At 36.7% G+C, this 132562-nt stretch overlaps 4 protein-coding genes and 1 gene segment (V, D, J or C); 2 read left to right on the top strand and 3 right to left on the bottom strand.

Annotated features, from left to right (window-relative positions):
* Positions 1–10935: 10935 nt before the first annotated feature.
* On the bottom strand, positions 10936–40179 carry LOC113046571 (ras-associating and dilute domain-containing protein-like). Of its 2 annotated transcripts, none has more exons than XM_026207391.1 (16): positions 39446–40179; positions 38477–38794; positions 37560–37795; positions 34847–35175; positions 31228–31902; positions 30878–30915; positions 29345–29520; positions 29086–29198; positions 25922–26141; positions 25327–25499; positions 19409–19553; positions 19004–19182; positions 18218–18560; positions 15981–16099; positions 12481–12620; positions 10936–12261 (listed from the first exon to the last, which is right to left on the bottom strand). In XM_026207391.1, exons 1-16 carry the CDS (start codon positions 39571–39573, stop codon positions 12174–12176), a joined length of 3420 nt encoding a protein of 1139 aa, XP_026063176.1. In that variant the 5' UTR covers positions 39574–40179; the 3' UTR covers positions 10936–12173. The 2 variants fall into 2 exon arrangements, with proteins under 2 accessions (XP_026063176.1, XP_026063175.1); XM_026207390.1 differs by having other exon boundaries at positions 15981–16102; positions 39446–40178.
* Positions 40180–41524: 1345 nt separating this feature from the next.
* Positions 41525–54059, bottom strand: LOC113046570 (luc7-like protein 3). 5 transcript variants are annotated; one of them, XR_003276125.1, is made up of 12 exons: positions 53823–54059; positions 49645–49711; positions 49529–49568; positions 48713–48857; positions 48457–48531; positions 48272–48376; positions 48021–48182; positions 47357–47694; positions 47005–47171; positions 45120–45313; positions 44907–45018; positions 41525–42027 (listed from the first exon to the last, which is right to left on the bottom strand). XR_003276125.1 is itself a non-coding variant. In XM_026207388.1 (11 exons), the coding sequence occupies exons 1-10, from the start codon at positions 53919–53921 to the stop codon at positions 45153–45155; spliced, it is 1359 nt and encodes a 452-aa protein (XP_026063173.1). In that variant the 5' UTR covers positions 53922–54059; the 3' UTR covers positions 41525–45018; positions 45120–45152. The 5 variants fall into 5 exon arrangements, 3 of the variants coding, with proteins under 3 accessions (XP_026063173.1, XP_026063174.1, XP_026063172.1); XR_003276124.1 differs by having other exon boundaries at positions 44907–45313; XM_026207388.1 differs by having other exon boundaries at positions 41525–45018.
* An 11995-nt stretch (positions 54060–66054) lies between these two features.
* Positions 66055–113623, bottom strand: LOC113047421 (NACHT, LRR and PYD domains-containing protein 12-like). 3 transcript variants are annotated; one of them, XM_026208764.1, is made up of 11 exons: positions 113552–113623; positions 110670–111549; positions 106054–106137; positions 102739–104541; positions 101793–101966; positions 91378–91551; positions 91060–91233; positions 90743–90913; positions 78714–78872; positions 67071–67117; positions 66055–66984 (listed from the first exon to the last, which is right to left on the bottom strand). In XM_026208764.1, exons 2-11 carry the CDS (start codon positions 111449–111451, stop codon positions 66443–66445), a joined length of 4110 nt encoding a protein of 1369 aa, XP_026064549.1. In that variant the 5' UTR covers positions 111452–111549; positions 113552–113623; the 3' UTR covers positions 66055–66442. The 3 variants fall into 3 exon arrangements, with proteins under 3 accessions (XP_026064549.1, XP_026064550.1, XP_026064552.1); XM_026208765.1 differs by lacking the exon at positions 91060–91233; XM_026208767.1 differs by lacking the exons at positions 91060–91233; positions 91378–91551.
* Positions 113624–119152: 5529 nt separating this feature from the next.
* On the top strand, positions 119153–119876 carry LOC113047505 (Ig kappa chain V-III region VH-like). The segment is given in 2 exon segments: positions 119153–119231; positions 119309–119876. Coding segments are annotated over 2 exon segments (366 nt in total).
* A 9693-nt stretch (positions 119877–129569) lies between these two features.
* LOC113047473 (phosphoribosyl pyrophosphate synthase-associated protein 1-like) overlaps positions 129570–132562 on the top strand; it is a 14155-nt gene continuing 11162 nt past the window's right edge. Inside the window, exons 1-3 of the mRNA XM_026208859.1 lie at positions 129570–129845; positions 130393–130445; positions 132082–132148. Of these exons, the coding sequence (XP_026064644.1) occupies positions 129763–129845; positions 130393–130445; positions 132082–132148 (203 nt within the window). The 5' untranslated portion in view covers positions 129570–129762. The remainder of the gene's footprint in view (positions 129846–130392; positions 130446–132081; positions 132149–132562) is intronic.

Raw genomic sequence — 132562 nt, 5'->3', positions numbered from 1 at the left:
TGAGGAGAAGAAGTAAATCTGATTCAGATCCTGGTCTTGTGTGTCTTCTGCTTCATCATGCGTCTCGTGTTCGATCAGATCAACTCTGTGTCTCTTTCTCTCTCTTTCTTCTCTCATATTCATCGACTCATTCTCTACAGTTTATTTGACTTTTATTCTCTAAATCTCTCTTTTGTCTTGTAGTTTAATGAGTTTATTCTCAACATATTATGTTCACTATTTCCTCAAAATGTAACAAGTTTAATCTCGTATTATAATGACTTTAATCGAGATTTTAATTTTATTATTGTTTGGTCCTGATCCTCTTCTGTACACTTCATACTTGAAATCTAACTCTTTTTAATTTTCCAGTAAAATCAATATTTATATTTTTGTTCAATAATATTTTCTGTTAATTATTTAGGAATTGTGAAAATATTTTACCATACTTTGCAATATTTATAAAAATGTTATTAGCATTGTTTTCTCCATTATTATATTTTTTTTTTTACTCAGATTTTGTTCCATTTTGTGTCACACTTGGTAAAAATACACAATTAACAAAATAAAAGAAAGAAATCAGTGCAATGTTCTTGTTCAATAATTTGTTTAATATTTAGAGTTTTGAGGTGATTTTATGATACTTTGCAATATTGAAACAATATTTTGAGCGTTTTTTCCTTTAAATTTAGTCCCTACATTTTTGGTTCACACTTGAAACTTGAAATAACTTTTTTTTTCTTCATTTATTTTTATTCAGGAAAATCAACTTCATAAGTGTTTTGTTCAATAATATTTTCTGTTAATTTTTTAGAATTATTAAAATATTTTATGATGCTTTGCAATATTTATAATATTTTTGCAATATCTATTTAGTTTTACTTAGCGCTCCTTCATTTTGTGGGTCACACTAAAAAAACAGAAAAAACAATGTAAAGTTTTTGTTCAATAATATTTTGATTTTAATATTTAAGAGTTTTGAGGTGATTTGATCATATTGTGCAATATGTATACACTAATGTTTAGTAGTTTTTCTTTTAAAAATTAAACCCTAGATTTTTTTTTTTTGTTGTTTTTGGTCACACTTGGTACTTGGTAAATACATGATTTATGTATGTGTATATGTGTGTGTGTGTGTATATATATATATATATATATATATATATATATATATATACATGGAAACCAATGTAATATAATTATTATTTAGACTTATTAAAAGATTGTATGATACTATGCAATATTTATAAAACTTTTATGAGCTATTGTCCCTTTAATATTAAGCTATTTAGCTCCTTTATTTTTGGGGTCAAACTTGGTACTTCAAATACATGATTTGTAATAAATAAATACATAACAGGGAAATCAAAGTAATGTTTTTGTTCAATTATATTTTTTTCTTTAATATTTAGAATTTTTAGATGATTTTATGCAATATTTATACAAAATTAAATTAAACTCTTTAGCTCCTTTATTTTTGGGTCACACTTGGTACTTAACTTTTAATTCTTTTATTTTTTTTAAACAGGAAAATCAATGTTATATATTTTTGTTCAATAATATTTTATGTTTAATATTTAAAGTTTTGACCAGATTTTATGATACTATGCAATATTTATACATTTTTTATTAGCTGTTTTTACCCTTTAAAATTAAACTCTTGAGCTCCTTAATTTTTGGGCTCAGCATACTTAAAATAAAACTTTTTTTTCCCTAAGGAAATTGAGCATAATATATTTTTGTTTAATAATATTTTCTGTTAATTATTTAGAATTATTAAAATATTTTATGTTTAATATGCGATATTTATATATATTTCCTTTAAAATTAAACTCTTGAGCTCCTTTATTTTTTGGGGTCACACTAAAAACAGGGAAATCAATGTAATGTTTTTGTTCAATAATATTTTGGTTTTAATATTTGGAGTTTTGAGGTGATTTGAACATTGTAATATTTATAAAAAAATGTTTTTGCTATTTTATATTTAAAATTAAACTCTTTAGATTGTTTTTATGTTTTATTCTTTGGTCACTTGGTAAAATACATGATTTGTAAAAATAAATAATAAGTAAATAAATAAATATGTAAAAATAATAAATAACAGGTAAATCAAAGTAATGTTTTTACTTAATAATATTGTTTGTTTAATATCTAGAGTTTTGAGATGGTTTTTTGATACTTTGCAATATTTATACAATAAGCTTGAATTTTCCCTTCAAAATTAAACCATTTAGTCCCTACAATTTTGAGTCACAAAAATACTTTTATTTTTAATTTTTTTATTCCTCATGAAAAAAAATATAATAACTTTTTTGTTCTATAATATTTTCAGTTGATTGTTTAGAATTATTAAAATATTTTATGAAACTTTGCAACATTTATAAGAAATGTATGAGCTATTTTTTCTTTAAAATTAAAATATTATTTTTGGGTCACCCTTGGTACTTAAAAATACATTTTTTTTTTTTTTACAGGAAAATCAATGTAATATATTTTTGTCCAATAATATTTTTTTGCTTAATATTTAGAGTTTTTCAGTGATCTTAATATTTATACAATATTTATTAACTGTTTTCCCCATTCAAATTAAACTCTTGAGCCCTTGGCTCTTAAAAAACATGATTATTATTAATTTATTTGGTAACACTTGAGGAATGCTTGGATCGTGTGAAGTTCATTCAAAGCAAGCTTGGCATTAGTATCTGTGTTTATTATGGCTGCGGCAGATAAAACGGTCTACATTTAATCATGAGAAACTCTGAGCAGTGTCTCCCAACAATGACAGCACCGAGCTTTGTTCACATAAATGCATAATATATCTTAATTCATCAAATACTATTTATTATTAAAGGTGTTAACTAATAATCATACATTAATGAAGAGCTGTCCTAACTACAGCTGGATTGACGCATGAATAAATAATGAGAAAGATTTTGCTTGGATTAGCATTAACTTTTGGACGCCCCATATTTAACCTTAATATTTCACCTTATGTGTGTTTTTATGCTTGGACTTTCTTTTGAGTCCATATGTGATGTAAATAAATGATAAAAGGACGATAAATAATCTTGATCATTGTGCTGGTGGTGTAAAGGAATAAAGATGACTCTTACAGCATGTTTAATGGTTTTCATTTAATGATTTGTAGAGTTTTATTTTTATTTAGCTGTTTATAAGTCACAGCACGGTGAGTTTAAAGGGAAAGAGAACAACACAAAGCTGACAAGATCAATCATAAAGCTCAAATCAAGATATTAAATGATTTCAGTTTATTTCAAAGTCAGAGTGTTTCTTATTCTTTTTAAAAAAAAAATTCCGTTTGATTTAGTTTAGCTAAATCGTCCCCTTGGAATTATAATGTTCTATCTTCGTTCTGAGCAGTTTTGAGATATTGAGCTTCAAAGTTTTTGCATTACATATAGGAAGATGTATATGGGGAACAAGTTTCTTTCAAACATGAAAATAACAGGGACCCTAAATTTATTCGAAATATACAATATCAAAATCCTATCGAATTTGTAAATGGGGATTTTTGGAATGAGTCAAATGCAGATAGAACCTTCCAGTTCTAAAAAAACACTTTTCACTTAGAATTATAAGGTTCTATCTGCCAAAACATTATTTGAACATTGAATATAAACTTTAACTTAATGTTGTAACAATGTCTCAAAATGTGTTCGAAAGTAAAATTGTATCCTTTCTATGACATTTATTTTATATTTTTTTAGCACTTTCATGTATTTAGGACATTTCAAATTAAGCAAGGTACGTCAGATGTTAGGAGTGCAGATGTTAATTTTAGTAACAATTTGGTGGGTAATTAAACACATTATTGCAGAAATTGTTACTTTAATCTTTCTTTTGTTTAGACAGAAAGAAGCTACAGTAATATATCTGAGCAGGTAAAATGGCTTTCTCTCTAGACATCAGTATGGCTGAAATAACATGCTAATGTTTATTGTTATAATTAAGACCCAATCAATTAAATTGTTGACTATTTGACCTTTAAGGCTTAATATTGACATTTTAAGACTTTAAAAACTGCAACAACAAAAAAAGAAAAAAGACATGTTTCAGCAAATTAATTCATAAAGTTTAATAATCATTGAAAAATGATTCACTGACTATATATAAATCACAAAAAAAAAATGTCAGACTCATTTTTTAAAACACAGAACTATTATACTCTCTGGGAGTCATTTTTTAAAACAAATGTATAATACTCTCTGTCTGAGACACTTCTCCCATTTCTTCTTTTCTGAGTAGACCCCAGGTCTTTAATTTGTAAACTGTTAGGTGCAGTCACTGGTTCCCCACTGCTTTGTCTGGTAAGACCCTAGACCCTGCTGCATCTACCTTGTCACCTGCCTGGAGAAAAAAATCATATTTAAACACAATATTTATATTAGATATATTTAGCATGGTATCCCATTGAGTAGCTACACAGTCTACAATCATTCTTAAATCGTTTTAATACTGAGGTAACTGCTTTAACGATCTTTCACTTGTTCACATAACGATCATAACTTACTGTAAACGAACTATTTTGAGTAGGATAGGTTCGTTAGTTGTTTTTTTTTTTCTTTTTTTTTTTACCTTAGTGCTTGCCTCTTAGTATCAGGAACTATAAAGCTAGCGCTGCTGGCTAGTGTGGTGTCTAACTATGAAAACAATCTTCTCAGCAAGACCTAAAAAAATAAAGAGTGAACTTGCCTGGAATTCGAGCTGCGGTCCTTGACAAGATCGTCAATAAAACTGTAGATCTTTAGGTTTTTTAAAAACTTTGTTTCGTGCCATTCTTCTTGTTTTCATTTTTTTTTGGCAGATTGCAACCATGACTTTTAAAGGTGCATACCGCCACCTACTGTATCAGAGTATGTAACATGAGCTATATCCATTAATAATACTTTATATATATAAAAAAAAAAAAAAAAAAAAAAAAAAAAAAATTCTATATCCTATTGTATATCCCTATATTTTTTTAGATATTGTATAACTGCTTTCTGTGTATCCTTTAGCCCATCTCCTGTTGTGCCTAATAAACCTTCAAGGTTCCACTTCCTTCCTGTCTGACTTATCTTTTGTTTTAGCCTCATCCTCTCATCTCTATATTTCTTACAATATAGCAATACATGTTCTACATCTTCCTTGGACCTACATTCCAAACATTCAACTGATGGACTTTTGCCCATTAAAAACAGTGTTTTATTTAACCCTGTGTGATCAAACCTTAGCCTGGTTAAAACACTCTCCTCTCTTCTATTACTTCTATTCACACCCTGAGCATTAATAGATTTTTGCAAGCTGTAATATTTCCTTCCACTTTTATCCACATCCCACCTATCCTGCCATTTCTTTAACATTTCTTTTTTAATTATCGCCTTAGCTTCTCCTTTTCCAAGAGTTATATTTATGACATTGTTCATCTTAGTTGATTTTTTTTTTTTGCTATATTGTCTGCTCCCTCATTCCCTTGTACACCTGTGTGGGCAGGTACCCAGCAGAATCTCACATCTATCCGTAGTCTCTGTAATCGATAGAGTTGGGTCCGAGTCCACCTTTGTCGAGTACGAGTCAAGACCAAGTCCACAAACATCGAGTCCAAGTCCGAGTCCGAGTCCAAAAGGGGCCGAGTTGGACTCAAGTCCGAGTTCTTAAAGGCCGAGTCCGAGTCGAGTCCGCCCGAGTCCAGAAAGTAATTAAATTAAAAAAGATTATAAATTGGTATTGTAATTTTTTACATTCTATTAATATTTTAACCTTTCAACCCATTAAACCAATGGCAATATGAAAATGTAATAAAAAAATACCACTGTTACATGTAGTCATTGTCATTGAACATTTTTATTTTATGTCAACAGAACTAGTTTCCTATCAAAAAAGGTTTCAAACGTTTTATTGTATTACAAGTGCATGAAAATACAAATGAACCTATTTTATTATTGTATCACACTATATTGTCCTCCAGTTAAAGATGACATTTCAGTTATTTAATGCCTCTCCCCCACATTTGACAGAGGTAAAGTGCAGCCAATGAGGAGATCCTTAAAGATGACATTATGAATTTCTTGTTGTCTTGGAGAACTTGCATCATAAAGTTGCATTGCTTGTTTGGTCAGTTCTGGTCTTGCAAATCCTGCAATGCTGAGCTGTGCAGCATCTGTTGGTTGCTGCTGCTTGTCTTTGGTACTCGGTTGCATTGGTTTTCAGATCACCAGTACACTGAACCGAAAACCGTTTCTTTCTGAGGCGTCCGATTTGAGAACCGATGAACTGATGATACTGCGCATGCGTGTAATTTTTCAAGTATTTTGTTAAACATCGGAAAGTGTGATAAAACTATATATATATATATATATATATATATATATATATATATATATATATATATATATATATATATATATATATATATATAAACGTATATATACGTTTTTTTAAGATAGAGGCTACATGTTTCTAATCTGTATATTGTAGATTATGTATGGGCCAAAGGGGTTTTCAGGGAAGTTGGACAATAATTAAGACTCTAAAGACTCCATGTTTAATATGAATAAGGGATGATTTATGAAATATCTGTACTGTATTTATAGTTAATGATGACAGATTCACAAACTGAGTTTGTAGTAAACAGAACATGAACACGAGTAGAGCAGCTGATGATACTGAACTGCAGCATGTGCCGGTGTCCTGACATTTTATCCTACCCTGTCAGATTTTCCTACCCCGGTTTTGAGCGATTCTCGTTCTCGAGTCAAGAACCGGTTGTATCAGTTTTCAGATCATCAGTAAACTGAACCGAAAACCGTTTCTTTTGGACGCGTCCGATTCGAGAACCGAGGAGCTGATGATACTGCGCATTCGTGATTCAGCATGAAGCCGACTGACTCACAGCGCGTCTGAACCGAACTGATTCTTTTGGTGATTGATTCTGAACTGATTTTGTGCTAATGTAATGAGTGCGGGTAAACCGAGGGCTTGAATGAAGGGCAATCTGACGAAACGTAAGTTCATTTAATAACAAATACATCGCAATGGATTATGTATCCGGTGAACTGTTTTTTTTTTCAACCGGTTTATTGAATCAAACCGTCCGAAAGAACTGGTTCGCGGAAAAGAATCGAGCTTCCCATCACTAATCCACAATGATATCCAGTGAGTGGTGCGTGTGTTTCGTCTGCAAGCATGAGACTTCTGCCTGCCAGTGTGGTGCAGTAAAATGACAGAAGGGGAGACATTCATTAATTTATAATTTCAATTTTATGCTGGTTTTATTGTTACACATGACGTGGACTCGACTGTACTCGGAATATTTTCCGAGTCCAAAATGTTCAAGTCCGTGTCAAGTCCGAGTACAAATTCTTCCGAGTGCGTGACAAGTCCGAGTTCATTCAAAATTGGACTCGAGTCCGAGTCCAAGTTCGAGTACCCCAACTCTAGTAATCGAAATAAACTTTGTTGAATTTCTAGCATTAGATCTTCTCTATTAGATTTCATATTTTGAATACTATAAAGAGCTGCTACAGAGTCGACACAACACACCACTCTGTCTGGTTTTACTTCCTCAACCCACTGCAGTCCTACAATAATCGCCATCATCTCTGCCGTGTACACTGATGCCTGATCAGGTAATCTTTTCCCAATGCTTATATTCATTGTTGGTATATATATTCCTATTCCTACCTTGTCCTCTTCATCTTTAGATCCGTCTGTATACATATCTAAATAACTGTAATATTTGTTCCTTATGTACTGACTTGCCAAATGTCCTTTCCTACTCTCTTCCCATTCATTTTTAAGTTCCAATATATTTAAGTCTATCTCAGTTCTTGGAAATAACCAAATAGGGATATTACTGATAGGTGTAGGGGAGTTAAACCATATATTATTTACTCTATATTCCTCTGATTTAGTCTTTATTACCCATCCAAAACCATTACCTTTAAAAGAACTATACTCCCAACATTCCTGAATAATGCTCTTAGCATGGTTTTCAAACCCTCATCCACTTAAGCGACTCCAGTATGTAAGCATGAGTTTATCTCTTCTCAGGTCTGAGGGCACTTCTCCTAACTCAACCTGGATTGCTTTAATTGGTGTTGATCTCATTACACCTGCACAGATCCTCAATGCTTTATTACTAACTCTATCTAACTTCAATAAATGGGTTTTAGCTGTTGCTCCATAAACATAACATCCATAATCAATTGTTGCCCTCATTAGAGCCCTAAAAATATACATTAATGATTGTTTATTTGCTCCCCAATCTTTCCCCACTACCGCTCTCATTAAATGTATGACTTTCTTGCATTTTGATTCCACTTTTTCAATGTGTATTTTCCATGTTCCCTTTTGATCTAACCAAATACCAAGATATTTAAAATGATCTACTGTTTCCATATTGTGGCCATATAACTGTAGCTTCTGTTTATCTATCCCTTTCTTCCTGGTAAATATCATATGACAAGACTTACTTGTAGAAAGCTTAAATCCCCAATTATACGACCATTGTTCTACCTTTCCTATTGCTTCCTTGATTTTACTTCTCACCCTTATGGCATCTCGTCCTCTTACCCATATGGCCCCATCATCTGCATACAGAGCTGACCCAATCCTTCTATCTAGATTCATAAAAATATCATTGATCATAACATTAAATAAAACTGGACTAATAACACTACCTTGGTTTCGTGCCATAATCCTCACACTGCGATCTAAAGCCGGTGACACGACATATAAAGTTGATCCTGATTGGTCCTCTTCTGTGCATTCGAAGTGCTGATTGGCTCACGCAGATAGAACCTTATAGAGCCAAGTTAGAGTTCGTCTTTGTAGATAGAACCTTTTTGTTTTTTCAATAAAAAGTCCCAAAATGCACACAACTTCAAAAAAAACCATCACATAATGTAAATAAGTTGTCACAGAATAAGAATATTTGAATAACTCAATTTTGACAAAAATGTCAGATAGAACCTTATAATTCCAAGGGGACGAAATGTTAATTATAGCACATTAATTATCAAACATGAAGTAACATGTAATTAAGCCTGCTGTTTTTCATGCATCAATCCATATCGACTCCAGCTGTAGTTAATAGCTCTTCATTAATTCATTAATTAATTAGTTAACAACTTTAATAACCATTAGTATTTGATGAATTAAGCATTAATTCATGATTATTCAGGTAACCTTACTGTAAAATTTGACCATTTATTTTTACAGGAAAAATCAAAGTAATATGTTTTTTTTTTTTTCAATAATAATGTTTTATTAATGTTTAGACAGGGCAGTGTACTAAGCCTTACTTTTTTAATTTTTTTTTTTTTTACCCTTTAAAGGAGACATATTATGCCCCTTTTTCCAAGATGTAATGTAATTCTCAGGTTTCCCCAGAATGTGTCTGTGAAGTTTCAGCTCAAAATACTTCACAGATCATTTATTATATCATTATGAAAATGCCTATTTTGAGTGGAAGCAGAAAGCTGTTTTTCGGGCCTGTCTCTTTAAATGCAAATGAGCTGCTGCTCCCCGCCCCCTTTTCCAGAATAGAGCTGCGTCATCACAGCTCAGATGTAATTTTTTTTATTTATTTTTTTGCAGGTCTGTTTTGGTTCTGATTATCAAGTTTATTGCTGAAATCATGTGTTTTAAACCATATGAGTTTAAACTTCTGATAAAGTGTTTTCTGAGAGCACACATCTGAAACACATGGACAGAAAGATGCCGTCACAACATGTGATTAATAAACTAAGTTCTCTTTCATGTCTCGTTTCTTTTTAACTGTCACACGTGGTTATGGCAAAAATATATAATCTGCCTAAAAATACTTCTTTTTGTTCTTGCCAAGATGCTTCTGTGAATGGCTTCCTTGATTTTCATATATTGAGAACACATATTGTTTTCATTTGTCATGCGTCTCCTAACAACAAGGCACACATTTCTGAATGAGTTTATTGTGATTGGAACGACTTGAAGCTCTGGTAATGTATTATATTCAGTCATATTGTGTAGCCAGTCTTCCTCTGTCACTATTTACAAATAAATTTGTGCTGGTCTTGAGCAGGAGCTAGTTGTTTAGGAACAGCTCAAACCAGCAGCCATGCTTCAAAACATACCCAACCAGAATATGCTGTCTTTGTCAGCAAGTTTCCCAAAATAACTATAGTCACAAGTTCGTCATTACTAATAGAGCTAAGGACCATAGCTAGCTAACAATACTTTTGGGAAACTGAACCTTTGACTGTCTCTCCACACAACCATTAACAGCCCGTACCCTCGTCCCGGGTCGCTAAAGACCAGAGATAGGCATTTTAAGGGATAATAAACATTTAAAAATATTTCACTGTGGCATTAAAATTAAAATAATTTTACAATTAAACTATTTGACGTTAAATCTTCGCTACTGTTGGCGCAGTCTGGCGACATGAGAAAGAAAATTGATCCTGATTGGTCGTCTTGTGTGCATTCGAAGCTGATTGGCTCACAGCTAGAACCTTATAGAACCAAGTTAGAGTTCCGATGATCTGAATCGGGTGTGTTTGATTAAGGAGACTTGGAAAACTTGCAGTGTTGGTGGGCCTCCAGGAACGTGGTTGATTCCAGTGGTCTGAATAACACTGAAGGTGAACATAAATGAGTGAAACACACACAAACAGACATTTGTACAGTAGTAGATGATGTGAATATATATATATATATATTATAAAGCTTAAGGCTATATAAAGAGTAGTTTGATAATCTAAGTGAATGTAATGCTTGAGGTCATACTGGATCAGACATGGACAGCCAAAATAATAATAAAATAGAAAACCTGTAAGAAATGTAAAGAGGTGAACATGTCTAAAGATCAGTCTAAGCATGTGGAAGTCTAAGCGTGATCTCCAGTACATGGTCTCTGTCTCTGTGTGTGTGTGTCGCTGCTGCAGTGGAAACTTTGCTCAGTAAAAGCTCTATAAATGAATTTTGCGGTGAGCAGCATTTTATTCAGACTCATGCTTGAGCTTCATGTTCTTCTGCAGCTCCTCATTCACACAGAACTGTTGCTTTATTTAGATTTCATTGGTAAACCTCTGCAGACTTACAGAGCAGATAAACCAGTTAAAGACCCTCTGAAACCCAGACTGCAGTTCTCTGGCTTTAGTCCATGTCTGGTTTGAGGCTATTTATACTCTTGTGTACTACTGGACATTAACACTTATTTTTTGTCCAGGTGTATTTAAATCTTCTAACAGCCACAAACTATTAAAATTATTGCTATGCATCATCCAACTTCCTGTTCAATAGGAAACACATTACTGAAGAGCTGTGCATGTAATACAGCATGATCATCTTGTCCAGAAGGATTATGGGATATTCCGATATAGTTCATAATTATAGAAAATGTTAATGAAATGAATGGATATAAATTTAAAGTAAACTAACTAAAAGTCATTAAAAAAAAGAAAATAAACAACAGCAACAAAAACAGTTTTTCTCTTTTCTTTAAAAATAAAAAAAATAATATTTATTACACTTGTACATTAATAGCTATCAATATAAATATTATAACATTGTTTTTTAATGCCATCATGAACACTGATGACAATATAACACTGTCTTCTGGCACTGAGGAAGAACATAATTATTTATGATTGACATCAGGAGTAATAGTGATATGAAATGACATCAATATAAAATAGTACATCGTTTTATAACATCAGAAACACAAACCACATTAATAGTGATACTTTGGCTAAATATATAAATAAAAAACTGACTTAAATGTAGTTTTGGCTTATATTTCCTGCAATATTCTGATGTTATGAACAGAGAATGGATTTGTGAGACTCTCTTTCTCTTCCAGTTTGTGGAAACTGAAAAAACTCTGTCTGAACCACAACTGTTTCTCAGAGAATGACAGAAAAATAAAACACTAGAAAACATCTGGTAAACTATGTTACATAAAAGATTGAAAGAAAAGTGTGAAATAAATGCTAAAAAAGCTATCAACACATTGTCCTGGCCATTTGAGACTTCTGTACTTCCACCAACAGCCAGTGATAACGAAAACAACACAAACAGCAACATTAATGAATTCATTTCAGTTGCCTTTCCTTTGGTTTCAGCTTAAATCTGAGTTCCACCGCCTGAGATTTGACTGAATGGATCCGTGAGGAAAGATGAGTCCAATCCTCCAGACGAGTCTGTTTTGTTTCTCAGCATCTGGTGATGAAGCTCCTGGACTCAGTTTTGGCCACCAGTAATCGCAGCCAATCGCTGGACGTCCGGATGAGCTCTCGTCCTCTGACAGGAAAAGACACAACATGAGAGGATCTTTTGGTCAGTTTTGGTGTCAAAGACATTGAAAATCATACAAATGTAGAAAAAAAACAATCATAAGATATCAAAAATCCCTGTTTTGTGGTTGAAGAAACAGGTAGAAAAGAAATGTTTCCCACAATGTTTTAGTTTTAAATATATGCATCCACTTCTGAATATATGAATGTTTGGAGAAGTGTTCACCTGTGGTAGTCCATTCCCACCAGACTGACTCCATTGACAGCGAGGATGCGGTCGCCCGCTCTTAGTCTCTGACCGAGGTCTGCTGGGGAATCAGGGACCACTGACTTCACGTAGACCCCACTCACTCGCAGAGGAGTTTTCTATCAAGACACAAGTTTAGTGATGACTACATGATGACCCAACAGCAACAGGAAATGAAATGAAGGAGTTTGATTCTCCTCTGTATTAGTCTAATGGCACTGCTGCATTTGTTTGAGAGCGTCTTGACTCACACGGAGAAAGCTGATGTTTTATTCTCTCAGAAGACTCAACCACACAGTCATCATCAGGTTTGTACTTCATCTTATTGTTAAGAACAGCTCTATCTCTTCAATGACAGTACAGTTCTGGGAAACGCAGGAGGTGTTCTCACGTTCAGTCAAGCTCTGGACTCATTATTAGCTTCAAAAGACGTTCAGTGTGTCCAACACAAACCCATTCATCCCCTACTGAGGCGCTTCTCGTAAAACAACCCCCCCTCACTGTACCTCATAGCGAACACCTAAGTCAGCAATACCAAGTCATTTACAGGACCAAACTCTCAGAGGAGGTGAACAAAAGCAACCCTAAGAGACTATGGCTCTGTTCAAAAGCTAATGAGCTTCCTACATAGGCAGCATTTTAGGGCATCACTTCTGATGTGAAGGCTTTAAAAACAGCAAGATTATGCTGTCGTCCACGTCAGCTTTGGATAAAACCAAATCTAAGGTAGCAACACATTTAGCAAAAACCTAAGGTCGCATTATGTGTCCTTTGCATAGAAGACAATCCCAAAACTAGGGATATGCCTGTATCAATTTTTCCTGTTGCGATTAATTGCTCATGCTTTAATCACGGTAAACGGTATTATCACGGTATTGAAATTTAGATTAAAAAAGTGCTCAAAATATAGTATAATAGTTAAATAATTATTTTTTTCTAATAACAAAAATAACTGAACATTGAAATAATATAAAGCAATACAGAAAAATATATAAAGTTAAAAGTTTTGCACAGATTAAAGTGCAAAAGAACCATAGAGACCAATAGGTATCACTTTACAATCTCATTAGTTCACTATTAACATTCACAAAGCGCAAATATAGCTACATTTACTACAGAAGTTATTAATCTTTGTTTAAAAAAATATAAGTCTTAGTTCATGTTAGCTCATTAAATAATAAAGTTGCAGCTTTACATTTTAACAACGTGTTATTTAATATTGGAATAAGATTAATGAATGTTCAGATAATTTTTTCATTGGCAGTTTATGTTAACTAATGAATTAACTAATGTTAAAAATGAAGCCCTCGTGTAAAGTGTGAATTAACAATAAAAAAAAACTAAACACTTTCAAAATATATCTATGGCATGTTGTAGTCCAGATTAAAAAAGCCTATTAAGTCGAAATACTTAATTATTTGGCACTATGATAAACATCATAGGAAATGCACAAATCTGAATGGCTATTTAAAATGTTTAAATATGTTTTAGAAAGTAGTGCAGCTGCTTTATTTATGGAGTTTCCAGGATAAGGGCTACATTTTCCGCAGTTTAGCGCCATCTGCTGTCAGAGAGTGAATGTGCTTTCATTTAGCGTGTCTCTCATACAGCGTACAGCGGTGTTGTGCATTTTGACCAATTGATGGGAATAGTATTCTTAAAATGCATTCCATATTGTGCTTAAAGTCAGTGCAGAGAACCGGAGAAGTCCAAAAATTACCTTCTATATGTTTACAGGATTTATAATATCACTTCATATGCAAATAAGATATACACTGCTATTATCACTATACTACAAATGTTAACTGAGCCAGTGGATTTGAAACCTGTGTATGTTTGGGTCCGGTGAATGAATTAAATACACTAATGTTCACGAGATGAAAGTTTAACTCATGGTGTGTATACACAGCTATATACTAATGTATTTTATATTACCAAATATGTAAATGTACAAATTACTTATTTCTCGAAGATGTTTGCATTGTTATTATTATTTTTTATATTAAATATTTACCTCGTGAGACGTGGGCTGCGATTTATCTTCAGAAGTATCCATTTCTCAATTGTACACATACATCAGTCTGTTTCATCGTTATTTTCACAACATATTTTATTATTTTACACAGTAAAAAATACGTGACTAATTTTAATATCTGTTTAATCTGATAATTAATGCAAAACAATAACAATATACATGCCTACTCGTAGATCGATAATGATTTATTCTGCAGATCTTTCACAAAACAAATGAACAGATAAAAACACACATGAATGCAAACAGCAATCTTTTATTTAAGGCAAACCTACCATATTTATATTACGTTTAATTGTACAGTTAGTTATAAATTATGTTATCAAATAAAGTTAATAAAACATGCTTTATCAGAAATCTCTGTGCGTCTTGTTTGACAGTCAGAAACATTTATCTTACATAACAGAACAAAACCAGCTCTTCGAAAATGAAAATTATTGCATATTTGAGAGGTTTCTGTTTGAAAAAAGAAATCCCTGTGGACCTGAACTGAAGCTGATCCGCATAATCAACAGAAGAATAAAGCAATCTCCGCGTTGTATCTTGATGAATTTCCACACAGAGGTACACAAAATATAGGGAGGATGTTTCCCCATGTTTTTGATATACCACTATCGGCTGTTAAATTTGAAAATCTTTAATTATATAAATCTAGCCAAGTTTCGTATGTAAGTTTCCCTTACAGTCAATGTGAGCGTCGCAAGACCGGAAATAAGTACGCACACACTCGCGTCGCTGAAGCTCACCGGCGCCATCTTGTGCAACTAGCCCATTGTATTAACGAATACAAGTCTACCCACAACACACTGCGACAAGTTCAGTGAAGAAACCTAGTCTGAACATACTGTTTATTCTAAGCCTCCTTTACCAAGTATGAGTGCAGTATCTCTAAGGGAAGTTAAGATGCTGTCTATTTGGGCTGCAAGGTGTGTTTTGGGATAAAGCATGCATGCACTTAACTATAGAGATCTAGTGTAGCCCCATTATTTTAGTCATAATAGCTTACAGTTTTCATTTGACCAACATGTTTATATGAAGCACTGTAATTCTGTTTATAAAACATGGTCATTTCATCAGTATAATCACAATGAAGGAACAGCTATAAAAGACGATTTGTAATCTGCTTCTTAGAGGGAGCTTTTGCTTAAAATGGAAAACATGTGTGAGTCAAACAAAAACATATCCAGGTCATATTCCTAATAAACTCTCATTACCATTGATCTGCATCAACCGCCATACAGGTATCCCATAAAAACATAAGAATTTGCATACTGTGCACAGTCTACATGCTATATATCATAGAAAGAGTAAGAGCAGTAGGGAAGTATGCCATTATGTACTGTATATAGTCTAGGAGAGTCATGCACACTAGCACAAGGGCGAGAGACAAGTACACAAGAACAGAACGATAAATAGAAAAGAAAAACAGATCAAACATCGTTCTCACCATTCCATCCACCAGCGCCAGCCCAAGACCATGAGGTCCTCTCATCAGCTCTACGGTGAACACTTCATCTCTATCATCCTCATCCTCCTCTGTTCTGGGGTTTCCTGTGATGCTGTTCTCTACTGAGAAAACAAAGTCCAACACATCACATTATCAGCAGAGTCTTCACTAATTCAGAAGCAAATGTCACTGAATGTCCGGGTCATACATCAGCTCATATTCAGAAGAAATAATACTTTGCATGAAGAACATGAAGGTGGTTTCCAGGACTGTCAAGATTATTATAATTGTGATTATTTCATGACAGTCAAAATTAATTCAGAATTGAAAATAAATAAATAAAATAAAGATGTCATCTGACAAATATCAATTTGACAGGTTTGGTTTTGGTTCGTCACAAACATCATTTCTTCATATTGTATATGATACATATGTTTGAGCCCTGATTTTATGATGTCTTTTCATGTTCTCATAAAGATCTTCTGCTGTGGGTTTGTGGAAACACAGGTTTTCCTCCAGTGCTCAGACACCCGGCCAGCGTCCTGAACAATGCCTGTCCCGATTAAGATTCCAGACAGCAAGACAACTGTAAATTCCCATGATGCTTTATTCACTGCTCTTTTTTTCTCCTGACATCACCACCTCTCTCTAATTCCTGAACAAGGTTATAGGATTTGTGCCACAAACAAAAAAGCAGAATGAATTAGTGACCAAAACCAGTGTGGTCTAAAGAGAGTCCCTTTAATTAGGAAGATCCACTCTAGAGTTTAGAAAGAGGAGGCGGGAGACCAGTGGGAACAGGATGTCACATGTCGTGCTCTACCACTGTTTATGTAAATGTATTACTGTAAATTACTATACGTTTGAGTGTAGCAATGTATTCTGAATGAATTAAATCTCTAAGGTTTCATTAAAGCTACCTTAAAAAAATCAGAAATTTTCAGAAATTAAAAAGTCTTATGGGTTTGGAATGACAGGGTGAATAAATTATGAATTTTAATCTGTGGGTGAACTGTGACTTTAACCTCATGAATTACGCTTATATGACTTAAATGACTTTACATGATTTTATTATAAAATGGCAATTATACTGAATATTGGCATCATTTATCCAACTGTTGTTTCTGCTGTTGTTGCTTTACAATGGTTAAAAACATGCCCATATTTTATATATATATATATATATATATATATATATATATATATATATACACACATTTTTTTCATGCTTATTAAAAAAACGTTTATGTTTGTCACCACCACAATATAATTTCCTTGTACATTTGTACAAGTACGACTATATATAAAGTTGAAGTCTAAATCTTTTCTCATTGTGTCCTAATTCAAATTCTTCCATACAAAAAAGCAAAACAAAGAACCCCTTGGTTGGGGCATGTAGTATGGTTTTCTCAGGGTATTTTCAGAAGTACCATGTAAATACCATGGTATATGAATATGGTAATCCCCCATTACTGGACCAGAGTATTATTTAGATACTCTAGTTTAGTTTATGAAAGCTTTCTGTTTATTGCTTGCCAATGCTGTAAAAATGTATGATGTTTTTATGATTTCATCATGGAAATCGGAAATAATTTCTCATCGATGAAACAGCAAGAGTTATTATTGTTTTCCTATAAATGTCTCTACAATAGGTTTGAAATAGCTACAAAAGCTCTATGAATTACCTGATCTTGGTAGTAATATTTAGGCTGAGGCATAATTTTGATTGCTTGATTTCCAATAATGATTATTTTAGTACTTCTAACGAAGAAATAAAGTGCACAGAAATGTTCCGAATATTAACCTGATCCCAACACCAGTAACAAAGACTCACTCTTGCTGTTGTTCAGTGACCTCACCTGACCATTGCTCATTATATTACACGTGGGACAGAAGGGGGGCTGGTTTCCTGGTGCAGCCAGAGCACACAAACCCAGCTCCAAATCAACACCAGCACCTCCCTTAAGCCTCCAAAGACAATACCCCTGCCTTTGAAATCAGGGAACACGCTATGGGATGAAAATATCCCAGATATTTCTCAGATTACAGCTGACAAACGAACAGAAGATGAGTAGTACTAGTGCTCAAGAAGGTTTAAATCTACAAAACTAAATGCATATGCAAGAAACATTGTTTTTTCCAGTTTTTTTGTTCCTAATCCCTGAACTGGAAAGGTTTTTAGCCAGAATCTGGTGGAAAGAGCAGCAGTTCAGCGTGTGTTTTAGCATCTACTCTACCTCTCCTGTGCTGGCGGGACGTCTGCTGCGCTGCCCCCTCCAGGAGACTGGCTTCAAGCTCGGCTTGCTCAAGACTCTGAGGGGTGTTGGGGGGCGTCAGCAGGCAGGACGGGTCAAGGGCCAGACTCTTGTGGTAGCCCAGGTCTATATTCCCCGACAGGCTGTTGTGGAGCTCCAGGCTCTTCAGTTTTTGGGTCAGGACGGCCTCACACGAGCTCAGGTTACTGTGAGACCCCCGAAACTGAGGAGGTGTCAAGCTGACATGGTTCTGATCCTTCTTCTCTGAGTCCTGACAGGAGATCGGTTCAGATGCTGTCTCTTCAGTCAAGTTACTGCAGGAGCCCTGAATGCATCCAGAATGACAAAAAGAAATGAAACACTAAGTCAATTCATCTATTTGTACAGCATTTTCACGACACACAACATCATGTGTTTAATAATGCATTAGTGCTTTAACCTTGAGTGATTTCAGTTTTATTAAGAGATTTAAATGATGGCCTATCTATTAAGATATTAAGATTCAAATATTGTTTGGTTTTGTTCAAAGAAAGAGTAAGTGGTTCTTAAATTATTAATGATTTAATAGTAGTCATTTAAGCAAAAATGTAAGAAATCTAGGGTAGGTTTATAACTGTATCAAAAAACCTATACTGACTTTAGTTGAAAATCACTTATTTCTAACCTAGAGGTCAACATTTGGAAATCTACTATCAACCCAGTTTGCTATAAATGTCTGTTGTTTTTCCGTGGCGTCTGTAGGGAGTTAACAGCGTGGAGGAGGTTCACCTGTGACGGCTGATGTTCGGACCGTGTCTGTCTGTCTGGGAGAGACTGGATAAACTCCTGCAGATGCCGGAGAGGAGTGAACAGCCCTGGCTCTGTGATGGGATTTCCCAGCTCCAGGTTAAAGATGCTGCTGGGCAGGATTAGAGGAGGATGGCTCTCGAAACTTTCCAGGATATTAGCTAAGAGAAAACAGTTTTGTTGTCAAGCTCTCAGCCAGAGGAACAGAGAATCTCAGTGAGCTACAGAAAACAATTTAAGACATCACTTGAAATAAAGCAATTAAAAATCATTCACTTCACTGTATGTTTGAAAGAAACTGTGCTTTACAAGAGATGTTGGAAGTGATAAATGGTTAAATATTGTCATTGTATTATCGAGTGTTTGTGTGTTGATGTTTGGGCTCACAGGTGTTGAGGGCAGCAGCTGCGTCCTCTGGAGACGGCGTCCAGCACGGAGGACACATCTGAGCCGTGTTGTACTCTCTCAGCATGTGATGCAGCTGTGCAGGGTTCAGATGAACAAACTCAGCTCTCAGACTGCTCCATGATGCCTGTAAACACACACACATGCATAGAAGCATTCATCTGCAAGAGATCTGGTTGTGATTGGGCCAAACATTCACACATAAAACTAGTTTTTGGGACTTGCACAAATTTATCACAGTTAATATTATTCAGGACATAAGTTGGTGCAAACATTCACAGATCATACAGATTCATTTAGATAAAAACGGTGTATAGTCTGCATAACAGTGACATCCCATGTTTTCTAATAATAACACCTAAAGGGAGTATGTATGAGGAAAAAACCAAAGGACCTACGAATGAGCCAATACTAGCGCTCCCTAAACACATTTCTCCATAACATCCACCTGCAAGAGTTGTTCTCAAACCTTTGGATTGAGCTGTGACTGCTGCGTCAGCTGAGCGAAGTTTTTCTAAAATAAAGCTCATCAAAACATCCTTGCGCTCATCTGTCACAACAGCGCTCGAGTGATCCGGCAATAATCAGCATCAGCTCTGAATTAGCAAAGATATTATCATATGATGAGCTCATTTACAACCTCGCCTCCAGAAAAAGCAGAAGTGTGTCTTTGTAAATGTTGAACTTTGTAATACTCCAGCAGATGACAATAATAAATGCTGATATAGTTTCGGTTTAGAAAGGTTAGCACCATATGGAATATTGTTGTTTTCTATAGTGTCAAAAGCAGAACTAAGTTCAAGCAAAACAAGCAAAGAACTGCAACCCTGGTCAAATATCATGTAATCTTAGTTCATTTCTATGCAATAATGAGAATAATAGGGTGGATACACCAGTTTGTAGTATTTTTGATAAAATAGGCATACAATTACTCATTTCGCAAGGGTACATCATTTGTAACTACCTATTACTTGATTTGAAAAGCAAACTCTATTCTCGAGCAAACAAAACATATTTAAAATACCACAAAGGAAATACAACAACATCCAGTTCTTATAATTAAACCAGTCTCTTCACAAACTTTAGGAAACAGCGTCTTGGAAAGAACTTTGTACAAACTCATCAGCACAACACAGGACAGGATACGTTTGGCACATGGTTAAGATTACAGCTTAGTTTAATTCAGCCAAGAGTTCTTCTTTATTAACGCTATTTTTGGTTTATATTTTCAGTTCCATTCAGTTTAATTTGAATAAAGAATACAGTTCACATGTTTTGTTCAATGACATAAAACACTATCATATTTAAAATATATTAAGACAATCTTTTAAAGGATAAATGCATACAGAAAATTGCATTTACTAATTATATATAAATCTAAGTGATGAACTATTCCAGGATGAGTGTAGTGAGAAAGGTTTAGCTGATGCATAGACATATTTGAGAAAAGCCTCAAACACGTGATGGGTGGTGTCACACTAGTCTGGAGAAGCCACAAGACTGACTAAAGTCAAAACACACTCGTGTTGTTGCTTTCGACCATGTGCATTAGAAGAATGCTAAATATTTAATACTAGTTTTGTCTGCAGACTTGACAAACCTGAGGGCACAGTTTAAGACACTGTTGAGGGACACATTTGCTAGAGTAAGAAAATGTCTATAATTACTTTTCATGTGATCTCGTGGCTGTCTGCAAGAAATAACTGAGGCATTAAGGAGAAGTCATTTTGTGATTTTTCTTTGCTATGGACACACAAGCAACAAGTGTGGAGTCTGAAGAGTGTCTGGGATGACTGTCCCAGAATAGATGGATGGAGAAGGGGAAAAGACATCTGAAACTATTTGCTAAAATGGTTGTTTTACAAACCACAAACTGTGACCTCATGCCACGGGTGGAACCCTAACACCCAGTCTCCTAGAAACTGTGACATGCAACCATTGTTTGTTGACAGGATAGAAGAAGTTAAGATCAGTAACTGCACACTGGATGAAACTGACAGACATATGCGTTCTCATTTGTCTCGACAAGTGCTACATGTGCTAATAATATTAGCTAGAACAGTACAGTTCCTCAAGAGAAACTTTAATGTTGGCTAGAGTAGTTGACAACTTTAGAATATTTTCAAAAAGCTGTCTGAAGGTTATACAACCCTAAAGCAGTTTAAGTAGTTTAAGATCTATACAGCATTATGAGTGAGATAGATTAAGTAATTGCTGTAGTGCTCTGAGTAATTGGCAGGTTTTGCTCTTCTGTTGCTTGAACTTTCTTTGCCAGGATGTTGCCAAAATGTTGCAGTGTTTTGTTCCTAGGAAGGTGCTAAGGTATTGCTGTATGGCTGCTAAGTCACTAGGTGGTTACTAAGGTTGTCTGTTTGGTTGATAAGGTATTGCTAGGCTAAAATAGCCTTTCACATTAGCTGTGTAGCCATTACAGATTTCCATAAAATGGAGTGCCTCTTCTGAAATGTGCCATGGTGCGGCTGGTATGAACATCAGCATTGACTAGAGCGGCCACAATCAGCTCTGTTGGACGTATCAGAGCAATAATGGAGTGTAAACAAAGAGTTATCCCAACAGTAATGGAAAGGAAAGGCCATAATACTTGACATCGGCCACTTCTTACGTTTCTTAAAGGTTATAGTACATTGAAAAACGATCATATGACTTTTTCAGTATGCCATGCGATCTGAAAATGTGGAGAAGAAGGTTTCCATTGCAGTGTTGCGAAATATTCATTTTTCAGAATTGCCTAAAAAAACCACCCAACTTTTTTTGCGATATATGATGCGCTTCCATTAGGCGTATTTTCAATTCGCAATTTCAGTTTGGGCAATTTGAAGGGTAATGGAAACACAGCTATTTACAGCTGTTAATTTCATGGCATGCAAAATCCGGGGTAAACTAATCCTTGACCAGCACGCAACCGGTTTGAATGACTGATTGTCCATTTGTGGAAATGTGGGAAACTCAACATTAAAATCCACATATACTCACGGCGTACAAATACATTAAACTACAGTTACATGTAGTGCGAAAAGATTAAACTGGCTCCAAAACTCTTGCATTTGGTCTCCTAATGGAAGCCGCACCAAACGTATAGTTACCCTCTACTTATTCACCATGGTAAAATAAATGAATGATGAATGCATGATTATATCCACACAAAAACTATTGTGAATATATGTTTGAAAGTATAGAAGTTTTTCAAGGTTTAGCAATGTAAATAAGTATGTAATAATTATTACAGACATCCCACAACCCTACAAGGATAAATTTGAAGATCATGTATGATCAGATTTCCTGTTCACACAGCTCACACTGATCTTTATATCTGTTGTTTGTCACAGATAATGAAAAAGCAGCTTTAGACAGATACAGAAAAACTCCAATCAGTTTGAAAAAAGTGTACTATTTCAGAAAAGGCAGATCGACTGTGTTGAGTCGGGTGGACTAGAAACGCCCTCAATCTAATTAGGAAATGTTTTTTGAAAAACAAAACAAAAAAACAACAGTTAATTTACAGTTTCAAACTGTTCAAAGTACATTCATGGTTGACAGCAGAATGCAGAACAAATAAACAGAGTGGTCATGTGAGCGTGAGTCATGTATGTGTTTGTCTGGAGTGAGTTTAAAGTAAACTCAGCTCATTCAACACAGTGAGCTCACACTAGCCCCTCCCACCCAGAGCTGTAATCCGGCTCTCACGTCTCCTGTGTGACACTCCGACAGCTTAAGAGCTTTAAAGGTCAAAGTTCACCAGTCAAATGACAGCCGTGAGCCGCTTCACGAGACCTGTAAACCCCCCGCGGCACAGGATGTGTTCGGGTGGCGTGCTGTAAACTTTGTACTGTCCTCTGTTATTGTGCCTTTGGTTTATGGTATGATAAGCTATAAGAGAAACTCATTTCCTTATGCACAAAAGAGTAAACAATGGCTTCTGAAGGAAGTCAACCGGTTTAGGACCAGACAAACAGATGTTTGGAGTTCTTCTATTTCCTGTTCACCCAGGTACTAAAGTCTCTCGTGCTTGCGGCGCTCTGTCTACATTGTGATGACTGCATTGGGATTACATGACAAACCATTCACAGATGAAGCCATTGGCATGTTCTGACAAGCTCAACGGGGTTTTATTTATGTGAGAAAAAATGCATGACTTGAGATGTAAATATGACCTTTGTCATGAGATTGATGCCATCATGCGGTTTTATTGAATGAAGCTGATACCGCAGGCAATTTTGTTGGCTTGAGAAACAGGTTTGCTCAGCGTTTCTTAAAACATCACGTCATTTTTATAGTCCTAGTGGCTGTCTGATGACCAATAAAGGGCTTTATCGGGATAACTGATACTCACAACCTTTCAAATCAGCAGTCAAACCCAGATTATAAGGTTTAACACACCTTGCTGTCAAACCCTAGTTCATTCTTCTTTGCAACTTAAGAGCTGCCTTATTCACCAGTTTAGTGAAACTAGAACAAGATGTTCGTCAAAAGGAAACTAGACAGACAATATAGGAATGCAGCAACACCATTTCTGACACAGCAAGCAAGTACAGTACACAATTTCCTTTGGTAGCCATCGATACCCAAGGTTCCCACACTTTATGACCAATGCATTTCTTAATAAGGGATTTTTTTAGACCAATTTACAAATGAATCATTCAGCCGGATTTGTGAACTGTTTTGACTAATTCGTTAAAAGCTATTCAAGAGAACAATTTTCTCACAACACTATGACTTGCAAGCAATATTAATGACTAAATGATGGAAATTTCAGAGTATATCTAAAAAAAAAAAAACATTATGCAACACTTTACAATATGGTTCCATTAGACGAGTTAGGTAACTTCATTAGTTAACAAAATTTACTAATATATTCAAATTATCATATTAAAAGTCGTGTCTGTTAAAATTCTTTAATGGACCTGAGCTTACAAACTAACAATGAACAGTTGTATTTGTATTAAAATATATTTAAAAATATAAAAAAACTATAACAATTTTATTTTTCATTATTATTCAACGTTAACGCATTGGGTAATGTTACCAATAGGACCTTACTGGAAAGTGTTACCAATTTATAATCGCTATATAAACTTCAATGATACTTAAGATTTTACTAATTTCTTTAACTATCATTAATTAATATTATTATTGTAATATCATTAATAATTCTTCATTAATTCACAAAAAAACTATAAAAAAAATAAATTCCATAAAATTTCCAGGTTATCCATGACTAAGGAAACAATATATTTGGTAGGTTCACATCAAATGGTCCAAATAAAAATTTGACCCCAAATTAAGGAAATTATATTTTGCTAACAGAAAATGAATTGCAATGCATTTGAATATGATAAAACACAATTCTAATTCTGAAATCAATCAATCAATCTTCTCATTAGGATGCATTATTATCTTAATGGTCTGCAAAATATCCATTTACAAAATTTACAAATATTATTTGAATTATCAGCCGGTAAGTTAGTCTGTTATTGCTATGGGATGTTGTTCTGCTGTGGGAATATTAAATTGAATCTTGGTTTTATTTTGTCTAGGTTTTATTTTATTTTTATTTTTATATAGGCACACCGGTTGCACTTTATTTCACAGTATGTCTACTTACAGTGTATTTATCTAAGAAAGTTCTGGTAATACAAGGTAACTACATGGGGTAGGGTTAGGTTTAGGGGTTGGGTCATTGTTTGTACCAAGTTATTACATTGTTTGTACCGAGTTATTGTAATTACTATAATAAGTACATAGCAGGTACATGAGGAACAGGACTGTAAAATAAAGTGCTACCGGCACACCTCTAGTGCAACACATCTGTAAATCCTTCATATTTTCAGATACTTTGTATCTGTGTAATCCTTTGTGAGGCAGTTTAAAGGGTTTCTGACCTGCAGGAGGGTCTCCTTGGGTGTAGCGAGCAGGTTGACAGCTGAGGAGAGCCTCTGGAAGAAGTCAGCAGCCAAATCTCCCATGCCAATGCTCTGAATCCAGTCCATCAGCAAATCCAGGTTGGCTCGGATCTGCACTCCTCTAGACCACTGGTAGAAGCCACCTCCAGACCCTTAAAAACATCCATATCAATATTTATTCAGAAGTCTCAATCAGTGCCACAGGTAGCATGCTATTCATTATAGCTTTCTAGTAGTTGTCAAAAAGTTACAATCTCACAAAATATCCCAAACTCAATTCAAACTAAACCAGTTTACATTTTGTAATTATTTTGTCCGGCTCCAGCAGACTATTATCAAGCAAAAAGCTGTGCTATGCAGCCAGTGTTATTTACACCTAGCTACAAATATTCACTTTGTAAAATTCACACCCTTGTGAAAAAGTTCCTGTCCGAACAAAGTATCGAGACGCACTGTAGTGTAAACAAAGTAGTTCACACCACGCTCTCTGGCAGTACATGTTGTAGCCTCCGTGGCTTTGGTGTAAACAGCTTGTGCATCAGGTCCTCAGAAGACATTGAGAGCATGTGCTCACCTCTCTCCATGAGCGTGTTGAAGAGCGAGGCATTGGTGAAGAAGAACAGGTAGGTCAGCAGTTGAGATGTGATCTCGCTGTGCACCTGGAAAGCGTTGAGCAGGTGCAGTGCCTCCTTCAGGACGTCCAGGATTTGGCTGACCCCAGCAGGCATGCGCAGCTGACCGCTCTCAGAGAAAGGGTTACTATCCAGCAGCCCCGGTAACATGGCATACATAATCTAGCAAAGGGAATGGGAAAAATGTTTGTGTACTGTGCGTACCAATCATAAATGCAACCCCAAAAGGACAGAGCGATACAGGTCACATTATTTGTGCTTTCAGTAGAGAGGTGGTAGCTAGGAGCAGTGCTGTGTGCAGTTCCTGAACATCACGTCTAAGGCAACAGGAAGTACGGCACAGGCTGACTTCCTCTCAGCGGGTGATATGCGACTGTGACTGGACGCTAGAGAACGTCTCTGCCCTGACTGCCCATTGTTACAGCGCCAGTGAGAGTCCCGAGAGTCATTCAGATAAGACTAAAGCACAGACGCATCTAACACCCACACTCACTTCTCCCACTGAGTAAACCACTGCTGCCCCTCAGGAACAGATAAAAGGATTCTGTTATCAAAGCAGATAACTAGGCAAGACGGTTCACACTGATCCAAATCCATGCAATAAAGGAAAATATTCAATAAAATCCACCAGGAAGTTGTTTGTTTACGCACAAGAAAACAAGGAAGGAGAACAAAATCTGGCAAGACCATACATCAGATTTCAAACTAAAGGTGTGGCCACATTTGCGAAATAGCAATATTAAACAGGGAAAAAACAAACAGATTTTTAATTACAAGCCTGAAATACACTGGAGCTCTTTATTTGAAATATATGTTTTTATTATGTCTATTATGCTTTTTATTATGTCTATATACTGGCTTATCATTGAAATAGATGCAGGTGATAAAAACAAAAATACTCTTACAACTAATAAAAACAGTAAGAATTCATCAACAGTCGATCGTAAGCAATTGGCATAAATATGCGTTTTTGTTGATTGTGAACTGCTCTGAAACACTTAGCCTGTAGATCATGCAATAGCACTACATTTTTATATAGTTTAATATATTTAATACTTACATTTCCTAAAACTGAGGAACTTTTTTTCTATTGTTGTAATTTAATTCTAATGTTAAATGCTTGTAGCATTACAGACACATCACTGAAATTCTGGTGAAAAATGGGTGTCTGTTGTCATCCATCCATTGCGAATAAAACATTTTCAATGTAAAGATTCAATCACTAACATAATTTTTTGGCAAAATTTTGCAAACAAAAAAATTCCACTGTCTACTGTCAATAGTCTAGTAATCTATGAAGCACAGCTAACACAGTAGTCTCAAAAGTCAAACCAAGCAGCAAATTTGCAACCAATCTGAATCTGCTGCGAAATCCGCAAGGGGAAATTTTTCACCTTCACTCATAACTGCCAATCACATGGATTTCTTTAAAAAACACACACAAACACACTGCCAATTCGTCAGGGCACAGCAGAGGTTAATGAAACACTCCATGCACTTCAGCCATATGAGGTCACTGAGAAACTAACCAGAGCCAAAAGTCCCGCCCCCATGACTCATCACTGATTGACGCATTCTTGCCTTGCCTTTTGGTCACAGCCATGACATCAGTGTTCATTATCATGACTAAGAGATGCCTGGATCCCACCATTCACAACAACTGATATTCAAAAGAAATACCTAATGTTATGATAAAAACCATTCCCAACACGTGTTATAGAAAAGAGGTTAATGCTCTTAATTACAACGTGTTTAATGATCTGTATGTTTTGTTTTACCATGGAAATACGATTTCCTGTCACCAACCGATCACCTAACACAGTCTGACATCACAGGTAACAGATATCAGACTGGCTTCTAAATTTCAAGGAAATTCCAATGGTAATGATTTAGAAACTAAACTCCTGGTAACTGTTAATATCCTGTTGGCAGTTATGACTGCTTTAACTGGACACTCCTCTCCCGTTCTGGTGATGAGAACAGAATATTTCCTGCTCAGGAAACAGATGAACTCTCTGAGTCAAATGTGGAGGTCCACAGCTGCTTCTCCGTCAGGCAGAGGATGGGTAACTTTGGGCTTCCTGTCTGCTCCACTGACAGTCCTCTTAACCCCTGATATCTCAGTTGTTTTCTAGGACAAGACTGAAGTGACTGGACCGTGAAAGACATAACCTTTCCATTTACTATTTCTCCACAAAGTTAATCTGCAACTAGTCTGTACTTCAAGGTGACTCACCACTGAACGGATGCAATGATAATTGATTTGAATAGAGAATGAGTTTCATGACATTTTGTTTGTGTGTTATTTTAGCACTGCTTACATACTGTTATACAGTAGCATCATTCTTATTTTTAATTGCCTTTTTTTTAATAGTCAGTTTTTTATTTTTACATTTTTAGTTTTTAGTTTTTATGATCTTTTTATATATTTCTGTTTAGCATTAAAATATAGTTATTTTAGTTTTAGTATAAGCAGTTTCAGTACTTCAACTTAATAAAGTACTTCAGGTCTTTTATTTAAAAATTAAACATTTTTAAGTTCGTTTTTTAAAATCACAATTTCCTTTATGCTCCATGGAGAAAATAACAATAGACATAAAATAACAATTTCTGATTAACAATGTCTTTAAGACATTTATCAAGGACAACTAAAGCATGAAATGAAAATAAATGTCGTCAACATCGTGTTCCAAAACATTCCACGCTCGTTTAAAAGAAGCAGGGATTTGTCATTAACTTGAGCCTTGAGAAAATACACAGTTAACATGTTTGTTTTCGATTCTTTTGGGAGGAGAGAACAAGTTATCTTGCTCACCAGTGGCTATGGCCAATCCCAATGTCTCAACTGAACCCTGTTATGACTTTATTTTGGCTTACAGACTGGAAGCGCAAAATGCTGTTTACACGGTTATGTCCTGTTTCACATATTTTACATCCTTTAGGGAAAGGAGGAACATATTTAATGTAATATAAACATTACGTATCAAGAACAATTAGTAAAAGGTTATACTTTTAGTAGTAAAATAGTAAATATAGTCCTTAACCACACAAAACTGTTAATAATTTAATCATTAAACAGACATAATGGTCTTTAATTTGTATTTACTTTAGTGAGATAGTAGACACACTGCTGGAAGGTGAACATGATGACTTCCTCTAGTACTGTCATGGCCTCCTCGCTGGCAGCACGTGTGGACTGGATCTGACAATCCATTGATTCTGAGCAGATGAAGACATGATGTTATTGCACATTCACAAAAGACCTCAAGTACCAGCATTCCTTTGTTCCGAAACAAAAAGCTGAAACGAACCAATAACTAAAGCAACAACTATAATTTAGGAGAACACAGGGCGAAGGCTTGTACCTTTGTCCATTTCCTGTCTGTCCTGCTGTCTCCATGTTAAGAGCAGGGGGACCTCATGTTGGATGAAGTGCAGAAGTTCAATGGAGTTGGACATCCACAGCACCAGTGGCTGCAGGCCTGGGATCAGATCCTTGATGTTCAACACATGCTGCTCTTCCGACGTATCACTAGTGCTTCTGTATCATAGTAAGCACAATGGTTACACGTTATACATTCATTTATTCATCCAACCATCTGTCTGTATCTAACAAACAATCATCCATTCTTTATCATAACAACATTGATTCTCCAAACCTACCATCTATCCAACTATAAATCTCTTTTTTCTACCAACAAACCGACCATCCATATATCTAAACAACCATCCACTTACCTGTCTAACCAATCAACCAGCAATCAGCCATCCCTTTTTCTGTCTGACAAACCAATCTACTATTTATACATATAAAATATCTGTACATCCAACCAACCAGACTTCTATCTTCCTATAAACACCCATCTATAAGATAGTTCAGTCATATATCTATCTGCTGAAAATAATCAACCAACCAACCATTTATACCTCCGTAACTTAAAAAAAAATAATATCTGTCCAACCAACCCAGCAACAAACCAATCTTTCTGTCTAGCCAATGATCTTTCCAGCTATGTGTCTATCCATCCATCTACATATATATATGTATATATAGATGTACATCCAACTAACTCAGAAACCATCTGTCCCTGTACCTATTGATTGGTCTGTCCAACCAATTATCCAGCTTTACATTTATGTCGTTTTGTCTAATTAGCCATCCATCTTTCAACCTTTCTGTCTGTCTACACGTCTGTCCAACCAACAAACCAAATCACCATATCATTATGTCTAACCATTTAATTCAAACCATATATATTAATTTATATTTCTAACCAACCAACCAATTTACAATCAGTCATCAACCATCCATATAAGCATTTATGTATCTGTCTGCCCAACCATCCGTCCATCCATCCATCCAATCAACCAAACATCTGTCTGTCTAAAAGTCCAACCACCCAACCACCTTAACTACTAATTAAATAAGACAAAGAAAAGCTGGTTTATGAAGTAAGCAAGCCATCATCACAAAATCAAAGATGTTGAGGTTAATTTCCCCCATTTAGTACTTCCATTTTAACCACTAAGCTGTATACCTCACCACAATATGGAGGTAAAAGATAAAAAAATCAGGATGTAGACTGAGCAGAAAACATCAACTGCTAGAAAATGCCAGCTCTCTGCTGGCCAAATCTACAATTTACACATGAGACAATCAGAGCCTGAACCACTTTAGCACTTTATTTATTACTGTACACTTCAACAGTTAATGGCACGCTCAAGCGGCCTTATCTCGGGTCATGATTGGGCACCACACAGAAAACAACAGTGAATTGAGCACCCACAGCACCATGGGTGATAATGAGCTAGTTACTGCCGTCCTTTAAGTTCCCTGCTCTTATCTCAGAGAGGCGAGTGAAAGAAGATTAGTTGCAGAAAGAAAAAAGCTCTCTCACATGTCTGGCTGCAGAGCTGCGAGTTCTTTTGTTCTTTTCTGTAGAGGAGGAGAAAAAACATTTTAGAAAAACAGATCTGTTTAGGAGTACCAACTTTCAATTTCTTATGACAAACATGTTGTCTATCAGATGGTTTTAAAATGCATCATATGGAGATCATATACTACAATATACCATAGCACTAAATGGTTACTAAACTAATAAACCATTGTGTGTGTATATATATATATACATACAAACACACACACACACACACACACACAGATATATACGTATACGTGTCACCTCCAAAGCTCCATGGTATTACTGTGGTGTTGGCTGCTTTTAGTACTCTATAAACTCCCACTCACCAACATGGTTAGCTGGACTTGATTAGCGATAGAGAGCAGCAATTTCCGGAGGTGAACCAATTTGAAGTTGGTGGCAGAGTGCTGAATGCACAAACACAGCAGAAAGGCCGGAGTAAGTTTGGGTTCTTCCCCTCCTGGGTCCACCATACTGAGAATCTTCTCCAAGACTTGCTCCTCATGCTGCACCTGATAGGACAACGACAGCACCTTGCCCTCCAAGTCCCTCCAACGGGCGGCCATTTTTTGAGTCCTCCTCCTCCTGACGGACGTTCCACACAGTTTACAGGGTGACGTTGTGGCTGGAGGACACAGAGTGGCCATCCAGGATGGGGTCTGGAAGGCTCCTGAGACCGTAGGGTCCTTGAACATAAAGAGATAGTGCTGCCCGAGGCCCACCAGGTCCCCCGGACACAACTCAACCTCGTCATCAAGGGGGACGCCATTGTGTGTAACAAGTGCGCTGTGGAGGGGTCTGAGCATGGTTTGCATCTTGCTACTTCCCTTGGTCTGGTCACTGGTGGCGTCTAGACGCTGTACACAGCAGTGTTGAGGTAGGATGTCAGGGGCAAAGAGTAAGACGTCCACTTTTAGGGTCTCCTCATTGTTACCAGTGGAGGATTCAATGGAGGAGCCAAATATACAACTGTTCCCACTCATCAGATAGACCAGAAAGTCCTGAGAAGAGATTAACAGCAAAAACAGGACGTTTTATTAACTGTGCCAACAGAATCTGAAATTAATCTTAACTTTCTGACCGTTAAGTACTGAGACAAACAGGTTGAAGTAAAAAGATTTATACACTAGGGATTAGAGATTTTGGGATTAATCTGTAAAACTGTTTTCTTTGTCTAATTCTCAATATAACAGAGCTTGCACACATGGAAGAAATTAATAGGCTAAATCGTGTGCATGATTTACTATTTCATTCCCTTGATTTATCAATTGTGCAAACAATTTACTAATTTGTTCCCTGGATTTGCCAAATCACACACACGATTTATAAATCAAGAGAACTAATTTTTTAGAAATAGATTTTTTCTTGCATGTCATGTGCGGGGCTACTTAAAATATGTGTCAACACGGTCTAGATACACCAATTACATCACATTAAATATTTATTATGAATACTGAAAATCTAATTGTGTTAACAATATAACAATATTCTGCACTAAATGCAGTAAACATTTTACCTTTGAAATGTTTTTAGATACTATCAGGACCTACAAAAAATCCCCAAAATGTCTTTACAAATTGTGTGATTACCTAAAATGATGTATATATTTAAATAATAACATTCAGCAGAGTTAATGTTGCTGGACTAGCACTAGAATTATGCAAATAGCACCTTCGTGAAAAAGGCTGAGTTTAATACTGCCGGATTTGATACATGCTTTTATAAAGATCTTTAGTTTTTTACAAAAAGTATAGTTTTGAGGTACATTTGTGAAACATTACATACAATTAAGATTTATTTAAAACCCTTATGTGCCATGTTCCTTTTAAAGATAAATATTTACAATTCTAACGTTTTAATCGATATTAAGGATTGAATCATAGTTTATAGACAGGGAATGTTTTGAAAATGATGTACATTCGAACACTGATTAATTTCAAAGTGTAAAAGCTGTTATGTCAGACAAAGGTGTGTGACATGTTTTGTGTCACATCTCAAGAATCAATGGGTTATGTAATCCCAGTGCACTGACCATTGATTGTAATGAAACGAGGAAGTACAACATAAAGACCGTATTGTCTAAATTCTTCATCTGCTTAAACTGAGGTGTTAAAACAGACTGCACTGCTAATCGATTGATCCCCTCTGTGCTGCTAAACCACATGATTTGTCTGCTCCGGAGAAGCACCTCTCAGGATTATGTGTGACTGACATAGAGCTGATCCGAGTCCCTTAACCCAAGATAATCTCCCAAGCACTTTAGGCTGTAAACTCACTCTCATTCAACCATTTACCAAGCTCCTTTCCCCTGACACAGACTGGAAAAAGACTGAGAACTGAGGAAAAAATGACTCCTAGCCCTCATTCAAGACCAGATACAGTGTAGATTTCAAGCATTACTTTATCAACATAATTCATCATATTTTGCTGCTGGAACATTTAAAATCACAGAAATAAAAGTCACATGATTGATATTTCCCTGAATTCAGACACACACAGTTAGTAGCATGTCTTATCATTTGAGTGAGGTAAACACAACCCCATATGAGAACAAATTGACTATGTCTATTTTAATTTAATTACAACATTTCCTCAAATTGAGAGTTTCCAGTATTCATTGCTTTGCTGATTATATATAAAAGGACGGGAGAAATCCGGTGTAGACATTGTGAAACAGCAATACTAACTTTTCCAGCTAAAAACGTGGAGCCTCAAGGGACTATGGCCAAAAGCAAGAGAAACAGCAGTGCGTGGCAGAAAGAGTCGTGTCACCGCAGGCTTAGTAAACAATGCTGATTATTACCTTCGGTAAAGTGCACATGTCCTCACCAACTCCTGATTATAGTTCAGCTTTTAAACGAGACAATAGACATGTAATTACTGCTAGAACCGCAAACCCGTTCATCGCTCTCTCACATGCATACGCATTGAGCAAGAGAATGAAATGTGTGTCTTCATAATCTTAAATGAAACTATAGTAACTTTCCCTACTTCGGAAACTATTTTCTGTTTTCGCTCTACTCACTATATTTCGCAATCAGATCGACTGTAGATGGATTCTCATTGGATATCGTGTTTCAGCTGTAAACATGGCGCATTGAAAAAGCTTTAAAAATGGCCTGTGAATGGCATTTTAAAAATGTCTGTTTATTTCTGTGGTCACGTTGTGGATTTATGGTTTTCCAGTGTAGTGTGTACATGTAAAACTCGCACACCCTTGACAGTGCATGGAGGAGGAACAGCGGGGCTGCACAAGCACAAAACACTTAACAACAAGAAGTTAGAACCTATACTGTTTCCAAATGAAGACACATGTTTGGTTGGGAAACGTTAGTGGATAATATAGATAGGAAACCTTTGTTGGAAACTTGAGGAGAACTTCTAACATCCAGATGAGAAATGTGAGCATACTGTGACATGATATTAAATAAAATGGTTAAATGTGTTTCACAAGTTTTCATTCTTCAAATCACTACCCTACGCTACAAGCGTATCTAAATAAATGCCAGCCAATGAGCATGAGGATGTTTAGTGAAATACCATAGGCAACATCTTTTCAACTAAATATATTGAGCAACCTGTATCAAATACAACTGCTATGTTGTCTTCAACTTATGAAGTGTACACTATACAGATGACTGTTTTACAAATAAATAAACACAATTTATATGTTAACATGTAAAAAAACTGTTTAAATGAGCAACAAACTACTGAATTCAACATTAAAAGCCAAAAGTTCTCATCAAAAAGCCACATGATTTGCTAAATCACTGATGTACATAAGGTGTGGAAATGGATGCACTCCAAAGTTGAATATTTTAGCTTTAAGGTTTCAGAAAAATGCTTATCTCTAAATAAGAAAATCTTAAAGGAAACCATTGATATCTACAGTTTCAGAACAATAACTACAGATCCACAGAATAAGGACATCTCTGGAGCTCCTACCTGTCTGTGGTTGTATCCTTGCAGCAGAAGGAAATATGGGAAATCAAAGGGGAGGTGGATGGAGTACTGTGTGTTGTTGTCATCGCTGCTTTCCGTCTCCTCTTTCTCTGCGTTGAGGCGGTGGGCCTCTTTATCAGCCTCTGCCTCTGGGTCCTCCTGTAGAGGTGCATTATGGGTCTCAAAGGCTTCTTTTCCCATAGTGGAGACGTCCATGTCACTCAAGCTCCTCCAGATTCCCAAAACATCCAGCCCCTCTTTCGTCCCATCCACAAACAGAGAGGTGACCCGCGCACGAGCATGCTGCAGGTTTCGGACCTGGGCATTCAGGCCTGAGGGGATAAAGGTTTTTTTTTTTAAATATGACTTCAACTCAAAAAATTCAGAAGATTTCACATTGTCATGCTAAAAACTTATGGACAACCATTTCTTAAGACGATAATAGCACTGACTATAGCTTAGTCAGATTTCTTCTACTGCATGAGCAACAATTTTAAAGCAGCATTAGGCCATAACTGCCAAAACGGATTAAATGAGATGTTATTAAATGCTTTAAGATTAAGCTTTCACACATTCTTCTAAATATAGCTGTACATCTGCCACATTTTGTTCAGAGGATCTGCAATAAGATGACTATCGATGGGAGTGAGGTACAGTGTTAGAAGTAATGCATTACAATTATTACTTTTTACAAGTTAGTAGTAAAGCAGACATTACTTTGTAATTACTTTTTCAAACAAGTAACGCCAGTTACTTTGTTTTCCCATCGATTGACTGACATCTTTCCTGTCCCCATGTGGAGAGTAATTGGGATGCGTTGTGTGCGCTGTGTAAGCATGATTTTAACAGTTGTTCTTCTAGACTAAATGTGAACGTGTATTTACACACAACAAAAACAGATCCAGTTTTCCTCAAAACGAGGAAAAAACTGTGAAAAGCAGACTCCTATATATAAAAGCATATTTACGGGTCCTGTGTAAACGATCTAATCGCATGGTCAAAAGAGCACGGCGCAGATGTCTTTGGGTGCAACATGCAATAAACCAGTTGGTTTGAGTTGGTCTATGGCGGTCTATTTTTAGTTCTTCAAAATAGCAACATGCCAACAATACGCCTGAACTTACCTCTTTTTTAGACCAGCATGCCCATGGGCGCAAATGCATTTGCTATTTAAACAACGTACCACAGAAAAACACTTGCGCTGCCCCTTGCCAGTATTGCATTTAATCCCATTTTATTAACCAGTGCTGCTGACCTTCATTGATCCAATTTAACCATACCAATAAACAATTTAGGTGTGAAACGACTTTTACATTTGCCCAAAAATAAAACTTTTTATATTAAAACAAACAAGCAAGCCCAGAACATTACTTCCTGTAGCTCAATTGGTAGAGCACTGCGCTATTAAGTGCATGGTTGGGGGTTCGATTCCCCGGGAACACATGATATGTTAAAATTGATAGCCTGTAAGTCGCTTTGGATAAAAGCGTCTGCTAAATGCATAATTTTAATTTAATTTAATTTTAATTTAAAAAGTAAATTTTGGAGTAACGCAATATTGTAATGCATTACTTTTAAAAGTAGCTGTCCCCGAGACTGGTGCCGTAACAGAAACAGAGCTGAAGAATGCTGTGAAATGTTGTCAGAGCTCAGGCTTTCACACCCAGTGGCACTCGGGGCGTTATCAGCTGTGGAAATGGGCGGTCGTCTACATTGTTCTGTCAGAACACACAGCGATGGGGGGTTGAGCTTCTCCAGTCACCGATTCTCAAGGGAGCCCTGAGGAACACCACAGCGCCATGCCAAAGAAAAAACACCCTCAAGAGTGCAGGAAACACGCTCAGAAAGAAAAACAAGCGGCCATTCCGATGCTGGTGGCTGGACCGCGGTGGGAAAGCTCAGTGTGTGAGCTGATGGGACTATCCCAATAAAACATACTTCTGAGAGAGCAATTTCACTAAGCTTCTTGCTGACAGGCTTTTGTTGGGATAAGCCCTGAGGCACCTCACTCTGTTAAAACATTCCTAAATTGTGTCAACTGGAACATAGATCAAAGTTCAGCTAGTCAAAACACATCTAAAGGCCGTTCACACCGAGAACAATAACCACAGCGATAACTAAATCAGCGTCTACACTGATGCATGATAACATTCTGATTATTATAAGAGCGCCCAGTTTTGCCGCCTGCCACTTTAAAGGGGTCACATGATGCGATTTCAAGTGTTACAAACATAGATAAGATCCCGAAAGTTGCAAAGACTAAAGTCTCAAACCCATAGAGATATTTTTTAATAAAGTTAAGACTCGTCCAGACCCTCCTAAAACAATTCATTTAAACATGCACACGTCTACATAACTGTGTGTGACGATTTGCATAACATCGCTCAAATGTTTACACAAAGAAAGAAGGCGTAACTTTTATTCCTGCTTTAGTATTGTTGCTGCTGCCGCCGACATGTCGTGGAGTGAGAAACACAACGGTGTGTTTCGTTGTGAAAGCAAAACTTAGTTTGGCCTTCCAAAAGAGGACACAATTAGAAATCAGTGGTTAAGTTGTGTATTTACAACACTGCCGATCACAATGCACTGGATAGCCGGCCAATCAGCATACACCTTGCTTTTCAGAAGGATGGGCTTCGTAAAAATCTATGCATTTCAGAAAGGTGGGGGTTTTAACCTTAAACCAATAAGTTCACACAATAAATTGCTGCAATACCTGCAGTGATGGTGTCTGTATTCTTGGCACTTTGTGCCTCCACGTTTGCTCTTTTCTGGATCTCGAAACGCCTGGAGAATCCATCCTTGGGTTTCCAGAGCGCCTGCAACATGAGGGGCTTCTCGTGGTCACCGACAACCCGACAGCACTCTGTCTTCCATTCGTTGTCCAATCCAGTTCGGCCAATCACATCACAGAGCACATACGCACTGGAGTCTTCCTCTTCCAAACAGTACCTGTAAAACAAGAGAACAGCTCTGTTGGCCTTCCCCTGCTGGACTAATAACAAGTCTACGATGAAAGAGACCAATTACTTGACGTGTATTTAAGTGTGTTTTAAGTCTTGGGTTTGAAGTACTGATTAATTGAAAACAACAGAAAAAAATCCTACTGAATCAATAACTATCAAAAACAGATTTGCAGGACCAAAACCACTCACCAAAACAGCTAAGGGGGAGGTCTAATGATATTTCATGCATTCTGACTTATTTAGACTCGTAAAGAGCTGGATTCTCATGGCAAACATGGCAGTCCCAAGAAACAAGTTGGGACGTATGACACCATATCTGTGCCAAATACACTCATTCAGGGTTCATATAACCTTATACATAACCATAATAAATATACACAGTACACATACATGTATTATGTAAACAAAAAAGCTTATTTTGGATGCGATTAATCACTATTAGTTTGACTGCACTAGTTTTGCCTGTGTTTGACCTTTTTCTAAATAACATGTCAGCAGTGTGGACACACATCATCATGACCAACAATGATGCTAGAGTAGCAGTATATAAAATCTCTTGGGCCCTTTTTTGAAGAAATGTATTGTTAAACTCACATAGCGAGTTGAATCGCCCCATTACCAAAACTCAAAACGTTGATTCTGAATCTGGCAAGAGTGCATCCCTCACCTCTCCAGAGCCTCTTTGACCAGCTCTTTGGCACTGGAGTGACTGGTGGCCAGCACGCTCTTGTAGTTGGCTCCTTGGCAGATGTCACTGCCAAATATCTTGAGGATCCCTGGGATAGTCCTCTGGCTGGACAGCTCTGCGGGGTCGTCCGCTGCTTGCAGGGTCCTGCAGTCCTGACCCGGCCGTCTGTTTCTCAGAACAGGGCTTCGGTTGAACACCGTGGTCAGTCTGTTGTTGTGTCGGCGGATCTTGCTCTTGGCCGGCTGCCGGACTCCGGTGCTCTCCACAGACTGAGTCGTGCTATCAGACGTGCTGGACCTCAGAGAGAAGGTTAAGATCACTTTAAAAGCTTGCTACTGATGTGAGCATCTGCACTCAGTCTGCTTTAGATACAATGAGTGTAATAGACTGCGGATCCCATACAAACCCCTGCTAAGAAGAGAGTTGCTTTGTTTGTTTTCGTAACAGTATGAAGGATTTGTTTTTAATATGATATCAGTTAGTAAAAACGATTTAACATAATTTCAAATAATTATAATATTAAATATTACAATTATATAAAATTATTTAAAGCTTATCAGTTCACTGAGGGTGTGCCCCTTCTTCACATTTGCCAAGATGCAGTTCTATTATTAGAGAAGCAGAGCAATTTAGTGCCATGTCTCAAATTTACATGTAGCCTACAGTATTTTTTTACACTATGTATTTTTATTGCACGATTAGAGCAACATTTTTCAGGTCAAACGACATGAGAAAGTGCATAATCACATACTAAGAGATGCTTAGTTGTCTTATATTTACAATAAAAGCTGACACTGGTTGTTATTCTGCTATACAATGCCATCACTGTCACCCTTGTTTAAGTGTGTTTAAATCTCAAATGCTTTCACGGGACACTTGTTTCTTTCTGTGTGTCACAAGTGTGTTCAAAGGAAACAAACGGCATGCGCAAGTGTGTGAGTAACTCACTGCAGAGATCCATTGCTGGTCTTTCTGCCCAGCATCGCCAGGCGTCTCTTGGGCGAGCGGATCAATAACCCGACAGGGAAGCCGAGAGCTTGTTTAGAGATGTGACTGCTTCTTTCCTCCGAGATCATTTTAGCATGTGGAAGAGTATAATTATTCAATCGCAAATGTCAAGTTTAGTAGCTAAACCACAGTCTGTGTGCTCCGCTGTCAAAATAACTCGTTTCAGTACAACACATGTTGCGCGTGCAGTGACAAACAGAAACTTTAACCGCTAAACATCTTCAGTCCTGCCTCTCCGTGTCAGTCCTTTCATTAACATAATCCATCGCGACGTTTAAGAAAAAGAAAAAATATATAAATATATACTAACTTCGCTATTAAATAATGTTATCCAGTCCGGTTTGAACAGGTCCTCTTTATTTAGACATGTCCCTTACGGATTAAAAAGAATGATAATCCGATATAGGAAACGATGGCGATAAACTGTCCCAGCCACACGCTCTCTCCGATTCCGTTGAGTACCCCCTGTCCCGAATGTGTGTGTGTGTGTGTGTGGGTCCCGTTTGAAAAGTTAAACGCGACTATGATGACGTAGAGGGCGTTTGGGAACTCTTGCCGGAAGCCAATCCTACTAGGGCATATATTTACCTCATGAATATTAATTAGGGTATGTGATTGGACGAACAAGAAGGAATCGTCAGATTTAACTAATTCATATGCATGAGCGCAAAATTTATAGCAGCATATATATACACCATACACCTTTCTATATATATATATATATATATATATATATATATATAGACACACACACACACACGAGACCAAGATCTTTTAAACCACGTATTTCTGAAAGAAAACACTGGCCCTTATTCACAGGCAGAATCTAAACTTTGTCGAAAAAACTAACACTCTCATGTGAATCGAAGCATTTAATTGAAAGAGATTGTTTACAAAACTATATTAGAAATTAAACAGGCATTCAGTTCTGCTGGCTTCTTAAATGAGGTGGATGGTATTGTTAATTTACAAACATTAAACAGTCCATACATAGCCTACATTACTTAATGACTGACTACTTGCTTAATCATTAATATACATACAGGCGGATATACTTTATGATACAGCCTGTATGTCAGCAGTTCCCTCACTGTAAATTCAGATCTGAAGTACAAGGAAAAGGGAAGGGTGGGAGAGGATTTCCCTTGCACTGGGTGTGAAATGACTCAACAAAATATCAATCCATCTTTCTGCTTGGTCATATTTGCAGGTTCATGTTTGTTTTTTAATTCAAGAGAACATAATTGTGTCTCCATCTACTGACCGTGATCACACACAACACAATAACTGCACGAGACAGTTATCCTCAAGGGGCTTCGGTTTACGGAAAAATCTCTGCTTAACACTCAAATATGTTCACTTTTATCTATTCAACAAAAAGAGTTCACCATGATATTTTCAGATTTTATGCAGATTTATCGGCATACCACTTCTGGGCTGAAGAAAAAGCGACTTTACCATTCAAATTCAATTCAAACTGGCTAATTTATAAAACCAAAAGGATTTTTTATTTTATTATTCTCAGGTCCTTAAAATCAGAGAAAACGTGTGTCACATTAAGTGCCAAGATGTATGGTTAACAATCAAAAATTATCCAGTTTACCATGGTACATGAAGGTCGTGAGTCTGAAGGTTTGTATTCAAACAGTCTTCACAGGTTAGGAGACGTCAGCCATTTACCTTCAAGAAAATCCATCTTCAATAAAATAGCCACAAATATGGCCATCTAAGTGAACCCACATGCCTTTCCAGGAAATCATGAGACCCATTTAAAGTGATGAAATAAAATAAAATTGTAGAATAAACACACTCTTGAACATACTACTAAATATTTTGGCACTGTCAGATTTTATCAAGTTTTTTTTTTACCTATGATGTACTAACAGCAGCAAAACTGCTTGGTCGTTAAACGTTTAACAAGGAAAAGCTTTCTGATATCTGAAGCGAGCAGGTCAGCTCACAGTTCTGTCATCTTTTACATGCAGCGTCTTAAAAAACAACACAACAGCATTTTTTTCTTCATTTTTATTCATGACAAATACAGGCTTTTAAAACTGGAACAAAATGAAAACACTTCTCTGAACTAAAATCGTGGAAAGAATTGGGATTGAGCACACAGAGGGGAAAACCAAAGCAGTTGAGACCTTTAAGGCTTCCAGTCAAAATAAAGTCTGAACAAAACGTTAAATATTTCCGACGTGTCAAGTGAGAGCGGACTGTACAGAGCAAACATGCCACAAGTATTTATTTGATTCATTCTGAAGGCATACTAACAGAAGTAATGGTGGACCTGCATGGGCATCTACGCCAGCTCTTAGCAGTGAGACCAGAGAAAACCAAACAGAATTGAAAAAAAAACAAGAAAAAACACAAAAGGTCCTGTGGAAACGCTGAAAAGGGGACCATTTACATTTTTATCATATAGGCCTCTACATCTGTGGTTCACCTTGTTTTAAAGCAGCGGAGGTGGGTTGTCGGATGGAGGTCTTCAGGTCTTCCTCTCGCAGCTGTTCAAACTCCTCCTGATGTACACAAATGGTCAGAGAAACCCTATTAGTACATGAAACCGGACCCATTTACAGCACAACCAAAAACATTACACCAGTCTCATTTACATAGCGTTTCAAAAATGATCAAACCACTTTTTTTTCCATGTCCAATTGGCAATAAATACATCGGATCACTTATCTTCTCACTCTATCAGTTATCAAATGTTTCATCTTGAAATTTATAAAGGCTTATATTTACAACATAAGCAGCAGCAGTGATAGTAGCTGCTCGGCTGCAAATACAAATGACTGAAGGCGAGCACACAAGTAAAACACAAAATATATTTAAAGAATTGAGATCCCTCTTCTATACGGCCAGACTGTGACTCTGTAGGTGGCTGGTCTTGCTCTGAAAGCATGCACTGCTATTTTAAGGACAACACAAGTAGGGAATTTAAACAGGATAGAGAGTAAGAAAAGTTTACTTCAAAAAGACACACCTGCATCGAGACACAAGCTAATTCACAGTAGCCCTGAGCGATATATATCCAATATCCCTGAGAGAACCAGCAGTGATGGATCGCAACAATGCATACAAACTTAAACAGCTTGAAACCAATTCAAAACTGTGATCAAACATAAGTAAATATTAATGTTTATTCTTATGTATTATTATATTAGTGCTGACAATAATGAATAACTTTGCGTTGAAAATTTACGAGAAAAAAAAATTCTGCTTAATTTCGCAAAAATACTTTTGTAATATCTTTTTAATGGTTTTAATTTATAGTTTAGGGGGTAATTTCTTAGCAGAAACGTATGCGATTAATCTGTTTTAAAATAAATTATCACTTATAAGCCCTTGTGCATACACAAGATTTATTTTTATAATTTGCACTGTTTTGCAACTTTAATTTTTAATTTTGTAGCCATTTTGAACAAGCTACAATAGTGATATGGTGGCTCCTCTTATTATAGACCAAAACAATAAATAAATCAACCTTTGAACATATTTATTAGCTCTCAAATGTGCTTAGTTTCATCTGTAAGGGATGTAACGATTAACTGAGTCGGATGGCAATCGATTCAAATATGTAACAATTCAAATCGGGTTGAGATGCCAAACAAATCGCAAATTAATTAGGGGTAGGAGTTTATATGAATGCATGTCTGGGGAAACTGGCTGTCTTTAGAAGAGTTTAGATGATACTCGCCACAGTATAACGCATATTAAAGTTAATAAGTGCAGCGATGTTTTGTTTACAGCGGTAAGCAAGGAAACACTTTAAGTGCCACCTGCTGGCAGTGTGTGAATCTGCGTCTCGTTCAGTTCATCTACTGTTTCATGATTGTGGTTTCAAAATTTCAATTTGTTTTTTTTATTTACATTACATTTTGTAATTTAGCAGATGCGACTTAAAAATGAGGACAATAGAAGCAATCAAAACCAATAAAAGAGGACTGATATGCAAATGTTGTACTAAAATATTATTATAGTGTTATTATCAATTTCACAAAGAAACGTGCAGCCCTGGTCGAAACAATAATAAAAGAACACATTTAATTTATAATCAGTCTTAAATCTAATTTTGTTAAAAAAATTGTGAATCAAATTGAGAGATCAAAACGTGATTTGAGTGAATCGTTACATCCCTGTCAATAAGATGAACTGACATTTGTTTAGCTATATCACCCAACCCTAATTCAAACCTATTACTGGTTACTAGGTCTGGGAAAATAAATCGATGCATCGCGAATCGAGAACTGATTCAGCATCGATTCTGAGATTTCCTGAATGCATCGCGATTCTTTCTTGAATCGATTCTGAGATTAGTTTTGAACAGCAGATGGCACTGCTTGCTTTAGAAACACCCGCACTCTGCTCGTTTCCAAATCCTTACAGACACTTGAACCTAAAATAATTGTTCATAAAATTCCCGGCCAATGCACAAGCATTCTTTAGCACTCTTGTTCATGACATTTGAGTGTGCAGATAAAAACTAGATTAGAGCACCATCTGCTGTTAAAATCGAAGCTCAGAATCGATTCCAGAGGAATCACGATGCATTCGGAAAATCTAAGAATCGATCCACGAAGCGATTCTGCATCGATTTATAGTCCCAGCCCTACTGGTTACCAAACAGGCAAAATGAAAATAAGTGACACAAACAAGAAGAAATAATGGTTTTGAGCTTGATCTGGTTTGATGGGTAACTGTGGGATATCAATTAGGCTCATCTGTAAATCTGAAATCCACCCATTTAGGCATAGAGTAAACCATTGGCACTTGAACCCAACAGAAAACAAAACGGAGAAAATTTAAAACGGGGAGAAAAGAGACCGGGTAAATAAACATCAAGCTCTGAGACACGTTCACAGGTAACAGCATTCAAATGGATGTGGGTAGTGAAAGGAGTACCTTTGGTGAATACCTGCATAGATTGACAGTATCCTTGATTTTTTAATTGGCTTTTCATGAGGGGGGGTGTCGCTCACAACACCAACGCTGTGTGAGGTGCGGAGGTCAGCTGCAATAATTCATTAACCCTACACTTCAATCATCCCAAAGCTATCGGATCTCGACTTTGAGAACAGACGGCGTTAAAAAGTGCAACATATCCATGTAACTCCAACAACAAAAAAATACATACATATGTATTCAATGCAGTTGAATGAACTCTTTGGACCTCTTATTAACACCTTACAGACATCAGATGGTAAAATGCTGTGTGCTTATGCAAGTACATACATATGAGCACACAATCATTTAACTAGTTTAATCTTACTGCGAGCATAGTTAACAAGGTTGAAGTAGTAAAGGTAGAGTTAGGAAAAAAGAAAGGTAAAACACGTAAATTTGGAAGAGAACTTGTCTAAAGAGACAGATGTATGACCGATACAAAACGAGGTACCTCCAAGCATGTTTTTCAGGGCTACACTGGCCTTTCCCTCTGGGTTTGTTTCTTTCTACTTTCTTCCGTTTCATCAGCCTAGTCCCCATCTTCAGTGCATACTTACGATGCACTATTAAAAAACAGGAAGAAAAATCACAGACAGAACTGAAAGAAAAAGGGGGGGAAGGGGAGAGGGGGAGAGACCCGGGCTGGACGGGACGGTGCACTTACCTGGGGCTGATCTGAGGTCCTATCAGATCAGTTTTAATTGGACTGTGTGTCACCTTCAGAATGTAGCTCTTGCGCGGTGCCGTTCACTTCCTCTTTGGGAGGCTCCGCCTCCACGGACTTGGACTTGGAGAGCTCAGACTTCTCAACCGAGCCCTTTCTGCTGCTCCTTTTCTCATCTGAGGAGTCCTTGTGGTCTGCAAGAAGACAATAAACAGAAATGGTTATCTAATATGGCATATTCGATTTAGTTTCGCAAGTCAGTTAACCTGATAAATGTCACCATCCCGTATACGGGACGCCTAAATTTACTTCAATATATTACAATTATATCCTAATCTAATCATGACAAACTATATATCGTTGGAAAGGTCTAAGACTCCTAAATAGATATTTGACCACGTTTTGTTGTTAAAAAATTATGAAGGAACAGTAAAAGATTAATTTATAAAAAGAGTGCACCTCAAAACATATACATCATAACTGGAGTTCTGACCTTTGTTACAAAAAATCTATTCCGCTTCCTTTTTCCCTATCACATATTTTAGTAATCATCATAAATTATATATCATTTGAAAGCTTATATACTCCAAATTCATCTTATGAAAACCATTTTGAAATCGAACACTGCGTTACCATGGAAATCGTACTTTAAAATCTTTTAGCGTGGTCCTCCCCCTTAGTGGGAGGGGTCATATTCCAAATATATTACGGTCTTTTAGAATCAAAACTTTTCATAATCTTGACAAAATACATATCGTTGGAAAGGTCTGAGTTTCAAGATTCCATATTTGGTGGTTATTTTGTCATAGACATAATATTGAGAGAGAAATTGATACATTTGTGACAAACAAATGCATCCAAAAAATTCAATGGAGTTTCAATGGCCCCCGGTGGCTTTTTGTGGTATAACGCCTAAACAAAATTGCATATGAACCTAAATTTTTTTCATATTAACTTCAAATTTGGAACACAACTTATTTAGACATATGGCTTTAATTTTATAGCAATTTTGGATTAAAACATATTTTATTAAATATTTTTTTTATATAAAATATAATAAAAATAAAATAATAAACGTATTTACAGTAAATTTAAACTTCTATAACTTTTTTATGCTTTAATTTTTTTAAATGATTTCACTTCTGCAATAATCTGCAGATTGTCTTCTTTAAAAAGAGACCAACCTTTGGTCTGTATTCAAAAGCGTTTATGATTTATAACAATTTAAGTGTGAATAGTGTACTTCCACGTCTATGTTCAAAAATGGGGGTGACAGTTAAAAGGTTAAAACTTCATCCAGTAAAACCCTTTCGAAATATCTGATGTAACAATGATGTTGAGGGCATTCTGCTCGTCAAAAGAAAATAAATAAACATGGAGCTACAGAAAAAATTACTCTTCAAAAGGTTCTTGATTTTACTTCCAATAAATCTCTCTGACTGGCTAAAATAAGTCAAAATGTAACAAAAAATAAATAAATAAATAAATAAATATATATATAAATAAATACCACCAAAAAAAAAAAAAAAAGATTAAACACAACAAACGAAAAAATAAAACCCCCAAAAAAATTTTTATGATAGATGTGTTAAAAATTACATGAATTTTCTTTTTACCTTAAAATGTTCTTTATTTTACTTCTTCCATTAAACATCTCTGAACAAATTGGTCAAAATTGTCATTTTGAAAAACAAAAGTCACACAACAAAACAAATAAATGCAACAAATCAAACAAAACATAGAAAACTAAAACAAACAACAAAATCCAAAAACAATGACAAATAAAAGCAATTTTTTTAAAAATAAAAACCCTAAGTGCTGTTTCAAGGTCAACAAAGACTCAAAGCTTTGATCAAAACAATAATAAACGAATTAAATGCCACACCTTTGTCCCGAGAGGATTTGTCCTTGTCTCGGTTTCTGCTGCGGCTGCGGTGCCGGTGGCTCTTGCGCTCAGAGCTGCGGGACCTCCTCCTCTCCCTGCTGCGAGAGCGTTGCTTCCTGTCCGAGCGCTCGCGGCTGCGGCTGCGCCTCCTCTCTCGGTCACGGCTCCTGTTGACGTGTAAGATTTCCTCCATCAGTAAAAAAAAAAAAATCACAGAAATCACAACTGCCAAAACAGCTGACCGTAAAGTACGCTGAACCAGTTTTGTTATTTTCTGAAACAAACTTTATCAGTTAACGGTTTTCGAAAATAGTTTTGCCGATTCTCAGCTCAGCCTGTTTGTTTCGTGTACCTGCTGCGCTTCCTGTCGCGCTCCTTGCTCCTGGACCTCTTCCTGTCTCTCGAGCGGCTCCTGCGGCGGTCTGATGCGCGGCTGGAGTGTCTGCTGTTGGAGTGACTCCTCCTGCGCCTGTCTCTGTCCCGTTCCCTGTCCCTCTCCCGTTCCCTCTCCCGCTCACGTTCCCTCTCCTTCTCCCGCTCTCTCTCCCTCTCCTTTTCTCGCTCCTTCTCCCTCTCCTCCTCCTCTTTGCGTTTCTTCTCGCGCTCCTCCCTTTCACGTTCCCGGTCCTCCTTCTCTTTCTTGCCTCGCTCATCCTTCTCCGGATCCTCCGAGCGCCGATGTAGCTTCTCCTGTGGGATCAAACAGAAAATCATGGTGTAAATATGACCTTTTTTATTTGTGCCAGTCACATTCATTAAAATCCATGCATTACCCAAATTATCATAAAACAATTCGTTTTTCAACCACCCAAAAATCTAAATCGCATATTTTTGTAGATGGCTTAAACCAAAGCAATTATTTTAATACACAACTCAATACACAAAAGAGAGCATTATTTGTGATGGAAATTTTCTGGGTCCATCTTACAAAATGAGTCTCACTATATTGTAAAATATAGGACTGGACTAAATGTCTTTAACAGACCCTAAAATCAAAAGGTTGACCGTCTCCTCACCTTCAGTTCCTCGACCGTGGCTTTGATTTTGGCGTATCCCATATGCTGCTTGCCCATTAGATGATCGTCCACTCTGGACTGAGCGTCACCAACTATGAGGAAAGCGCCACACACTTCACACACCTCCATCTGCTTCTCCTGAGCTGCAAAGCTCTCAATCGTCTGACAAACAAGAAGTCACGTCAGTACCTCTTACCAGCTAAACACAAAACCAGTCCGTATGTCTGCTCAAACCTGGACGTGTCACTCACCGAAGGAGTGGAACTGAGCTGCTCCCGCTCCTCCTTCAGCTGCTCCACCAGCTTCATCATGCCCTGCGCCTCCTCAACACGGCCCTCCGAGCCCAGCTCCTCGATCTGAACACACACAAACACGGTTATATGCCTCTCTGAACACATCTGTGCTCACTTCTCAGCTCATGACGGGCAGAACCCACCTGAACGACGAGCTCCTCGATCTTCGTGGTGAGGACTTGAGCTTTCTCCTCGTTCTTCCCAGTGGGACCCGGTGCCTGGAAATCAGAGTTCGGAGTGAGTTGTGTTCGACACAGTGTACCAACGTCTTTAAGAGAACAGATATATGAATTTAATAGACTGTCCTAACCAGCCCGGCTGCTGAAGAGCAGGCAATAAATATGTTCCAAAACATGGTCCTATTAAAATGAGGACAGTGAAGGGTATGGAAACACTTACTCCAGAGTTCTGCTGGGCTTGTGACAGGGCTAAACGCGCATGTCCCCTCCGAATCCTGCGCTCCACCTCGGCCAGGAGACTCTGCAGGTACCGCAGGAAGTCTCGCTCGTATCCTTCCTTCATGAAGCGGGAGCTCTTCTCATACCTGAGACAACGTGAGACAGTCAGCAGTCACAGGCTTTACCAAAGAAGACTCATCCCAAATAAGATGCAGAACCACAAAAGGAAACCAGTCAAGAACTAGACGTTTCTTTTATTATTAATAATTTTCGGGTAGATGTAGTAGCATATTTTTAATGCCATGTCAGCATCTTAGGCAATTTTCATAGCAAAAACTATTCAAAAATACAAGTACAATAAAAAAACAAAAAATAAACAGCAAACAAATAATTTCTATTACACAAGATTTTTTTTTACATGAAAATGATAAAAATTCTAAAGATTTTACTGGTAAAAATTACACTCAATAATACTGTTGGGTTATTTTACTTAATTTTTTTAACAAGATCATTTTTAGAAACCATCAAATAATAATAATAATTTTATAGAGTAAATGACAATCACCATTTAGATCAATGGGAATAAAAAAATCTGCCCGGGTATTACAGTAAAAAGAAATAGATTTTTTTAATGATATAATAGAAAATTGTGAGGAAATTCATGTTAATTAATCTAATGTCAGTTTTTAAAAAAATTATTAAATGAGTGGTTATGTTAATGGTTATATATTAATATATTAGTAAATTAAATAACGAAACTAAATCTATTCTTTATTTTTTACCATCTGATTTGGGATATAACACAGTCGTGACTTACATTTTCCTCAAGTTCTCATCATGGATTTTTTCACAAGGACCTGGGGGAAAAATATAGATGACAATGTGGACTGTAAGAAGAAAACGAGATTAATGTGTTTGAGAAGCGGTCCTTACCCAAGTCTGATCGTGTGTTTGTGAAGAGTTCAGCGGGACAGAAGCCACACAGGTAGTATTTACAGACCTGAAGAACGGAGTGAACACTTGTGTTAAATCCTCACGAATACTCTTATTAGGGGTCGGCTGACACTGTTTTTTTGACAGCCGATCCTGTTATCTTGGAAAGCAGGGTGACCAATGGCAGATATCATTTGATTTATTTTCATTAATATTTGAGAAATTTTCAATAATTTGAAAATGGATTTAAAAATAAAAAAAAGTTTAAAATAAACATACTTGTACTTTAGATTACCAAGTATTTAATCACAAAATTATTATTTAATAAAAAAATAATTAAAAAGGTAGACACTGTAACCAACAATGAAGTTGGTTAGAAGTTTGTCTGCATTGGGACTCATTTCTTCAAATAAAGCCTAGGTTACACTCATTTTACATACAGCACAAATGACATACATGAACAGGACAGAAAGTGAATGGTAACATGGCAAGGAGTATTGTGACTTACAAGTAGTGATCGACCGATATTGATTTTTTATAACCGATACCGATACCGATTATTTGCATGTTTATGTACCCGATAACCGATATGCAGAACCGATATTTATTTACTGTTATACTTCTGTTTCTGACAATTATTACAACACAAATGAGCTGAAAAAAAACATTTTATTTATAACAATCACTCCTTCCTTGCATACAAAAAAAACTTTATATTTATACACAAATAAATAGAGGGGTCTGAGTCCAAAAAATTTAAGTGCACTGTGCAAGTGCAAGTGTCTTTGTTTTAAAATAAAAGCTTTGATGAGGTAAAAAAATAAAAACGGGTAAAAAAATAAAGCACAAAAATGATTCTAACATATTGGTGGGGGCGGGAGGGCTATTTAGGAGTGCATAGCTATTTAGTAGTGTAACTTAATACTCCCAGTTAAGCAGAACTAGGTTTTAGTGTAGAAAACAGAGTCTTTCAGCATTCTGCCCTGTAAGCCTGCTTCCTTCAAAAATTTCATGCAGTGGCCGTGCATGAGGCTTCCTGATCATCAACCCAGTCAGGTGCTGAGAAATATGAACGAACTTTTATCCCGAGACTATATAAAATTAAACAGCACTTGTCAGTTGGCTTTTTATGATCTAGATTCAATCTAACGTTAGATCATGAAATGCCAACTGACAAAGTGCTGTTTGACTATAATTTAATCAACCGCGATCGCGCATGGAGATAATAAATAATTAATTTCCACAAAGCGGTATATGTATATGTGTATTAGCGAAATAATTGTTATGTAGTAAATGATAATATAATCTAGTGTGTTTAAACAAGATAATCTTGTCAAAAGTTTCATTCAGTGGCATTGCTTGAGGCTTCCTGATCATCAACCCAGTCAGGTGCTGAGCAATATGAACGAACTTTTTTTCCCGAGACTATATAAAGTTAAACAGCACTTGTCAGTTGGCATTTTATGATCTAAATTTAATCTAATGTTTAATCATGAAATGCCAACTGACAAAGTGCTGTTTGATTATAACTTAATCAACCGCGATCGCGCATGGAGATAATAAATAATTAATTTCCACAAAGCGGTAGGCTATATTTATATGTGTATTAGCGAAATATTTGTTATGTAGTAAATTAAAATATAATCTAGGGTGTTTAAACAAGATAATCTTGTCAAAAGTTTCATTCAGTGGCCGTGCTTAAGCCTCCAGATCATCCGTCAGTTGCTAAGCAATATGAACAAACTTTCTCTTCTAGACTAATGGTGAGCAAATACAACAGATAGAGAATTAAATTCAACGCTTTTCAGAATCAGAATCAGAATCAGAATGAGCTTTATTGCCAGGTATGTTTACACATAGCGTACGAGGAATTTGTTTTCGTGACAGAAGCTCCGCAGTACAACAGAATAACAGCGACAGAACATAAAACACATAATAAAAGAATAAAAAAAACTTTTTTTATTTTCAACATGCACTCATTCATGTCTGTTTTATTTAATTCATTTAAAGATACGTCTTTATTGGAGCAGGACATGACGAACACTACGTAACTCGATGAGTTCGTCTCAATTGTTTAGAAACAAGCTGCATAAATTAACTATATCAGGAATTTATGTCTCAGATCTCAGTTGTGCATGTCTGTTATGTTAAATAAAGTTGATTAATTAAAGCAAACCAAGTAGAACATATACTTTACCTGTGCACTGAGTTGTTGTTGACTGATCACCTCAGACGCCCGGGCTGCAATGGCGGAAATCTCAAAACGGCCACAAGATGGCGCCGTAAATCGGCGAATCCGATATTACAAAACCGATACCCGATTATGGAAAAATGCTTAAATATCGGGAAAAATATCGGTAAACCGATACATCGGTCGATCACTACTTACAAGTATATTGTTATGTTGCTAGAGTTCACCTCAATCACTGTAACTGCATCCTTATGCACTCAACCATTTTGTGTATGAATCGTATAAACTATTTCGTCATTAACAAGAGTGTAATAGCCATGTAATACCATGTAATTAAAGCTGTGATAGTTGATTGCATGAAGTGTCCAACATGACACACTTCATAACATACATATATATATTTTACACATATACACACACATATACACACACACACACACACATATATATATAGTATATTTAATACATGACACAAGTTATTTTAAGGACATACTTTATAGGCATGTCACTTCTGTAATAATGGTTCTTAAAACAAAAAGAAAAGAAAAAAAAAACACTTAAAATATTACTTTAATATGATTCTCAAAGCAGCAGCAATGGTCTCTACATTTCCTGAAGGAACAAGACTCTTCACCACGAGACCAAGATGCTGCTGTGGAGTGTGTGGTTGCTAGGGTGTTGAGAGTGTTGCTAGGGTGTTCTGAGTTTGTAGCGTGAGGTTGTACAGGTTCAACTCTGTTTTACTGGCTCAAGACCAAAGAGATCCTCATACATGCTCATTTGGACAACTTTAAAGGTGATTTTCTCAATATTTAATTTTTTTTTTTACCCTCAGATTCCAGATTTTCAAACAGTATCTCAACCAAATATCATCTGATCCGAACAAACCAATGGAAAACTTACTTATTCAGCTATAAATCTCAGTTTTAAAAAGATAGGGTAACTTTTGTATCTATAAGGTCCCCCTCTTCGGCGTAGCCATAGTTGCCAAGTCCGCTTATAATACGCGATATTTTTTGTAAGTCGCGTTAAAACAGCACGGGTTGCGGGTTGCGTTTTTTGGGGCTTATTTAAGAATATATGGTTGTTTGTAAGAAAATCTGACAAGCAACTTCGTTTTCTTTACATCTATGGTGTAAATTGATACTAATACATTGATTGACACTGTCTGCTTGCAGATATAGCCAAATCAGTGCAATCATATAAGTGCTGTGGCGTAACATTCATCAAAACATTCCGCTGAATCCGCCCCTTATCCCCCTCATTGGAGTAATATCACATTCAACGCGTATGTTATAGCTACCCTTAATGCTCTTGTCTTTCCCTTCTTGTCTTTTTGTCCTTTTCCTTCTCTCCCATCCGATTCAGCCTCACAGGTGATCGGAGATGAGGAAAGTGCGTTCTCTCCGCTTTGTTGCAGTTCCCTGATTTTTATTTATTTGTATCCTTTTTTCCCCTAATCAGTTTATCCTTTTCTAATAAAGCAGTGGTTTCAGTTTAATATGTTGCAGGCTCATTTATTGTTAATAAATGATAATGCGGAAAATAAATTATCAAATAATATTGGGCTTGTTTTTGAAGCTCCAGTTGCGTATTTGTCTCGCGAGAGTTGGCAAGTGTGGGCGTAGCTCGTGTGTGATTTGTCTGTCAGTTTTAAGATGGTAATATCATCCCTCTCCTCATTATTTGAACAGTTATATGTTGCTCAAACGGTGCTGGATGAGTTCCACGCAAAAGCTTGACGCTCAGAACTTGTTGCAAACGAATAAAAGTTGTTTCATCTTAGAAAAGCACATAATAAAGATATAAAGAGGAGGGCGGGACGCTGCAGTCTGGTGTTTAGTGCATGTGTTCAATGAGACACAAGCTAACAGATCATAACAACACCTGCTCAGTAAGATCATATACATCCCAAACACACCCGGATCTGTTCTTCAGGTAGTGTAGTGATCTGCAGAGCCTGTGCGAGAGAGAGTAAGTCACTCACGGTCTCGTGATCCCAGCGCACATTACAGCGCTTCTCGTCCGGAGCCAGGTTCCGGTCTCGACCCATCAACTCATCCAGCAGCTGGGCAGCAGACAGCATCGTGTCTCGGCTGTACTTCTGACCCGCTAGAAGAGAGGAGTATTGATCATTTACAGTATATCATGTGCTGCGTGCCTGCTCTGAGCTCAACAACAAAATGGCAGATCAGCGCGCAGCGGATATTACCCATAAGGCACCGCGAGGAACAGTGCGCCATCTAATGTAGAGAATCAGAATCAGAATCAGAATGAGCTTTATTGCCAGGTGTGTTCAGGGAAGAAACTGGTCCTGTGTCTGGTCGTTCTAGTGCAGATCGGTGGCAGCAGCTTCAAAAACACTCCAATCAGTGAGGTCAAAACAAGATTGTAAATCCTGCTCTGCTTCATTAGTCCATCTTTTTACAGGATGTATGGGATGACATGACCTTTACAAATTAACTTTGGTAACTGTCACCCGGCCCCTCGGTGGGCCCCCAACGTTTACTTCAGTATATTACAATTAAATCCTGATCTAATCACAACAAACTATATATCGTTGGAAAGGTCTTTTTTGTTAAAAATTATCTAGAAAAAGTAATAGATTAATTTATGGCAAGAGTGCCTTTGTAAAAAAAAAAAAAAAAAAAAAAAAAAACAGTCTTCTTTGTTGCCTTTTTCACTTGAAAACTTAAAATCTCAAGAATCATCCTTTGAAACCCATTAACCCATAAAAAATTGATTTATAAACATAAAAAAATCATTCTTTCAGTATTCTTTCAGTATTTATTGTGAATGATTTATCTATTTTTCTTTTTCTTTTTTAAACTGGACCTTTTTCAATTTTAACATCCATTTTGTATTTAATTACTAGGTTCTAAGCATAGACTGTATAAAATACACAATTTTGTTGACTTTCCATACACTATATTTACCTGGTAAAGAGAAATGTCTTCAATAAATATATAATTAATAAATAATATAGTGTCGGAGGATCAGAAGGAGATATCCAATATGTCACTCAGCATCTCTACAACTCTAATTCAGTTCATTTTGATCTGGATACATTTCTCAATGGTTTGGGAAAGTAAAAACTATTAATATGGATATCAAATTATTTTGGGATGAAGAGATAAAACTGGAGGAAATGAAAGAATGTATTGGGTATTTAAAATATAATCGATCTCCGGGTAATGACAGACTTTTCAATCAATTTTATAAAGTCTTTCAGGATCACTTTTGCAGTATATAAAGAATCAATAGATAAAAGAGAGTCGCCAGACTCATTAAAACAAGAGATTATTATTACTCTAATTCAAAAAACATAAAAATATATTCTACACTTAGACAACTGGAGGCCTATTAGTCTTTGAAATGATGATGCCAAGGTTTTTGCACATATATTTGCTAAAAGATTGAAACACGGTTTAGATTCATGGTTTAAATGGTTCAAGGACGTCATATTAGTAACAATATTAGATTGATTTGAGACAAGGTGGATTATAATGAGTACATATTAGATAACAGTCTTATATTATTTGTTGATTTCTATAAGGCGTTCGACACAATAGAACATGTTTTTGTGTTAAAAATTATAGCATTTTTTGCACTAGTTCTGTAAAATAAATTAGGGAAGTCGTGGCCTAGTGGTTAGAGCGTTTGACTCCTAACACTATGGTGGTGTGTTCGAGTCTCAGGCTGGTAATACCACGACTGAAGTGCCCTTGAGCAAGGCACTGAACCCCTGACTGCTCCCGGGTGCTGCAGCCCACTGCTCTGTGTGTGCGTGTGTGTGTGTGTGCACTTTGGATGGGTTAAATGCAGAGCACCAATTCTGAGCATGGGTCACCATTCTTGGCTGTATCATGTCTCTTTCACTTAAAATTGGCTCAAGGTGTCAGGGTTCTGTCACTTCGGTCTAATTTATTCATGATTTTGTGACAGAGCCCTGACGCTCCCATCATGTTGTGCTTTTATGTATTTATCCCTCTGTTGTCTGTGTGGCATGTTTCATGTTGGAGCATGGTGTCCAGGCACTTACCTCTTATTCAGATTAAATTTTGGTTTGGTGTCAGGATTCAGGCACTGGTGCTACATGTTCTGTTCTGTTGTGGGAGCGTGCGATCTCGAGTTCGCTCGGGCTGTATGCTCTTCTGTCCACCTGTGTTTCCCTTATTCCTTCCTCATTTGCTCCTTATTTATTCTCCTTATGTTTGCAGTCCTGTCCAGTTCATTGTCATATTTACTCTTGTGGTTTCTTGCCTTGCTTTCCAGTTTTGGTTTGTTTATTTTATTTTATTATTAATTAAATCCTATTCACCTGCACCATCGAGTCCTCGCTCCATCCTTCGCCCCATCCCTGACAGAACAAACTGGTCTTGACGAGGACTCAGCGGCGGAAGTGCTTGCACCATCCTCCCGTCTCCACTCTCTCCAGCCTCCTCTACAAACACAATCTCTGTTTCAAGGTCTTGGGCTCGCTCCTGACAGGGGACTGAGCTGAAGAAGTTTGCATTTGAGCTCAGCAGAGGGCTTGGGGTTCAGTGATGCAGCTCTCAAGGACTTGTTTAATAATACCCTCGATGAGCCCCTCAACTGAGGAAGAATGAGGGGGCTGGACCACCTGAAATTCGGGGAATTTGTGCAGTTACTAGGATGTCCCCCAGCTAAGTAGGCTGCAGCGCCTCCAGACGTGACCGCTGATGATGCTGCAGCGCCTCCAGAAGTGACCGCTGATGATGCTGCAGCGCCTCCAGAAGTGACGGCTGATGATGCTGCAGCGCCTCCAGAAGTGACCGCTGATGATGCTGCAGCGCCTCCAGAAGTGACGGCTGATGATGCTGCAGCGCCTCCAGAAGTGACGGCTGATGATGCTGCAGCGCCTCCAGAAGTGACGGCTGATGATGCTGCAGCGCCTCCAGAAGTGACGGCTGATGATGCTGCAGCGCCTCCAGAAGTGACGGCTGATGATGCTGCAGCGCCTCCAGAAGTGACCGCTGATGATGCTGCAGAGCCTCCAGAAGTGACCGCTGATGATGCTGCAGCGCCTCCAGAAGTGACCGCTGATGATGCTGCAGCGCCTCAAGAAGTGACCGCTGATGATGCTGCAGCGCCTCCAGAAGTGACGGCTGATGATGCTGCAGCGCCTCCAGAAGTGACGGCTGATGATGCTGCAGCGCCTCCAGAAGTGACCGCTGATGATGCTGCAGCGCCTCCAGAAGTGACGGCTGATGATGCTGCAGCGCCTCCAGAAGTGACCGCTGATGATGCTGCAGCGCCTCCAGAAGTGACCGCTGATGATGCTGCAGCGCCTCTAGAAAAGTGACCGCTGATGATGCTGCAGCGCCTCCAGAAGTGACCGCTGATGATGCTGCAGCGACTCCAGAAGTGACCGCTGATGATGCTGCAGCGCCTCCAGAAGTGACCGCTGATGATGCTGCAGCGACTCTAGAAGTGACCGCTGATGATGCTGCAGCGCCTCCAGAAGTGACCGCTGATGATGCTGCAGCGCCTCCAGAAGTGACCGCTGATGATGCTGCAGCGCCTCCAGAAGTGACGGCTGATGATGCTGCAGCGCCTCCAGAAGTGACCGCTGATGATGCTGCAGCGCCTCCAGAAGTGACCGCTGATGATGCTGCAGCGCCTCCAGAAGTGACCGCTGATGATGCTGCAGCGCCTCCAGAAGTGACCGCTGATGATGCTGCAGCGCCTCCAGAAGTGACCGCTGATGATGCTGCAGCGCCTCCAGAAGTGACGGCTGATGATGCTGCAGCGCCTCCAGAAGTGACCGCTGATGATGCTGCAGCGCCTCCAGAAGTGACCGCTGATGATGCTGCAGCGCCTCCAGAAGTGACCGCTGATGATGCTGCAGCGCCTCCAGAAGTGACCGCTGATGATGCTGCAGCGCCTCTAGAAGTGACCGCTGATGATGCTGCAGCGCCTCCAGAAGTGACGGCTGATGATGCTCCAGCGCCTCCAGAAGTGACCGCTGATGATGCTGCAGCGCCTCTAGAAGTGACCGCTGATGATGCTGCAGCGCCTCCAGAAGTGACGGCTGATGATGCTGCAGCGCCTCCAGAAGTGACCGCTGATGATGCTGCAGCGCCTCTAGAAGTGACCGCTGATGATGCTGCAGCGCCTCCAGAAGTGACGGCTGATGATGCTGCAGCGCCTCCAGAAGTGACCGCTGATGATGCTGCAGCGCCTCCAGAAGTGACGGCTGATGATGCTCCAGCGCCTCCAGAAGTGACCGCTGATGATGCTGCAGCGCCTCCAGATGTGACGGCTGATGATGCTGCAGCGCCTCCAGAAGTGACCGCTGATGATGCTGCAGCGCCTCCAGAAGTGACCGCTGATGATGCTGCAGCGCCTCCAGAAGTGACCGCTGATGATGCTGCAGCGCCTCCAGAAGTGACCGCTGATGATGCTGCAGCGCCTCCAGAAGTGACGGCTGATGATGCTGCAGCGCCTCCAGAAGTGACCGCTGATGATGCTGCAGCGCCTCCAGAAGTGACCGCTGATGATGCTGCAGCGCCTCCAGAAGTGACGGCTGATGATGCTGCAGCGCCTCCAGAAGTGACCGCTGATGATGCTGCAGCGCCTCCAGAAGTGACCGCTGATGATGCTGCAGCGCCTCCAGAAGTGACCGCTGATGATGCTGCAGCGCCTCCAGAAGTGACGGCTGATGATGCTCCAGCGCCTCCAGAAGTGACCGCTGATGATGCTGCAGCGCCTCCAGATGTGACGGCTGATGATGCTGCAGCGCCTCCAGAAGTGACCGCTGATGATGCTGCAGCGCCTCCAGAAGTGACCGCTGATGATGCTGCAGCGCCTCCAGAAGTGACGGCTGATGATGCTGCAGCGCCTCCAGAAGTGACCGCTGATGATGCTGTAGCGCCTCCAGAAGTGACCGCTGATGATGCTGCAGCGCCTCTAGAAAAGTGACCGCTGATGATGCTGCAGCGCCTCCAGAAGTGACGGCTGATGATGCTGCAGCGCCTCCAGAAGTGACGGCTGATGATGCTCCAGCGCCTCCAGAAGTGACCGCTGATGATGCTGCAGCGCCTCCAGATGTGACGGCTGATGATGCTGCAGCGCCTCCAGAAGTGACCGCTGATGATGCTGCAGCGCCTCCAGAAGTGACCGCTGATGATGCTGCAGCGCCTCCAGAAGTGACCGCTGATGATGCTGCAGCGCCTCCAGAAGTGACCGCTGATGATGCTGCAGCGCCTCCAGAAGTGACGGCTGATGATGCTCCAGCGCCTCCAGAAGTGACCGCTGATGATGCTGCAACGCCTCCAGAAGTGACGGCTGATGATGCTGCAGCGCCTCCAGAAGTGACGGCTGATGATGCCCCAGCGCCTCTAGAAGTGACGGCTGATGATGCCGCAGCGCCTCCAGAAGTGACCGCTGATGATGCTGCAGCGCCTCCAGAAGTGACCGCTGATGATGCTGCAGCGCCTCCAGAAGTGACGGCTGATGATGCTCCAGCGCCTCCAGAAGTGACGGCTGATGATGCTGCAGCGCCTCCAGAAGTGACGGCTGCTGATGCTGCAGCGCCTCCAGAAGTGACGGCTGATGATGCTGCAGCGCCTCCAGAAGTGACGGCTGATGATGCTGCAGCGCCTCCAGAAGTGACCGCTGATGATGCTGCAGCGCCTCCAGAAGTGACCGCTGATGATGCTGCAGCGCCTCCAGAAGTGACCGCTGATGATGCTGCAGCGCCTCCAGAAGTGACCGCTGATGATGCTGCAGCGCCTCCAGAAGTGACGGCTGATGATGCTCCAGCGCCTCCAGAAGTGACGGCTGATGATGCTGCAGCGCCTCCAGAAGTGACCGCTGATGATGCTGCAGCGCCTCCAGAAGTGACCGCTGATGATGCTGCAGCGCCTCCAGAAGTGACCGCTGATGATGCTGCAGCGCCTCCAGAAGTGACCGCTGATGATGCTGCAGCGCCTCCAGAAGTGACGGCTGATGATGCTCCAGCGCCTCCAGAAGTGACGGCTGATGATGCTGCAGCGCCTCCAGAAGTGACGGCTGATGATGCTGCAGCGCCTGTAGAAGTGACGGCAGGTGGTGGCTGACGAAGCTACAATGCTACACTCTCAGAAATGAAGGAAAAAGGCTTCTTCCATCCTTTAAGGCCTGGAGGCCGTCCCAGAGCCACCCAAGCTCCTTGCCCTGCCAGCTCTACCTTTGATGCTGGCTCCGCCCAAATGTCTTGCCCTCCTGGTACCTCCCAAGCTCCTTGCTCTGCCATCTCCATCCTTGATGTCAGCTCTGTCCTCGCTCCCTGCCCAGTCCACCATGGCCATCAGCCAGGACTCCCAATCTGCTGGAGCCTCACTGGTCCGTTCCTCTTGTCCCACCCTGGCCATCCACCGGGGGTGTTCCTGTTTGGCTGGAGCTTCACTGATTTATCCCTCCGGCTCTGCCCTGGCCTCCTGAACTGCATGAGCCTTCCTGGTCTCTTCTAATGTATTTTTGGGCTGATCCACTGGCACTGGCTTGGATCCCCTCCCCTCTTTGTCTCTGTGTTTGGATTTTTCCAGTCTTGTGTTGTCTGTTTGTCTTGTTTTCATGTTCCTGTCTTGTTTTGGTGTGCCTCATTAGGGGTAGTGTCAGGTTGGGTAACTTCTGTCTAGTTTATATAGTAGCAGAAATAAATTGCTCAACTCATCTGCTGTCCAGCGAACACCCAGAGAGCATGTAGCAACGATCAAAATCGTAAAAGGACATTGATTTGCAAGGAAGAATCAGAAACTCATGTAATTTGTGCACAAGAGTTTTATTAACTAAACACAACTAACACAAACTAGTCTAATAAACAATTAATCCTTCGTCCCTCAGTTTAATTTTAATGGAAAAAAAAAAACAGCTCATGAATAAAAATGAAAAAAAAATCCCTTCGAAATCTAAAATATTAAATATAATTATTTTTAAATATTATTCAACATAAATATATTACATTGATTTTCCCGAATAATAATAATAATAATAAAAACAAATGTGAAGCAAACATGAAGGGGCTTAGAGTTTAATTAATTTTAGAGGAAAAAATAGCTAATAATAATTATATAAATATTACAGTATCATTAAATCCTCTCAAAATGTAATATAATAATAAAACAAATGTGAACAAAAAAATAAAGGGGCTTAGAGTTGAATTAATTTGAATGGAAGAAAATAGCTAATAATAATTATATAAATATTACAGTATCATTAAATCCTCTCCAAATGTAAAATAATTAAAAAATATTATTGAACTAAAATATATTACACTGATTTTGCTGATGTAAAAAAAATAATTACCAAATGTTTATTAAATTTGAATAAAAAACGAAGTGACTTTGTGATTTCAAAGTGAAATGATTTCATTACCAAATGTTTATTAGATAGATTTTCTTGATTAAAAAAAGTGAACCACAAAAAAAAAAAAAAAGCATAGAAACAAAACACATTTAGATTTTAACAAATTTGAAGCAAAAACTAAGTGACTCAATTTAATTAATTTTAGAGGAAAAAAATATTTCATGATTATAATTAATATTGCACAGTATCATAAAATCCTTTCCAAATGTAAAATAATAATAATAAATTATTATTGAACAGAAATATATTAAATTGATTTTCTTGATAATAATAATAATGATAATAATATTAATTATAAAACAAATGTGAACCAAAAATTAAGGGGCTTAGAGTTTAATTAATTTTAATGGAAAAAAAAATAGCTAATAATAATTGTATAAATATTGCACTGTATCATTAAATGTAATATAATAATAATAAAAAATATATATTATTGAACAAAAATATATTACATTGATTTTCCTGATGAGAAAAACAACAATTTAATTTCATTACCAAAAATGAAGTGTTTAATTCATTTTAATAAAAAAAAGCTCATTAAATTGTTTATAAATATTGTATTAGTATAATAAAATCCCCTCAAAAGTCACATTAATAATAAAAAAAAATTATTGAACCGAATTACATAGATTTTCCTGAAAACAAAACAAAATTAAATTAAAAACTTTCATTACCATATGTGAACCAAAAATAAAAAGACTCAATTTAATTATTTTAATGACAAAATAGCTCATTGAAAAAAAAGAAAAAAAAAAAAGAAATTATATATATAAAAAAAAAGAAGCAAAAAGAACACTTAGATTTCATGAACAAATGTGAAGCAAAAATGAAGGGGCTTAATTTTTAATTAACGAAGTGACTCAGAGCTGAATTTTATTGGAAAAATTAGCTCATGAAAAAAAAAAATATAAATACTGCACAGTATCATAAAATCCCTTCCAAATTTAAAATAATAATAAAAAATATTATTGAACAGAAATATAGAATAGATTTTTCTGATGGGACAAAAATAATAAAAAACACTTAGATTTCATTACCAAATGTTTATTACATAGATTTTCTTGATAATAAAAATAGGAACCACAACAAAAAACAAATAAATAAAAAAACAAGTAAACAAACAAACACACAATGAGATTTTATAAATAAATTTGAAGCAAAAATTAAGGGGCTTAGATTTAAATTAATTTTAATGGAAGAAAATAGCTAATAATAATTATATAAATATTACAGTATCATTAAATCCTCTCAAAATGTAATATAATAATAAAACAAATGTGAACAAAAAAATAAAGGGGCTTAGAGTTGAATTAATTTTAATGGAAGAAAATAGCTAATAATAATTATATAAATATTACAGTATCATTAAATCCTCTCCAAATGTAAAATAATTAAAAAATATTATTGAACTAAAATATATTACACTGATTTTGCTAATGTAAAAAAAATAATTACCAAATGTTTATTAAATTTGAATAAAAAACGAAGTGACTTTGTGATTTCAAAGTGAAATGATTTCATTACCAAATGTTTATTAGATAGATTTTCTTGATTAAAAAAAGTGAACCACAAAAAAAAAAAAAAGCATAGAAACAAAACACATTTAGATTTTAACAAATTTGAAGCAAAAACTAAGTGACTCAATTTAATTAATTTTAGAGGAAAAAAATATTTCATGATTATAATTAATATTGCACAGTATCATAAAATCCTTTCCAAATGTAAAATAATAATAATAAATTATTATTGAACAGAAATATATTAAATTGATTTTCTTGATAATAATAATAATGATAATAATATTAATTATAAAACAAATGTGAACCAAAAATTAAGGGGCTTAGAGTTTAATTAATTTTAATGGAAAAAAATAGCTAATAATAATTGTATAAATATTGCACTGTATCATTAAATGTAATATAATAATAATAAAAAATATATATTATTGAACAAAAATATATTACATTGATTTTCCTGATGAGAAAAACAACAATTTAATTTCATTACCAAAAATGAAGTGTTTAATTCATTTTAATAAAAAAAAGCTCATTAAATTGTTTATAAATATTGTATTAGTATAATAAAATCCCCTCAAAAGTCACATTAATAATAAAAAAAAATTATTGAACCGAATTACATAGATTTTCCTGAAAACAAAAACAAAACAAAAAATGAAATTAAAAACTTTCATTACCATATGTGAACCAAAAATAAAAAGACTCAATTTAATTATTTTAATGACAAAATAGCTCATTGAAAAACAATTTTTTATATATATATATATATAAAAAAAGAAGCAAAACGAACACTTAGATTTCATGAACAAATGTGAAGCAAAAATGAAGGGGCTTAATTTTTAATAAATTTTAATGAAATAAAATAGCTAATAATAATTGTATAAATATTACAAAGTATCATTAAATCCTCTCAAAAAATGTTATTATATATATAAAAAAATATTTTTGAACAAAATATAAATTACATTAATTTTGCTGATGGATTTTTTTTTTTAAATAAAAAACATTTACATTTAATTACCAAATGTTTATTAACAAATTTGAATAAAAAACGAAGTGACTCAGAGCTGAATTTTATTGGAAAAAATAGCTCATGAAAAAAAAATATATAAATACTGCACAGTATCAGAAAATCCCTTCCAAATTTAAAATAATAATAAAAAATATTATTGAACAGAAATATATTACATTGATTTTCCTAATAATAATAGAAAGAAAGAAAGAAAACACTTAGATTTCATGAAGGGGCTTAGAGTTTAAATAATTTTAATGAAATAAAATAGCTAATAATATTTGTATAAAATACTACATAGTATCATTAAATCCTCACACAATTGCAAATAATAATGAAAAAATATTATTGAACAGAAATATAGAATAGATTTTCCTGATGGGACAAAAATAATAAAAAACACTTAGATTTCATTACCAAATGTTTATTACATAGATTTTCTTGATAATAAAAATAGGAACCACAACAAACAACAAATAAATAAAAAAGCAAGTAAACAAACAAACACACAATGAGATTTTATAAATAAATTTGAAGCAAAAATTAAGGGGCTTAGATTTAAATTAATTTTAATGGAAGAAAATAGCTAATAATAATTATATAAATATTACAGTATCATTAAATCCTCTCAAAATGTAATATAATAATAAAACAAATGTGAACAAAAAAATAAAGGGGCTTAGAGTTGAATTAATTTTAATGGAAGAAAATAGCTAATAATAATTATATAAATATTACAGTATCATTAAATCCTCTCCAAATGTAAAATAATTAAAAAATATTATTGAACTAAAATATATTACACTGATTTTGCTAATGTAAAAAAAATAATTACCAAATGTTTATTAAATTTGAATAAAAAACGAAGTGACTTTGTGATTTCAAAGTGAAATGATTTCATTACCAAATGTTTATTAGATAGATTTTCTTGATTAAAAAAAGTGAACCACAAAAAAAAAAAAAGCATAGAAACAAAACACATTTAGATTTTAACAAATTTGAAGCAAAAACTAAGTGACTCAATTTAATTAATTTTAGAGGAAAAAAATATTTCATGATTATAATTAATATTGCACAGTATCATAAAATCCTTTCCAAATGTAAAATAATAATAATAAATTATTATTGAACAGAAATATATTAAATTGATTTTCTTGATAATAATAATAATGATAATAATATTAATTATAAAACAAATGTGAACCAAAAATTAAGGGGCTTAGAGTTTAATTAATTTTAATGGAAAAAAATAGCTAATAATAATTGTATAAATATTGCACTGTATCATTAAATGTAATATAATAATAATAAAAAATATATATTATTGAACAAAAATATATTACATTGATTTTCCTGATGAGAAAAACAACAATTTAATTTCATTACCAAAAATGAAGTGTTTAATTCATTTTAATAAAAAAAAGCTCATTAAATTGTTTATAAATATTGTATTAGTATAATAAAATCCCCTCAAAAGTCACATTAATAATAAAAAAAAATTATTGAACCGAATTACATAGATTTTCCTGAAAACAAAACAAAATGAAATTAAAAACTTTCATTACCATATGTGAACCAAAAATAAAAAGACTCAATTTAATTATTTTAATGACAAAATAGCTCATTGAAAAAAAAGAAAAAAAAAAAGAAATTATATATATAAAAAAAAAGAAGCAAAAAGAACACTTAGATTTCATGAACAAATGTGAAGCAAAAATGAAGGGGCTTAATTTTTAATTAACGAAGTGACTCAGAGCTGAATTTTATTGGAAAAATTAGCTCATGAAAAAAAAAAATATAAATACTGCACAGTATCATAAAATCCCTTCCAAATTTAAAATAATAATAAAAAATATTATTGAACAGAAATATAGAATAGATTTTTCTGATGGGACAAAAATAATAAAAAACACTTAGATTTCATTACCAAATGTTTATTACATAGATTTTCTTGATAATAAAAATAGGAACCACAACAAAAAACAAATAAATAAAAAAACAAGTAAACAAACAAACACACAATGAGATTTTATAAATAAATTTGAAGCAAAAATTAAGGGGCTTAGATTTAAATTAATTTTAATGGAAGAAAATAGCTATTATTTAAACAAATATTATTGAACACAAAAAGATTACATTGATTTTCCTGATAATAATAAAAAGCAGACAGACTTCATTATCAAATGTTTATTACTTTGATTTTCCTGATAATAAAAAAGAAAGAAAACAAATAGATTTCATTATCAAATGGGACACAGAAATGAAAAGACTGTTTGATTAATTTTAATAGAAAAAAAAGCTCATGATTTTTTTTTTTTAATATTGCATAGTATCAAAATCTCCTTCGAAATGTAAAATAATAACGAAAAACATTATTGAGCAGAAATATATTACATTGATTTTCCTGAAATGAAGAGGGTTCAGACGATTAAATGTTTCAAAAGAATTTATCTGAAGTTCAGTCACATAAACACTTTTTATTTCTTTCACTGCTTTTGAATGTTTCAAACATATGATGATGATGATGATGAAGTATTTTTATTCTGAATTCTATTCGACTAAAATTAAATGAACTCCTGAAAATACGGCCTGAGAAATATGACACAAAAATATTTTCATAATTAAGTAAATATGACATTATTTTACACATATTTATCAATGCGTGTGTGTGAGAGAAAGCGTGTGTGTGTGAGTGTGTGTGTGTGTTTAATGTTTAATGTGACACAGAGACACTGAAGAGTTTGTATCAAGGTAAAATCCAGCGTGTAGAGGTTGAGTGAATGTGTGTGTGAATGTGTGTAAGTGTGTGAGTGTGTGTGTGTCAGAGACGCTGTAGAAGGACAGAGAGCCGCTCGACTCGTCCAGAAACACTGCGACTCTCTTACAGGAGTCTGGAGAAACAGAGATACGAGTGGAGTTATTATTGTGACGAGCAGTGAATCCTTGATCAGAGCAGAACAGTCTCCAGGAGATATCATTACGTCCAAACAAACAGTCATCACTCCCTCCTTTCCTCTGGATTTCTTTATAACACACTGATATATTAACATCTCCTCCGCTCCATTCAGTCTCCCAGTAACAGCGTCCAGTCAGACTCTCTGAACACAGAACCTGCTCCCAATAATCAAATCTGTCGGGATGATCAGGACACGACTGATCCTCAGAGACACACGTCACCTTTCTGTTCTCCTCAGACAGAACGAGTCGAGTGTTTGCTGTGTTTGGATCCAGTGTGAGATCACAGGCGTCTGAACACAACACACACACACACACACACACACACATTTACAACTCAACTACAAACAACAAAACTGTGTTTCTGTGTGTGACTTACATTTGTGGCGTCCTGATGGGATCATGATCTCTCCTCCATGATCCACACTAGAAAACACACACACACACACACACACACACGCACACACGCACACGCACACACACACACACACACACACGCACACACGCACACGCACACACGCACACACGCACACACGCACACACGCACACACGCACACGCACACACACACACACACACACACGCACACACGCACACACGCACACGCACACACGCACACACGCACACACGCACACGCACACACGCACACACGCACACACGTAAAAACAAGCTCAGATCTGTGGACACAAATGAACTTGTGATTCATAAAACATTTGTACATGCTGCTAATCGTTCACATCTCTAAAAACACTCACAAGTTTACGACAGAGAAACATAACTGTAATGTGAACACAAGAAGGGTCAGATGTGTTCTGTGAGGTCCTCTTCATTTCTTCATAGTTAACGGTGCATCCATTGTGTTGTTAATTTCCTTCTGCCTCTCAAAACGTCCAGAATAATCTGATTGTGTTAACTCCCTTCCTCTCTTTCCCTCCTCAGTTAGATTATCTGAGCTATGAATTTCAATAAATGCCTTTGCTATCACTTCTGCTTTTTCTTCATCAGATAGTGCTACCTTTTCCCCCAAATTCAAAACAGGATATTTCCATTCTCTTCTGATTCCTCTCATGCTGTTAGTCATGCCCCATACCTCATCCACAGGGGTTGATCTACCTATGTTCTCACAAAACTTCTGGCAGCTTTGTCTTTTTGCATTTCGTATAATTTGCTTGTATTTGCTTATATTTAATAAAGTTTGGAAAATGATGCGTTCTTCTTAATATTCTTAAGGCTTTATTTCTTTCTTTTATTACTACACTACATTCATCTGAACCTCCTTCCTCTTCACTTGTCCTTTACTTCTAGGAATTGACTTATTAGCAGCTTCAATCAATACTGATTTCAATTTTTGATCTACCTCCTCAATATCTTCACTTAAATCTATTTTGTCGAATTCCTTCTCACAAATGAAACTAAACATTTCCCAATTAGCACGGGTAAATATCCACTTCCCTTTATTCTGCCAGCCCTCTCCCTTTGCCCTTCATTTCTACAAACAATCAGTAAATTTCCATCTCTTAAAACCTTCGCCATATGCATAGTGCGAACTACGGGGGAGCTAGGGGGAGCTCGGCTCCCCTTAATAAGACATGGGCTCCCCTGAAAACGAGAAATCTGAAATTTTGGGGGGTCTCAAAAAATACTGACAATGTGAATATTTTTAAGTGCAATTTCAGTTTTGTAATGTGATTATGATGGCAAAAATATTATTCATTCATGCATGACGGCGATTAAAACCTAATTAACTTCAATAAAGATTAAAGACGTCACAGCATCAAGGTGTGGGGGTGCTACGCTGCAAATTCCACATGTTAGTATGTCATAGGTTCATAGAAAAAAATAAACGTTGGAGGCCATTTATCGTGCGCAAAGTCCTTCCATTATGCAGTAATAGCATCATAGCTAGGGCAAAAAGAAAACAAGGTTCAATTAATTTTGGTATTATTAAGAAATTGTGTAGTGATAACGCACGACTGATTCACCTGCTGCAAGCACTGGTAAACCTCAAGCCAAGCCCACTGTGAAAACGCATGAAGCTGAAGAAAAGTAATCTCTGGGATCCTAACCCCTCTTGCTCCGAGTCCGCTCTCGCGTTAAACTGGAACAGCCAGCAGTGGAGAGACTGGAAGAGCCAATATACATGGCTGTGTGTTAAGGATGAAGCTTGGGGTGCATCACTTTGTAACGCGTTGTGTCAGGAGGGGGAAAAAATATGGATAGCTCACAAAGTTATTAGGCCAGACAAAACTCACGGAGGCGATTGACATTTAACAACGACTCGTTTTATTTCTCCAATCGAACTCGGGCAATTGTCTGTTCCACCGTCCACAGCGTAACCAAAACAAAACAAACAAGATTAAAACAAAATGATTTCCAAACAGAGATTACCCGCATACATGGGGGATTCGAGTCGCGCGTGTATACATTATCATACAGAGTGCATACCGTTTTACAGGGAGCGCGCAGCTCTTAAAGGGGCCACATTTTTTTCCACTCGTTACAACTTGTAAGGACGCAAAAAACCTTCTTCTGTCTGAAAAGGTACCTGGCACGCACTTGTCTGAGGAGTGGATTAATGATTAATGCTCAGAACCAGTCGCGAAAAATTATATATAAATACAGGGACAGCATTGCACACAAGATGGCCATTGAAGTGGCATTGACTAAGCAAAAGGCGATTCTGGCAAATAAAGTAATTGAGGTGAATTCTAAATTAACGGAGGAGAGCGCAACATCATTCAAGGCTGTCTTCCTGACCTATCAATTTGTGTCGATAAAGTATAATAGTGCATATTGTAGCTGTTATTTATCTTTGTAAGTCATTATATGTCCTTTTTTGAGGCACTCGTGTCGATAATGTATAATAGTGCATACACTTGTAGCTGTTGTAAGTCCTTATTTGAGGCATGCGCATGTGCACGACCTCTACCCCCCCCCCCCCCCCCCCCCCCCCCCAAAAAAAAAGAAGTGGGCTCCCCCAAAGGACACGGTATAGTTCGAACACTGGCCATATGGATGTCCCCAATCTGGTTTCGCAAAATCGTTGTCAATTTTACTGGACTCACTGATGATATTCCTTTCTCCTCGCCGAGCCTCAATATCATTTTAAATTTCAAACCTCTCTTCCACTCTTCTTTCAAAACTCCGACAACGCCTGGTTTTCTTTGCTCTTATCCCTTCAAAATTATTTTCTCTTTTCTCTCTCATTCGTCCGCTTCCTTGACTAGTTTCCATACTATCCTCACTGTCCACTATATCAGAATCCATTCACAACACAGCTGTGCTTACCCGCCACCGCTTACTTCTTTTCATTTGTCTTTCCCATTAAAATTATTTTTCCACTTTTCCGACCACCAGTTGGTAAACATGCTTCTCTTCCAAGATCATCGGTTGAATTTCCACGTTTGTTTAACTTAGAAGTTATATAACGTTTTGCTGAATCCAGCGACCCCATTCACACAACATAAAATGCAATACATTACTTTAAAACATAAAATACACAGGTTTCATATAGTCCTATAAGGTTATTAATAATGTCATGTAGGGTGAAACATGAAAATAAAAATAAAACTAGACTCTAACTGAACGTACAGTTGTGCATTTACTCATGTTAAAAGGTTTGATGGTGAAACAAGGTCACAAAATCAACACCTAATTCAACGTTAGTCCAAGGTCTACAGAACGACATTAATTCACCCGTGATGAAGGTAAGACGTTTAAATGGCATCTGTTCCTGGCAGCTCTCCTGACCGCATTACAGTTCTGCCTCAGCTCGCATCGTAAAACTGTGATAACGGAAATTACAGGACTAATAAAAACAACATCACAGACGATTTTCCCACATGACATTTCTCACTAGCGAGGTAATAACCGCTTTGTTTAGAGATGCTGCATTCACACAAACGCTCTCTATCTCTCTCTCTCTGTGTCTCTTCTTCTTCTTCAGCAGTTGGCATCCAAAGTGTTGCATTACTGCCTCTGTGTGTCTCTGTCTCTGTCTTTCTCTTTCTAATAACTTCGTTAATAACTCCGTTACCAGCTTTAATACAACGTTTTGGAACCAGCATATATATATATATATATATATATATATATATATATATATATATATATATACATACATACACAGAGGTGGGTAGAGTACCCAAAAACTTTACTCAAGTAAAAGTAATTCTAGAAATATTTACTCAAGTAAAAGTAAAAGTACTAGTCTTGAATAGTTAGCAGAGTAAGAGTAAAAGAGTATCGGATAGAAAATCTACTCAAGTAGTTAGTTACTAGTTACTTTGGGTCATATATACTGAGCCTATTTTTATTTAGATATATAGATCATGTATGTAATGTATGTGTGTGTGTGTGTATAAATGTATATATTTCATCAGCCTTTACTCCAATTTATGTAATTTATTATAAAACCTGTCTGTTTACTAAAGTATGACTCATCTGAACACCTCTGATTGGCCAATGCTTTAATGAGCTCAACCGAACCGTGTGTGATTGGTTATAATGCGCAGCGCTGTAAAAACGCCTATATCTCTGGCTCAGCGCCAGCAAGCGATCACTGATCTGAATTTAGCAGCTGATGATATGACTTGCTGAACGTACTCGCAACGGTGTGATTGTATTAAAATTAATAAAATCTTAATCGCCTATTTTTTGTCTTTTGGAAGCTGCATTCAACTTGACTCCCCTCTGTTATAAGCCACACACGTACAACAAACTAATGTCACAGTGGTATCGTGTACTGTAATCGAATGTAGCCCAAGTTATTACCTGTTAAACAGTAGACAGCACACGCGATGTTCATCTAATAAGGATCTCCATCGCAAGGAAATAATAGCCTTTGCAGATTTGCTTTCAATTCAGTGCAGTTCCATAGTCCCGTTTTCAACGCTGCTAATATTCTTAAACGTTACAACTCTGAGTGAACCGCTTCAGACGCTCAGCGTGTGCGGCAGGGAACTGAACTACTCATTCAAACTGATTCATGAACCAATTCACTCGTTTGCCAATTGGTTTGATCAAGGCATTGAACAGAGTTGACTCAAAAGAATGAATCATTCACGAATGGGCATCGCTCATTGCCCAGAGAAAAGTAGACGGTGCGTTTGGAATAAACTGAAGCATTTATTGCATTAAGATAAAGTAACGAGAGGGGCGTTGCTCACATTAACGAAGTAAAAGTACAGATTTTTCCCAAAAAATTTACTCAAGTAAGAGTATAAAGTACCCATCTTTAAATATACTCCGAAAAGTATTAGTTACCCCGAAAAATTACTCAAGTAAATGTAACTCGTTACTACCCACCTCTGTGTGTGTGTGTGTGTGTGTGTGTGTGTGTGTGTGTATATATATATATATATATATATATATATATATATATATATATATATATATTAAACCTGTCACTATGTCCTGACAGTAGAATATGAGAAAGATAATCTGTGAAAAAATCCTCCCAGTGGTCCTATTGCCATTTGCAGAAAGTCATACGCTCCCGGTAAAAAAACAACCAATCAGAGCTGCGGTCCGTAACTTTGTTTGTGTTCAAAATGTAGAAAAATGAACATAATAAGCGAGTAAACCATGAATCCATTTTCCAAACCGTGTTTTTGGCTTGTCCTGAATCACTAGGATGCACCTATAATAAGTGTTTATATTCGGACTATTTTAGATTGCTTCGGGGTACCGCGGCGGAGTAACCCAGTACCTTTGTGATTCTTCATAGAAATAAACAGAGAGAAGTAGTTCCGGCTACGATGTTCTTCCGCAAGACGCAAGCAGTTCTGTTTATTAACCGCTAGAGTGAAAGTGAAAGTGAAAGTGAAAGTGAAGTGACATTCAGCCAAGTATGGTGACCCATACTCAGAATTTGTGCTCTGCATTTAACCCATCCGAAATGCACACACACAGAGCAGTGAACACACACACACTGTGAGCACACACCCGGAGCAGTGGGCAGCCATTTATGCTGCGGCGCCCGGGGAGCAGTTGGGGGTTCGATGCCTTGCTCAAGGGCACCTCAGTCGAGGTATTGAAGGTGGAGAGAGAACTGTACATGCACTCCCCCCACCCACAATTCCATCCGGCCCGAGACTAGAACCCACAACCCTTCGATTGGGAGTCCGACTCTCTAACCATTAGGCCACGACTTCCCTAAAAATGGTAAATGGACTGCATTTATATAGCGCTTTCAACAGACCACATGGCCATCCAAAGCGCTTTACAACTTGCCTCACATTCACCCATTCACACACTCATTCACACACCGACAGCGGTGTCTGCCATTCAAGGCGCCATCCAGCTCGTCGGGAGCAAGTGGGGTTAGGTGTCTTGCTCAAGGACACCTCGACACTTGGTCAGGTGGAGCTGGGGATCGAACCACCAACCTTCTGGTTTGTAGACAACCTACATGAACCACTGAGCCACTGCCGCCTGAGCATCAAAAGTTCCCTACTGCAGCTTTAAGTGCAATTTTATAGTTATATCAGTCAGCATGCCTATATCTATGTAGTGTTTTTATGTGGTGTATCATTGTTAATTATAGTACTACCATTAAAAGCAATGACATGTGAATGTCTGTTGACTGAATGAAAATTAAATCAGCTTGAGGGCTCAACCACTATTCGAAAAAAGTCTAAAACTCCTTCCATAAGCACAAACATTCTTGTTGCTTGTAAACGCTATCCTCTGTTGTCAACAGCTCACATTGGCGATAAAAAATATATTATTTCAAAATATATTACAGTTTTTCTGAATTGCTAAAACACATTTCTTAAAACCATCACTTATTTTCTCTAACCTTTTCTCAAACCTCTGACTCTTCCATCAAAAGAAAGCAGTCAGTGCAAAACCATTTCACTTGGACTCAAAATCAACCGGTGCTCTCAGATCACACACACAAGCCAATACAATAAACACTACAGAGCATTCATTAGACACCGTAGAGAAAAATGGAGAACACAGCATCCAGAAAAGAAGTATATTGTATTGACTAAACAACTTTGCAACTGTGTAAAAAAGTATAGTAATTGCATCCGAGTAAGGTGAATATATTGTTTAGGCCTACTGCAGGGTTTTTCAAATCTTTCCTTGGAGGGCCAATGCAGTGCAGAATTTGGCTCCAACCCTGATCAAACATGCTAATCAATGTTTTTGGGGATCATTAAAAAAATCACAGGCAGGTGACTTTGATCAGGGTTGGAGCCAAACTCTGCACCCCAATGGCCCTCCAGGTAAATATTTGAATAACCCTGGCCTACTGTATGTACTGCAAGAATAGTATTGTGCTGAATATTGAATAGTGCTGAATGTTGGTATATATTCAACACTTGGATACTGCAAAAATACTGCAGTTCAACTCCAAAGGCCAAAAAGGTCAACTCAAACTCTAAATGAATAGCATGTTACAGTACACTCAAATACTGTAAGTATAAAATCAGGGTGAATAAGAGATTCATTCTGTCTCAGCATCATGTCTCTGTGCTCGAGTCTGGCATGAGGACTTTGTCCACTTCACATTATATTGTCTTTTATGCTAGACAGAGAAAAAAACCCTCTGGTCTGACAGATCCAGCCTTGATTACACTCTCTAAACCTTATTGTTTCTCTCCTCATCCTCCACTTCTTAGTCTCTTCATTTTCGTTGACTAAAACAAGATGAAACTAAATGTTATAACGTTTTTTTCCCATCTCGTTTAGTCATGTTATTATTATTCAGCAGTATTTCTGTTTCCAATGTATCATTGTGCCGATGCAACCAACGTCACTTCCTTAAGCCCCAATCGTGTAGTGAAGGGAAGTTTGGTTCTTTTCCGAGAACCGGTTCTTTCGGACAGTTTGATTCATCTGGCTCTGCTGCTCGGTGTTCATCTTCAGTTCTCTCTTCACAGCAGTTCAGTCAATGTACTGTTTTAGTAAATTAATTGATCCGGCAAAGTAATTTGTGGATTAATGCTAATAGATGCGAACCATTACAAACGATTCAGCTCGATTTGGTGAACTGGTTCACTGGTTAAATCGAACGATTTGTTCACGAACTGGACATCACTACAATCGCGGGATTATATAGAATACGACAACAAAAAATGGACGAGGCTTTTATACTTGTCACGTTCACCGTTGTACTATTCTTTGAAACGACAGGGGAGAGACAAGGAGTAACTGTCCTTAAAAACTGTCAAGAATCACCAGTGAGAAGTCATTTTCCACTATGACCAGTATAAGTCTTGTGATGGATGAGTTGATGAATTAATAATAATTAATTAAAACATGAAACATATCTTAAACTACTGGATGTATTTCACATAAAACACTAGACAACTTTAAGCACAAGTGTTTAATTAATATCTAAATAAATTCTAATTCTATTTTATACAATACAAATAAAACATACTTCAAATAATAAGCCCTGGACAAAAATTTATGTATTCTTGAGTCTATAAGATAACAATAATAAATAAATAAAAACTAAAATGACAGCTTCACACAAAGACTAGACTAAAACTAAAATTAAAACAGGCCGCCAAAAACAACACTAGTTTTTTCAAGCACCAGTCAATTTTAAGATTCTGGGCTTTTTGGTTTTTCATAAAGGGCTTTTTCAAACTAGTGGAAGGAAAACATCCAAAAGACACCGTTAAGTGTTTATTTTTTAGCACTTTATCTGTTTGTGTCAATAGATTTCAATTACAATACATTTTTTAAAGGACGTTTTCTCAAAATGAGTTTTTTCTCCAACACTAAGCCATAAATCTCAATTCAGTAGCACTAACACACACCAAACTTTATATTTTTTTATTCCTCTCTATATTCTGAAGGGTTTTACAGAGGGATTTGTTCATATATATTTTCTTTTATTATGAAAATACATTGTTTTCTGGCTGTTCAAAGTTTTTTCTTAATTATGAGTGACAAAAATAGATACACAGAATTCCATTTGACATTTGATTCCATTCCAATGTAAAAAAAATAAAATAAAAATAAACAAATTTTGAAACTGACTTCATCTAGTGTTAAGATGTTTGTACTAGACATTTATGCAAATTAGCGCATATTTCATTAAATAATTCCTCATTTGCATATTTAAACATAACATTTTTGAAACCTTGTAAAACAAAAAATGTTTACAATTATCAATGTAATCAGTCAACTGGGTAAGTAAGGTGATAACTATTAGTTATTTCTTTTTACCCTATTCACCTGCAGTGTTTCGCCTTAAGCTAGTGAGAAACTTTTTGAGAAACTCTAAATCGCTGTACACACACACCGCCTTACTAAGACATATGCTTATTAAATAGACAATTGAACCTTACAATGACTTCCCAATGAACAAAGCATCTACAATGATACAGTTGGTGTAGGAATTTATTGACCATCAGATGGCGGGTAGAGCACTGTGTCAAAAGCTTCAAAGCATCAACGCAGTTTATTGTAAAAGCTTCACTGCTTCAAAAGCCTCATTCGGCACATCCCTACCCAAAACCCTCTGTAAAAACCATGAGACCCATTACTGTCACACGTGCCTACTGTGCTGAAGCAAGGAGACTCCAATAATTACCAAACTTTAATGGCCAGGACACCAGAAAAGCAAACGTAGCACTGGGGTGAGACCAACAATTCCAGATAAGGGAGAATGAAGGCACACATGGCTTAAATATTAAGGGAGCTAATGGGACACACCTGGAATCAATATAACTAAATGGGGAATATCAAGACAGGAAAACACACAGAAACGGTACAGAGTCAGACAATTACCTTCCCCTTTAGGTTAACAGGGTGTATTATTGAAATCATACACAGTATCTGTTCACTGAAACAGAAACCTTTTAAAACTCCTGCAAGTGGGAAGACTTTTATAAAGTCTGTTGTTGTCGTGTAGCCGGTGAAACTGCAGATGTGCTGGTAACAACCACCAATAACCTTTTTCTGCTTCTGATTTGCCAGCATGGCTTTACGGCTGTGGTTATACCGCTACCTGTTATTTTGGCATGCTCTTGACAGTGCTTAAGTTTTTTATTAATTTTTTTATTTATTTATTTTTATCAATGAAGGAGGGGAAAACCTTGAAAACTTTCTATAAAAATACACATGTATGTGTGGACTATGTTATGGAACAAGCTGCAGAGTAACGAAACACTTCACTCTTTAAAAAATGTCTTATGATCTAATCTAATGAAAACATGTACTTATTTAAATTATTTGTTATTGTTAATTATCTGTCACTACATGAGTGCATGGTAAATTTTTGGCCCAATCCCAATTCTATTTTATACCCCTTCCCCTACGCCTTCCCCTTGTCCCTTGAAACAGAGTGTCAAGGGGTTGGGCTGAAAATATTCCCCTAAGAATTGGGACACCACTACTATGCTGTCACACGTAGTCATACGTTGTCTAGCTCCTACAATACACACATATACTGGGGTGCCGTTGTACATTTAGCCTTTAATTAATGTGCTGCTTACTGACACACACACACGCACACACACATATCGGAAATCGCACCGCTCACACATCCAGGAGAAAAACTTGTCAACGCTGCCTCACGACTTTTATTAAATCATTATATTTTCCAGCGACGAGAGGATAAAAATTGCTGTTTTTAAGTAAACTCACTCTTAAAAGAAAAATGCACAGATACACATACATGCAACTTCCATCCCCCCCCCCTCTCTGTCTCTCAATATTTGAGAAAAGGGTTAAGTGATTTCCTATTAATGGGAGGACTAGCCCTAAATGTCTACGGTGGTTATCGCCCTGACCAGACAAGAAAATATGTCTTACTATCGTGCAGTCTATAATGATATGACGTTAGCAAATATTAGCAATTTTTTGCAAACATCTCTTTGAGTAACATGACTGTTAATATGAACTCACAGTTGAATGTAACAAAACAAATGATTACTGTTCATTAAAATCTTTATTAATGCCCAAAATGCTTACATTTCGTCCCCTTGGAATTATAAGGTTCTATCTGACATTTTTGTCAAAATTGAGTTATTCACATATTCTTATTCTGTGACAATTTATTTACATTATGTGATGTTTTATTTCAAGTTTTGTACATTTTGGGATTTCTTATTGAAAAAAACAAAAAGGTTCTATCTACAGAAGTCTATGGAACACAAAAACTTTGAAGCTCAATATCTCAAAACTACTCAGAACGCAGATAGAACCTTATAATTCCAAGGGTACGATTTATGTGTATTTTTGTTCACTCAGGCAGCCATGTTGCCGAGATAATTCATACCCTTTCGTCTGAAGTGTGGTCCCGAAAAATCTTTGTTTGAAAGGCTATCTGGCCCTTCATCTTACCCTGCAACCAAAAGAGAATCGAGACACCACTACCCCTTCACGTGAATGCACAAAACAAAGGGGTAGAGGAAAGGGGAAGGGCTAAGGGGAAGAATTGGGATTGGGCCTTAATCTTATGTGTTTGTATTTTTTTTTATGTGATTTTTGTGCTGCCATTTTTGTCAGGATTCCCTGGAAGAAGAGATTTTAAATATCCAATAAATTGGATTACCATGCTAAAATAAAGGACAAATAAATAAAAATAAAATAAATAAAGAAAATAAAAAAATAAAGAGACAATGATGTTTTTGATAACTTTTTCACTGGCAACTGTATTACTATTCCATTTAAGACTAAGAAGTATGTAAACGCATTGACCACTGACCATCAGATAATTGTTTATTTATTTTGTATCATATCTGTTTGGCATAAACATATCTCAAATTAATTTGCTCTTATTAAAGACCTACGACTGTGAACAAATGTATAGACATATGTTTAAATGACATTTACTCAAGTGATGAAAACTCCAGGCAAATCAGTAGCCTACTAAATAATTGTAATTTTTCATGGAGCAAGTGGAATTAAATAATTCTCTAAGACTGAAGAATACAATCGTATTATTATTATTATTGTTGTTGTTATTTATAATGATAAATCATAATAAACACTATAATTAAAAACCTTTGTCACATACAGAGCTGAAAGAATGATTTTTTCTGCTCAACTTACTTGAGTTTGTCCAGATGTTTGAGCTTTTTGAGCAGCTCCACTCCTGATTCTCCTGGGTGATTGTAGCTCAGGTCCAGCTCTCTCAGGTGTGATGGGTTTAAACTCAGAGCTGATGCCAGAGCAGCACAACCTTCTTCTGTCACCAAACACTGAGATAATCTACAACAGAATGGGTTCATGTTAGTGTGCTCCGTTTTTAGAAACGTAATGTATAGCTATAGCTGTGATTGTGAATATGATTACAACAGTACATTTTCCCCCCTTTGCATCAAAGGTTACAACTTACAATGTGCTTTGAAGCAATGAGCATTTTAGCCAATCACAGACATGGCTAATAAATGCAATGGCCAATCAGAGGCTTTAAAACTGATCACAGTGTCAAAAGTGTGCTTCGTGTGATAAGCCCTTGTAATATTTCATCAAAATATCAATTCCTTTGCTGCAGAGCAGGGGCACACTTAACATTTAAGTGAGGTAAGCATCTGATACTGGAGAAACATATTTGCAGCATTGAGAAATGTAGCAGACATATCTGTTGATTTCTAGATTGCAATAAGAAGAACTGCAGAAGTGTTTAAGTTAGAATCCAAAATGCAGAGTTTTTCTCAAGTGCTGAGCTCCGCAAGCTCAGGAATCCTCTCATTATAAAGTGTAGATATGATGCAGTTAAGAGATCCATTGTGCAGTGTAGAGAGCTTATTAACGGAACAAAGTGAGATCGCAATGAACTGAAGGTCATGATAGCTCTTAGTGATTATATGAGAGAGTGCTCTTTATGCACATTCTAGGCTGTATAATACAGTACTTCAAATTACTCAGAACAGAGATATTCAACACAGTAAAGAAAGTATTGTGTTTCAAGTCAGTTAATGAGTGAGCAGGATGATTTTTACATCATTTTGAAGTAAATATTCCTTCAAAAATTACTCAAAAGTCTTATTCAGAACTATTCAGTATGGGTTTTATGGCTTGATTTCAGCTGCTTTTCAGCTACGCAAAGCCAACCTTTCTTTAGTTTTTCCTACCAAATCATTTCAGTTCGTTACAGAAGGCCTTTGTTCAGCCCCTAGGGCCATGTGAGACACTTTTTTTTAACGGATGGATGCTTTTTATTTAACTTCTTTTGGACTTATGCACTAAAACACCTGCTTGAGTGTCATGAAAAAGCTTGAAAGATCAAATACAATTTTTAATATAACTCCCAACAGGACACGTCTGAAAAAAGAAAGTCATATACACCTAGGATGACTTGATCGGGAGTAATTTATGGGCTAATTTTTATTTTTGGGTGAACTTACCCTTTAACACTATATCCGCCAGAAGTTGCTGTATCCCTAAAACCGCCAGCGGGTAAATTTTACCCAAACACATTACAACTGTATTTCTATGACTAAAGAACATATTATTTCACTGTATTATCCCACCGTCTTCACAAAGAAGTGTCTAAAGTTATGAAATTACTATTTCTAGTCTATAGTAAAAACTATTGTTTTATCCTGTTGTTTTATGTTCAAGACTTTTAAATGCAGGCTACACTAATCACTAAACGTAGTCTAAGTCTGTAGCCTACGCAAAAACAACAAAAACAACAACAAAATAATAACCTTGCACTGACAATGGAAAATAGAAGTTAGTAGCCTAAATATTTGGGTGTTGTAATATTATTATGCAATGTCATTAAAATAGCCCATAGACAATAATGACCAATAATAATTCACCACACTGCATAGGATGATGCAATGACAAATTCAAGCGCACAGCTTCACTTTAAAGGGGGGGGGGGGGATGCTACTTCATGCATACTGAGTTTTTTACACTGTTAAAGAGTTGGATTTCCATGCTAAACATGGACAAAGTTTCAAAAATTAAGTTGTACGTTTCCGGTTTTTCACAAGTTTCGGAAAGTTTTTTTCCGAGTATGGGTCTGTGTGACGTTAGATGGAGCTGAATTTCCTTATATGGGTCCTAAGGGCACGTCTGCCGGAAGAGCACGCGCTCCCGTATAGCAGAGCACTGAGAGGCTGAGCAAAGACATTCACTGATCAAAGCGAGAGCGTCACGAAATGTCACAAAAGAAGTGTGTTTTTGGTTGCCAGGGCAAGACAACCCTGCACAGATTACCAGAAAAAACAGCATTAAGGGACCAGTGGATGGAGTTTATTTTTACAGAGCATCAACGGAGTTGTGCAAGTGTTTTTGTTTGTTCCCCTGCATTTCGAAGATTCTTGTTTTACAAACAAGGCCCAGTTTGACGACGGATTTGCACATCGTTTATTTCTTAAGGATAATGCATTCCCAACGAAAAAGGGTCACGATCGTGTGTTGGAACAGCATGCGGGGAGTAAAACTGCTTAAAATATCTCTGCGTTCAGTTTTAGCCTCGGGATCTGATTCTGGATCACAAATAAACGGCTGAATCTGACTGTTAGACATGGTTTGTTTTGGATGATGTTTTTTTTTTCCCTCACGGTAAAGTCACAGCTTCCAAACGCTCTCAATGCAAAAGCTTACTCGCGCTAGTGATTCTTTAGCTCCGCCCACACGTCACGCCTCCAGCCGGTCTTGTTTTTCCGGGAAAAATCGGTACAGACTATCTTTCTCTTATGAATATAATAAAACTAAAGACTTTTTGGAGTTATGAAGGATGCAGTACTACTGTATAGGTACTCAAGATTAACAGGATATTGAGTGAAAACGAGCATTTCACCCCCCCCCCCCCTTTAATATTTTTTCATTTGTTTAAATATATCATTTATAATTTTGATAATAGAACAACACTATTAAATTTGGGTAATCAAAAACAAAAAATGTTGCCGCGAGAGAGAGAACTGAATATGAACACCGAGCCGAGCCAGATGACGAACAAAAGATTGACTCATCTTCTCAACAACCGTTTCTGTCGGCCGCGTCCAATTCGAGAACCAAGGAGCTGATGATACTGCGCATGTGTGATTCAGCGTGAAGCAGACTGACACACAGAGCGCCTGAACCGAACTGGTTGCATCTGAACTGAACTGTTTCTTTGGTCACTGATTCTGAACTGATTCTGTGCAAGTGTTATGAGCGCGGGTAAACCGAAGGCTTGAATGAAGGACAATCAACGCCAATGACTTCATTACGTCTACCGCAAAAGAACCGGTGAACCGTTTTCTTCAACCGGTTTATTGAATCGAAATATCCGGAAGAATCGGTTCGCGGAAAACAACCGAACTTCCCATCACTACTGGTGATCCGAAAACCGATGCAACCGGTTCTTGACTCAAGAACGAGTCAATCTTTTGTTCATTTTCTGGCTTGACTTGGTGTTCATATTCAGTTCTCTCTTCACAGCAGTTCAGTCAGTCTACTGTTTAAGTACATGAATTACTCTAGGAAATTGGTTTGTTTTAACTTAGAGGGAGAGTCAGCCACATTAAAAAAAGTTAACGGCTTTAGTCATTTGTGGATTAATGCTTATTGGAGTCAAGAACAGTTTCAAATGATTCAGTTCTATTTGGTGAATTGGTTCAAGAAGATCCGGTTACATCGAGTGATTCGTTCGTGAACTGTTGTGTTTTGAACTCGCTCACAACAGACACGGAAGAGAAGATTTTTTGCTATTTTTGTACCAAAATATATTTTTGATGCTTGAAAAAATTCTAACTGACACTCTGGTGTCACATGGACTACTTTGAAGATGTTTTTATTACCTTTCTGGACATGGACAGTATACCGTGCACTAGGGGTGTAACGGTACCTGTATTCGTACCAGACCGCTTCGGTACAGGGCTTTCGGTTCGGTGCACGTGTGTACCGAATGACGGAATGCAATATTTTGTGCGTGGAAAATAAGTACATTTTCGTGTTTCCAAACGAACATATTAAATGGCAAAAGTCTCCGCGTTCAGCGCAAATCCCGCCCTGCAGCTGATTCTAATGCCGGCGACACACTGGATGCGTGGCGCAAGCGTCTCAGCTGCGTGCGGCTCCCATGTTAACAGGTTAGAGCTTGCAGACTGCCTGCATGAGACGTGCATCTCGCGCGGAAAACGCGTGCATGCTAGAAATAGAACCAACGCTTATTTTTCACGTGACATGCAAGCGTGTTGGAAGCGTTTCCAGGCAAAATAGAACAGGAAAATATGTTTATATGTCATTTTGTACACAAATACATAATTCATGACACTTTGATGTTCGAAAGTCTATAGGTTGACATAAATTCAGATATAAATGTAATTAAAAAAAATGAAGAATTATCGATTTTCATATATTGCACCGGTCAAACATACGTAGTCTATTTTGCCATCAATACTGTTGACGGTGTCCTTTATCAGTAGGCTTTATATTTATGCTCAACATGAAGTATAGATATTGTTGTCATGAAGACAAGAGCCTCGTCTGTCGGCGGTCTCCCTGTCACCTACAGCAGCAGGCACGGCACGGTTCTGGTGAAGCAGGCCTACAAGCTGGGATTGGTTTGAGACTGAGAGTATTTTATTTAGTGGATAACTTTGCAGCAGTATTTTATTTCTTATTCTTTTATATATATATATATATTATTATTAAAAAGTATTTTTTTTAAAAAGTGTATAGTAATAAAAAAACAGCAGTTTAATCTTTGCATTTCTTTCCCTTACTGTACCTAAAATGAACCGAACCGTGACTTTAAAACCGAGGTACGTACCGAACCACAGTGGTGGACAGTAACGGAGTAGCTTTACTTCGTTACTGTACTTAAGTACATTTTTCAAGTATCTTTACTTTACTGGAGTAGTTTTATTTTGAGCAACTTTTACTTCACTACATTACAAAGCATAAAATCGTACTTTTTACTTCACTACATTTCATAAAACCTATCGTTACTCCCTATAATATATCACGTGCTCCGACACGCAGAAGCGGTGTCTGATTCATCATGAACGAACTGAGTCTTTTCAAAATATACTTTTAAATCGGATCGCGAATCGCACCAAACGATTCGTTTACGAATTAGAATGATCCGATTGCAGCTGTTCTGGAGTCGACCACTCACTGATTCAAATGAACCGTTTAGTGCGAGTCTCCAGAAGTAAGAACCGGGAGATCTTGTGAGCGCGCGTGCGTCTGATGTTGCTAAAAGTAAGTTATGTCGAAATTTTGGATTAATTATTGTAACTGAAAATCATATTTAGGTCAAAACTGTCAGTTGTTTGGGAACTAAATCCGTTGTAAAGAGTGATCTATTTAAGCCCACTGAAATGCTCGAGTGCAGACGATGCAGACACATGAATTGTACGTAAAAAAACAACAACAACCCCCCCCCCCCCCCATAAAATAACACAGATTAAATATAATAACTCATGCACGTTCAAATTCACCGCTGCCGTAATGTTAACAGTTTTATTAAAATGTCCTATGTTACGTCTGTTTTTATATCGTTTATCGACAGTAACGTTATACATATGTATATTGTTTGGATTAACTAGACGAGTAGACAGACATGAATGTTCATCGTACTGAAAATAAGTAAATATTGTTAGCTGATGCTAACTGTCTAGCTAACAAGCTTGTTAGTGCTAAATTGATGTAATTTTTATAATGTCCAAATATTTTTATTCAGCCACATATATATATATATATATATATATATATATATATATATATATATAGATTACATCTGGTTAGAAAAGAAAGGATGTGATGTTCAGAACATGGTAACTACAGTAATTATCAGTGGGAAGAGATGCACCCCGTTTGGCCAGGGCTGTTTTTTTACCACAGACAAGATTTGAGAAGGAAAAAATCATTATGAAATTTGTTTTATTATTTTTTTCCTTAAAATGTTCTTCCTAACTTCAGGCCTTATTATCATGTCATATATACAGTACAGACCAAAAGTTTGGACACCTTCTCATTCAAAGAGTTTTCTTTATTTTCATGACTTTGGTCTGTACTGTAACTTTGATGTTCTGTAAAACAACTAACTTTAAAATACTTTTTTCTTACTGGTGAAAATCAGATGGTCATCTCTGTTTTCTCTCGGGTACATCACAGTGTAAGCTTCACAGTTAACATCACTCTCATCAGCGTAGTCCATATCAACAACAAAAATATCTTGACTCCATATAGTGGTTGTTTTGGAAAAAATCCAAGGTATTTTGAGCAGTAGGATTATAAAAAAAAAATGTGCTAATATAAAATTAAATTAAGTAGCATATATAAAATTGCAAACATCTATCTTGCAGTACTTTTTTACTTAAGTACATAAAAAATTGAGTACTTTTGTACTTTCACTTGAGTAAAATTGAAAAAGGAGTACTTTTACTTTTACTGGAGTAATATTTTACCATATGTATCTGTACTTTTACTCAAGTACTTGATTTGTGTACTTCGTCCACCACTGCCAAACCATGATTTTTGCGTACCTTTACACCCCTACCGTGCACACAGTTTCAATGGAGGAGGACTGAGAGCTCTTGGTCTAAATCTAAAATATCTTAAACTGTGTTCCAAAGATAAACGGAGGTCTTACAGGTTTGGAACGACATGAGGGTGAGTTATTAATGACATAATTTTAATTTTTCGGTGAACTAACCCTTCAAAGAATAATTTATTTGATTACAAGTAAAAGTATTTAAAAATAATAGGTAAAAAAGATTTTTGCTGAGAAACTACTCAAATTACTGTGTTACAAAGTACTTAAGTATTTATTTATTTATTTTATTTTTTACCCAATAATGAGGTGATGTGAGCATTGTGAAACATTAAACACTCTCATTTAAAGTCTGTTTCACAAATTATATTGAAAGAGGAAGTTCCTTATATGGACAAATGCATCTGAAATTACTACAGCTGAATAACATGCAGACACATTTTGACTGATGAAGCATAAAGACAATAAAAAAAAAATAATAATATAGCCTGTATCACAGTATTGAATTGTATAAAATAATTAATTTTCTGTCTCATTCTGCAATAAAAAAAGCAACATGGAAGCACAAAAGGAAGTTATTTCAAACATGACTGTAATATATTGATTTTAGAGCAAAACATATTAATTTAATAAGTTGTCATGTTTGATGCTGTGCTAAATCAAATCTACCAGCTATAAAATGTGTGTATTATATGTATGTATTATATGTGTCATGATTCTGCCCTCGTGTCCTTGATTTTCCTCTAGTCTTGAGGCAGGATCATGACAGGCCCGTGTTTTGTGTACAAGCACATGGCCTTGTCTTTGGGCCATGTGCTTGTGTTGTCTCGTTTCCTTGCCCCGCCCCCTTTGTTATCCTAGTTTTGTCATTATTGCTTTACCTGTGTCACCTGTTATGTTATGATTAGTCTCCCTATTTCTATCCCCTTGTGTTCACTGTCCTGTGCGGTTCATTGTTACACATTGAAGAGACATTGTGAGTCCTGTGATTGTTTTTCTGTCGTAAGAGTTCCAGAGTAAAGAGTCTTTTGTTTATTGTTTGTTTAGACTTGTTAAGTTGTTTGTCTTTGCCCTAGTCATTGTTTTCCCCCTCGTGGGTTTTGTTTTCCCCTTTTTGTCTTCAATAAACCTTGTGAGTTGTGCATCCTGTCTGCGCTTGAGGTCATCCCTAACCTCCACGTGACAATATGCGCTGTCATTTTCTTGCCGCTTATTTTTTAAGATTCAAAATTTCTAGGCAATGCCTTGCACTCAGTTTCATAAATGAATTAAAAAATGACAAAAAATGTGATTTATGGAAGGTAGGTATTAGAAACACTAAATGCCATGAGTGATGGAGATTCTTATGTGTCATGGGGCAGCTCAGCATCTGACGGCTCATTTGACAGTGATGACTTTCATCTGACTTTTAAGATGTTTTTCTTACCTTTTTGGACATTGACAGTATACCGTGCACACATTTTCAATGGAGGGAGACTGAGAGCTCTTGGACTAAATCTAAAATATCTTAAACTGTGTTCCAAAGATGAACAGAGGTCTCACGGGTTTGGAACGACATGAGGGTGAGTCATTAATGACTCAATTTAAATTTTTTGGTGAACTAACCCTTTAAGTAGCAATATTTGTACTTAAGTACAGTCTGCAAACTGAACTATCACTTTAATTAAATCATTTTCCCCCACTTTTTATTGTATCATTAGACCTTCATCATTAGCCTCTTAAAGCAGGCAGTAATTTGCACTCCTCTTGGTAGCTCTGGTCATTATGTATGGAGTGAGTTTTGGTTCTTTATTACATGCGAGAAAATAAAAGATCTGAGAGAGAAAAAAAAGTTTGAGAGAAAAAGTTATCACACTGATAGCAAAAAAACATTTCATGAGAGAAAAAAGAATATTTGAGAGAAAAAGTTGTCATGCCAATAGCAAAAAATAATTATATTTGAGACTAAAAAAAAGTTTTGAGAGAAAGTATTTTCTCATAGAACATAAAATATACATTTGAATTTTTTTTTTAATTATTTCTGAGAAAAAAAATCTCTCTCAAAATACTTTGAAAAAAACTCTCAAATATATATTTTTTGCTATCAGTGTGAAGATATTTTCTCTCTAAAAAAAAAAAAAAAGTGTTTCTCTCGAGACGCTTTTCTTTGCTCTTGATGCAATTTCTTGCTCTCGTGTCAGGATTTTGCTTCCACTGTGAGAATTGTCTCATGGGCGGGGCCACGTTCCTATTGGCCAGTCGGGTGAGCATCGTCTTGTCTTGGGAGTCTAACTGAATCATTACACCATTGTTCGGTTCACCTGATGCCGCCTCTGCCTTATGGCTAGTTAAGTTGAGCACGGACACTCCAATGTTTGGGCAAGATGACACACAGCTGGCTGAGCAAGTTCAGGATCACTGAAGATTAAACATTAAAAAATAGCACTCATATTCATGAATGAATGTGTATTATATTATTTGCTTGCTAATCGCTAGAAAAGCTAACCAGCCATCATGCTAGGTAAACTTGCAAACTCACCTGGTTTATACTATGTTTAAATCAAATGCCAAATTAATGTTTTGATTTAGATAGTTGATTTAGTGAGTAGTGAGCTAGTTTCTACCTTTGCACTTGCTAGCCTCAAAGCACCTGAAGAGTAACTGCTTGTTCATACAACCTCCCGTACAACTTTCAACTAACGTTAGTATGCATGGACGGTGGCAACCCTACAACTAGCTAACGTTAGACAATGATTGATATACCGTTTGAAATATTTAAAAGAAAAAAAATAATTACCATGACAGTACAGGCACAAACATATTTGTGGGTTGCTAATGTAAGAGTTAGTCTTAGACCTGCAATTTACCTTGTCAGCTCTAGACCTCGGCTAGATGGTAAAAAATATTTAGAATAAGCCCCGTGTAGCTGAGTTTGCGAGCTATACATGCAGTGTAGCTAAACATGTAGTGCACCATACAAAGACTATTTTAAACAAAACTAGGTGGAACACTTTCAAACGGTATATCAATCACTGCTCACTACTCACTAAACGGTATATCAATCACTGCTCACTACTCACTAAAGGCGTGAAACTATCTAAATCAAAACATTAATTTGGCATTTGATTTAAACATAGTATAAACCAGGTGAGTTTGCATGTTTACCTAGCATGATGGCTGGTTAGCTTTACTAGCGATTTAGCAAGCAAATAATATAATACACATTCATTCATGAATATGAGTGCTATTTTTTAATGTTTAATCTTCAGTGATCCTGAACTTGCTCAGCCAGCTGTGTGTCATCATCTTGCCCAAACATTGGAGTGTCCGTGCTCAACTCAGAGGCGGCATCAGGTGAACCGAACAATGGTGTAATGATTCAGTTCGACTCCCAAGACAAGACGATGCTCACCCGACTGGCCAATAGGAACGTGGCCCCGCCCATGAGACAATTCTCACAGTGAAAGCAAAATCCTGACACGAGAGCAAGAAATTGCATCAAGAGCAAAGAAAAGCGTTTCGAGAGAAACACTTTTTTTTTGTTTAGAAAAAATATAATATACATCAAAGTATTTTGAGAGAGATTTTTTCTCTCAGAAATAATTTTAAAAAATTCAAATGTATATTTTTTTATGTTCTATGAGAAAATACTTTCTCTCAAAACTTTTTTTAGTCTCAAATATAATTATTTTTTTTCTATTGGCATGAAAACTTTTTCTCTCAAATATTCTTTTTTTCTCTCATGAAATGTTTTTTTGCTATCAGTGTGATAACTTTTTCTCTCTAACTTTTTTTTTTCTCTCAGATCTTTTATCTTCTCGCATGTAATAAAGAACCAAAACTCACTCCATAATTATGGAAATGATGTGTGTGCGTCTGTATTCTTAAATGTGCATACTGCCAGTAAAACACACGCAGAATTTTTCCCTCCCATTGACGCTTTTGTGGAATTGCGCTCTAATGCTAATTGGACCTGTTAAGTAAATCTGACCCTAATTAAATAAACATGAAGTGACTGGACATTATTATTATAATAATAATAATAATAATAATAATTCATTACATTTATATAGAGCTTTTCTAGGCACTCATAGCGCTTACATAGTCAGGGGGGTGTCTCCTCATCCACCACCAGTGTGCAGCATCCACCTGGATGATTCGTTGGCAGCCATATTGCGCCAGAACGCCCACCACAAACCAGATTACTGGTGGAGAGGAGACAGAGTGATGAAGCCAATCAGCAGATATGGGGATTGTTAGGAAGCCATGATGGTTGGAGGCCAATTGGAGAATTTAGCCAGGGTGCCTAGGTCACACCTCTACTCTTTTCGAAAGACATCCTGGGATTTTTAATGACCACAGAGAGTCAAGACCTTGGTTTAACGTCTCATCTGAAGGACAATGCTTGTTAACAGTATAGTGTCCCCATCACTACACTGGGGCACTAGGACCCACACAGACCACAGGGTGAGCCCCCCTGCTGGCCTCACTAGCACCTCTTCCAGCAGCAACCTAGTTTTCCCAGGAGGTCTCCCATCCAGGTACTGACCAGGCTCTGCCCTGCTTAGCTTCAGTAGGCAACCGGTCTTGGGCTCCAGGGTGATATGGCTGCCGGCGATAAATTATTTTAATTACATTACTGGAGTATCAAACTGCAGAGCTGTTGAAAACATGCACATAGCTGTAATGAGGGTGTATTCAGGGGCGGACTGGCCATGTGGATATTTTGGAGATGTCCAGAATGGCAGTCCATCCAACGGCTGTCGGCCTGCTAATTTATCATAAAAGAAAAAAAAGTGTTTGATAAAGTGATGTTGACAGCCGACAAAAGGGGACACTAAAGAAATCTATTATTGCTTATTAAAAAAACGAAACTGCTGTATACGGCCCAAATTAAACTGAAAGGAATCTTTACATGACTTACATTTCAAATACTTGATCATCCGAGTCTAAAATGATCCAGCGGGCCGTACCTTTTTAACTTTACTCTTATGTTGTTTTGAGAATGTTCTGTAATAAAAAAATAGGATCTCTTTACATTTGTTTGTTGCAAATTGACTGCCAATGCAATTGAGATGTTTATTTGTTGAAGTGATATTACTGTCAACGGACAACAAAGTTAGGGGAGATAGCTTTAATAAAAAACCCAGTCCAGAACATTCAACATCTCTGAGTGGGCAGACGGTTTACCTTCCAACATGACAATGATCCTAAACACACAGCAAGAGTAGCTTATAGACAACTCTGTGAATCTCCTTGAGATTAATAATTTTAAAGTCAAATTATTTATTAATTCAGTACTTACTCTGAAAGTTTCCTCTGTTTTTGGAACTGAAAGCTTAGTTTATCCTCTTATTTACCTTATACATTCCTGGGCATGTCACATAACCCGATTTCCGGAATACCCCCCAGATATGTGTTTAACTGCTGCTTTCAAATCACTGTCAATTTTTGTTGTGTTTATTATGTTCACAAGTGTAATATCAGAATAAAAAAATAATATATATATATATATATATATATATATATATATATATATATATATATATATATATTAGGCAATTAATTATTCTATTACAAAATTAAATGTATAATCTCTCTCTCTCTCTCTCTCACACACACACTATTATTAAAATATAAATCAATTTGAATCACGAACCTCAGTATGTTTAGTTGATTTGGACTGTTCAGTCCAGCAGCAAGCAGCTTCACTCCTGAATCCTGAAGATGATTGTTACTCAGGTCCAGCTCTCTCAGGTGTGAAAGGTTTAAACTCAAAGCTGATGTCAGAGCAGCACAACCTTCCTCTTTCACCAAGCAGCCAGATAATCTACAACAGCAGTAATAATGTTAGTGTGCTCCATTTTAGAGATGCTTTAGATCTTATTTCTGGGTTTTGGGAACAGTAGTAGGAAATTTGGTGTGTGTGTGTGTGTGTGTGTGTGTGTGTGCATAGGAGTGGAATGGAACACAAACCTCAGTATGTTGAGTTGACAGTTTGGACTCTTCAGTCCAGCAGCGAGCAGTTTCCCTCCTGAATCCTGCAGATAATTTTCACTCAGGTCCAGCTCTCTCAGGTGTGAAAGGTTTGAACTCAGAGCTGATGTCAGAGCAGCACAACCTTCCTCTTTCACCAAACAGCCAGATAATCTACAACAGCAGTAATAATGTTAGTGTGCTCCATTTTAGAGATGCTTTAGATGTTATTTCTGAGTTTTGGGAACAGTAGTAGGAAATTTGGTGTGTGTGTGTGTGTGTGTGTGTGTGTGCATAGGAGTGGAATGGAACACAAACCTCAGTATGTTGAGTTGACAGTTTGGACTCTTCAGTCCAGCAGCAAGCAGTTTCCCTCCTGAATCCTGCAGATGATTGTTACTCAGGTCCAGCTCTCTCAGGTGTGAAAGGTTTGAACTCAGAGCTGATGTCAGAGCAGCACAACCTTCCTCTTTCACCAAACAGCCAGATAATCTACAACAACAAGTATAATAACAATAATGTACATGAGTTCAATTAGTTTTATTTCTTATTAATTGACAGCAAGATACACATAAAATAAACATAGATTTTTAGCTGTTCGATTAATATTAAAACTTAGTCACTTTAAGAGAATGCACTGATACAGTAGGCCTACATTCAGCTGGCTATTACTGCTGTAGGATACTTACCAAAACAGGCATTTTGACTTTTTTTATGTGAATTTGTCAATTTAAACACAATACTTCAGAGAGAGCTTATATTTGCGGGTTTGCACACTTTGGAAGAGCACACGCACAAATCTTCACACTACACACAAGCTCGTTTCCTCTGGCTCTTAAATGTTTAAACTGACAAAGATTAAATGAGTTTAGTTTAAACACAGATATCAACGTATGCTGTTCAGGTCTCATCTGTGTGCGCGCACTATCAGCACCCGGGTGATGACAGAATAAATGACTGCTAATATTCCAGCATACTGTATTCACACTGAACAAGAGTGCATGGTTTGTCAACATTTTTTTATGTCTGGGAATCCAGAATGTGGATGCATCAACAGAAACATATATAAGCTGAACCCTGTTTGCTTTACATGTTATTTATAGCAAACCATATTATAGTTGCTTTGTTAGATTTAAGTTGAACCGGGGTCCCGGCGTGTGCCGAACCTTGTGTGGTGAACTGAATGGTTCGGATTATTTTTTCAGCAAACCGTGCCACCCCTAATATATATAGAAACACATTAAAACGTATTATTCTAGAAGCATGCTATCAGCGTATTAAATCATGCTAGCAACATATGAAATCATCAGAATCAGAACAGAAATCTCAAAAAAATTAACTTGAGTAAATGTTTGAGTATGTGTATATATATATATATATATATATATATATATATATATATATATATATATATATATATATATATATATATATATATTAGTGCTGTCAATCGATTAAAAAAAATTAACTAATTAATCACAATTAAAAGACTGAAACTTTTTGGATATGTAAATGTAAAATGTAAATAATTAATGTAAACTCAAGACAAAGAAACTATTTAAATTCAAAATATGATTGTTTATTGGAATTTTTGTTTAACTTGTAACACAGATTTTCTCATGTAAACAACATACCTGCAATAAACCATCAATATCCTCCAAATTAACTGTTGGCTTGAAAGCCATATTTTTTACAGAAATAAAAACACAGGCATGTAAGTACCATTTGAATTTCAAAACAATCAATGCCAATAAAAAACAAAAATGATTTCCATGTTGAATTCTTAGTGGACTGCAAAAAAATTCCAAAGTATAGTCATTGCCAGTGCTTTAAGTGGGCCAGTATGCACCAGTACTCAGTACTGCCACTTCCAAATATAGCTCTTGAGCGTACCGCCACCTCTCCGTGCGCCCAGAACGTGCTTGTAGCGTACCGGTACGCTAATTTGGACATCTGTTTTAATAGAGGTTTTAATCTTTTACCTGCACTGCCGATTTTCAGAGCGCCCTTCACAATGCAAGCTTCCTAATTCATCCCACCCAGAGCAGAAACTACATTACCCATTCACCCTTAAGTTATACAAGTGAATAGCGCATGTGTCGCTTTTCCCACTGTTAAGTGTCAACAACTCAACGTGGCCGGAGAAGGTGTGTGAAACTCGTTGTGAGTTATACTAAAGCAAAATCTTGAGTATTTATTGTCTGATAAACATTAAAAACTGTCTGCGGAGGTTGAGTCGTCCTGCAGCCCCCGCTGGCTGTTCATTGGCTGCAGCATCTTTTTTCTAAGTTCTAAAAAAATACCGTAGACGGCAAGGCACAAATTTAGATATTCATTTATCTAATTAATCTATAGCCTATGCACAAAGACAATATGATCTTTTTGTCCCCTTTTTGTTTTAAAGCTTGATGAAGAGAGAGAGCGCAAGTTGCTGCAGCTGAGGAGGACAGTGATGCACGCGTACAGGAGTGATTGACAGTTCGCGGCACTGTGTACAAAAAATACTCCACTACACAATTATTTCGTTATTTTTGTTTAAGCTCATTAACGTTAGCGTTACAGAAAGGTCTGATTTACGCACGTTACAGTCATTGTTTTTTTTTTTTTTTTAACAATGACATTTGAGTTCATGATTTTAATGTTGCTGTTTCTTGTGGCAGACTAAATGAAGAGTAATGTTTCTTGTGGCAGACTGAAGAGTAATCCGACAGAGTTTTATACTGAAACTTTCCGTCTAAAAGTCCTTCCTTGGTCTTATCTATATCATTTTGCACGTTGAACACACATAGGCCACAACTGGAAATAAAAAAAACTGCAACCGCGTTAATTGCGTTATTTTTTTTTAACGCGTTAAATATTTCAAATTAATCGAATGCGTTAACGCGCTAATTTTGACAGCACTAATATATATATATATATATATATATATATATATATATATATATACACACACACACACACACCCACACCCACACACACAGTTGCAATTAAAATTACTCAACCCCACAGAGACTGCAGTGCTTTACAAATTCAAGCTTTTCTGAAGATCCAGGATAAAATAAAAATTGCATCTATGACAGTTCTCTGGCATATTACAAGTGATAATGTCAATATATAATGTAATATTTTTTAGTTATAATATTTTTAATAACAGAGTCATGTCATAAATATTTAACCCCATTCATCATTGCTGTTTTTAAGTCACTTATTTGCATGGTGGGGAAAAAAGTCTCAGAACACAATTAAGTTTTTAGAAAGTCTATAAAAAACAGAATTAGCTTGAGCTGTTACACATACACACAGTTCACGCAAGTGATGAAGTTGAGTAGCAAAAATGGCAAAGTCAACAGAGATCTTGCAAAAGCTATAGAGAAGCTATAGAGAATAAATAACTGCATTACCTTAAAAAATCTAAAGCTTTATGAAGATTTCAAATAGATTAAAAGTCTTATTCCTTAGCTTAACATCTGTTGTATGTAACACTAAGCTGATGGTATTTCAGCCATCTGTTCCTTATTAATGAATCCTGACTCTCTAACATATTCTGCACTCAAAGGCCAGAACGTGAGTAGACAAGGACCTTCGTTTTACAACATCTTCCAACATAATTCACCATTTGGGGTGCCGCGATGTCGGCAACATCCTGGCGTGGGTGACAGTTATTACACCTTTGAGACTGTCCTCTGGATACCTGCACGAGCCTCAAAGGAGAAACTAAACACATTCCACAACACACACACATAAGCACACACAAACACTAACCTTTCTTAACGTCATTGTATTACTAAGATGTACTGAGAATTGCCTTTTTGTTGCATTAGATGTTTTCCATAATCAAAAATTGGAGTATCTAAAATTTTTATCATGTGTTAATAAAACTTTAAATGTGTGTAATTCTGCATATGAATGTAACGTCGTGTTTCTATCAGTTATATGTCATTTATGGTTTCTTTATAATTGTAAAAATCCGACTGTGTCGAATCTCGACGACAAATTACAAAAAGATGCATTGTTTCAGAAATACAAACTTTCTTAGGAAAAATGTTCAATTCTGTCAGCTATAACTCAGACGAGTGGATGTTTCCCCAGAGACAAAGGAACGTTTTTCCCACTTCAGATCGCGGACGTTCATTGGTTGTTCACGCAAACAGAGGCTTGAACCAGTCAAGCCATAAGAACTGAAACCAGGAAGTTCCTCCCTCTCTTACTCTTGGTCCTCTTCTATCTTAGTTGATCTCAGCACTGCGGCTGAGAGAACATATTGGTCAGATGAAATATGCTAATTTTTTGAGATAGGAATTTTGGGTTTTCATGAGCTGTATGCCAAAATAATCAGTATTAAAACAATAAAAGACCTGAAATATTTCAGTTGGTGTGCAATGAATCTAAAATATATGAAAGTTTAATTTTTATCATTACATTATGGAAAATAATGAACTTTATCACAATATGCTAATTTTTTGAGAAGGACCTGTATATACACTCACTGGCCACTTTATTAGGCACACCTTGCTAATACCAGGTTGGAGCCCCTTTTGGCTTCAGAACTGCCTTAAAGGTGCCATAGAATGAGAAAGAGGTGTTTGAACACAGTTGTGTGGCCGCAGTGTATGAAAACATCCAGCCTATAACAGTACAAATCCACTTATTCATTGTTTTATATATGTAAAAAAAATCATAACAGTCTCTCTACACAAGCAGTTCCAAACTATGATGACATAGTGAAAGTCACACCCATTTATAATACTATTAGCATATAAAAAAGACCTGAGTGAGAAGCTGCGGTCCGCCATTACTGTTCTCTTGCTGTAACTGCTGGAGATACAATGTGAGCACCAAAGAGCCATTAAAAGTGTTCTGTGTTGGGATGCACCAACAAACATAGGAGTCTCTATTCTAAAAAAGGAAAGTCCTATACTTTGTTCTAGGGCTGTGCAAAAAATCGAATTTGATTTTTATCATGCGCATCTCATCAGTAAAGGCGCTCCTGCAATTAGTAGTATATCTCTAGCACGTGAGTTCAGATCAGGGTTGCCAGATTTCACAACAAATTGTGCCCAGTTGCTTCTAAAAAGTAGTACACACCTAGACCAATCGTGTTTCCTGGAGGTTACCTCGATAAAAATTCAGGTGGAGCAGCTTCTATTATACAGAGCCGTAGTCCACCGACAACCTACACAAAATCGCTTTCAAAATCGTCAAACAATCGTCCTACGTAGATTGTCAGTGAACTACGGCTCTGTATAGTAAATGCCAACCAGTGTTGCCAAGTCTGCGGTTTATTTTCATGTTCATGTTTCATATATATATATATATATATATATATATATATATATATATATATATATATATATATATATATATATATATATATATATAAACGGTGCAGAATATAACTCTATAGCAGTAAGAATGTGTGTGTGTTTTTACCTACTTAACCTTATTTTGGGGACAAATTTGTACCAAGTGAGTTAAAATTTTATATATTTATATATATATTTATATATATATATATATATATTAGGGGTGTAACGATACGCGTATTCGTATTGAACCGTTCGGTACGACGCTTTCGGTTCGGTACGCGGTACGCATTATGTATACCGAACGGTTCGTTGGAGTAATTAATTATATTTGAAAAAAAAAAAAAAAAGAGAGAGAAAGAAATATAATGATATGCGTTCAACAAGGTAGCCCAATAACCCAAACAACGTAACAGGCAACGCCCCTGACACTCCCGAAGAAGAAAAAAACACCATCTTATATGTTTATGTTAGGCTACTCAGCAGGCGCTCGCTCACTCAGTACGCGCTGAAGGCTCGTTGCAAAATAGCCAATGCGTTTAACAGACTAGAAATGAGAAGATCCTCCAATAACCAACAGGTCTGGTGTTTGGGTGCACTTTGGATTCCCTTTAAGCTATAATGGTGATGGCAAGAGAGTGGTGGATAAAAAAACAACGGTATGTCGCATCTGCAACATGACAGGGTACACCGCGGGATTACAAAAAAAAACAAAACAAAAAAAAACAGCGGGAATATCTGGGATATATGCGTCAGTACTATCTGGGAAAAGACGAAAAAAAGGAGAAACATGCACGCAGCAAACTATCCCTGCAGCATTTAGACACTATAGCTTACAGGGAATCCAACCCAAACACCAGACCTGTTGGTTATTTTATGATCTTATATTTCTGGTCTGTTAAATGCATTAGACATTTTGCAACGAGCCTTCAGCGCGTGCTGAGTGAGCGAGCGCCTTAGGGGCCGTTCACATATCGTGCCTAAAAACGCATGGAAAACGCTAAGCGCGTCTTTCTCCTGAGGCGTCTGTCTTTGCTAAGCAACAATGACGTGCTCTCTCCATGAGACGCGGAAATTTCAGCGAAGGATAAATGGATTTGCAGCTCTAAAAATCGCTTGCAGTAGCTCTGCTACTGAATTTATTTCAAAATTGCAATCCATATACAACTATGATCAGCTGTTCCTTCATCTTGGCTGAGCTCTCAACGTTGTTACGGGAAAGGATGAAGCTGATTGGTTGGTTCTTGTCACATGACCCGCGGTGCGCTTGCGGCATTCTGAAAAGTTGAGATGTTTTTACATTTTGCTGTATCTAAAACGTATCGAACCGAACCGAACCGAACCGAACCGAACCGTGACATCAGTGTATCGTATCGAACCGAACCGTGAATTTTGTGAACCGTTACACCCCTAATATATATATATATATATATATTAGTGCTGTCAAAATTAGCGCGTTAACGCATTCGATTAATTTGAAATATTTAACGCGTTAAAAAAAAATAACGCAATTAACGCGGTTGCAGTTTTTTTTATTTCCAGTTGTGGCCTATGTATGTTCAACGTGCAAAGAAATATGGATAAGACCAAGGAAGGACTTTTAGACGGAAAGTTTCAGTATAAAACTCTGCCGGATTACTCTTCAGTCTGCCACAAGAAACATTATGACTGTATGACTGTAACAGTGCGTAAATCAGACCTTTCTGTAACGCTAACGTTAATAAGCTTAAACGAAAATAAAGAAATAATTGTGTAGCGGAGTATTTTTGTACACAGTGCCGCGAACTGTCAATCACTCCTGTACGCGTGCATCACTGTCCTCCTCAGCTGCAGCAACTTGCGCTCTCTCTCTTCATCAAGCTTTAAAACAAAAAGGGGACAAAAAGATCATATTGTCTTTGTGCATAGGCTATAGATTAATTAGATAAATGAATATCTAAATTTGTGCCTTGCCGTCTACGGTATTTTTTTAGAACTTAGAAAAAAGAAAAAAGAAAAAAGAAAAAAGAGTTTCACACACCTTCTCCGGCCACGTTGAGTTGTTGACACTTAACATTGGGAAAAGCGACACATGCGCTATTCACTTGTATTATTTAAGGGTGAATGGGTAATGTAGTTTCTGCTCTGGGTGGGATGAATTAGGAAGCTTGCATTGTGAAGGGCGCTCTGAAAATCGGCAGTGCAGGTAAAAGATTAAAACCTCTATTAAAACAGATGTCCGGTACGCTACAAGCACGTTCTGGGCGCACGGAGAGGTGGCGGTACGCTCAAGAGCTATATTTGGAAGTGGCGGTACTGAGTACCTGTGTGTACTGGCCTACTTAAAGCACTGGCAATGACTATACTTTGGAATTTTTTTGCAGTCCACTTAGAATTCAACATGGAAATCATTTTTGTTTTTTATTGGCATTGATTGTTTTGAAATTCAAATGGTACTTACATGCCTGTGTTTTTATTTCTGTAATAAATATGGCTTTCAAGCCAACAGTTAATTTGGAGGATATTGATGGTTTATTGCAGGTATGTTGTTTACATGAGAAAATCTGTGTTACAAGTTAAACAAAAATTCCAATAAACAATCATATTTTGAATTTAAATAGTTTCTTTGTCTTGAGTTTACATTAATTATTTACATTTTACATTTACATATCCAAAAAGTTTCAGTCTTTTAATTGCGATTAATCGCGATTAATCGCGATTAATTTTAAAAAATTGTGCGATTAATTAGTTAATTTTTTTTAATCGATTGACAGCACTAATATATATATATATATATACACACACACAAATTTATGGACATTGACAGAAGTGAAATATAGAGTATACTGTCACGGGAGGAGCACAAGACAGACACAGTGGGCGTGGCGTCAGGCCTCGGAAGAGGCTTTTATTAACAGAACATCAAATAAAAAAGGGGATAAAGGTGGCCAAAGGGGGAAAGTGTCCAACACAAACGGGATCTGGTGTCCTCGTTGTGCTGCGGGGTTTGTGTGGGTCGGGCAGTGTTCATAGAGGAAGGGTCCAGGTAAGGGGCAGAGTCGGGCAGCCGCACGCGCTCCCCTCTTCCACGATTTAGGACGTGGTGCCGATGATAATCGGGGAGGCAGCTGACTCGTCACAATACATATGTTTTGGTCAGGGCTTGAAAACAAAAAGAAAATTCAATCGGTTCACTCCGAGCAGAATCGCTATTTTAATGTTTCTGTTCCTGCATTCCTCTGAATTATTACCGTTCCGAAACCGGTTCGGATGGAAAAAATAGCGGTTAATAATGTTATTTTTTAAAAACAATATTATGGGTCTATAATTTGCCTAATTATAGTGTAACGCGCGTCGTTTCTTTATGCAGGCTTTACAGTTCTTACCGTGCGCTAGGTCGTTGGCTTTGTTGGAAGGAGGACACTGAAAGGGAGCTCGGCAGATCATAACACTTGATTTATTAAACATGAAGAGGTGAACATTATGAATTAGCCACATCTGATTACACCGCTTGCGTCATCTCTCTCTCTCCATCTAACTCTCATAACTGCGCTGAGTGCCAGCAGACTAGTCTCTCCTGCGATTCTAGTCTCTGTTCTCGCCATATTACCTTCATATCTTATTTAAAGATTTTGGCCAAATGTAGGCTACAAAAAAAAAAAAAAAAAAAAAAAGCGGGATGAAAGATTGCATTTTGAAAGTGAAAAAAAAAAAACTAAAGTTGCGGCATTGCATTTTATTAGCCCTATTACTTTACGAAATAATGAAGGCTAAAATGTCTGTAGTCTAAAGCAAAATGTTTACAAACATTATAAAAACAGCTATTAGTTTATCTCAAAAACAAAACAAGTTTAGGCTATAAAAACGTCAATCCAAAAACAAATTAATTTAAGCTAAAACTGATGCCTGCATCTCTCATCCGGCATGAATCCAAATGTTTCCATGTTCCCGTCGTATCTGTATGCTAAAATATTATTTATTATATAGTGTTTGTACTTTTATCTACATAAAACATCATCCTTCAAATCGGCTTTATCAGCACATTGAGGCGCGGTCACTCTGAACGCAACATGTACAACGGAGCAGTTTTTATTTGTGTCTTTAACTCTATTTTATTTTGTTAATGTACAGGCTTTAATAAAGCAAAATGATGTGTCAGCGAGATGGTCATACCAAAGCTGGTTGATTATATAGAAACAAGACATTATTCAAAGCTGTCAGCTTTTGCTAAATAATTAAAACTGTAAAGCTTTTGCAAAATAAAGAAAACTTCTCTCTGCAGTTTCGTTTTCCTTTCCGAAAACGTTGGAACGTGTCACAATGAACCGTAATTTAGCACACTTTTTCTTTCGTTTCGTTAATCTGTCAAAGTGAAATATATTTAGTGTATATGCCTATATTCCTCTTTTATGTAAGCCTATATGGGTTCGTTTTTCAGTTTTCTCCATTCACAGAAGTGCTGCAGATGTGTGATCTGTTGAATTCATCTCACACTATCCTCAGATAAACTCTAAGTGCGGTGCATTGCCATTGCGACTTGCCTATAATGAGTTCACAGCTGAGTGGACATTTCATTCGCTGGCTTCAGCGTCACATTTGCATTTGCGTACTACTGGAATTTGTGATTCATTGACAACAAATTACAAATATTAAATGAAACTATAAAATGAAGTTTTTAACCGGTTAATGGCCATTTCAAATTTTCGATTCTCATCGGAACTATAAAATTTGATTTAGTTTCTGTTTCTGTTCCTGTCAAAATTTCGTTCGTTTCCATTCCTTGAAACGGTTCAGAGCCCTGGTTTTGGTTGGATGCTGAGGTCTATGTTATGATATGAAGGAATTTACTCTGGAAATTCTCTGAACTACTCACTGTATTACGTTTATTTAAATGAATATGTGAATAAATTAATTGGCTTGAGATTTTTGTTAACAAGGTAATTTTCTAATCTACAACATAAAAAAAAACTTTACATTTGGAAATTGGGGAAAAACTCTTCTTGAATTCCTGGGAACCTTGTGTCACTATTTTGTAACCGAACAAAATCTAATTAGCATATTTTTGGAATATTTCAGTATGCATTTAAAACTATCCGAGGATGAGTAGGATTAATAAAATGAAACTAAATGAGTATATTTTGATGATAAACTTTACAGTGACAAAGCATTGTTTGAAAGTTTTAAAGAGGTTCAAAATTGTTACATAAAATACCATAATAATTTGGAAGTAACTATTTTCTGTCCTGTTTTTGACCCCCCTCATCAGAACGCTCTGTTTGAATAGGTGTGGAGGATTGTAGACTCATTGTAGATTGTAGAAATAAATGCCCACTACTATGATTTGCTAATAGTTGTGCATGTTTGACAGTCTGCGTCCTTCAGAGATACACTTGGTCAATAGGGTGTATTTAATTATTAAAATCACACAATTAATAAGTGTGAAACACAAACCTCAGTATGTTGAGTTGACAGTTTGGACTCCTCAGTCCAGCAGCGAGCAGTTTTCCTCCTGAATCCTGCAGATGATTGTTACTCAGGTCCAGCTCTCTCAGGGGGGAGTTTGATGATTGTAGAGCTGAAGCCACAATTTCACAGTGCTGACCAGTGAGATTACAGCCTGCCAAACTGAAAACAGCAAGGACTCTGTTTAAAAGGCATGCTGGTGTGCTGATGTCCCCACCAGACTAAAATATTTGAAAGACTTGCTTAGTTCAATGCTTTAAAACCTGTCCTGGGGACCACCGTCATTTTACAATTTTGGATGCCTCCTCATCAGTCACACCACAATTCAATTCAGGTCTTCGAGTCTCTACCAATGAGCTTATGAGTTAAATCAGATGTGCTGGATGAGGGAGACATCCAGAATGTGCATTGCTTGGGTACACAGGGCAAGTCATAGTTAACAAACTTTACCATATAAGATCATGTTAGTTTAACATTCACTCTCTGGTCTGTTAAAAAAAAAAAAAAAAGTCCACAAATTAAAACAAGTTCATGAAATAATTAAAATTACATTATGTATATCATAGCTGTACATTTGTATATATAAACACTGGGATTATTTGAGAGTTTTTGGTCAGGGTTAGAGCTAAACTCAGCAGGACACTGGCCCTCCAGGATGGGAGTTGATAATGATGAGTTACTTTATTACATAAACCAATTATATTGACTAAAATCACTTAAAAAATGCCACAGATTTGGACTACATTTACTGATTGAGTTGACAAGAATGGAGCATTTGTTTACTTTCTACAAAAAATCACTCTGATAAACATTTATGCTTGTAAGAAAAAAGTTAAATAACAATAAATAAAGTAAATAAAACACATCAAAGTTCCATCACAACTTATGTTGAATCTTATGTTAAATATAATTATGTTAATTTTTTTAAACTTACAAAGCTTTTCTGCAGTTCCTCACAGCAGGTAACAGTCTCCATCGACCCTCTCTAGCGTTGATATTGTACTGTTTAACATCAAACTCATCCAGCACCTCCTCTGACATCAGGATTATGTTTGCCAAAGTTGAACATTGTGCAAGAGAGAGCTTTTTTCTTTTTGTTTTAGAGTTTAAAAATGCCTGCATTTCTTTAATAACAGAATTATCCTTCATCTCAATCAAGCAGTGTGTGAGATTCATCCATCTTTCAGGACTGATATTGTTTTTCTGACCTCGCTTGAGGTTTTGGGTTATTTTCTTGAAGATCTCTGGGTCGTTTTCTGTGTGTATCAGCACATCCTGTAAGAGTCTCTGATTGGACTCCAGTGAGACGCCATGAAGAAACCGAAGGAAGAGATCCAGGTGTCCAGTTTTACTGCTCAAGGCTTTATTCATTGCTCCCTTCAGAAACACATCCAGAGTAATATTCTCACACTTTCCCATCAGGAACATTTCCAGAATCTCACGGTTCTTGTGTAAATAGCAGAAAAACACATACAGTGCTGCAAAAAACTCCTGAAAGCTCAGATGTACAAAGCTGTAAACCTTCCTCCGATAAATCACAGATTCCTCTCTAAAGATCTCAGTGCAGATCCCAGAATACACTGAGGCGTCAGTGACGTCTATACCGCTCTCTCTCAGGTCCTCCTCATAAAACATCACATTGCCTTTCATCAGCTGATTGAAAGCCAGTTCAGCAAGTTTCACAATCACTTCTCTGTTGGACTGCAGGAGTTTCTCTGGATGTCTCTCTTCATACTTCTGGTTCCTCATCTTTGTTTGAATGAGCAGGAAGTAGATGTACATTTCAGTCAGAGTTTGAGGGATTTCTGCACTGAGATCTTGTTTCAGGATGTTTTGAAGCACAGTGGCTGAGATCCAGCAGAAGACGGGTATGTGACACATGATGTGGAGGCTTCTTGCTCTTCTGATGTGTGAGATGATTCTGCTGGCTTGATGCTCGTCACTGATTCTCTTCCTGAAATATTCCTCCTTCTGAGGGTCATTGAATCCCTGAATCTCTGTCACACGGTTGATGTAGTTAGAGGGGATCTGATTGGCTGCTGCTGGTCTGGTGGTGATCCAGATGAGAGCAGAGGGAAGCAGATCTCCTCTCAGGAGGTTTGACATCAACACACCCACTGATGAAATCTCAGTCACATCAGAAACTTTCTGACTGTCTGAATACATCAGTGTGATTCTGCTTTCATCCAGACCATCAAAGATGAACACAACTTTACATTCATCATAAATCTTTGAGTCCAGATCTTGAAGTTCAGGATGAAAGTCAAGCAGAAGTCTGTGAAGACTGTACTGATGATCTTTAATCAAGTTCATCTCTCTAAATGTAAGCACAAACATGAAATCTACATCCTGATTGGCTTTTCCCTCGGCCCAGTCCAGAATGAACTTCTGTACAGAGACGGTTTTTCCAATTCCAGCGATGCCTTTAGTAAGAACAGTCTTTATTGTGTCTTTCTTCTCTCTTCTCTTCTCCTCATCTCCTGGTTCAGATAAAGGATTAAAGATGTCATTGCAGTTGATTGGAGTGTCTTGGAGTGTCCTGTAACTTTTCTCCATCTGTAGCACTTCATGTTCTTCATTCACTCCTTCACTCTCTCCCTCTATGATGTACAGCTGTGTATAAATCCTGTTCAGGAGGGTTTGATTCTCTTGTAGTTTGACTCCCTCAAATAAGCTCTCATACTTGTTCTTCATGCTGGTTTTGTGCACATATCTGATCTGGTAAGCTCTCCCACCTCTGAAAAGATGTTAAGAAGAACAGAAAGAGTTTTATCAAAACAGAGAAAATATTTAAATGTATTCAGTATTCGGTACCGATACCGGTGAAAATCCACGGTTCTCTGTATCAATTTCAATACCAAAGCAAAACACAAAAATATGCTAATAAAAAAAAAAAAAAAAAAAAACGTTTTATCACTAAAAATAAAACTAATGCCATTCTTTATACTTATTTACAATTGTGTTTAAAGTTTTTCTACAAGTAATTTAATTCTGAAAAACAGTAAACAAGTTTCACCCAAATTTTATTTGTCTTTTAATTAATGAAATTTAAACACATTTTATTTTTTGTTAAATAAAAGGGGATTTGCTATTCAAATTAAAACATTTCTTAAAAAAATACTATTTTATTAATTTTTTCAACAGTAGTAGCAGTATCACATACATTCTACTAAATAATAGCAATATTTCTAGCACGATGCCTTTATGAAAAAATGAATTTTTATTTATATTTCAACCAACTTGTGCAGCTTAACTTTTACAGATACTGGTCCATATGGAGATTTGATTTGATTCATTTATGCTAACTTTGACAAATTCCATGACTGTCCATATTAAAATGTAAGTATCATTTTCATGACTAGATTTCGAGATTCCGTCCGTGTTTTCTGCTTCGCGGAAATCATAGTGCTGTATGCGCCAAGACCCGGGTTGACCGGGTACTCGGTACCACCGGTACTTAAAGAAACCTGGTACCATGACATTTTCAATTTTTTACCGAAGTACTGGGTCTTTTGACAACACTATTTAAATGTCTCTAATATTTAAAATCTTATTTGAAATCATACCACAACCACATTTAGAAATTTGTGTTCGATATTTGTGAACATGCCTGTGAAAACCCAGCTGAAGTCATTTTTTTTGTAATTTACTGTTTTCTATATAAAATCATCCTTCAAAAAGGCGTAGAACATTCTGTGAAAATATAACCTTTATCTTTTTAATATTGACTGAGTGAGGCCATTTCAAAGATTGAAATTATAGTGAAATTAATGGTTGAAATCAAACTTTGATGCTTGTTATCTCATAATTTGATATTGAGACTTTAGCCTGGATTTCACAGACAGGGTCACATATATGGTAATTTTAAATATAATCAATCTATTGTGGTCAACAGATCCTTCTTATTATCATCAATATTACTCTGATGCAGAAATCCCACTGTGTCCCAGAATTTTTGTGTAATAAGACAAAAAGGGAATAGATATAGAAAAGCATAAGAGCACTAATTAACAAAGCAGCTTCATGTAACAAAGAGCTTATTGACTTTGTTTTCAGTTTTCTTTCTTTATATCATGATTTACATTTATGTGTTATATTTGCTGTAAAAATAAGAGAACAATTTCTGTTAGTTTGTTTTCTGTCTTTAGAACTTTATTGCAAAAATAAAAAAGTAAATATCTCTTTTGTTATTTCTGTGTATATAATTTGTTCTTGTGTTGAATGTCTCTCTCTACATGAATATACTCACACAGGATCAATAGGCACTGATTCATCACTGAGATTAAGGGACTGTAGTGGAGAAGCTGCTCGCTTTCTTTTTCGGGTGATGATACTGAGGAAAAACATAATGACACATGACTATTTGCTCTACAAGTATTTTCAAAGCGTTTTTATGCTAAAATCATGATGCTGACCAGCCACCCCCACAGTACATTGACACAACTTTAGAGAGAAATGTACCTTTCACACAGATTACATAGTCATTGAATTTTGTTTAAAAGTAGACATTTCAGGCTTTCTGTAGATATATTTCTCATGTCTTTAAGGCAAGTAGGCTATACACTGCGTAAAATTTTTGTGCCATGCTCCAGTTCACAGAGACCAATACAACAGAAAGTGTATCCAGAAAGCAATTATGTTTATTTTACAAAAACACAAGGTTTTGTTAATATAGTGAGTTTAAACACTATAAAAAAGTAGAACCGTTACAGTTTCAAATTATTAGTCTTGTCTCTATAAGCAAACATGAGGGCAGATTTTAGGTTCTCCTATAGTTCCATAGATTTTAGGTTCTCCTATAGTTCCATAGATTTTAGGTTGTTACCAGGAAAATATCTCTAATAGCACACATTCATCCAAGTTATAATGTTAGTGTGAGCAGCAGTGTAAAGCTGCTACAATTTACATGTTTTAATTAGGACTGGGCGATTTTGCAAAAAATTTTAATCTAAATTTTTTCAGAATGTTTGACCAATTCTCGATTTTTGAAAGATTTTTAAATAGCCAACTTGAAAATGTAACTACAATATGATTCAAGTTGTTTTCTTTATTAACCCTTTAGTTAAAGACAATTCTATTCCAAGTGCAGCACACATGAAGTTGTCAGCATGATGTAAATGTTAAACAAATCACTTCTATCACACAATATCTTTTGCAGAAAAGATGCAAAAACCTACAACTACATATTTTACAAATTTGTCTTGTACATTTACAACTGTAAATGTTCTTTAAAAACAACAGCAGCTTTCAGCCTGTCACCACGATGCAAACATGAAATATCAGACATACAGTAGTAGTTCTTTACAATTATTATTATTTTAATTCAATGGCGCTGATTTTCTATTGTTTTTCTGTGCAACCATGGATGTGTTTGACTGTTGCGCTCGTGTCTCTTGCAGTGTCTCATGCATGAAATGCCATTCTAAAAACACTGCGCTCAAGTTAAGAGAAGTTCACTCCAATCTTCTTGCATGTTTTACCTATTCCACTGCCCGCGTTGCATCTGTCAAAACACAAGCGCTGTGTGAATGACGACTAGCTCTATATTTATGGTCCTTCACAGAGCGCGTCACTCGTGAGTGGTTAATCGCGTGCGCCGAGATACAGTTGGATCGTTCTATTTCTTATCAAAATTGTTATTCCTCGATTTCTAAAAAATAAATCATGGCAAAACAATACATTCAATTTAACTGATAAAAGTGGGAAAATTGCCCTGCCCTAGTTTTAATTTTTAAATAATAACTTGAGTGCCTTATTTGAGGTTGATGAATGACAGGCAAACATTTACCTCGATCTACATTATTTCTATGATTAAATGACTGAAAGAGACCAAGATACCTCTCAGCCAATCACTGTGGGTGTAGTTAGTAAGCTTGATTATCATCTTCCATAGCAACATGATCAATGTCCCCTTTTCTCTTAGTTTAAGATTTTTCCTTGTTCCTTAGCAAAGGTAATATATGGATGTGGTATTTATGTCACTTTATTGCTTGCAACTTTATAAAACACGCTCAGGTCATGGAATTACACACCATTATTTAGAGCTCATTCTCCTGACTAATAAGAGCCTAAACTCACTATAATCGGTCACTTATATCTAAGGATATTCCTCATGAATTTATAACACACATAAAACTGACCTGTTGACATGTTTAGCAAAAAACTAAGTTAGCTTTCATGTGGTGTTTTCACTTGTAACTTAATGAAACGTCTATATCATGAAGAATTGCATATCATTATTTGCAGAAAATTCACCTGATTAAAAAGAGCCCAAACCCTTTATAATCCATCGAGTTGCTTACTTATTGATGATGATTCAATCATTATGTAAAGGCCTGATTCAATGATCTCATCTGGAGTCTTATCACGGAGTATATTAGCTAGTTTTACATTATCTACATCAGTCTTGTGATATTATAGCAGTTGCATATTGAGATCAAACTATTCCGATATCCTGAAAACTTCAAACATCGGGATGCCTCATACCAAACTGTTTGTCTCCCTCTCTCGAACCCTCCCTTTCTCATCCATTCAGCCATCCTTATCCCATATTTCTCTTTCTTTTAGGTTGTATTGAGGGGTCCTAATCATCTGGTCAAAATAAACAATCAAGACGATACCTGCAACCTAGGTTTTCTCTGGTCCATTACTTCTAGATGCCCTGATCAACCTGACCAGCATCCAATTCCATCTACCCCTTCACCCTCTTTCTTCTTTTCCCCAACATCCTGTTGTTACGTGCAGTCTGTGCAACAGAGAGGGAAGACCACGCGGATATTTGCTTTAAAGAAAATATATTTATTAATGATAAAGAATGAGCAACATAAAGTAAATAAAGTCAGTATAAGTGTTAAACTAAAGAACTGAAAACGTATGTAATCAGGGTATATGAAGAGTAATGTAAAAGGAAACAAAATCAGCAAAACGGTGCGGGGGAGAAGCGGCGCCCTCTTTCAACCCAGTCTGGAGAGCTTTTAAACATCCAGGATACTCGAAGCAATCCCACAGTCCTAACAGCAATTATAGGCAACACGCCACACCTGTGCACTGCTCACCTGTAAGGGAGACGCAAAGGCAAAACGAGGAGGAGGAGACGGCAGGTCCGTAACACTGTTTAATTAACTATTCCATAGCTTGTTTGTGGCGTGGTCCTAGCTTGTGAAATTCATTATAAAGAAAGTGTTTTGCCTCAAACAAACATCATGAATCATCAAAAACTTTGTGACTTTAGTAGCTTGCTTCGTGACGTTCAGACTTGATCTGTTTATCTGTATAATCTGTTTGTTGTTTGTCACCATTGTTGAGGTTCATACGCAAATTCTTGATGTCTGTGATTCTGTCCATTTAACTTCCTCATAACGACTTGTAAGCCTTTTTAAAATATCAAAGCATGCAGTAGTATTAAAAGAATATAATAATGCAAAAATAATAAATTAGGGTGAACATACATTCTCTTTTAACGGAACATGTCAGATAGGATTTCTAGACTTCACAAAATGTCAAAGGATTCGGCTTTTGCCTTCTGCGGTCATCATTCATTGTGTGCATTTTTATATTAAACCCATGCGTGGGACTGTTTTCTTAATCCCGCTCACGAGAACACTGTAATATTGAATATATAATTGTTGTGCATCAGGGAGTCATTATCAATATGCAGAGTATTTAAATTGAATTGGATGCTGCTTGTGTTGGATGTAGGGTTGCCTAATCCACATTTTTTTTCCAATTAATTGAGTTGATTTTAAACTGTTGTTGTGGGTTGATTTTCTCCCGTGGTTTAAAGGTTTGAAATATTGCATAATATATAGCATACGCAAAATAGCATATGCAAATTAGCATACACACAGATTAGACTCTGGATATGATTAGTAAATCAGGCCTCTACACGATGACTGAATCATCATCAATAAGTTACAGACTTCATCTGATCAAATTTCACATTAGGACATTCATAAAGTGCTGAAAACATAGTTGTCCCTCCCTACATCCTACACTGTATTTTGACAGTGTATATAGACCCCAATTTTAAATTATTTTACACAGTAGGGTTTGATCTATATTATCAGCTGTGCTGGCCTAGAGAAGCAAAACATGTAACAATAGAATGGAAAAGTTGTAACAAATGGGAAAATCCAGACATACAGAAGTGAACATTCGGAAGCTAGCTGGAACCTATGATAATCAATGGAGGTATGTTACGAAGATGTCCATGCTTGGCTAGCTTTCAAGTTAATCTATGCCTGAAACCAATCAGGATCATGAATCCTGAAGTAGTGATATAAATTGCTGATTGCTGTTGTATGTGATGTGTGAGCAAAGTGGCCTATAAACTCCTTGCTGAGTGTTGAAACTGACTTCTGCTATTAAAACTGAAAATAAAATGTTCTTCTGTGATTCTCAAAGCAGGTCCCCATGTGTTTTCTGACAAAATAAAGGCTTAATGGTTTAAAATTTGAAGGCAAAGAGATGTACAGCCATACATGTTAGTATTGCATATTATTATAATTATTATTAAATGCTATTTTTTCTTTTGTTTTCTTTTTTTTTTTTTACTTCAAAGTACAGTGGAGTGGTTAATGTTGCTGTTGTTTTTGTCCTTAGCTCATATCTTGCCTGTTTGTTCATTCTCCTGAAGTAAGATTCTTAGCATAGTTTTCATTTCAGTGACCATGCAGGTGTGTACATTTAAATAGTTAGATGACTATTTGAAGAATCTTTATTATTATTAATTTAATTTTATAGATGCATAAAAGAAATAAAAGCTAAGTGGTCTTTATTATTACTAGAATTGCTATTCTAAGAAAAGTTCTTCAGTGAGTGAATCATCATAATAAATCACTTCAAATTCAACTTCATGATACTCACACAGCGTCAGAGGTCACAGAAGGTCCACTGCTGAAGACAGGGGGCTCAATCATGGAGTTGTTACTCTTCACAGACACACAGCTGAATCCTGGAGACCCTGCTCTCTGAGCGTCAACATCTCTGAAAGCAGGCGGCTCAAACATGGAGTTGTTACTCTTCACAGACACACAGCTGAATCCTGGAGACCCTGCTCTCTGAGCGTCAACATCTCTGAAAGCAGGCGGCTCAAACATGGAGTTGTTACTCTTCACAGACACACAGCTGAATCCTGGAGACCCTGCTCTCTGAGCGTCAACATCTCTGAAAGCAGGCGGCTCAAACATGGAGTTGTTACTCTTCACAGACACACAGCTGAATCCTGGAGACCCTGCTCTCTGAGCGTCAACATCTCTGAAAGCAGGGGGCTCAAACATAGAGTTGTTACTCTTCACAGACACGCAGCTGAATCCTGGAGACCCTGCTCTCTGAGCGTCAACATCTCTGAAAGCAGGGGGCTCAAACATAGAGTTGTTACTCTTCACAGACACACAGCTGAATCCTGGAGACCCTGCTCTCTGAGTGTCAACATCTCTGAAAGCAGGCGGCTCAAACATGGAGTTGTTACTCTTCACAGACACGCAGCTGAATCCTGGAGACGTTGCTCTCTGAGCGTCAACATCTCTGAAAGCAGGCGGCTCAAACATAGAGTTGTTACTCTTCATAGACACGCAGCTGAATCCTGGAGACCCTGCTCTCTGAGCGTCAACAGGAGCCTCCTCCTCTCTCTCTTCATACACACTCATTTGATAAGCAGGTTTCTCCTCCTCTCTCTCCTCATGCACACACACCTTACAGGCTGTTCTGGTTCTTTTTTTCCTAGATAAGAGACTTGATTTCAGGCCTGTATGTGGAAACAGAGACAAAGAGAAAATACACTGAATTTTTACACAATAGAGTTTCAGTAGGAGATGGTGCCCAGAAGTGAGGCACAGTGACTAAAGTGTTTGGACGCCCTGTAGTTGTGGCTTATAGTAATTTTAGAGCAGTTAAGTGCTGTTGTTATGAACAAAGCATAAAACACAGATGCAGTAACACGCTGTTGGCACAGTATAATACCAAGATAATACATTTCTTTAAAATCAGATTTTGAAGGCTGCGTCTCACAAGGAAAAACAGTGAGTTTTACAATTCTTGCCCTTTTAATTGAGACATCCTTGTTGATGTTTAAGACCCACAGATGTGCACTCTGGAGGACACAGGCTTATAGACATAAGACACATAGTGGGATATGCAGTATCAGCAGTTTCAGGGCAGAAGTGAGGGCAGAGACAGGCCATGTACACATCATAAAGTCTTAGGAGTGACAACCACATTTAAATATGAGTGAATCCTCTAAATTTTCACTTTTTTGAACTCACTCTCAAAACTGTGATGAGCAATACACTGTAACCATAGCAACATTCTGGCTTCTCACACTTTTGGTATCAGCTATAAGGGTTATGTGCAACAAACTTCTGTATTCTGCAAAAAAGGTCAGGTCACATTCGGTTCATGTCTTTTGTATGTGCTTCATTAAATACAGAGCTGTTTTTCTCAAGATGCCTTCAGTGTCCATTACATATCCTGATATCTATTTTTATTTTCTTATTATTATTATTAACATCCTGATATATAAAAAAAGCAACAGTAATAACAGCTCGCTAGGTTAGCTGATTACCTTAAAAGTCCTTAGATATTGTCATCAGTCCATACTAGGGCTGTGGCTATCGAATATTTTAGTAATCGAGTATTCTAACAAAAATACCATAAATTAATCGAGTAATCGGATAAAATGTGTTTTTGCTTAATTGAAGTGCAATATTCTCTTAAGGGTCATGAAGAATTCTCTTAAAATGCACATCTAAGTTTTTCTTTTTTTTTTTTACTTTTTAAATGCATTGAATGCAATGCATACATCAAAATAGCCCATAGGTGGGGTACTTTGTAACATGACCATATGAGAGTTTTAAATGTTATCTGATCTAACGCAAAAATACAAATATATATACACATAACAAACTAAAATATTTTATAAAAAAATAATAATAATAAAACCAGATTTTTCAAATGAAATAACAGCGTTTTTCATGTATAACAATTGTCTAATTTTACATTTACCACATTGCATGCTTGGCACGGCCCTGATCGCAAGACACAGCTATACAGTATAGTTCAAAACAATGTGGGAGAAAATAAATCAGACAGGAAAAAAAAAAAAACAGTCAGACATTCAGAAAAACATAGATACATTTTTTCACATCCAGCTCTTACAGAACACAAGAAACATAAACGAGCCATATGTAGAGCCAAAATTCTTTACCTTTCTTGAAATAATAATTACTGAACATCAAACATTGACTGCAAGTCTTTAGTCAAGGTTCAAAGTATCTTTATAAGTACCAGAAGGTAAATGTGTTGTGCAGTCAATGACAAAATGAGTGTGTACGATTGTTGAGAGAATGCTTTTGTCACTGTTGAAAAGTACCATATATACAAAGTTATTCGAAAAATATAATTTCCCAGCAGCCAGTGGGCCCCTCCCAAGTGTATGCCACTGGGCTTCAGCCCGTGAATTAATGTACCCCTGGTTACAGTCATGCTTTCTGTCAGATTAGGCGATCAAAATTTTACGCGTCACTCACATTTTCAGTACATTATGGACGCCACTTAGTCATTTTTAAGTGAACTTTTCGTCGCTGGTTTGTGAGTTTACCCTGAACGACCTGCGGTTTCCACCAGGATATATAGGCCTAGCTCTCCAGAGAGAAGCGAAAATCGCTCGAGTTCGACAAAACATCTGTTTAGACGCAAAAGATCCTCACAGTAACAGCTATTATAGCTTTAAAAAGTTTTAACAATCTTACCGTGACCCGTGAAGACATTTCGATTTAGAATCCTCCCTGATCTCTGGTTCACTTTCTGTTTCACTTTAAGGAGTTCCGCTAAAAACGTGATGACGTTGTGTGACGTGCTGTTTGCTATTGTATAAGAGCAAGCACTCTTGGCCTGGAAATTGTGCTTTGTGCATAATTTTTCTCCTCACAGAATGAAAATATGGAACAACGAATCGATTACAGTTAAAGGCAAGAGTTTATTTTTTGAAATGGTTGGATCACGGGTTAATGTATTTAAGTGATTTATTTGATTCATCTTTAAAAATTCACACTTATGATTATTTTTTTTGTCCAAATTCAACTTTCCTATAAAATGTAAAGAATTTTTTTAGTAACCAAAGCTATTCCCTCTGGGCTTATTAATTTAATGTGCAGCCACCTGACTTATTATAAAGTTGAAAATAAAGATTACGATCTTCTTAGAAATGGTAAATATATTTTTGATAAAAAATGTACTAACAACGATATAAGACAAGTATTTAATGAACAAAAGAGAGTTACTCCAAGAGGGAAATTTTACTTATCCCTTACAAATTTTGTATTTCTAACAAAGTAAGAGAAATTCACCTGAAGATCTTACACAAAATATATCCAACTAATATGTGACTTTCTAATTTTATGGATATTGGGAAAGAATGTTCCTTTTGTAACAACTGTGAGGAATCTTTAAATCATCTGTTTGTTGATTGCCAGAGTGTAAAGTCATTTTAGAAAGATTGTTTTCTTTTTACTTTTTCAGTTAAAACTAATCTAATGATAACACTGAATGTGAAAGAAATAAACTGGGAATAGGTACCAGCACAAACTGTCTGCTTGTTAGAGAATAGAGAATTATCCTCATTTAAATACAGAGCAAGAGAGAATAAAACAATCCATTAAATTAGATTTGTATTGTGGACATCAAACACCCTTCCCCTAATAAATTTTTATGATCCATATTATTATTATTATTAACAATAATATTATTATGGAACACATTTACCATTACACTTCTGGACAGGTCTTTGTATGTCCTTATTAACTCTTCCAGAGCTTTCATTATATATTCAGTGATGGAAACCGGACTTGTACTGATTTCTCTCTCCAACTGATTTGCAGTTTTATCCATTAAATAAAGATAATACTCCCAGACTTTTATTGGTACCACATTCTGTGGATACAGTTGTTTTGCAGTTTTCTGCTCAAACACCTGAGGGTAAGGGATCTGGTCCAGCTGGCACATATATGCTGTTTGAATCTGGAGGTTTCTTTGTAATATACTTTTACTCTGGACTTCTGGCTTGATTGATGATTTGGTGTCACACAGATACTTGACAGATCCTCACACTTCCACCAGCTCTGCCATAAAGCTTGCTTTCAGGGAACAACTTACATCCAGGAGACTGGACTGGAGAGAGAGTCAGAGCTACTGAACTTCAACTATTTGAGGAGCTGTGGAGTGTCCAAATCTTACCTCAAAGATTTCCACAGAGTATATATATTTCAAAGTTACAAAATAGTATTACTGAAGAATGCAGGAGCCCACTTATCTGTGTATGCAGCAGAATTAATTGCCATGATGTTAGCACTCCAGTGGGTAGAAGATGTAATTGTACTGACTCTTCTGCAGCACTATCAAACATTGCAAGTGGATTAAAATCGTCAAGGTAAGACATTATGTACGAGATCATTGCAATTTTTTTTAAGATTAAGTAATGCAAGCTAAATGTTTCCATGGGTTCCTGCTCATATTGGAGTGGAGGCTAATGAAATGGTTGATAATGGAGCTGTGAAACACACATAAATGAATGCACAAGTGTGGAACTGTGAAGGTAATTTGTAAAGCACGAAGCAACAAGTAGGCAATGGGAGAAAAAGGTTATTTTAACAGATTGGCATTCTGGACTAAATCATTATAATATAAAATATGAAAACCAGGCAGTGTAATTATTGTGAGCAAACAAAAACAATAGAGCATGTACTAATAAAATAATGTAGGCTATAAGAAAGAATAGAATTTAAGGAATTAAAAAGACATCCTTGGAAGAAAGAAAAAAAAAACATGAAAGAATCCACAGAACAACATAAAAATATAGTGTAATATTAAGATATTTTACAATATTATGATTATACAAAAGAATAAAAAATATATATTATTATTATTATTTTATTTTTTTCACCTGCCTGTGCTTCACACTTTAGTCCAGTCGGTGTCAGTACTGCATCAGAAGTGGCCATAAAAAACCCTAGGAGAAGGAAGAGAGAGGAGAAACAATGCATGCAGACTTCTACAGCTAATGTGTCTATTTAGTTTTGTTTGTTTGTTTGGTTTTATTTATTTATTTTATTGTTTGTTGTCATGGTATGCAATACTGTTCAAAAGTAAGGGTACGATCCCCCCAAACAAATTAAATAATTTTATTCAGCATGGATGCATTAAATTGATCAAAAGTGATAGTCAAGACTTAAAAAAAAAGTTACATTTCAAGTAAATAGTTATTTTGAATTTTCGGAACACTGAACAAAATATTTCCTAATTAGAATTTCTTCTGAAGGATTATGTGACACTGAAGACTAGAGTAATAACACTGAAAATTCAGCTTTGCATCACATAAATAAATGTCATTTTAAAATGTATTACAATGTATACAGGTATTTTAAATTGTAATAATATTGTACAATATTAGTCTTCTGACTGTTTTATCAAAAAAGAAGTCTTGATGAGTATACAAACCTGATTCCAAAAAAGTTGGGACACTGTACAAATTGTGAGTAAAAAAGGAATGGGATAATTTACAAATCTCATAAACATATATTTTATTCACAATAGAATAGCATATCAAATGTTGAAAGTGAGACATTTTGAAATGTCATGCCAAATATTGGCTCATTTTGGATTTCAATTAGAACTACACTTTCCAAGAAAGTAGAGACAGGTAGCAATAAGAAGCCGGAAAGGTTATATGTACATATAAGGAACAGCTGGAGGACCAATTTGCAACTCATTAGGTCAATTGGCAACATGATTGGGTATAAAAAGAGCCTCTCAGAGTGGCAGTGTCTCTCAGAAGTCAAGATGGACAGAGGATCACCAGTTCCCCCAATGCTGTGGCCAAAAACTGTGGAGCAAGAGAAAAATTGCAAAGAGACTTTGAAGTTATCATCATCTACAGTGCATAATATCATCCAAAGATTCAGAGAATCTGGAACAATCTCTGTGCGTAAGGGTCAAGGCCGGAAAACCATACTGGATGACTGTGATCTTCGGGCCTTTAGACGGCACTGCATCACATACAGGAATGATACTGTAATGGAAATCACAACATGGGCTCAGGGATACTTCCAGAACAAATTGTCGGTGAACACAATCCACCGTGCCATTCGCTGTTGCCAGCTAAAACTCTATAGGTAAAAAAAGAAGCCATATCTAAACATGATCCAGAAGCACAGGCATTTTCTCTGGGCCAAGGCTCATTTAAAATGGACTGTGGCAAAGTGGAAAACTGTTCTGTGGTCAGATGAATTTGAAGTTCTTTTTTTGGAAAACTGGGAAGCCATGTCATCCAGACTAAAGAGGACAAGGACAACACAAGTTGTTATCAGCGCTCAGTTCAGAAGCCTGCATCTCTAATGGTATGAGGTTGCATGAGTGCGTGTGGCATGGGCAGCTTACACATCTGGAAAGACACCATCAGTGCTGAAAGGTATATCCAAGTTCTAGAACAACATATGCTCCCATCCAGACGTTGTCTCTTTCAGGGAAGACCTTGCATTTTCCAACATGACAATGCCAGACCACATACTGCATCAATTACAACATCATGGCTGCGTAGAAGAAGGATCCGGGTACTAAAATGGCCAGCCTGCAGTCCAGATCATCACCCATAGAAAACATTTGGTGCATCATAAAGAGGAAGATGAAACAAAGAAGACCTAAGACAGTTGAGCAACTAGAAGCCTGTATTAGACAAGAATGGGACAACATTCCTATTCCTAAACTTGAGCAACTTGTCTCCTCAGTCCCCAGATGTTTGCAGACTGTTATAAAAAGAAGAGGGGATGCCACACAGTGGTAAACATGGCCTTGTCCCAACTTTTTTGAGATGTGTTGATGGCATGAAATTTAAAATCACCTTATTTTTCCCTTAAAATGATATATTTTCTCAGTTTAAACATTTGATATGTCATTTATGTTGTCTTCTGAATAAAATATTGACTTCCACATCATTGCATTCTGTTTGTATTATGTTATTTATATGTAAGAAAGAACATATAATTTGCATTAATATACAACAGAAAAGTGCCGGAGAAACAGGTGCATCCTGTGTGTGGAAGAAAATCTCCACGGTTCACTGCAACTCTTCAGCTGCAAAACTTCAGCTCATGAACTTCAGAACCTGTTCAAGAGTTTTACTGAAATTAAGAAAGTGAGTATACAGAGCTGAGTTATTGATAAGCACTGAATCAAATAAACTCTAGTCAAACTAGAAGTGAACTAGAAGAAACTCAGATTGCATTTGTGGAGAGATTCTGTTGGTCTCAGAATAATGCCTGTGTCTCTAGTGCTGCATGTTCAAACCACAGGAGGATTGTTTACAAGAAATAAAGATTTACAACTCAAACCACAGAAACTTTTAAGTTTTATCAAATATTGTATCTTAATAAATACTATTTCCATCTGAATGAGGCACTAAATGACGCTTTTGACAAAAAAATATGTTTTTCAGCTTCATCACAAATAAGTGCTTTAGCATCATTGTTTTGTTTGATAAATCTTTGAGGTTTTGTGTTTCTATCTTAGTTTATTTACACATTTGCAACATGACTAAAGGCTTCTTTGCTCAGAAGAGTTACTAACATATTGTACAGTGATGTAAAACCCTCTCTACTGCCGTGATGAAAATACAAATACTAGGTTTTATGTAGCATTTTAAACTTAAAATGCAAAATAAATACGTTTATTTTGTTGTTTGTTCTTTTGTACTGCGGAGCTTCTGTCACGAAAACAAATTCCTCGTATGTGTACATACCTGGCAATAAAGCTCATTCTGATTCTGATTAAATTTAAACGTCAAATAAATGTATCAAAATGTAGGTTTTAGCCGTTTTAAACCATCCTTTATGCAAAATGGAAATAATTGTGTGTTTTTCTAACATCAGCAGATGAGGATAAAACTGTAACATGAAACAACGTGCATTTAGGTGCAAATTAAGCAATGAAATACTGTATATTCAAGTCACGACGGATTGAAGGTCATACATTTTAACTGGAACGCAGATTAAGACAGTGATATTAAAAGAGCAAACCCAGCATTCACCTTATTCATGATGCATGGTATATGCACTTAAGTGACAGATTTAATTAATTATGTATTTCTGGGATATTTCGAAAGCCACTGAGTTTGATTGGCCATAAAAAAGATGATTCTGTATGTTTGTGTACATTCCTAATAGTGCTGGATGTTATTTATGAGTATTTGCTCCTAAATTGGACTTTTCTGCTCTAATTACACTGAACATTTACATATACAGCAGCACTTTGCATTGGCAGCACATGCTTCATTACTTTGTAAGTGTATATAGGTCTGTAGTTTAACACAGAATAATTATCACAGAACAACTATGACTTCCATCATCATTTTTATTTTGATGCTTTTAGCATTAAAGCAGGGTTTGTATAATTAGGTCTTTATTGCACAAACTTATGTGTTATACTTTGTTATTTCATGGTATGTTTGACTCTTTTAGAGTGCCGAGGACAGATCGTCATCACTCAAACACCGTTAACAATAGCAGCCCAACCAGGACAAGAAGTGAAATTAAACTGCAAAGCCAACAGGCCGGTGCATCTGAATGACCACATGACTTGGTACTTCAGGGAACCTGGAGGAGCTACTAAACCACTCATAAATCGTGCCACAAATCGACTCACTGGAGCTCCTTCTAGATTCACAGGAAGTGGACATGGAGCAGACTTTACTCTGACCATCAGCGGAGTCCGGCCTGAAGATGCAGGACATTACTTCTGTCAGAGTGACCACACTGGTAAAATACTCACACGGTGATAAAGAGCCGTACAAAAACCTCTGTCACACTACACTGCACTGATACAGCTGAGAGACACTGCAGCCAGTCGCGCACACACACATGCACACACACAGAAAAACTAGACATTCATCCTCCTTGAAAACCAGCTTAAAGCAAATGTTCAGACAACTTCAAAGACAGTGACCACAGTGTGGTTATAAAATAACATATATTTTTCAAACCTGTATAACTTTCTGTCCTCTGTTGAGCACAAAAGAAGATATTCCGAAGAATATACCAAACAGTTTCTTGTCCCCATTGACTTCCATAGCATTTCTTTTTTTATATACTAGGTAAGTCAATGGCTACCGTCAACTGTTTGTTACATATTCTACAAAATATATTTTTGTATTTAGCCGGAAAAAAAAAAAAACCTCATACAGGTTTGGAATGACATCCTACTTGTATTTTTTATATGATTAATCTTAAAACAACAACAACAACAACAAAAAACGTATTTATTTTGTCTTTTATCACAATCCAGTTGTGTGATTTCTTATGTGGCCACCTTCCCAGCCAGCAATGACATGTGGGGCCCAGATGGGGGCTTCATGGGCGGCAAATTATGGGCTTGCACCTGGGATCCATATTGGGACAAGCCGTGGAAGCCCAGATGTACTAAAAGTGGGACCTGTAAGAGTACTGCATGGGTCTTAATTGGGCAATTCATTGGGGGGCATTGGGGTCTCACAGTGGATTCGAACCCGGGTCTCTCACACCAAAGGAATTCGTCTTATTCACTGCGCCAACACCACCCCAAAGTTTAAAGTGGTTTAAAGTGGGCTTGCACCAGGATTCAACCGTGAATGCCCCTATGGGCTTAAAGTGGGCTATGTAAGGATCTTTAAACCAATACCAATATTCACCGATATTGAATTTTAAAGCCAATATCAGCCGATAATTTCGAGCATCCCTAGTTGTCTAAATATGTGTTTCTGCCCCAAGGGACAGGCGTCTGGGACTGGACTATTATTTGAAGTGTTACGATAGGCCTGCAACCTTTCTGAGAGTCCACTAATCAGCATAATTCAACACAGCGTAAACTTTGATCTATTTTGATGTTTTTTTATTTTTTGGGAAGTTACATTTTTCATTTTCTGCACGACTAATAAAAATGACTGATGGACTGTTTTGGCAAAAGATCTACATGTATGCAATGTTTGTTCTTTGGTGACTAGCATGACTTGAAATGTATTGAGTTACAATTATTTAATCTCAACATGCTTGATTAGCCTACATGTAAAGTTACTACAAGTTACTAAAAATTGTACAGTAAGTAATTACATAAATCAATAGGCCTACATAGTTACTTTGCGCCTCTGCCATGCAGGACCCATGTGTTCCTAGTTCAAACCCAACTTAGAACATAAATATGCCATGCAGGACCCATATATGTTGTTTCCAGTTCAAACCCATGCCCACTTGGACCATAAATATGCAATGCAGGACCCATATATGTGTTCTCAGTTCAAACCCATGCTGTTGGCCCATGCCTGTCCATTATAGGGCCCATGTAATCACCTCATATGGGCTTCCTATGTGGGACTCATACTACAAAACCTTCATGGGACCTGTTGATTTCACCCAGTCAAAGCCCATGCCCACACAGTAACCATGGAACCCGTACTTAACCTATCTGGGCCCCACATGTCATTGCTGGCTGGGACAGTTAACGTTTCTATTTATTTTCTATTTTTTTAAAGTTTAATATATTTATAAAATATTGAAGTTTTTCATCAATTTTTAGTTTATATTAATTAAGCTTTTTTCAATTACTGAAAACCATTTGAAAACTGAAAACTACTCATTCTTGTTTCGGTTAACAAAAGCAACACTGTGGGGAATGCTGTTTCGAGACCATTCTCGGTTTATAATCGACTCTGCAGGTGTTTTCATGCTTCACTGAGAGAAGATTATTTGAATATCAGACCTGAAATACTTTAGAGAAGTTGACATTTCATACAATGTGACATTCTCAAGTCTTCCTAAAACATTTTTTTTTCCCTCAGCATTTCCAATTCTTTTTTTTAACCATTGAATTATAGATCATTCAGATGTCATAACCACCTCATGATATTTAAAGAGGCCATGAGAATATTAGTAGAATATTCAGTGGAATATTTGTACATGTATTTGTCATAACAGGACCAAGAAGAGAATGAAAGATAAAAGCTTTTATTTCAGGTATAAAGGAGAAGAATCATAGCATCTCTTGAATGAAATCAGAGAGATGAGAGGAGGAAGGCTGCAGCAGGTCTACTGTGAGCACTGATCTCTGGTCAGTTGTCGAGTGACGGCAGGCTGGCCGCTGCGTGTGGCCTCACAGCTCACTGAGACGCTCTCCATCCACTGCTGCTCAGAGAGAGTCAGGCTGCTGCTCCAGCTGTACAGACCGTCCTCCTGCAGGAGCCCAGCACTGCTGTCCTGAGACCTGCTGCTGCCGTCCACCGTCCAGCTCAAGCTCCAGTCTGACGGGAAGCCCCCGCTGGCCACACACACCAGTGTCGCTGAAATCTCTGCTCTGGATGGGGACAGGATGCTCAGTTTAGGAGGAGTGACACCTGAGAAAAGAGTAGAGCAGCCGGACAACAGAGAATTCACTTAACAGACATCTCAACACATTTATTACAGATGAATGTGAAACACAATATCCCTATCTGTTTAGACAAAATAATATATGATGAAAGTTTTTCTTGACTAATTAAATGTGATCATAATGACAGATGTTCAATAACATGTTTGTGTAGCCATGGAGTTATAACTATAAGCATAACAGCATGGACTGGGTTGTGTAACAACTGTACAATTGAGTTTGGTCAATAAAACCAAACGAACATACATTCAGACGAGATGAAGGTCAGTGTTATTGAAAAGTTACAGTGTTCTCAGCCTTTCTGAAAAAGAAGTGCACTTAATTGTGTCGAATGTGCATGTAGTGTCCTTAAAATCTTAAAAAAAAATAATAATAATTGTACTTGCAGATAATGTAATATTAATGAAATAAAAGGCCACATTAAGATTTTTTTAAAGAGAGAGAGAGCACACTTTCGTGACTATAATCTCAAATTAAATGTTTTAAATAAAGTACATATTAAATCTTCATTAATTTGTTGTGATTTAAATAAGTACTTATTTAGACATGTTGACTAACAAACTAAAGCACATGTGAAGAATTTGATTATACTTTTAACTATTTTAACTATTTTATTTGCTGTTATTTGTTATTTGTGTGTTATTAAAGGTAATAGATATTAAATGTAATAAACTGCAATGCATTTTATATTTACAAATGTGTAATTGCAAATATATTTGAATACAAGAATTTTCAATAGAAAAAGTAATTATGAATAGAATGAGTAATTAAATTTTTTTTCCTACTTAAGTGGGTCAGAGGAAGCAGTTTAGAGTTCATTTAATCACATTTAATAGAAATCTAAACTATAATATTTTTTATTATTTTTATTACATTACATTTAATTATGTGTCTAAAAACATTTCATTCACTTCACAAATCTGTGTTTTATTTCCATGATAAATTCTATATAAAAGTGTTCTTCCAGTGAGGAGTAAAATAAAAGTTTAAATGTTAACACTTTACAAAAATCCATTAAAACGTCATTTGTCCAAAACAATAATTTGACGTTGTTGCTGAATGACAAAATGCTCTGATAGCATTTAAGTAGTAAAGACTTTTGCATGTCTATAGTTTGACTAATATATACATTTACACTGAGAAATATTTACTGTAAGCATATTAAATAGAAAATTTATTTTTCCCAATACAAATTAAAACATCCAAATGCAAAGTAAATATGTCAGAAATATGACACTGTTGTATAGTATTAAAATATTTAGAATATTTACTTACTGCCAACATCCAGTCTGGTGCCGCCGCCGAAAGTCCATCACAGTGATAGAAACTAATAGAGCAGCTGCACAAAAACCTCTGCACGCTTCAGCAGCTGCACTGTTCACTGTCTACACAACAACTGCTGGACTTTTATTAAACATTGTGCTCAATTACATACCAGTAAAAACTAGAAATTACATTCTTAAGGCGAGACACTGCAGGCAAAAACAATGTTTTTTCAAGCACCTGTCAATTTTGAGATTTTGGGCTTTTTGGTTTTTCATAAAGTGCTTTTTCAAACTAGTGTAAGGAAAACATCCAAAAGACACTGTTAAGTGTTTCTTTTATAGCACTTTATCTGTTTGTGTCAATAGATTTCAATTACAATACATATTTTTAAAGGCCGTTTTCTCAAAATGAGTTTTTTCTTCAACACTGAGCCATAAATCTCAACTTCAGTAGCACGTACACACACCAAACTTGACATTTTTATTCCTGTCTGTATTCTGAAGATTTTTACAGAGGGATTTGTTCATATATATTTTCCTTGATTATATACAACATTTTATTCCCCCCAAAATTGTGAAAATATATTGTTTTCTGGCTGTTCAAAGTATTTTCTGAATTATGGAGTGACAAAAAAAGATAACCAGAATTCCCTCTGTAAAAACATTTGACTCTAATATGTCAAAAAAATTAAACAAAAAATGTGAAACTGACTTCATCTAGTGTTCAGATTTTTGTACTAGAAATGTATGCAAATTAGCACATATTTCATTAAAGAATGCCTCATTTGCATATTTAAACATAACATTTTTGAAAACATGTAATACAAAAAATGTTTGCAATAATCAATGTAATCAATCAACTGGGTAAGTAAGGTGATAACTATTAGATATTTTTTTTTCCCTATTCACCTGCAGTGTCTCGCCTTAAATAGGAAAAAAAAAATGTAATATGTTTGCACACTTAAATATAACAATCTTAACTCCAGCTGATTCACTGATGGCCTACTGAATGTTTGTGTAATATCATCAGCATGTGGGAAATTTTTGAGAGATATCAGCTGATCTGATACAAAATTTTGGTATTTCTGAAAAATCAAAGTCATTTATAGCTGTTTGAACTAAATTAAGGTCAAAACTCAAAGTGTGATACACATGTGACACATTTTCTGTGAAAGGAAGCAGCTTTGAATAAGTGCACCCCCCTCTGTTTAAGACTGACTGTCATCGATCAGGACTGAAAACAGCAGCTCTCGTCTGTTCTCTCTCAATCCTAGCAAAGATGACTGCAAACGCTCTGATGATCTGTTCTCTTCTGCTTTCTCTTGCTGGTGAGAATTAAGCTGAATATTCAGTGAGTTATGAATGTTTTTCTCATTTTTCTCATGTGTCATCTGTTTGACTGTAACAATGATGGCAGGTTGTTCGGCTGAGATCATTCTGACTCAGAGTCCGTCGGGGATTCGGTGTCTGTGGGAAGCAGCGTCACTCTCAACTGCAGAGCCAGCAGTACTGTATCAACCTATTTAGCCTGGTATCACCAGAGACCCGGACAAACACCCAAACTCTTGTTCTACAGTCTTGGTAACAAAGTGTCTGGAGTTTCTGAGAGATTCACTGATGGGAGATCAGGAACAAACTTCATGCTCAATATCAGAAATATCCAGTCTGAAGACGCAGGAGATTATTACTGTCAACAGCATAATGAATTTCCATTAACACGGTGATACAGAGCCGTACAAAAACCCCTTCAGTGAAAGAGGAACTACTGATTTAGACACACTGCACTCATATTACTGACTGAACACTTAATATCACACAGCAAGATACTTGTTTGCTTTTCACTAATAGTTATGATTTAGATTTGGCTAGGAGACACAGATCATAGACCAAAACTAACAAATACAGATTTATCTTGGCTTTTCTTAAAATAAAAGCACACAGTGGATTGACCAAAATGATTCTATGTCCAATCTGACGGCATACCAAATAAATGGTCAGTTATCTTAATGCATGAATATTTTAAATGATTGTTATAACATGTATAACATTATTGTTTCACTTTGCCCTTACATGAATAATTGTATTGTTCCGTACATTTACAGCTATATGGTACTGTGCAAGTATAATTTCCAATCATTCTGACAAAATTACAATGACATTTGCTGTAAGTATTCATAAAAAGACCTTCACTAATTTAAAAGGTAAATTGACAATATAAAACTGTTTGTAATAACCATGATAGATATGATTCATAACTCAACAGAGATTATAATTTCATGCTCAAGTAAGCACGAAGGCCCAAACTTGTACTGGAAAATGCAAAGCGCTGTCTTCGTTCCTCAGGGACTGATTTTACAGTCACCTCTCAAATGCAAGCTGACATTGCTGGGAAGTCCAAGTCTGATCAGCTCCTCTTGTAGCTGAAAATATGTGAGCTTTATGATAAATCATGTGCTGATATATTTTCCAGGAAGATCAAATACTCAGCAGTAACATATGCAGTTTAACAGTATATTTCCATCTTTTAGCTCACCACTGTAACTGAAGAATGGCAAAGGCATCGCTCATCTGTCCACTGGCCAAAATGCTGTGCAGTGTGAAACCCATCTGTCCTCCTCTTTGGCTGTCAGTATATGGATGAAGAGCTGCTCTGATCTGACCACAGTCTGTTTCTGTGCAGACCAATCCATACACCAGTACTATAAATGCTCAGTATCTGTTGAGGCTCTGCTTCATTTCTCACACTGGCCAGGTCAGTGCACTTCTCTCTGCAGTAGCTCTGAGCTCCAGTCCAGGTCTTTCTCTCATTTAACAAAACACAAGTCTGTGAGGCTGTTTCTAAGATAAATCATCATTTTAATCAGTCACTTCCTTTTAATCATTGTCTGGCCACCCATATCTTAAATATATTACTGCAGTTCATTCATATTTATATAATTTAGCATGTTTATCATGAAAGGACAGTTCAGCCCAAAATCACCATTTCTTAACTGTAATGTCATTCCTTACCCATACAGCCTTAGTTAATCTTCAAAACACAAATCAATATGTTTTAATGAAAACTGAATGGTTTCACTGAAAGTCCGGGTAACCAGAACTTTAAAATCAAAAAATAAATGTCATCATAGGAATCTTATGATCCCATCGTATGATGAAAAGGTGTCATTTACATCTTTCATTTCACACCATCATAACAAACAAAGTAATGTTTACTGGAGCAGACAACTTTCTGTCCATAATCCCTCCAAATGTGACATAAGCAGAAAGACTCTGTCCACCCGAGTTCATTAGTTGCTGGACATGTATGATAAAGATGGATAAGATTGGACAGAGGAGGAGAACTTCTAGATGAGTATGGGAAAAGAAAAATGATTATAAAGAGCAAACTTAATCCCCTTGTCACCGCTTCCAAAAAAAAAAAAAAAAAAACACAAACAGTGGGAGGGAAATGATACTGTAGATGAAATCAAACGTATCACTGCTATGAGACTAAACAATTTTAAAGATCATGACATGTATAATGCATAATAATATACAATAACAAAATAATATGATAATTGGTACTGCATACATTTCATGCATTAGACCTTCCCAGCAATCCCAGGAAAAGCAGCTTCAGCACCGACAGAGCGCCAGCAGAACCCCAATCCAGGCGGCAGACGAATTTCTGGAACTGCAGAGGGAAGTCCTACAGCTATAAAAGAACAAACTACTGTTAAAAAATAGAAAAACTGACAAATGGGAAGGAAAATCAAGACCTTAACAACTTCATTCTCAAAACCAAACTTACAGGGCGATGGGATAGCTCTCATCAGTTGACGGATAAATGCAAACATCTTAAAAGTGTTGTATTTATTTATCTACATTTTATTTGTTAGATTACTAATGCTACAACTACTTTGCTATAATGTTAGATAAAGAAGGCATTCACAATGGAATCTCTGACAGCAAATCCAGTTCTTTTTTGGAAACCTTACTGCAGGTTATTATAGCTTCATAAACCTCTTCTGCTTCATGCCTCTCTTCTTCGAACTCATCACAGGCAGAATATGTCTTCGAAATGTTGAAAAGAACAACACAGGCCACACTTGCTGTGGAGACAGTGTAGTCTTTAAGCTGTCGGATCATCTTCTCGACAACAGACCTTGTGTGCATCAACGCATTGTTTTATCTGTCCTACAGGTGTAAAACTATGTCTATCATTAGTATAAGCAAATCACAATATATTAATATATATAAATATAAAATATAATCAATAAGGCAACATATTGTTTAGTTAAAGTAAGGCAATTTTTATATTTAAAAAAAAAATTGTACAACATTCAAATGATTATATATATATATATATATATATATATATATATATATATATATATATATATAGTGAAGTGACATTCAGCGAAGTGAAGTGAAGTGACATTCAGCCAAGTATGGTGACCCATACTCAGAATTTGCGCTCTGCATTTAACCCATCCGAAATGCACACACACAGAGCAGTGAACACACACACACACACTGTGAACACACACCCGGAGCAGTGGGCAGCCATTTATGCTGCGGCGCCCGGGGAGCAGTTGGGGGTTCGATGCCTTGCTCAAGGGCACCTAAGTCGTGGTATTGAAGGTGGAGAGAGAGCTGTTCGTGCACTCCCCCCACCCACAATTCCGGCCGGCCCGAGACTAGAACCCACAACCCTTCGATTGGGAGTCCAACCCTCTAACCATTAGGCCACGATGATATTTATATAGTCAATATATATATTGACTGTTAAAATTATTACATGCCTGTGCAGTATTAAGGGGATTCATGAAGGCCATTGTCAAGGTAGTCTTCCAGTTTGTTAGCTATCTATTGCACTACAATCAAATCGATTCTCGCAAGATGCTCCAGCAGGTTCTCCCTATCACGAAAATCATCAATATCTTCAACAGGATCCATTAACTCAGCCTTATCGTCTAATTTGTGTTTGTGTAACTCTTAAAGTAAAGTTTTCCCAACCTTATAGACTTCACTTAGGAAAATTACAGTTAAGGGGCTTTATGCAACACTTAATGGTTTTTAAGGGAATAAATCAGAAAAGCAGAAATGGGAATTTAAGGGAATACTTAGGTGAAAAATATATAGCCTACCTATGGGAGGTTCAAGGGTTCACTTAGAGAAACCCTTAAGTAACACTTAAGAGGGTTATTTTTAGCAACACCCTTAAGTTTAAGGGAACCTTTAAGGCAAACTTGAGGGAAAATTACACTTAAGGTGCTTTATGCAACCGGGCCCTTGACCTGCTCGGTGTCAGTTTTCTTCGTGGACCCTTTCACTCCACATACTGGATGCGTGCACTATTCTTCCCCGCTGAGTTCTTCAGTTCAGAACCCTGGGTTCCTCCAGCACTGTTGGTGTCAGGCACTTGCGTGCATGCTCTGTCGATCAGCCCATGTTTGACTAGTGCCTCCATGTGTTGTGATTCCTATCTCGGGCAATCCCAAGTGTGTATCCCCAAAGTAAGTCTCTCGTGTCTCTTTCCCTTGGCAAGCTACCCTTGCTTTCATTGAAACATTGCACCCTGCAGGCTGGGTCCCTCAGAGATTCACGTGTTTCACTGCTACACAGTTGGTCTGTGACTTGTAAGTCCTCCTGCGAGCTGGCAGCCTGCTAGCATACGTCCAGCGGGAATACGCTACCCAGTGCATTCTGTGTTAGGTATAGCCCCTCACTCGTGCTGGCCTCACGGCATTATTAATGATACAGGAAGACACTGTTATATTATTCAAAGCAAAGTTGGTTTAGGAAGACACGTATAACAATAGAATTGCATGCATATGAAAAGAGGAGAATAATGTAAAAATAAGTATTTGAAATATATAAACTTAAATTTACTTTGGAAAATACGCTTGGAATAGCACTGAGGAAAACATATGTACAGTTAATTTAATATGTGAAAGACACAGGTCTACTAGAACGAATAAAAAGGATCATAGAATAGTAGTTTTTTTTTGTTATCTTTCTCCAGTCCAGCAGGTGACGGTAAATCAGTACTAGCTGGTTTGCCAAGCGCCCAAAGCGCCCCAGAAGAAGAAGAAGAAGAAGAAGAAGACGAAGAAGAAGAAGAAACCACAGTAAACTTGCAGAGCAGCCTTTGGACTTCTTCATTAGCTATTAACATTCCCACATGAGACGGCGATAAAGCCACGCGACTGTGTAGCATTAGTCTAGTCTTGTAAACGTCTTTAGTTTGGTTGTTGACTATTAGGTAGTTGATCATGAACGTGGCTAAAGGTGGTTATCGTGTTTTCTCTGCCAACTCTACTCCCGCGTGCACTGAACTCTCTAAGAAGATCACTGAGTGAGTATCCTATGACCAGCTGCTTTATATTTAACAAAGATCTTGATTTTAGATGCCGATCTTGATGTTATATGAAGATGTAGTGAGGTTTTTGAGATTTTGGCCTGTAGATCGAGCAGAAAATACCACATCCTGGTCTCTTCTTTGCCTTTGTTTTCATGTCAACTTGTAAAAAAAATCCTCCGGCCAGCTGCAGTAATGTATACTATGATGAATTGACTGATAACTGAAATAATTCATCTATAAAGTATGCCTAGAAGTATGTGGACGTCTGGTTTGAACTGTACTTACTGTGGAAAATAAATGCAATGTTTTCTCCTCATGAGGAGAGCAGAAAACTGGTGAACAGTGGGCTATTCATCACATAAGCTGTGCATGTGACTGACGGCTCTTGGAAATAGTCGGCATTCATTGCAAACCGTGACAGAAATAATACAATCTGTTCAATCAGGTTTTCATGCCGCTCTGTTTCACGGTGACTCTCATGATGTGAAGCGTTTGGCATACCTGTGTTGATTTCTGCTTGTGTGTGTGTGTTTTTTCGCAGGCGTCTTGGAGTTGAGCTGGGGAAATCTGTTGTTTACCAGGAGTCGAACAGAGGTGATCAATCATGCTTTATTTACACACACACATACTCTGGTGTTGACAGAGTGACCCTTGGCCCCCTGACGCTTTCGACATGGACTCTTAGATGTGAACAAAAATCTCATTACAGTAATCACTTCATTCTTGCAGTTTCAAAAAACAAACAAACAACAACAACACCCATCCGTATCTGTCTCAGTTTGCATAGCTCGTAACAATAGTGTTTAAGAACAACTAATCACACAAAACCTAACGGGTCGCATTCACTAATAACAGTGTTATTTGTATGCACTGGAGAACATGTCACAAAAAAAAAATCTCCACCTAATTCCCATCATGTCCGTACACACACACACACACACACACACACATGAATGTCTTGTTAACCTCGTTCTGATGTTAATGAGTTTAGACTGTTCTGAATGAGTGGCCGTGTGTCTTCATATAAGGGCTTTGTACACAGCCTGTACTTTACAGATGCTCATGACTCTCAGCAAACATGTGACACTCTCCAAAGAGCTGTCTGAAAGATCCTCATATAATGCCGTCCTCTAAACCTGTTCAGTAAACCCCTTTAATATAGACCCAGACTACAGACCTCTGATTAACCAGCTGTACACACATCTGCATTTTTATACAGCTCGAGCTGTAATGCTGCTTTACTTACACTCACACTGTGTATGATGGAATGCACACTTTATTTTAGGCTAGGCAAGTTTAGTTATATAGCACATTTCATACACAATGGTGATTCAAAGTGCTTTACATAAAGTAAAATAATTATTAAAAAAAATTGCACAACAATATATATATATATATATATATATATATATATATATATATATATATATGATTTAAAATGATATAAACAGTTAAGAATAGAAAAGTATTATACATACGGTACAATACACTGAGTATTGCAAATTTAGGTCCAATTCTCACTATTAACTATGACTTTAGCTTTACAAAATACTATTTGCTGGATATTAACTTCTAGTATGGTAGTTGTTAAGTTGAATTATTGATTTGGGATGTAGAATATGGTCATGCAGAATATGTGCTCTATATATGCTAATTAACGACCAGTATGCTAGTAATATGTATGCTAATAGGCAATTAGTTAATAGTGAGAACTTTATAAGTGTTACCATATATTTTAGATGAAAAAAAAAACAAAAAAAAACCTCTTGACATGATTATATAGCCAGTCATACTGTTTTATTTATGTGTATATGTATTTTTGCATGTGGGTTCAGTTGTTCCTAAAATAATACTAATAATAATAATAATAATTTTTTTTTTTTTGTGTGGTGTGTGTTCAGGTTTTGCCTGAATACACAGATGCACAAATAAGTGTTTATGCACGAGACCTAATATGAGAAGCAAAACAAACAAATAAATAAAAACATACGGTTTTAATGATTAGTAGTATAATAAAATAAGAGTGAAGTAGAAGAAGAAAGAGAAGAATGTTAATAACAATGGCATAATGTCCTTATAATAAGCTAAGATTTCTTTATTCAAAATATAGTTTCTTATTTTTATTTTGAGGGAAATGTTTCCTCCTCTTCATAAGGTTCACCCAAACAGGTTAGTGGTGACAAAACAATCCATTTAATATAATTTTGATGATGTTGCTTTTCTCTGACAGAAACGAGAGTTGAGATTAAAGAGTCTGTGAGAGGCCAGACCATCTTCATCATCCAGACCATTCCCAGGTAAGAGTTTATTTAATCCGATTCAGAATAGGACATCAGCATGCTTATTAAACTCTTGATAAACTCAGACTGTTTAAACTTGTGCCTATTAATTTTTGCATAACAATATAGATTATTTGCTGTTTGATCATAATCTTTGTCTTGCTAGAGCTGTCATCTGTGTGTATATTAAATATATATATATATATATATATATATATATTAGTTGTTTAGCTCAAGGCCATACATCATGTATTCACCATATTTTTTAGAGCATCATTACACATTAAATGAGATTTTTAATGTACACTTTATTGGCCGATTCTGACACCATGTGCTCTCTTTCTTTTTTCACCGAACACAGAAGGTACAAAGTGATGTCTACAGGGCATCTTACTTTTTTTTTTTTTTTTTTGTGTTAAATTGCATGTCTCA

Source organism: Carassius auratus, chromosome 28, assembly GCF_003368295.1.
Source record: "Carassius auratus strain Wakin chromosome 28, ASM336829v1, whole genome shotgun sequence".
In the NCBI taxonomy this organism is placed as follows: Eukaryota; Metazoa; Chordata; class Actinopteri; order Cypriniformes; family Cyprinidae; genus Carassius; species Carassius auratus.
The sequence above is the reverse complement of the archived record's forward strand: the minus strand, read 5'-3'. Positions and strand labels throughout refer to the sequence as shown.

Coding starts and splice junctions, on each gene's coding strand:
- LOC113046571 (XM_026207390.1), bottom strand. CDS start 39,573: ATGATCTCGGAGGAAAGAAGCAGTCACATCTCTAAACAAGCTCTCGGC. Junction 19,183..19,408: donor AGCTGCTGCCCTCAACACCT/GTGAGCCCAAAC, acceptor GTTTTCTCTTAG/CTAATATCCTGGAAAGTTTC. Junction 12,621..15,980: donor TGGCGCTGGTGGATGGAATG/GTGAGAACGATG, acceptor GTGTCTTGATAG/AAAACTCCTCTGCGAGTGAG.
- LOC113046570 (XM_026207387.1), bottom strand. CDS start 53,921: ATGCTGTCTGCTGCCCAGCTGCTGGATGAGTTGATGGGTCGAGACCGG. Junction 48,377..48,456: donor TCGAGGAGCTCGTCGTTCAG/GTGGGTTCTGCC, acceptor GTGTGTGTTCAG/ATCGAGGAGCTGGGCTCGGA. Junction 47,172..47,356: donor CGCGACAGGAAGCGCAGCAG/GTACACGAAACA, acceptor ACACGTCAACAG/GAGCCGTGACCGAGAGAGGA.
- LOC113047421 (XM_026208764.1), bottom strand. CDS start 111,451: ATGAGTGTGTATGAAGAGAGAGAGGAGGAGGCTCCTGTTGACGCTCAG. Junction 104,542..106,053: donor TCAGTGCCTATTGATCCTGT/GTGAGTATATTC, acceptor ACATCTTTTCAG/AGGTGGGAGAGCTTACCAGA. Junction 91,552..101,792: donor TGTCAACTCAACATACTGAG/GTTTGTGTTTCA, acceptor TTGTTGTTGTAG/ATTATCTGGCTGTTTGGTGA.